This window comes from Pangasianodon hypophthalmus, chromosome 5, assembly GCF_027358585.1.
Source record: "Pangasianodon hypophthalmus isolate fPanHyp1 chromosome 5, fPanHyp1.pri, whole genome shotgun sequence".
Lineage (NCBI taxonomy): Eukaryota > Metazoa > Chordata > Actinopteri > Siluriformes > Pangasiidae > Pangasianodon > Pangasianodon hypophthalmus.
In genome coordinates, this window is record NC_069714.1 from 2,920,215 (window position 1) to 3,064,393 (window position 144,179).

Genomic DNA, 144,179 nt, shown 5'->3' on the forward strand with positions numbered 1-144,179 from the left:
TGCATTGATTGGACATTTTTTTGAGATTGTGCTTTAAGAGTCTGAGATTCTTTCAGCATTTAAATTTTTTCTTTGTCACTGTCTCTCTCTCTCCTTCTCTGTCTCTCTCTACCTGTCGATCGCTTGCTGTGTCTCCCTGTCTGTCTCTTTTGTTGTCGTGCTGCTTCCTTTCTTTCTTTCTCTTTTTAGTGTGGTAAATCAGTTTTTACAGGTCTTCACAGAACAGCTTTTGCAGAACACTGACTGTGTACCGAAAGGACTGATGCTGCACATTCTGGACCTCTACATGGCCGAGTTGGCTCAGGTCGGCTCTGCTGAGGTAAGGCCTGTTGAGGGGTGTTTTTTGCATTTTCATTTTTATTTGATGTTTATTATGTTACACTAATGTACCTTCTGTCAATATGAGTATTATACTGAACTCATCTTTAAGTTGTTTCCCCGCTCAAGCTTCAGACACATGGTCACTTGATGCTCAAATCAGCAACAAATCTATTTTTAACTGTTTACACCTTTTTATTGTTTGAAAATTCAGGAATACATCGTAATGCTTTGTGTGCCTTTTGAAAATTGTCAATGCACATTATAATCTGTTTTAATGGCCAATGTACTTAAGAAATGTACTTAAACTGCCAGAAAATGATACGATATATTTTCATAATGTTTGTAAATGATGGAGTACTTGTAATGTCTAGCTACTGCAATTAATAAGAACCTCAAACAGTGACTTTTAAAAAGTTTTATCTGACATTACTTAGCTGTTCCTCTTCTGCAGCTGACAGCAGAACAGAACCTGACTTTCATCGACCCCTTTTGCAAAACCATGGCCAAGACCAAAGAGTGAGTTTCTTGAATGCTCTGTGCATTTCAATACCTACCAATATCAAACTTAAGAAACCTCATGGAAGCAAAGCACACATTTTAATCCTGGGCTCAAAAAATAATACCTTGATTTCTGAACAAACTCATGTTAAGTAGAAATGATTTTATCTCTGTCATAAAGTGTTTATGACTCAAATAGTACACCTTATTTTGCTCTTTTTAAACCCAACTGCAAAGATAAAATCAGTGTATATAAAATCCATTGTATAATCACAAAGCATAATTCTACATGGTCAATGCCTTCTGTGTTGCAGTCTCTTGCTGTTAACCTCCATCTCTAAGAACATCTTCAAGACTATAGTGGATCACGCACCTTTTGCAATTGAAGACCTGATGAGGGAGCTGCAGCAGGGAGGAGGAGATGATTCAGATTCCGGTCAGGCTTCTGGGGAGGAGGAGGAAGAAATAAGAGAGGAAGAGGAGTTGAAGAACAAAGCACCCAAGAAGACTAAAGTGAAGAAGGTCAACGGTAGGCCAAGGGTTTATTCATTGGATTAAACTACTCTCGCTATTGTTCAGAACAATTGTAACTGCTCAGTTATCATCCCCTGCTTATTTTACAAATGTACACCTTTTCTCTGTGATCTGGGTTTGTTACAGTAATTTTTAGGCTGGTGTACAATAAACTGGTGGGCTTTAAACCATGATTTAGACCCAGAATATGTTTTTCTGTTAAAACAAGATGATATGCAGACCTTGACAACTAATTTGTTAGGAAAATAGTATGCCACTTGGTTTATGGTTTCTAACCAAGTGTGGCCTATATTTTTCTAAATATTCCTTTTACTAAGTTAAAGTAATATTAACTACACATTAATACTAACTACACAGGGAGCTGACTATATGCGAACATAAACATATGTAAAAGAACAGAACAGTCAGTTTACAAGAATTATCTTGTATAAAAAAAAAATTTAACAGATTGATTTCATTTTATATTCAAAGCATTTTTAGCTTGGCCTACTGGCTGCAAGAGACATTTAGCCAGTTCATTTAGCGACTCAAGTAGATCCTCTCCTGATAACCTCTCCTGATAGCCTGTGCACTAGAAGTAGTTTCTCATTTCAGTGTGCTACTCTGTCACATTATTTCAGATTTTTATTTCAGCTACTTTTTGTGTGAAGTTTTTGTATCGTTATCAGAACAGTTAATATTTTAACACTGCTTTGTGTGTCTTTGTATGCCAGGCATCCCTGAGGTAGTGGAAAACAGCAAGGGCAGTAAAGATGACCTGGATTTGGACAGCATGGCTTCTGAAGAGAATGACTGTGCTGATCCTGTTCTACAGGTGAGTGCATCTGAGACAGAAAGACCTTCATCCTGCATCAAGCAGCAATATAAAACCCAAATGGGAAAAATGATCACTGTTCCTCATGTTGCAGTTTGACTACGGTGCAATAGCTGATCGTCTTTTTGAGTTAGGCGGCCACTCGAATACGCGGAACATCAACCGCACAAAGATGTACAGCTTGGTGACGATGTAAGGGCTGAATTTAGTAGTTGTTTTGTAACAATCTACAGTATAAGTAGTTGTTTCTAGTGCAGTTATTTACTGGCAGTTGTTTTTTCCTCTCTCTTTTCTCATGCTTGCAAATGAAGTTTTCGTGATTTAAGTGAAGGTGAGTAAACTCAGAAAGCACACACACATTGGATCTTTGTGGAGTAAATATTATCTCTTTAAAAAGCAGATCTTCATGTTATAAGCCATATAACTTTTCTCATTACTGTGTACAGGTATTTTCCCTCAAAAAGAGGATGATAACAGCGACGTGAGTGACACATCAGATGATGAGATATTTAATAGAAAGAAGAGCAAAAAGAAGAAGAAGAGGAAAAATGAGAAGCCCACAGCTGGAGATGAAACTGTGGTTAAGAAGAGCAAAGGTAAGTTGTGACTTTGAGTAAATTTTTTGAGCTTTTTTCAGGGGAATGACTGTGATATTAAATGTGTGATGGCCTGGGAAACCATCCTGCTGTTTATTTTATTTGCATTTTATTTCGTTTGGGGTAAATGTCAATCATGGCATTTAATGAACAGTAGCCTCATCCGCTCTCTTTACTTGACTGATCACTGTCCACTTGCTCATCAATGGGAAAATAATCACTAATTCATTAATTCAGTGAGTTTTGTTTAATGTCTAAATTTCAAATTTCTGCATTGTGGATAATTTACAAATGAAATCTATCAGGCTTACGTCCAATTCAATTCAGTTTTATTTGTATAGCGCTTTTAACAATGGACATTGTCACAAAGCAGCTTTACAGAAATAAATAAATTCAAATTAAATTAAACCAAAATAAACTGTAAATATATGAATTTATCCCTAATGTCTGTTTCGCAGTGGCACGTAACCAACAACTTGATAATGCATAATGCTCACTGCACTAGAAAAGCACGGTTATTTAGCAAGCTAGCAATTAAAACAACTTTAGGTATACTGACTGTTTTACAGCCATGTTTGTTAGACTGGCTCGTTTTTTACTTAGCGTGATCTTTGCAGAAATCTTAGGCAGGGTTAGAAAATTGCTGCATACGTTTTGGTGAAATATATTTGGTTTCTCAAATTAGGGGTGTCAAAGTATGTTCTAGGCAGAAAAATGTTAGGTTATGCATGTAACCATGGTCTGTGAACTCTGGATAAGTGGCAGGAGTCGAGTTTCAACACCTGGATACCCTCTTTCTGTGCATGCGAATATGTCAACACCTTTAACACAAAGTCGCATGGTGACCATATGACACCATTAAAATTCCATCATTAATGTCCAACATTCTCTTTGGAACTTTCTTGCCGAGTTCAGCCTAGGAACTCAGAAGTGATAGGGAACCTTGGCGGTTATCTGCAGTTCATAGAACATGGTTACATGCATAACCTAAAATAATATTTAACCCTTCCTTGCCGCCAGAGGCGGTGTTTCCACACCTGGATAACCTATACCATTAGATCATGATGAACCAACCGAGCTCATTCATGGAATCACTCCCTCCTTCTCCTGGACTCTGCCCTCCATCCCTCCATTCACAAATGGCACTCAACCATGTCTTTGCCACCACAAGTGCTTAAACACAGCTGAAGTTTGGAAGAATGTCTGAGACACTAACAGAGTGAATGAGACTTTTACAGAGAATGTTCAGCTGTTTCTGGCATCTTTTTTTTTTTTTTTTACACTTTATGAATGATTCTCTATTACAGTTTAGGTTTTTTGTTCTTACATAATGCAGTTGAAAAATGAAGCAGTTCATTTCAAAGTTTTTTTTCGTAATGAATGGACTTTGGAAAATGCAGATGTGCAAAAATAGTAAAAGCACACGTTATAAAAATAGTGCAAGTGTTTCTTTTAAATAGTGTCTTAGTAAGTCAAATGCAGCATTATGATGTAGATGCATCATTTTACATCATATTTCCTATTTCCTATTTGAAGAATAGGAAAATCGAGGATCATGCCCAATGTCCAGTGCAACTCTGTAATCTACAGTTGAGGTCAAAAGTTTACATCCCCCTTTCAGAATCTGCAAAATGTTAATTATTTTACCAAAATAAGAGGGATCATACAAAATGCATGTTATTGTTTATTTAGTGCTGACCTGAATAAGATATTTCACATAAAAGTTGTTTACATATAGTCCACAAGAGAAAATAATAGCTGAATTTATAAAAATGACCCCATTCAAAAGTTTACATCCCCTTGATTCTTAATACTGTGTTGTTACCTGAATGATCCACAGCTGTGTTTTTTGTTTACTGATAGTTGTTCATGAGTCCCTTGAACAGTTAAACTGCCTGCTGTTCTTCAGAAAAATCCTTCAGGTCCCACAAATTCTTTGGTTTTCCAGCATGTTTTTGTGTATTTGAACCCTTTCCAACAGTGACTGTATGATTTTGAGACCCATCTTTTCACACTGAGGACAACTGAGGGACTCATATGCAACTATTACAGAAGGTTCAAACGCTCACTGATGCTCCAGAAGGAAAAACCATGCATTAAGAGCCAGGGGGGTGAAAACTTTTGAACAGAATGGAGATGTGTACATTTTTCTTATTTTGCCTAAATATCGTATTTTTTCATATAGTACTGCCCTTCAGAGGCTACAGAAGATAGTTACATGTTTCCCAGAAGACAAAATAAGTTAAATTTACCCTGATCTTCAAATTCAAAAAGTTTTCACCCCCCGACTCTTAATGCAAGGTTGGGATGTAAACTTTTGACCTCAACTGTACATGCTAAGAATGGGCCCTGATCATACACAGGTCACAATACAGAGCTGGTTTCCCCCCTGCTGAAACACAGCCAAGATGCTGGAATTGTGCAGTATATCATGATTCCTTGTTGATTACACCGTCATGACTTTTCTATAAACTTTGTGTTGAGAGCCTGTGATTGAAAAATGATCTTTACAAGTTTTTATCCCTATTCTTTTAATGTTCCACTCTCTGTTCTCCCCCCCTCACATCCAACAGCTTGTCAAGATGAACAGAAGCCAAGTGATTCAGGGCAGGATGGCTCATTGAATACAGAAAACCTTAAGAAAATGGAAAAAAAGGATGAAGAGAATATAGAACTTACTGATACAGAAAAAGCCACGGACACATCACATGTTCCACTGGATGCAGGTGGAACTCCAGGAGAGCAAGATATGGAAAAGGAAAGAGTGGTTCTGAAAGATCATTCCCAGCAACATCATGAGTTTGACAGCCACCTGAAGACCTCAAAAATAGAAGCTGATGGTGAAACAGTGTTTCGGCATAATGAATCTGGCTCACAAAGCCAATTGGAGGCCAGTATCACTGTCAAGAAGAAGAGGAAAAGTAAAAAGCTGAAGACAAATTCACAGGTTGTGGGAGAAGTAGCAGCACATGAATTTCAGCTTGTTTTAGAGGAATCTGATGAACACCAGACTGACAGTTGCAACATGGGGTTGAAGCAGAAAGCTTTCAAAACAATGTCAGGCATTGGGAGCACTCAAACTAGCACAGATGTAAAAGCATTAGGCCAGAGCTGTGCAGATCATAAGCCTGAAATGGCATCATTTGTAGAAAGTCCTGTGGAAGCTGGACAGGCTGAAAGTGGTATTTCTCTTATGCAGGAGAAAACTAAGAAGAAAAACAAGAAAAAGAAGATGAATGTGGGAGAGGAGAAAAAGGACACAGAAACCAATGGACAAATTGTGGAAAAACCACCAGAGGAGGTTCCTCTTCACAGCCAACTGGAGACTGATGTTGACAAAATAAAATCCCAGGGGGGTGATGCTGGTCAGTTAGAGGCCAGTACTATGGTGAGAAAGAAGAAGAGGCAAAGCAAGAAACTGTGCTCAAGCTTACAGGAAGTTGGGGAAGAAGTAGCAGTCCAATCTCTGCCTAAAGAACACAGTGCCAGTGAAGACAACAGAAAGCTGTCTACACCTCAGAAAGTAGACAAGGACAACACCACAACACAAAGACAGCTGGGGACAAGTACCACAGAAAAAAAGAAGGTGAAAAGAAAGAAACTGAAGTCCAGCTTACAGGAAGTTGAAGTAGCAGTTAAAACTCCATCTATATTGGAGGACAGTAATAAACACAGCAATGATGATATCAGCAGAGATCCTTGTCCTACATCTGAGGAAGATATCTTAACACAGTGCAGACTGAAGGCAGGCACCTCCAAGAAAAAAAAGGGGAAGAGCAAGAAGCTCATGTCCAGCTCACAGGAAGTAGGGAAAGAAGTAGACTCCACATCACAAGACCGCTGTGCAGAGGTTGTGACAACAGATATAGCAACACCTGCTGTTGAAGTGACAAGTGCCAAAGCTCAGCCATCAGAAGATCTCATGGTGAGGACAAAGAAAAGCAAGAAGAAGGCAAAAGAGGAAACTGGGAGCAAACTTCAGGTAGCTCTAGATGTCGAAGAACCTGAGATGTCCTCAGACAGTGCACACATTAATACTAATGAGAATAATGGTGATACTGCTGAATGTTCTCAACCCAAATCAGTGAAGAAAGGCAAGAAAAAGAAATTGCTTTCTTCAAATGAGGAAGAGTCTACACTTGAAGCTAAAAAACAGCCTGCGCTAGAAGCTGTTTCTACAAAACAGACACACACACCACAGAAAAAGAAGAAAATCCAGAAGAAACAAGAAAGTCAGCCTGCAGAAGAAGCAAACAAAGAACCCATTCTGAAGAAGACCATAAAGGAGAAAGCAGGAAAAGATGTACAAGATACTGTGCCATCGGATGACATCTGCACACCTGAAATTAAGTCCCTCACCACAATTAAAAAGGGGAAAAAGAAGAGGAAGCTACAGACAGATGAGGCAGAAATGTCTCAGAGTATTGGACATGCAGAGGAGGAGACGGATGGAAAGAAAGTGAAAATCAGTGTAAGTTTGTATATCTTACTGTAGTACTGTACACCAGTTTAGCTCTTACTTAACTCTTTACCTCAGACATTCACTTGCCATTTTTTGATGGGTCATTTTCCTTGTTTATTGGCAACAGGGCACCGAGGTTTTCACAACAGTAACCCCTAAGAAGCTGAAGATGGAAAAAGCCTCATCAAAATCTGACTTTGTCTCCTTTCAGGGTCTAATAAAGCCCCCCACTCCACTCTTCTGTAAAACCAAACCAAACAGCAGCACACCTCTGGCCAGCATCAAGGTACCCTTTTTTTTTTTTTTTTTTTTTTTTTAAAAACCACCATGTGAAACTATACAAAGTAAATGAGATTTTGCTTATAGAATGGTAAAAACACAGTAAGGAGAAATTCTTTAGAGAGAGGGTCAGTTGTAGTCAACCCACAGGGTCTGTTGTGTCTTATTCCTTACTTAATTCACTGGTTTGTGCTGTGTGTGTGTGTGTGTGTGTGTGTGTGTATGTATGTATGTATGTATGTATGTATATGTGTGTATATATATATATATATATATATATATATATATATATATATATATATATATATATATATATATATACACACACACATATATACATATACATATACATATATATATATAATATAAAAATACATCGATCAGCCATAACATTAAAACCACCTGCCTAATATTGTGTAGGTCCCCCTTCTGCCACCAAAACAGCCCTGACCTGTCGAGGCATGGACTGCACAAGACCTCTGAAGGTGTGTGTGGCATCTGGCACCAAGATGTTAGCAGCAGATCCTTTAAGTCCTGTAAGTTGTGAGGTGGAGACTCCATGTTTGTCCAGCACATCCCACAGATGCTTGATCAGATTGAGATCTGGGAATTTGGAGGCCAAGTCAACACCTTTAACTCTTCGTCATGTTCCACAAACCATTCCTGAATTTTTTTTGCAGTGTGGCAGAGCACATTATCCTGCTGAAAGAGGCCACTGCCATTAGGGAATACTGTTGCCATGAAGGGGTGTTCTTGGTCTGCAACAATGTTTAGGTGGGTGGTACGTGTCAAAGTAACATCCACATGAACGCCAGGATACTAGGTCAGAGCATCTCCAAAATGTTCTTATGGAGTGTTCCTGGTATGCAGTGGTTAGTACCAACCAAAAGTGATCCAAGGAAGGACACTTGATGAACCAGCAACAGGGTCATGGGCGCCCAAGGCTCATTGGTGCACGTGGGGAGCGAAGGCTAGCCAGTCTGGTCCAATCCCACAGAAGAGCTTCTGTAGCACAAATTGCTGAAAAAGTTAATGCTGGCTCTGATAGAAAGGTGTCAGAACACACTGTGCATCGCAGCTTGCTGCGTATGGGGCTGCGTAGCCGCAGACCGGTCAGAGTGCCCATGCCGACCCCTGTGCACCGCCAAAAGTGCCTATAATGGGCACGTGAGCATCAGAACTGGAGCATGGAGCAATGGAAGAAGGTGGCCTGGTCTGATGAGTCACGTTTTCTTTTACATCATGTAGACAGCCGAGTGCGTGTGTGTCGCTTACCTGCACTATGCACTATGGGACGAAGGCCAGCCGGCAGAGGCAGTGTGATGCTCTGGGCAATGCACGGGTATTCCCTAATGGCAGTGGCCTCTTTCATCAGCATAATGCGTCCTGCCACACTGCAAAAATAGTTCAGGAATGGTTTGAGGAACATGATGAAGAGTTCAAGTTGTTGACTTGGCCTCCAAATACCCCAGAACTCAATCCGATTGAGCATCTGTGGGACGTGCTGGACAAACAAGTCTGATCCATGGAGGCCCCACAAACTTCAGTTGTAGATCAGACCTTCAGATGGAGTCCGTGCCTCGACGGATCAGTGCTGGTTTTGTGTCAGAAAGGGGACTTACACAATATTAGGCAGGTGGTTTTAATGTTACACACATACTCCTTAGACTAATTTCAGCTTTCTTTCCACCCATCTCTTCCTCTGCATGTCATCTGATGGCACATACATATGTGTGTGTGTGTGTGTATATAATGTATACACACACACATATATATAATGTATACACACACACACACACACACACACACACATAAAATATCCTTTTTGTAGCACTTTGTAAATACTTTGGAAATTATTTAATATACTTAACAAGTATAACCATTTACTTAACAACATGCAATTTTCATGCTAGAACAAGCTTCAGATAGTTCATGTGGGAAATACTCAGATCAACTACCACAATATTCCAGGACAAACCTGCACACTTCAGCTGTGCACAAACAAAAAAAGCACCAGGCGGTGTGTAAGAGCACAGCTTTGTCAGCATTGATGCCTCTGTTGTTTTCTGTGACCTGATCACCTGCAATCTTTTTTCTTGCAGATTGTCATTTCAGGGTGTTAAAATTTTTTAAAAAATGTACTGATTTTATTGCATTCCTTTTACTTTTTGAGCTCTAATGGTCACAGAAAATAGCTTTTTATTTCTTCAAGTTATCCATGTTGACCAATCTGTATTTGTATATTTATTGATCTTAATGACTTTTTTTTTTTTTTTTTTTTTTTTTTGAACCTTTTTAGCAGAAATTCCAAACTCCAAAGTCAGAAACTAAGAAAGTGACCTTTGGGCTCAAGAACAATAAAACCACTGGTAAGTTCATTGTAGAGTTGCTGGTGCTATTATGAATGATTTTGAAATAACATGAACTTTTATTCTCTTTATTTGCTGCAAAACACCCATTTGTCCTTCATCACAACCTAAAAACATACTAGATCAAATCCTTCAAATATCTCTAAAGGCTGTTCTCAATAATGAAAAGATGTCTAGGGTTCTGCAAGTTGTAAAGTTCTGGTTCAAACTAATTTGAAATCTGAAATGTGCCTTTTAACAAATCATTGACTGTGTTTTACATGCAGAGATATTAATCTGAGTAGATGAAAATTAACTGTTTATATTAATAACTATTCAAAGATGCATTATTTTAATCTAACTGTATGAATTGCAATGAAACTACACATTTGTTTAAATGTGCTATGAATGGATGGACATGGGTATGAATGAATTAGATTGAAACTGTAAATGGGCCACACGCAGGTTATCAAGATGAAGATCAGCTGTTAGAATCATATAGGGTCATATATTATGATCATATATTATAAGGTACTTTTTCCTTTTTTTGATTTACAGAATTCAGGAAGACAGACAGGAGCTTGTTGGTGAATCCTGTCGGGTCGTCCCGTGTGGCCTTTGATCCTAAAAAGATGCCAGTGTCAGGGGTGCTGAAGTCACCTTCACTGTCTCCAGTCCTGAGTGTGACAAAACCTGCAGCCAAGAAAAGAGCAACGGCAGCAGATTTCTTCTAAAACCACAGCTTATGTGAAAGTTTCTCCTTATATTTTGTTTTGGCTAGGGGTATGTTGTTTTAATTAAGCCCCATTCTGAAAGAGCTCATGAGTTTATCCTGACTGACACAATAAAAATAAACTTTGATTAAAAATTTTAACTTATGACATACCTGTTGCTGACTTTTTATACAGAAAGCAAATCAGTTGAAAGTGGACATAGATGAAGCCTGAGAGTAAAAGTAAATATTTTCAACCCTGTATTGACATTTAGTGTAATATTTTGAGAAGACGGTATGTAAGAAGTTTTCAGCTGAACTGGGTTTCGTACCTTCGTCTTGTGGCTTTAATAAAACATTTCTTATTTGGTAAAGATCACTTCTGTCATCTGTCTTTTTGTCTTTGAAGCACATGCTAATGGTTAAAGGCTGAGATTGTGTTCCATTTGAAGTTGCCATAACTGCAGCCTCCCCCTTCTGCTGGATACGTCCTGCACAGTGAGAACTCTGAAGGTGGAGACTCTGGATGCCCAGGATGAACTTCAGTGTTCTGCTATCCCTCAGTCACGTAGAAAAAGCAGTTACTCTAAGCTGCAGAACAGTAGAACCATCCCTGTGCTGTCAACAGTTAGAATCATTTTATTCACCATATACAATTACATGTTCTTCTCTCGGTGAAAACACGAGAGAAATCTAACTTTTAATTGAAATAAATTTATTCAAAGAAAAATGAAAAACCCTATTCAAAAATATATACTTTCTGACAAAACCACATTATGATTAGGCACAATCTTCTTAAGCCTTCTCATTATTAAAATGTAGTAAATGGTACAATTTTGTCTTCACCTGAAGGGAACTGACAATGATTTTTAATACACAGCTCCGGAGGTATTCATTTGCTCATTTGCTCATCTCATTTCCAAAAGAGCCTTTCAGTGAATCACTAAGGTAATCAGTCTGAACTGAGTCTGCCCTGTATTTTGCACTTTTAGGTAGAAACACCCCAAATGACATATTCATTAAAGCAAAAACGCAAAATACTCATGAATGGGGTTTAAACACCCCGATGTGCCATGAGCAGGTTAAAGGCTGAACACGTTGTGTTCAGCTAAACCTAGTTTAGCTGAACACTATATAACCTGCTCATGTGCTTGTTTCCCTACAAGCAGCACTTTTCTATCCTGAACCAGACAACACTTTTCCATGGCTTATCACTACAGAATAACAGAGCAGCTGTTTGTTTTGTTTTGATTCACAAATGAATACAATTCTGCTGCCAAATTACTTCATCATGTTCTGTAGTTCCTCAACACTTTTCTTCCACTGTTCATGAAATCTAATTAAATCAGTGCAAATGTCACCAAATTTGTTTTCAGCAGAACCCATATTAAATGAAGCGGCTACTTCTGCTTCTTTCTGAGGTTTTAAGCATGAATGGTGAATTGCTTGGTCACATGCTTAGACACATTCTTGGCACATCATTGGCACCTCATTGACACTTTCTAGGCATTTTGGGAATCAAACAGCACTTTTCCATGGTTTATCACTTACCTTCATTTTTACATTCATTCACCTTTCATGAGTGACATGCTTTTGTCCCAAATGCAGGTGTCAGCTGTATGTTTCTGTGTATTGAATGGTAATGAACATTTAATTCACAAGTACAACAGGTAATGAGTTTCTGTAAGTTATATCAGTGGAATGTGGAGTTAAGGTAATCTTCACAACTGTTCTTGGAAAAAGGCATGTGTGAATTTATGGCCTGGAGAAAGGTCAGGTGACAAAGGTCAATCTTGAGGCACAAAATATTTTTATGTCAGTTTTATTTTTTTGTTTAATTCCAACAGAAAGTAGAGGCAATAGGAATGAAAAATCCACTACCTAAGTATAATGAATTTCTTTCAAATTATGCTTTTCATATTTTTCTCCACCATTCTCCACCATTCTAATATAATAGTCCAAAAGAGTCTTACTGACTGAAAGCAGGAATTAATATGATACAAAATAATATTAAATTAATACAAAATGCACAGAGGTTTGAATTGTGTGGTATGAGGCATTGTCAGGGGCATTGTTATGCTGGAACAGGTTTGGGCCTCTTAGTTCCAGTGAAGGGAAACGACATTCTATACAGTTGTGTGTTTCAAACTTTGTGGCAACAGTTTGGGGAAGAACCAAATATGGGTGTGATGGTCAAGTGTCCACATATTTTTGATCATATAGTGTACCTCCCATGTTCAGAAAAGACAAGTCGATTAAGGCATATCACAATAATCCTGCTATACTGAATATCAGCATTAATATGATTTGGCCTTAGCCAAATCCATGTCCAATCAGATCAATGGAACAGATCTAACTGTTGTATAAATGTAATTTATATTTTATTATTCCGTGTTTTAAAATCAGCCAGTACTCGCTTTTGTTTTGGTTTCTGCAAGAGACAATAGGAAAGAGTTTTTGGAGTGTTTGAAGAAAAAGTGCAATATCTCTTTTCCCACAGGATGTAATGGATGAGATCGTTTTACAGAGAGATCATTTTATAGAAGATCGTTTTATAGATGATCATTTTACTGAAGGTAAATTACATAATCTTTCCAGATGTGTGCATGCTCAGTACATAAATGAATTACTCACATGACAGATTCAGACGGGACTAAAATCCTATAGATACTCCTGCAATAATTACATAACCCACCTCCCAATGTAAACCTAATCCAAACTGAATAGGGATTAAGATGTATTTAAGCTGTCCCTCATGTTGCACAGCATATAGTGGTCAATTACCTAAACTACTTCAGGTGCACAACAAAAAGCAAAGCAAATTATTTACATTTAAAATGAAGAAGGCTACATGTTTGAAGTGGATGATGTTGCTGTGGGAGCGCTCTTGCTGTGTGTCTTGTTGGCCTCTTCACTGCCCTTTCACATTTTATTTTCAAGTAGCAGCTCAACACACTGCGTTAAGTCTAAGTTTTATAGAAAAACAGAGACGCGCATAATTTGACAAAGGCTGAATAATGCTTGGCAGACTGGGACAGGCTGGTTTAAATATTTCAGAAACTGCTGATCTCCTGGGATTTTTACACAAAACAGCCACAAGAATTTACACAGAAGGGTGTGAAAGACGAAAAAAAAAGAGTGGCGGTTCTGTGGGCGGAAATGCCTTGTTGATGAGAGACATCAGAGGAGAATGCCCAGTCTGGTTTGAGCTGATAGAAAGGTGATGGTAACTTAAATTACTACTCTTTAAAACAGTGGTGAGCAGAAAAGCATCTCAGAATGCACAACAATGAACCTTGAGGCGGATGGGCTACAACAGCAGAAGACCAGACTTATGTCAGAGGAATCTGAGCATTTAATAGTGATCGTGTGCATTGAATAGTGAGCATTTAATAGTGATTATATGACAGGAATCTGAGCATTTATTAGTGATCGTGTCTGTGTGTGTGTGTGTGGGCCTCATAGGATCTGTCACTGGTTCTCTGTTACACTACTGTTAATTAAGTCAAATACAACAAATTTTAAATTACTAGGTTTAAATTGAGCAGAATCAAGGCACCGTTCACCATAAAACTCAATTTTATCTTCATGCACGGTGGAGGAACATGAATCTTGGCTCTTCTCTCTGCTGATCTGACTACTTTGCGTTACCCTTACCCCACTGCGTAAAGCACATAACATGCTCAGAACAAATTTAAAGTGACACGACCATTTTGCGGTCATTTACAATCTTCATTTCAATGAGGAAAGCCTCCTGTACATACAAAGGGTAAGTGAAAAAATTTTTTTTAACAGTCTTAGTCTTAGGTTATGTGACACTGATTCTTATCAGGTAAAAAGGTATAGTATAAGGTATGATTTCACCTTGCATTTCTGAATTAAAATGCATTTGTAATTTTTGTACTGCCAAAACAGCTCTGACCCGTCGAGGCCTGGACTCCACAAGACCTCTAAAGGTGTGCTGCTGTGGTATCTGGCACCAAGACGTTAGCAGCGGATCCTTTTTGTCCTGTAAGTTGCAAGGTGGGGCCTCCATGGATTGGACTTGTTTGTCCACCATTGTAGGCACTTTAGGCGGTGCACAGGGGTCAGCGGTGCACATGGGGTCAGCAATTTGTGCTACAGTAGCTCTTCTGTGGGATCGGACCAGACAGGCTAGCCTTCCCTCCCCACGTGCATCAGTGAGCCTTGGGTGCCCCTGACCCTGTCGCTGGTTCACCGGTTGTCCTTCCTTGGACCACTTTTGGTAGGTATTAACCACTGCATACCGGGAACACCCCACAAGACCTGCTGTTTTGGAGATGCTCTGACCCAGTCATCTAGCCATCACAATTTGGCCCTTGTTAAAGTCGCTCAGATCCTTATACTTGACCATTTTTCCACATCAACTTTGAGAACTGACTGTTCAATTGCTGCCTAATATATCCCACCCCTTGATACAGTGCATCACAGCTGCGTATGGGGCTGCGTAGCTGCAGACCGGGTGTAACAAGCTAATATGTCAGTGGTTCTAATTTTATGGTAGTGTACTTCGCTTGGTACACTCATTTTAAGTAATGACAGGCTATTGATGGATTCCTGTGTACACTAAACCACTGTACATTAAACCACCAATCCAGCAGAGTCCACCAGAGTAATGAAAATGCCTGTGTGCAATATGGCAGATGAGAAACACTAATACTGAATGAGTGGCTTGCAGCACTTTTTAAACTATGCAGGTGCTTTGAACTATACCCTTTTTTCCTCATGCATACCGGAAAACTAATATGGAGACTAATAATTCCTGTAATACACTCCAATCGCAAGGGTTTTATCTAATTATTTATTTATTTATGAGTGGACTGAGTGTACTTAGTGGACTGAGTGTCTTAGAACTAAGACAGTACTTTTGCCTTAAAAGTTTGCATTGTACTGCTTCTTGAATTCGAAAGTTACGTGGTCGTGGCTTCATCTGTGAAATGAGAAAATATGACTTGGAGTGTAATTTCTTTGGCTGTGACATACTATAAGACAGTAAAGACCACACTGTGACCCAGGCTTTATTACTATCATACTGCAGTTATTTTACAGGTTATTTCATTCCACGTCATGTCATTTTACATAACACCATATCCTGACTAATATGTTTGTGTATTATAATCTCTGGCCATTGCAGTGTTCACTTGTTTAGTTCTTGAAAACAAACCTACCAGTCTTGCAAATGACTGCAATGTTAAATTATTTATTTGATTTATTTAAAGGTCACTTAAAGGTCTGAAACTTCCTGCCATAATAAACCCTTTAGGGTTTAGGCCATCCAAATGAGCAGTTCTTTAAATTTACATACAAATATTGAAAAAAAAAAAAAAAAAAACAGTCATCACCTTGGCTGTTCCATGCTATTTAACATTCAAACCACAATAAACCCAATTCATTCTGAACATTTTTTGCCAAAGTGCTCACTGACAAGTCCAAGGTTGGAACTGGCAAGCCATATTATTCTCATGTAGGTTTGTTTATCCTCTGGCCATGGGCTACGTGAGGGGCCAAAACAGCTGACATCTTGGTATTTGCTGTGGCATCTTGGTTCATGGAGTTGAACCAGTGATAGAGTCTGGCATAGAAAAAGATGGATGGACAATGTGTTGGCATCATAACTTTTATAGACCAAAGTTCTGCTTGTATTTGGAGAACTATCAGCCTGAAAAGATTATATATGTATGCTAAGTCATAATTGAAGATTAATGTCAACTACAGCTGATGTGCAGAAAACAGAAGTCTTTCATAACAGTGCAGAAAACAGAAGTCTTTCGGAACAAAAGTCCTAAAAGTCTGATTTTAGGAAAACCTTGTGTTTTAATCAGGAGTTAATGATGTGCAGTTAGACACGTGTGTCACACACAAGTGTCCTGGGAGATTTTCTAAAGCCAGGACATTTGTGATGCTGAGTGAACCACACTCTCATTTCTGACTTAAACAGACAATAAAAATTTAGACATGATAAGAGCATTCTTTAAGCCTAAAGTGATGGATTTGCCTCCTCCATTCTTGGTAGTTTATCTTTTGTATATTCTGTTTAGTACACACTGTGTCTAACTTTATTCTTGTGTATAGACTTTTAGGACTTTTTACCATAGAATTTGCTTTTTGATTTTGGTATAAAACTGTCCAAATGCAAAATCCTACCCTATACTTGTTACTGCACTATTTGGATCTTGTTATTTCTATTTGGAGAAATGTGCTCATCAAATACATTAATAATAGAGAACACCCTGTAATGTATGCTGCCCCAGATGCCATTTGTAGGGAACTGGGAGTTTCAAAAGCAGGGTATAAAAGGTTTAACTAAAGTTTGCATAGCTCTTTTAACAAGAGACACTGTCACAAAGAAACTTTACAGAAATCCAAATGTAAATGTAGATCCCTAATGAACAAGCTAGCGGAGACAGTCGCAAAGAAAAGCTCCCTGAAACGAAAGAGGAAAAAAACATTGAGAGAAGCGAGTTTTTTTTTATGTGATTATAAATTATTATTCTTCTACAACTGAATATTAAACAGTACTTCCCCATTCCAGCGTGGAAAAGATGCCCATTATGAACATATTGAGAATAATAGTCCTAGAATAAGCACTTATGATTACAGCAGCAGTTTTTAGGTATAAATAAGAAATATGACAACAGCTCTCACAAGACTGATGCATCATAACAATGAAAGGCCCCTGAGTCTACAACACCACTAAGCAAGCAACATGAAGACCAAGGAGCTCTCCAAACAGGTCAGAGACAACGTTGTGAAGTATAGGTCAGGGTTGGGCTATAAAAAAGATATCCCAAACTTTGAACATCCCACGGAGCATCATTAAATCCATTATTACAAAATGGAAAGAATATGGCACGACTATACACCTGACAAGAGAAAGCTGCCCACAAAAACTCGTAGACCAGGTAAGGAGGGCATTAATCAGAGATTCAACAAAGACACCAAAGATAACACTGAAGGAGCTGCAAAGATTTACAGTGGAGATGAGAGAATCTGTCCATAGGACCACTTTAAGCCATCCACTCCATAGACTAGAGCTTGCCAAACAGCATGTGGCAGACTCCCCAAACATACGGAAGAAGGTTCTCAGGTCAGATGAGACTAAAATTGAACTTTTTGGCCATTGAGGGAAATGCTGTGTGTGGCACAAACCCAACACTTCCCATCACCCTGAGAAAACCATTCCCACAGTGAAGCATGGTGGTGGCAGCATCATGTTGTGGGATGCTTTTCATCGGTATGTACTGGAAAACTAGTTAGGATTGAAGGAAACATGGATGGCACTAAATACAAATTGTTTCAGTCTATCAGAGATTTGAGACTAGGATGGCGGTTCACCTTCCAGCAAGACAGTGACCCTAAAGATACTGCTAAAGCTACACTGGAGTGGTTTAAAGGGAAACATTTAAATGTCTTGGAATGGCCTAGTCAAAGCCCAGACCTCAATCCAATTGAGAATCTGTGGCATGACTTGAAGATTGCTGTACACCAACACAACGCATCTAACTTGAAGGAGCTGGAGCAGTTTTGCCTTGAAGAATGGGCAAAAATCCCAGTGGCTAGATGTGCTAAGCTAATATCCCAAGAGAATTGCAGGTGTAATTGCAGCAAAAGTTGGGTCTACAAAGTGTTGATTTGGGAGGGGGTAGGTGGATGAATACTTATGCACACTCAAGATTTCTTTTTTTTTTTTTTGGTCTTAGTTATTGTTTGAGTCACAATGAAAAACAGTTTGCACCTTCAAAGTGGTAGGCATTTTGTGTAGATCAAATGGTACAAACCAACAAAAAATAAATTTTAATTCCAGGTTGTAATGCAACAAAAAAGCAAAAACACCAAGAGGGGTGTAAAACACCAAGTAGGAGCAAAACCTGTTGTTGTCATACGAAAACTATTTATAGGCACAGTACCCTGTTAGACACAATAGGGTTTAGCAGGGCATTTCACTAATACACACAGCTCCAGTAGAGTACAGTGTTATTGAGCCCTGTGATTTTCTTTTTTTTTTCAGGAGAATAGCACTTTGTACAACAACTTAGGATGCCATCTTTTCCCTTGTTCCACTTCAATCCAGTTGAATCCAATCCAGCTGCTTGTTGGTTCATTGTGGTCGATCTCGCAAATGCTTTCTTTCGAATTCCTGTTGTGCCAGAGACTCAGTCATTTGCCTTTACTTCTAAAGGGAAGCTTTAGACTTGAACAGTAATGCTCCTGGATTATTGCAGGAGCATTACTGCAATAATGATCTTTATCAACAGAGATTCATTGCTCTGGAAGGAGCAATTCAATCCATTTGTGTATGATCTGTTCCTGGATAATCTGTTCTCCTTCAAAACGTGCATGTGAAATTGATTCTGTAATGCTACAAAAATTTTTGCCTAATAATGGTTAAAAATTTTCATTTCCTCACATTACCCCCATATTTATAATCAGAATCAGATATTTTTTTTCCCATATACATTTACATGTATCAGGAATTTTTCTTGGTGTTTGGCCACAACACGATACATTCAACACACACTCAGACAACACAACTCACAACACAATTACAATCGTAATATACAAATATTGCACCTTAAGTAGAAATGGTAGACTCAGTTGTGATGGTAGAAGATGAGAGCATGTCACCTAGATGAAGGTAAAAGCATTACACTGATTATAGGTTTGCTTTTTGTGTGTGTCATGATCACCACTCAATCCTCTAGTAATTTAGTAATCTGAATAATTTGCCTCATCTTTGCAGGCAGGAGCAAGGGTGAGTTAAATGTGTGTCACATAGACACAGCCACCGAAGTCTGGTTAGGACCAACTGGCCTTCCCTTTTCAAGTTCACACACAGCTGACAGGTTAACCTTGTATTTTTCCAAACACTAGATTGACACTGGAATGGACAATGTTATGATGATATTTTAGGTATTGTGGAGACCCAAAGTAATACAGAGTGTAAAAGAGGTATGAGGTATGTAGAAGAAGTAATACATTACTCCCTGTTCCTGTACTTACTGTGGAAAGAGCGCAGGCTGTGGACACACCACAGGTCTGATATGTGAAACCTATACTTAGGTGTGGCTCTGCATATGATTATCATCACTTAAATCAGGAGATTATAAAGCAAGATAGACTGAAGTACCTAAAAATGGATGATGACTTAATTTGAGCCCCTACCGGTAAGATTAATAGATCTATCAATTTATTATAATTATAAATTTATTATTATTATTTAGAATCCATAGATGTTGGACCTGACAGACCGTTATTTATTTTGGAACTTGGGCAATAGTTAGAAATGGGGGAGGCATTTGTGAGACTATGTTTATATATCTGCGGCTGATAGATCTCAAGGGACAAGAATTCTTCTGTCTGTATGTTTTTTCCACATTCTGTTCAAAAACCATATCATGACATTCCGCCAAGGGACCACATTACATGTATTTTATTTGTCACTGTACTATATCCATCTCAGGAGTTTCCAGTTAAAAAAAAAAAGTATGTTACACACTAACAGACTACACTAACAATTACAACATAATAAATAAGAGGAGATGAGGGAAAAGGTGGATAAATGGTTATAGTTATAGTTATAGAAGAGCCATAGTGTAGAAGAGCTAAAAAATGGACATTTATATGAGGACTGGTTGACTATATTCCAGTGTACATTTTTACAATGATACATATTTTACCTTGTTACATAAATATTTTTACAAGGACATTAGCTCTGGTTTTGGCTGTGAAATGGTTGAATTGAACTTCATTTTCCATTAGCCCCAACAGATCACAAAAACTGTCACGTGCCTACTAATCACTCTCACCTGTTTTAATTCATTCATAAATTAGTACCACTATTTAGGTTCTGAGTTGTCTGTGTTTAGTTGCAGTTTGTTGTGCATAGCCTGTTGTTGCCTGTACTCTGTTCTATGTTTCTTGCCATGTTTCCCTAGCTCTTGTTTTGCTATCTTTATGATACTTGTCTTGACTAACTTTGATTTGTTTATTTTTGTTTAATAAAAAACCTGCACTTGTATCAGCCTATATTATCTGACAGATACAGTGATGTATACCTTCATAAATAATATCAGGCCAAAATTCAAGATGCTTGGTGTGGTTAATGCAGACCAAAACTCTGGGGAGTGTTGGCTTGTTGGCCCTGAGTCTTCTACTGAAGAGAAGTGGATAGAAAAGTGTCCATGGTGAGAGAAATTGACTATAATCTTGCCAGCACACTTCATAACCCTGCTGTTGTAAACCCTGCTGTCCTGAAGCAATGGAGGAGCCACACCAGATGGTTATGGAGGAGGTGAGAATGGATTCAGTGATTGCCATGTAAAACTAGATCATCAGAGTCTGTAGCAGGTTGAATTTCTTCTCAGAAAACAAAAACCTCTGCTATGCCCTTTTGCTGAAGAAGGCTGTTTTCTTCTCCCATTTCAGGTCCTTGGATATGGTGTGAACAGAGACTTGAGGGATGCTACAGTAGAGACTGCAGAACCACTGATGTAGAGTGGTTGTGGATAAGGGACGGAGGACTGTGCTGATGTAGAGGAGTGTGGGGACGGGGAGCGGTGATTGGACTGATATAAGGGATTGCAGGGATGGGGAGGGGATTGTACTAATACAGATGAATATGGGGATGGGGAGGAGAATTGCACTGACGTAGAAGAATGTGGGGATGGGGAGGGGGGCTTGTAATGATATAGATGAATATGGGGGTGGGGAGGGGGATTGTACTGATGTAGAGTAGTGTGGGGATCAGGACGGCTTGTACTGATGTAATGGAGATTGGGAATAGTGAGGGGGATTTTATTTCTCGCCTGACTTCCGTGCCTGATCGGCCATATTGTGTATATATAGAGGCACATCTCTGTACGTAGAGGGGCTGCTCTGTATGCAAAGGCACTGTTTTATATATATATATATATATTATATATATATATATATATATATATATATATATATATATATATCTCACTGTCCACTTTAAAAAGAACACCCATACACCTGCACATTCATGCAGTTATCCAATCAGCCAATCATGTGGCAGCAGTGCAATGCTAAAAATCATGCACATACAGGTCAAGAGCTTTTGGTAATGTTCACATCAAACATCAGAATGAAGAAAATATGTGATCGCTGTGATTTTGATCGTAGCATAGATACTAGTTGGGCAGGATTGAATATTTCAGAAATTGCTGATCTCCTGGGATTTTCACACACAACAGTCTCTAGAGTTTACACAGAATGGTGTAAAAAAACAAAAAGACACTGAGTGCGTGATACTTTTGTAGGTGGAAACGCCTTGTTGATGAGAGCATTCAGAGGAAAATGGCCAGACTGATTCAAGCTGCCAGGAAAGATAGTAAATAGCTTTAAACTGTCCACTTTCGGTGAGTCTGTGCCCATGATAGCCTCAGATTCTTGTTCTTAGATGACAGGAGTGGAACCTGATGTGGTCTTCTGCTGTTGTAGCTCATCCACCTCAAGTGTTGTGCATTCTGAGATGCTTTTCTGCTCACCATGGTTGTAAAGAGTGATTATTTGAGTTACTATAGACTTCCTGTCAGCTCAGACCAGTTTGGTCATTCTCCTCTGATCTCTCTCATCAGCAAGGTGTTTCAGCCTGCAGACCCTCTACTCAGGATGTTTTTTAATTTTTTTGCACCATTCTGTTTAAACTCTAGAGACTACTGTGTGTGAAAATTCCAGGAGATCAGCAGTTTCTGAAAAGCTCAAACCAGCCCATCTGGCATCATGCCATGGTTAAAGTCACAGAGATCACATTTTCACCCATTCTGATAGGAATAGGGAGAAGAGTTTCTAAAGAGTACAAAATGGCCTCAGGAGTGTAGTAGTACTTCAGGAATGGAAACAGTTGATCTATCTCAAAAACATTGATAAGGTTTATTACAATTAAAATTGAAAAAAAAGTGAAAAGCAAAAGTAAATGGTGTTATGTATGTAGAGGAGCTGATCTATATGTAGAGGTGAATGTAAATGTAGAGGAGCTGTTCTGTATGTAGAGGTGAATGTAAATGTAGAGGAGCTGTTCTGTATGTAGAGGTGCTTATCTATATGTAGAGGTAAATGTAAATGTAGAGGAGCTTATCTATATGTAGAGGTAAATGTAAATGTAGAGGAGCTGTTCTGTATGTAGAGGAGCTGTTCTGTATGTAGAGGAGCTTATCTATATGTAGAGGTGAATGTAAATGTAGAGGAGCTGTTCTGTATGTAGAGGTGCTGTTCTGTATGTAGAGGAGCTGATCTATATGTAGAGGTAAATGTAAATGTAGAGGAGCTGTTCTATATGTAGAGGTAAATGTAAATGTAGAGGAGCTGTTCTGTATGTAGAGGTGCTGTTATGTATGTAGAGGAGCTTATCTATATGTAGAGGTAAATGTAAATGTAGAGGAGCTTATCTATATGTAGAGGTAAATGTAAATGTAGATGAGCTTATCTATATGTAGAGGTAAATGTAAATGTAGAGGAGCTGTTCTGTATGTAGAGTCACTGTTCTATATGTAGAGGTAAATGTAAATGTAGAGGAGCTGATCTATATGTAGAGGTAAATGTAAATGTAGAGGAGCTGTTCTGTATGTAGAGTCACTGTTCTATATGTAGAGGTAAATGTAAATGTAGAGGAGCTGATCTATATGTAGAGGTAAATGTAAATGTAGAGGAGCTGTTCTGTATGTAGAGGAGCTGATCTATATGTACAGGAGCTGTTCTGTATGTAGAGGAGCTTATCTATATGTAGAGGAGCTGTTCTGTATGTAGAGGAGCTTATCTATATGTAGAGGTAAATGTAAATGTAGAGGAGCTGTTCTGTATGTAGAGGAGCTGATCTATATGTACAGGAGCTGTTCTGTATGTAGAGGAGCTTATCTATATGTAGAGGTAAATGTAAATGTAGAGGAGCTGATCTATATGTAGAGGTAAATGTAAATGTAGAGGAGCTGTTCTGTATGTAGAGTCACTGTTCTATATGTAGAGGTAAATGTAAATGTAGAGGAGCTGATCTATATGTAGAGGTAAATGTAAATGTAGAGGAGCTGTTCTGTATGTAGAGTCACTGTTCTATATGTAGAGGTAAATGTAAATGTAGAGGAGCTGTTCTGTATGTAGAGTCACTGTTCTATATGTAGAGGTAAATGTAAATGTAGAGGAGCTGTTCTGTATGTAGAGGTGCTGTTCTGTATGTACAGGAGCTGTTCTGTATGTACAGGAGCTGTTCTGTATGTAGAGTCACTGTTCTATATGTAGAGGTAAATGTAAATGTAGAGGAGCTGTTCTGTATATAGAGGCACTGATCTGTCTGTAAAAGAGCTGTTCTGTAAAAAAAGGCACTTATCTGTATGTAGAGGAACCTCATGAATGTGCATGCACTTTCCAACATGCACCTGAAGCTCCTGACAATTCTGTAGCAAAGCCTTTCTCTTTTTCCACAGACTTTTTCTGTTGTAAACTGCTCTATCAGACTCTCAGCAGAGAGTTCTTTGCAGTTTCTCTGGTATGTTTAGACATTTTGATGTCTAAACTGTAGCTCATTGCATTGATATTATAACTGTACGCAGAGGTGCTGTACTGTACGTAGAGGTGCTGTGCTATGCGTAGAGGTTCTGTTCTGTATGTGATGAAACACTAAAAAGAGGTGCACAGTACAGCAGTGACCCTGAATGCCCTACAGGCTGGTGTCAAGGCTAGCTTGGCAAAGTTAAAGTTTGATCCTATACTCAGTATTCCTGGACAATTGTCTAATCCATTCATGGTACAGTCCATGAAAGAAGCTCTGCTATTTCACAATGTACTAATTTCATGAGCTCTGAACCTGTGACTTGATAAAAGAGCAGGCATACTGTCTGCAATGACCAATAGAGAAATCCTGGAATTGAGATGACGTTTCAGAGGTAGAAGTTCAAAGGTGGACTTTGATATCACTTTGTATGAAGAGGAGTGGTGTGGGTCAGATCCCACTCAACTAGTTTAGAGTCAGCAGTGCATGCCACCTCAAAGAGGCTGATCCACATTCATTTTCTGACACTACTACACTCCCAGACACGGCTGTAGACATTGCATACTCCATCTATCATCTATCATTACTGCACATTTATTGCACCAATTTATTTAGTTTCATTGTTAACAGTGTAGACTGGAAGCTGAAATGTAATTGTATTTGTATTTGTTCCACCAGCCTAAAAATAGTAATGTCCTAATCATTTTGCTTTAACTGTGGAAAGTGTTTTTGAATTGCTGGTCGACTAGTAAAAATTAGTAGCTGTGCCCCAAAAACTGGGTAGCATGAGTTAACAAGCTAACATAAACTAGCTAAATTAATCTGCTAATAATATCTTATTAAACAAGCCAACAAGCTAGTGCCACAAAGATTAATTAATATTATGTTTCAACATTATGTATAAAAGCACAGACACATCAGTGGGCTGAGCAGCCTCGAGACCACTCAGACGGATGGCACCAAACTTTCTGTCAAAGTACCAGACATGCTGAAAGTGCCAGACACTACAACGTTGGCGTGCAATACTATGATCATGATTACTAAGGGTGATCACTAAGTGGAGGACTGTCAGAACATTGGTCATTAATGTTGACAAGAATGGCCAGAGGACAAATGTAATGTAGCTGGAAGCTTTTATAGGCTACTAACATGACGTCAAGGTCACAAGGTCACAGCTTTGCTATTAGTACTTGCCAAGGAGTGAACAAGAATACTCCACTAGGTCAAAAGGAAACTGTCCAGGTAATCTGAAATGAAAGGTTGTCCCCAGATTCCATGTGCTTCTGTTTTTCTTTTGTTTTGTTTTCTCCACTCCATTGGTTTTTGCCTTCCTTACTTGTTATTCTTATTACCTGTGTCTCATTAATGCTTGTGCATATACCTCTGCATTTGTAATGTTTCTTTAAGTCATTAAATCCTTTGTGTTTTATTTTACTATGTATGTGCTATTTTTTCTAAGGCATGACTTACTATATATTATTAAAAGTTCAAGGATGTTGTGCTGTAACACTTATTTTTGTTAGGGGGATTTTTTTTAGGGGTCCGAGTACTAGTGCTAGTGCCCTTAAAGGTATACTGCTTATTTATAGATAACTCATTTGTTTACAAAGTAAAGTCTTAAAATTCTGTCAAAATTACAAAATAATAATTGAAAAACCGAGAGTTAAGACCTATCTTAAAAATAACTGCTGTAAAATAACATTTTCTGCTGTTTTACCACAATAATAACTGATAAAATGACATAAAAACTTTATTAAAATAACTTTATTACTGTGACACTTTCCTGGGACAGGTCAGGAATGAGATGACTGGAGAATCTCTCAATCAATCAATCAATCAATCAATCTCTCTCTCTCTCTCTCTCTCTCTCTCTCTCTCACTCACACACTCAGCTCTCTCTATCGTGGCTCTCGTCTCTCCCCACTTTGTACAAGAAGGGCCAGAGTTGCCTCCACCTGCTGAGGAGACTAGGGTCTTTTGGAGTGTGCAGGACATTATTAAGGACATTTTACGATACTGTGGTGGCCTCCGCAGTTCTGTACGCTGTAGTCTGCTGGGTGGGAGGCAGTGCAGAGCGGGACAATAAGAGACTGAACAAGCTGGTTAGGAGAGCCAGCTCTGTCCTGGGCTGCCCACTGGACTCTGTGGAGGTGGTGGGTGAGAGGAGGATGTTAGCCAAGCTGACATCTATTATGAACAACACCTCTCACCCCCTGTATGGGACTGTGGAGACCCTGTGCAGCTCTTTCAGCAGCAGAGTGCTGCACCCCCAGTGTAGGAAGGAGCGCTCCCGCAGGTCATTCATACCAGTGGCTGTCAGACTTTACAACACCTCATTACAGTAATGTTCAAATGTGCAATATTCTATAATTTTATATAATTTTATTTCTTACAACACCACATTACAGTAATGTTCAAATGTGCAATATTCTATAATTTTATATAATTTTATTTCTTACAACACCGCATTACTGTGATGTTCAAATGTGCAATATTTTATAATTTTATATAATTTTATTTCTTACAACAACGTAAGATGTTCAAATGTGCAATATTTTATCAATTTTATATAATTTTATATAATTTTATTTCTTTTATTATTCCTAAGGGTGTATATATAGTTATAGTTTTAACTTTTCTTTCTTCCTGCACTTGTGATAAATGAATTTCCCCCTGTGGGATCAATAATGTTTATCTTATCTTATCTTATCTTTAGCCGCGCCGCCGCTTACTGAATCACAGAACACTCTTTAGTCAAATTCCGCCCAGGTGTGGGATCCTCACCACTCACTCTCCCTGGCTCCGCCCTCCATTCACAAACCGGCACGCGACCACGCCCCTGCTTCCACAATTACTTTAAATTACCTTAAAGTAATCATAATTGTCCATTTTGCTGAAAGGTTAATTACCATAAAGTTATGCATTCTTCTATGTCAATTTACCACCTGGTAAATTACTATAAAAGAATAATAGAAATTGTTCATTTTTTCTGGAAGGTTAATTACCTTGATACATTATGGTTTATCTAAGTAAATTATGATTAATTAAATTATCATAATTTATTGTTATTTAATGGTTTTCTACTGGCACCACTACTGCCAGTCTTTTGACTGTTTTTTCCCCCCCAAATACAATAAAATGAAGGGAGGAAAATACGGTACATAATGGCATATACAGAAGCTACTGAGGCACTGAGGTAGAAGAAAACAAGGAAAATCCATGGATTTTGTTTTTTAAAGGGAATATGCATGGATTGCACGATTTTAATTGTGTATCAATATCTAAATCAGTGGACTGTATGAACTGCTGCATTTACTCAGGTATGTTATGTTGGCCTCTGAGAAGTCCACTGACCTAGTCATGTTTTAATTTACATGTAATTTTGAATGTGAATGTTGATTCAACACTGAAATCTAAACTGATGACTGATAATGACCTATAAAACTAGAAACAGACGCTGAATCGACGTCTCTCTGCCATCTGTTGCACTCTCTAGATGTGTATGCAGGAAGACAGGAAGCCTTCATCTCTCTCTCTCTCTCTCTCTCTCTCTCTCTCTCTCTCTGTTAACAGTGCCCATGTCATGAGGTTTAGCCGTGTAACTCGGTTTATTAGGTTGTAGTTAAAGATGAAGAACACTGGTATGGAATGAGTAATAATTGTAGATCTTCAAACTGATCAGTATCAGTACTCCATTCTCAAATAGTTAGATTGAAATTTGCCAAAAATATTCTTTATTTAATATTAAATTCTTTTTGTGAAATAAACTTAAATAGTAGATGTAAATTTTAGACAAAATTAACTGCTGGGTTTTTAGGCATTTATTTTGGTATGTCCAACTCAAACTACCACTTATGTGACATTCAGAGATTTTATTAAGGTAGTATAGCATTTTATTATTGTGATATTTCCTATTTTTTTTACAGTATATGTACAAAGCAGTATATAATATGGTAACATCTGTAACATTGTTAACATTGTAATGACTAACAATTTAAACAGAGAAGCCTTTTTAATTAGCTGGTTAAACTTATGAAGGATGACTCCATTAGGCAACTTTATACTTGTTAATACAGAGACTCCCACTAACGGCTCTGATTAGTGAAATCACTAAAGCACACTGAAGTATGTACACAGCTGCTCAGACAAAGAGATTTGTGGATTTGTGATTTAATTGTGGACATGTGGAATAGCAAATTAACCATTCATGACCAGATCAGCTATGAGTTACTAAGAAAAAACATTTCATTTTAATGAGAAAACAAGGTCAAACCAGTGAGAGGCGTCAAGGAACAATCAAGCCAATCAAGGTTCCCATGAGGCCTCTTTCATGGATATCCATTAACTTCCACAGACCTACAGATAGACCTCTATATTAACACAAGCTGGAGATGAATAATAAACTCCTGTATGAATATTCTTCTGGTTGGGAATAAACTAATCAAAAATGTCACTAACAAATTGTTAAATATCTCCTACTACACTGATAGGGGCACTTCCCACTTCTATTTGATACTATCATCATAGACATGTAGACATGTATTGATTCATAATTGGGGCTCTGTTATGTGAAAATGACTAATAAATACCTTTTTAAATTGAAGTTCCAATGCTGTTTAGTGTTATTTTTCACCAGATATAACACAAATATTATTTTGTCTTTGGTGGCCTCTGTTTTGCGGACACAATACATACTGGCCTGTTGGTATTCAACCTTTTTCACTACCAAAAAGACATGAAATGACTTTAGACTATGGGACAGAAATGATCTTGTTGAAAAGGACTGTTGTTTAGGGTTTTAGCTTCTAATTAGTGATACAAAAACTCTACTTTTGAATATGGAACACATACTGTATTGTATTAGTATTGTAGTCTTCACTTGATGCTAGAATCTACAGATACACATACGCTAACAAGAGGTGAGTTTAAATGATTAATTCAAGCTCAGTAATTTACACAACAAGGTCTTAACAAAGCATTAATTACAGATTATCACAACTAATAAGGCATTTATTAGTCATTTCTACAGATTATTATGAACCAATTATGAACCAATATAAATGTTTATGAATAAAGTCTAGTTCATAGTGAATAAATGATTTTGGATAACTTTGTATAAAATGCTCTTTTGTTCAATTAGACTAAGTTTCTAATTTGTGCTTTACAGAACAAAAAACAGGACTTTAATAAACATTTAATATGTGTTCCTTAAAATAAAGTGTTACTGATATTTTCACTTTAAAATACAGCCGAAGCAGAAGCCATGCAATATAAAATTTATGTTATAATTAAACTGGTAGTTTCATTTTATTAAATTTGCATTTGGTTTTTAGAATTTCTGCCAAATTAGCTTATTTTAGCTAGCATCATTTACCACTTATTTATTTATTTATTTACATAGCACAACATAATGAAAATTATAATAATAATAATAATAATAATAATAATAATAGTTTTGAAAAAGTGAAAGTGAAAAGTGAAAGCTTTTTTTTAATTAAATTATATTTACAATTGAATCTAGAAAAAACAGAATATAGATATTAGGGTAATAACACTGGCTTAAGATAGACTCACAAAGAAAGCAGTATAAAACACCAAACAGTTAAAGATGGGCAGATTTTACTTACATGCACTTTTGTATGAAATCCAGCACAATTAACCTTTGGTCATTACCCATTTTGTACGAACTTGGATTGGTCACACACACAAACACACTATCTATCTATCTATCTATCTATCTAATCTCACTGAAATGCTTGATGAAAGTTTATGTTTAAAACTGAGCTTGTAATTACTGTCCTTTTTACCTGTGTGTGATACAATGAGTCATCACATCAATATTCATTATCAACCTTACGGATTTAGAAGAAATGCCAAGCGCTGCTGTGATCTTGACACATGCAATTAAGTCACAGTGAGAGCTGTTTTTCAGCTGCTCTCCTCAGGTCTCTCTTTCATGCTTAGTGATCTCAGACAGCAGCTTCTGGAGCAATTACTGCAACCAAAGGTTCCATTAGGCGTCTTACAGTAGTGTCTGTTAGCTTCCAAAGAGCCACAAATAACCCTTTACATTCAGGAAAACTGGAAACAAACAATAAAATGAAGTAAAATGCCAACAGAATGAAAAAGACAAACACACTGTATCTGAAGAATCAGTCTGGAATGTAAGACATTAACATAAAGAGGTCTTTAAAAGAGAGCTAAAGTATGTTTTACAGGATGACCGCTTGTGTTTTATAGCACAGGGTTAAAAGCTATTCATACAATTATTTCAAAATAATTTAGAATAAAAAAAAAAATACAGAATGCTAGAAAGTACAATTTAATGTTGAATAGCTGAAATCTTTACATTTTGCATTGTTGCTGTCTACAGTGGACACATTAAAACAATAAAAAAAGGTTATTATAAAAAGACGCTTTTTCAGACCTCGGTACTCAGCAGGCTAGGAGTCCAGATTTTTGTTTTATAAAACAGTAATAGTAAGGATGAGAGGAGAAAGAGGGTGAGCGCAGAGAGGAGGAGAAGCTGTGCTGAGGGAAGTCTGTGTGCAGTGTCACGTGTGTGAAGTGTAATTCGCATCACAGTGACTCTTTGATTTAACAGCTCTGTGAATCAGGAGGTGTGTGTGTGTGTGTGTGTGTATGTTACTCTGCTGTACAGCTTTATGAAGATTTTCGTTCATCACCGGGAGAGAGCTGCTCGAGCCGCGCGCGCGCCCGCTGCTGTCCCGCTGGGCGTGTGTGTGCGCTGAACGGGAATTTAAATCGGGAATTTTAATCGGGAATTTGAGAGGATGTGGATGTGGGTTTTGGGTTGAGACACAATGAATAAAGACATCCAGTAGACTACTGAGTCTTCGACACGTAAGTCGGCTGTTTTCTCCTTCTGTTTTCATATAAAAAGGAAAAAAGTATAATCGAGATGTAAAAAGCGGGATTTTATCAAGCGGACATCGTGATGTTTACGGCATTGGATCTCGTTTCAGTTGGATTTCACTGACATTTTCTCTTCTTTTTCTTCCGAGCAGATGGTTTGCTTTGCAAGAATGTCCAAGGTCCGAGTTCTTCTTTTTCTCGTAAAGCACTTCGTGTTTTCTCTTCTGTCTGCGAGCATCACTAAAGGTAAAGCGACCTCGGTTTCATTCAGGATTGACCCAACAATGGGTACAGCTCACAGACTGAACACAAGATATATACAGAATGGGTACAGCTCACAGACTGTACATAAGATATATACAGAATGGGTACAGCTCACAGACTGAACACAAGATATATACAGAATGGGTACAGCTCACAGACTGAACACAAGATATATACAGAATGGGTACAGCTCACAGACTGAACACAAGATATATACAGAATGGGTACAGCTCACAGACAGTACACAAGATATATACAGAATGGGTACAGCTCACAGACTGAACACAAGATATATACAGAATGGGTACAGCTCACAGACTGAACACAAGATATATACAGAATGGGTACAGCTCACAGACTGAACACAAGATATATACAGAATGGGTACAGCTCACAGACTGAACACAAGATATATACAGAATGGGTACAGCTCACAGACTGAACACAAGATATATACAGAATGGGTACAGCTCACAGACTGAACACAAGATATATACAGAATGGGTACAGCTCACAGACAGTACACAAGATATATACAGAATGGGTACAGCTCACAGACTGAACACAAGATATATACAGAATGGGTACAGCTCACAGACTGAACACAAGATATATACAGAATGGGTACAGCTCACAGACTGAACACAAGATATATACAGAATGGGTACAGCTCACAGAATGAACACAAGATATATACAGAATGGGTACAGCTCACAGAATGAACACAAGATATATACAGAATGGGTACAGCTCACAGACAGAACACAAGATATATACAGAATGGGTACAGCTCACAGACAGTACACAAGATATATACAGAATGGGTACAGCTCACAGACAGAACACAAGATATATACAGAATGGGTACAGCTCACAGACAGTACACAAGATATATACAGAATGGGTACAGCTCACAGACTGAACACAAGATATATACAGAATGGGTACAGCTCACAGACAGTACACAAGATATATACAGAATGGGTACAGCTCACAGACTGAACACAAGATATATACAGAATGGGTACAGCTCACAGACTGTACATAAGATATATACAGAATGGGTACAGCTCACAGACTGTACATAAGATATATACAGAATGGGTACAGCTCACAGACTGAACACAAGATATATACAGAATGGGTACAGCTCACAGACTGAACACAAGATATATACAGAATGGGTACAGCTCACAGACTGAACATAAGATATATACAGAATGGGTACAGCTCACAGACAGTACACAAGATATATACAGAATGGGTACAGCTCACAGACAGAACACAAGATATATACAGAATGGGTACAGCTCACAGACTGAACACAAGATATATACAGAATGGGTACAGCTCACAGACAGTACACAAGATATATACAGAATGGGTACAGCTCACAGACAGAACACAAGATATATACAGAATGGGTACAGCTCACAGACAGAACACAAGATATATACAGAATGGGTACAGCTCACAGACAGAACACAAGATATATACAGAATGGGTACAGCTCACAGACAGTACACAAGATATATACAGAATGGGTACAGCTCACAGACAGAACACAAGATATATACAGAATGGGTACAGCTCACAGACAGTACACAAGATATATACAGAATGGGTACAGCTCACAGACTGAACACAAGATATATACAGAATGGGTACAGCTCACAGACTGAACACAAGATATATACAGAATGGGTACAGCTCACAGAATGAACACAAGATATATACAGAATGGGTACAGCTCACAGACTGAACACAAGATATATACAGAATGGGTACAGCTCACAGACTGAACACAAGATATATACAGAATGGGTACAGCTCACAGACAGTACACAAGATATATACAGAATGGGTACAGCTCACAGACAGAACACAAGATATATACAGAATGGGTACAGCTCACAGACAGAACACAAGATATATACAGAATGGGTACAGCTCACAGACAGAACACAAGATATATACAGAATGGGTACAGCTCACAGACAGTACACAAGATATATACAGAATGGGTACAGCTCACAGACAGAACACAAGATATATACAGAATGGGTACAGCTCACAGACAGAACACAAGATATATACAGAATGGGTACAGCTCACAGACAGAACACAAGATATATACAGAATGGGTACAGCTCACAGACAGTACACAAGATATATACAGAATGGGTACAGCTCACAGACTGAACACAAGATATATACAGAATGGGTACAGCTCACAGACTGTACATAAGATATATACAGAATGGGTACAGCTCACAGACTGAACACAAGATATATACAGAATGGGTACAGCTCACAGACTGTACATAAGATATATACAGAATGGGTACAGCTCACAGACTGAACACAAGATATATACAGAATGGGTACAGCTCACAGACTGAACACAAGATATATACAGAATGGGTACAGCTCACAGACTGAACATAAGATATATACAGAATGGGTACAGCTCACAGACAGTACACAAGATATATACAGAATGGGTACAGCTCACAGACAGAACACAAGATATATACAGAATGGGTACAGCTCACAGACAGTACATAAGATATATACAGAATGGGTACAGCTCACAGACAGTACACAAGATATATACAGAATGGGTACAGCTCACAGACAGTACACAAGATATATACAGAATGGGTACAGCTCACAGACAGTACACAAGATATATACAGAATGGGTACAGCTCACAGAATGAACACAAGATATATACAGAATGGGTACAGCTCACAGACTGAACACAAGATATATACAGAATGGGTACAGCTCACAGACTGAACACAAGATATATACAGAATGGGTACAGCTCACAGACAGTACACAAGATATATACAGAATGGGTACAGCTCACAGACTGAACACAAGATATATACAGAATGGGTACAGCTCACAGACTGTACATAAGATATATACAGAATGGGTACAGCTCACAGACTGAACACAAGATATATACAGAATGGGTACAGCTCACAGACAGTACACAAGATATATACAGAATGGGTACAGCTCACAGACAGTACACAAGATATATACAGAATGGGTACAGCTCACAGACTGAACACAAGATATATACAGAATGGGTACAGCTCACAGACAGTACACAAGATATATACAGAATGGGTACAGCTCACAGACTGTACATAAGATATATACAGAATGGGTACAGCTCACAGACTGAACACAAGATATATACAGAATGGGTACAGCTCACAGACTGTACATAAGATATATACAGAATGGGTACAGCTCACAGACTGAACACAAGATATATACAGAATGGGTACAGCTCACAGACAGTACACAAGATATATACAGAATGGGTACAGCTCACAGACTGAACACAAGATATATACAGAATGGGTACAGCTCACAGACTGAACACAAGATATATACAGAATGGGTACAGCTCACAGACAGTACACAAGATATATACAGAATGGGTACAGCTCACAGACTGAACACAAGATATATACAGAATGGGTACAGCTCACAGACTGAACACAAGATATATACAGAATGGGTACAGCTCACAGACTGTACATAAGATATATACAGAATGGGTACAGCTCACAGACTGAACACAAGATATATACAGAATGGGTACAGCTCACAGACAGAACACAAGATATATACAGAATGGGTACAGCTCACAGACAGTACATAAGATATATACAGAATGGGTACAGCTCACAGACTGAACACAAGATATATACAGAATGGGTACAGCTCACAGACAGTACACAAGATATATACAGAATGGGTACAGCTCACAGACAGTACACAAGATATATACAGAATGGGTACAGCTCACAGACTGAACACAAGATATATACAGAATGGGTACAGCTCACAGACTGAACACAAGATATATACAGAATGGGTACAGCTCACAGACAGTACACAAGATATATACAGAATGGGTACAGCTCACAGACTGAACACAAGATATATACAGAATGGGTACAGCTCACAGACTGAACACAAGATATATACAGAATGGGTACAGCTCACAGACTGTACATAAGATATATACAGAATGGGTACAGCTCACAGACTGAACACAAGATATATACAGAATGGGTACAGCTCACAGACAGAACACAAGATATATACAGAATGGGTACAGCTCACAGACAGTACATAAGATATATACAGAATGGGTACAGCTCACAGACAGTACACAAGATATATACAGAATGGGTACAGCTCACAGACAGTACACAAGATATATACAGAATGGGTACAGCTCACAGACTGAACACAAGATATATACAGAATGGGTACAGCTCACAGACTGTACATAAGATATATACAGAATGGGTACAGCTCACAGACTGAACACAAGATATATACAGAATGGGTACAGCTCACAGACTGTACATAAGATATATACAGAATGGGTACAGCTCACAGACTGAACACAAGATATATACAGAATGGGTACAGCTCACAGACAGTACACAAGATATATACAGAATGGGTACAGCTCACAGACAGTACACAAGATATATACAGAATGGGTACAGCTCACAGACAGAACACAAGATATATACAGAATGGGTACAGCTCACAGACAGTACACAAGATATATACAGAATGGGTACAGCTCACAGACAGTACACAAGATATATACAGAATGGGTACAGCTCACAGACAGTACACAAGATATATACAGAATGGGTACAGCTCACAGACAGTACACAAGATATATACAGAATGGGTACAGCTCACAGAATGAACACAAGATATATACAGAATGGGTACAGCTCACAGACTGAACACAAGATATATACAGAATGGGTACAGCTCACAGACTGAACACAAGATATATACAGAATGGGTACAGCTCACAGACAGTACACAAGATATATACAGAATGGGTACAGCTCACAGACTGAACACAAGATATATACAGAATGGGTACAGCTCACAGACTGTACATAAGATATATACAGAATGGGTACAGCTCACAGACTGAACACAAGATATATACAGAATGGGTACAGCTCACAGACAGTACACAAGATATATACAGAATGGGTACAGCTCACAGACAGTACACAAGATATATACAGAATGGGTACAGCTCACAGACTGAACACAAGATATATACAGAATGGGTACAGCTCACAGACAGTACACAAGATATATACAGAATGGGTACAGCTCACAGACTGAACACAAGATATATACAGAATGGGTACAGCTCACAGACTGTACATAAGATATATACAGAATGGGTACAGCTCACAGACTGAACACAAGATATATACAGAATGGGTACAGCTCACAGACTGAACACAAGATATATACAGAATGGGTACAGCTCACAGACTGTACACAAGATATATACAGAATGGGTACAGCTCACAGACTGAACACAAGATATATACAGAATGGGTACAGCTCACAGACTGTACATAAGATATATACAGAATGGGTACAGCTCACAGACAGTACACAAGATATATACAGAATGGGTACAGCTCACAGACTGTACATAAGATATATACAGAATGGGTACAGCTCACAGACTGTACATAAGATATATACAGAATGGGTACAGCTCACAGACAGTACACAAGATATATACAGAATGGGTACAGCTCACAGACTGAACACAAGATATATACAGAATGGGTACAGCTCACAGACAGTACACAAGATATATACAGAATGGGTACAGCTCACAGACTGAACACAAGATATATACAGAATGGGTACAGCTCACAGACTGAACACAAGATATATACAGAATGGGTACAGCTCACAGACTGTACATAAGATATATACAGAATGGGTACAGCTCACAGACTGAACACAAGATATATACAGAATGGGTACAGCTCACAGACTGAACACAAGATATATACAGAATGGGTACAGCTCACAGACTGTACATAAGATATATACAGAATGGGTACAGCTCACAGACTGAACATAAGATATATACAGAATGGGTACAGCTCACAGACTGAACACAAGATATATACAGAATGGGTACAGCTCACAGACTGTACATAAGATATATACAGAATGGGTACAGCTCACAGACTGAACACAAGATATATACAGAATGGGTACAGCTCACAGACTGTACATAAGCTATATACAGAATGGGTACAGCTCACAGACAGTACACAAGATATATACAGAATGGGTACAGCTCACAGACTGAACACAAGATATATACAGAATGGGTACAGCTCACAGACTGTACATAAGATATATACAGAATGGGTACAGCTCACAGACAGTACATAAGATATATACAGAATGGGTACAGCTCACAGACTGAACACAAGATATATACAGAATGGGTACAGCTCACAGACAGTACATAAGATATATACAGAATGGGTACAGCTCACAGACAGTACATAAGATATATACAGAATGGGTACAGCTCACAGACTGAACACAAGATATATACAGAATGGGTACAGCTCACAGACAGTACATAAGATATATACAGAATGGGTACAGCTCACAGACAGTACACAAGATATATACAGAATGGGTACAGCTCACAGACAGTACATAAGATATATACAGAATGGGTACAGCTCACAGACTGAACACAAGATATATACAGAATGGGTACAGCTCACAGACAGTACATAAGATATATACAGAATGGGTACAGCTCACAGACTGTACATAAGATCTAATATTGTGTAGGTCCCCCTTGTGCCACCAAAACAGCTCTGACCCGTCGAGGCATGGGCTCCCCAAGACCTCTGAAGGTGTTTTGTGGTATCTGACACCAAGGCATATTGTTCTCTAACTAATGTTAGCTATGAGAAACAAGAGCAGAATTTAATATGGGCAGATTTTCCCTGTAACAGAAATTATTGTTCAACCGCGTTTAAGCCAGTACTAAGTAGAAACTATTCACTGGCATCACACTACTTATTAGTACCATTCTGTATATATCTTGTGTACAGTCTGTGAGCTGTACCCATTCTGTATATATCTTGTGTTCAGTCTGTGAGCTGTACCCATTCTGTATATATCTTGTGTTCAGTCTGTGAGCTGTACCCATTCTGTATATATCTTATGTACTGTCTGTGAGCTGTACCCATTCTGTATATATCTTGTGTTCAGTCTGTGAGCTGTACCCATTCTGTATATATCTTGTGTACTGTCTGTGAGCTGTACCCATTCTGTATATATCTTGTGTTCAGTCTGTGAGCTGTACCCATTCTGTATATATCTTGTGTTCAGTCTGTGAGCTGTACCCATTCTGTATATATCTTGTGTTCAGTCTGTGAGCTGTACCCATTCTGTATATATCTTGTGTTCAGTCTGTGAGCTGTACCCATTCTGTATATATCTTGTGTTCAGTCTGTGAGCTGTACCCATTCTGTATATATCTTGTGTTCAGTCTGTGAGCTGTACCCATTCTGTATATATCTTGTGTACTGTCTGTGAGCTGTACCCATTCTGTATATATCTTGTGTTCTGTCTGTGAGCTGTACCCATTCTGTATATATCTTGTGTACAGTCTGTGAGCTGTACCCATTCTGTATATATCTTGTGTTCTGTCTGTGAGCTGTACCCATTCTGTATATATCTTGTGTTCAGTCTGTGAGCTGTACCCATTCTGTATATATCTTGTGTTCAGTCTGTGAGCTGTACCCATTCTGTATATATCTTGTGTTCATTCTGTGAGCTGTACCCATTCTGTATATATCTTGTGTTCAGTCTGTGAGCTGTACCCATTCTGTATATATCTTGTGTTCATTCTGTGAGCTGTACCCATTCTGTATATATCTTGTGTACAGTCTGTGAGCTGTACCCATTCTGTATATATCTTGTGTTCAGTCTGTGAGCTGTACCCATTCTGTATATATCTTGTGTTCAGTCTGTGAGCTGTACCCATTCTGTATATATCTTGTGTACTGTCTGTGAGCTGTACCCATTCTGTATATATCTTGTGTTCATTCTGTGAGCTGTACCCATTCTGTATATATCTTGTGTTCAGTCTGTGAGCTGTACCCATTCTGTATATATCTTGTGTTCAGTCTGTGAGCTGTACCCATTCTGTATATATCTTGTGTTCATTCTGTGAGCTGTACCCATTCTGTATATATCTTGTGTTCAGTCTGTGAGCTGTACCCATTCTGTATATATCTTGTGTTCAGTCTGTGAGCTGTACCCATTCTGTATATATCTTATGTACAGTCTGTGAGCTGTACCCATTCTGTATATATCTTGTGTTCAGTCTGTGAGCTGTACCCATTCTGTATATATCTTGTGTTCAGTCTGTGAGCTGTACCCATTCTGTATATATCTTGTGTTCAGTCTGTGAGCTGTACCCATTCTGTATATATCTTGTGTACTGTCTGTGAGCTGTACCCATTCTGTATATATCTTGTGTACTGTCTGTGAGCTGTACCCATTCTGTATATATCTTGTGTTCATTCTGTGAGCTGTACCCATTCTGTATATATCTTGTGTTCAGTCTGTGAGCTGTACCCATTCTGTATATATCTTGTGTTCAGTCTGTGAGCTGTACCCATTCTGTATATATCTTGTGTTCAGTCTGTGAGCTGTACCCATTCTGTATATATCTTGTGTTCAGTCTGTGAGCTGTACCCATTCTGTATATATCTTGTGTTCAGTCTGTGAGCTGTACCCATTCTGTATATATCTTGTGTACTGTCTGTGAGCTGTACCCATTCTGTATATATCTTGTGTTCATTCTGTGAGCTGTACCCATTCTGTATATATCTTGTGTTCAGTCTGTGAGCTGTACCCATTCTGTATATATCTTGTGTTCAGTCTGTGAGCTGTACCCATTCTGTATATATCTTGTGTTCAGTCTGTGAGCTGTACCCATTCTGTATATATCTTGTGTACAGTCTGTGAGCTGTACCCATTCTGTATATATCTTGTGTTCAGTCTGTGAGCTGTACCCATTCTGTATATATCTTGTGTACTGTCTGTGAGCTGTACCCATTCTGTATATATCTTGTGTACAGTCTGTGAGCTGTACCCATTCTGTATATATCTTGTGTTCATTCTGTGAGCTGTACCCATTCTGTATATATCTTATGTACAGTCTGTGAGCTGTACCCATTCTGTATATATCTTGTGTTCAGTCTGTGAGCTGTACCCATTCTGTATATATCTTGTGTTCAGTCTGTGAGCTGTACCCATTCTGTATATATCTTGTGTTCAGTCTGTGAGCTGTACCCATTCTGTATATATCTTGTGTTCAGTCTGTGAGCTGTACCCATTCTGTATATATCTTGTGTTCAGTCTGTGAGCTGTACCCATTCTGTATATATCTTGTGTTCAGTCTGTGAGCTGTACCCATTCTGTATATATCTTATGTTCAGTCTGTGAGCTGTACCCATTCTGTACATATCTTGTGTACAGTCTGTGAGCTGTACCCATTCTGTATATATCTTGTGTTCATTCTGTGAGCTGTACCCATTCTGTATATATCTTGTGTTCAGTCTGTGAGCTGTACCCATTCTGTATATATCTTATGTACTGTCTGTGAGCTGTACCCATTCTGTATATATCTTGTGTTCTGTCTGTGAGCTGTACCCATTCTGTATATATCTTGTGTTCATTCTGTGAGCTGTACCCATTCTGTATATATCTTGTGTACAGTCTGTGAGCTGTACCCATTCTGTATATATCTTGTGTACTGTCTGTGAGCTGTACCCATTCTGTATATATCTTGTGTACTGTCTGTGAGCTGTACCCATTCTGTATATATCTTGTGTTCAGTCTGTGAGCTGTACCCATTCTGTATATATCTTGTGTTCAGTCTGTGAGCTGTACCCATTCTGTATATATCTTGTGTTCAGTCTGTGAGCTGTACCCATTCTGTATATATCTTATGTTCAGTCTGTGAGCTGTACCCATTCTGTACATATCTTGTGTACTGTCTGTGAGCTGTACCCATTCTGTATATATCTTGTGTACTGTCTGTGAGCTGTATCTTATGTACTGATCATTGCATATACACACTCGCTTTAATAGGAACACTTGTACACATGCTCATTTATGCAGCTATCCAATCAGCCAATCATGTGGCAGCAGCACAATGCATAAAATCCTGCAGATGCAGGTCAATAGCTTCAGTTAATGTTCACAACAAACATCAGAATTGGGGGGAAAAGTGTGATCTCTGTGACTTTAACCGTGGTTGTTGGTACCAGATGGGCTGGTTTGTGTATTTCAGAAATTGCTGATCTCCTGGGATTTTCATACACAACATTCTCTAGAGTTTATATATATATGCATTGTATATGTGCATTGTATATATACGTGTGCATTATTATATATACGTGCATTGTGCAATATGTGCATTGTATATACAGTATATATATATATATATATATATATATATATATATATATATATATATATATATATATATATATATGAAATACAAGAGGCTGTAGAGGTATAGGTATGAACGGGAGATAGAATACCAGTGGGTCAGGTTACCAATATTATATTGTGTAAATCAGCAGCCAGTGTTGCTAAGAAATTAGTTAACATCAAGCTAACTATTATGTTAGACTATGTAACTAGGCCTAATCATGCTGATAATATCCCATCCATTCTCAGAAATTTTGGACTTAAGGTCCAAATTTAATAGATTAATTTTGTAATCGGTAATGTTTTAAATTGTAATAAATTTACAATTTAAAATGTCTAAATAAATAACCGTATCAGTTTATCCTATATAATATAATTCATAAATATGATGTATTTAAAAAGAAAAAAAAAAACATGGTTTAAAAAAAACATGGTCAGCCTATCCTTTTTATATTCAATAATCCATCCACTGTCAAATCATCATCCCTCTATGAGTATAGATGTCATTATTATAGTACCATCGTAAATCCACACAAGCAGGAAAATGGTTTTAAAACATTTTTTACATTTTCTAGTTGGAATTAGAAACACCTATTTCTCTGTGGTCTAACCATTCCAACTGTCAAAGAAGAGAGTGGTTTCAGAATTATCAGCACCTTTGCACTTAATATTTCGTGCCTTCAGCAGCACTGAGTCTCTTCCTGTAATGTCTAGCAAGGTTGGAGAAACACTTGTAGAGGATCTTGGACTGTGCTTCAAACTCTTATTCTTAGCAGGCAGGAGACTGTGAGTTTGAATCCTGATGATGCCACAGGCATCAGTGGCTGGGGCTCTGAAAGAGTGCAGCTGGCTCACTACACAAACCCTTGCATGTATTTCTTAGTAGAGCTCCTGCATTTTCAGTTCTTTCACTACACTTGCGATGATGGTATTTTACACTCAGTGTCTGCAAGAGCTCCTGAAGATAAAGGTCAATAATAATACTTTCAAAGCCCCTTCTAGCAAGCTGGAAAAATTCTTCAAACTGTATGTTTAGTCATGCATACACAAGTATGAAGGTAAGAAAATACTTATATAGAAATAATAGAGAAAATTGAAGGACAAGTTGCCGTCTCATTATATAGACAAATGCAAACAAACCTTCTGGAAATGCAAAAGCCTCACTATTTCAAAATGGAAATGTGTCATAAAAAAGGAGTCCATGGGCCTTTCTCTCTGGTTGTGTAAGATGGCATTACAAGTTTTATACCTTCAGCTCCAGTATTATTGGCATCCTTGGCAAAGGTGGATAAAAAAGGTTATGAAAATGTCTGGTTTAATGTGTAATCTCAATTCAGTATTTAAAACTTAATATATTCATCCATTCACTGATCTTCAGTTTATCCTGATCAGGGCCATACTGGATCTGGAGTCTATTGAGGCAACACTGGGTGTGAAGTGGGAATACACCCTAAATGGGAACGCCAGTCAGTTACCACACACAGGACACCACACACATCACACACTCGTTCACACCTAGAGGCAACTTAGTGTAACCAATCCACCTACTGGCAGGTTTTTGGTAATTATTTATACTCCATAACTGGAACTAATGGACGACAGCTTAACTTCATGAGCTGACTGTGTATGGGCAGTTAGCATTACATTTACATTTACATTTATGGCATTTGGCAGATGCTCTTATCCAGAGCGACTTACAATAGTGCTTTAAAGTCTATCAAAAATACATTCTGATACTGGCTCACTAGGTCACAAACTAAAAATACCATCAGTCCAAAACTCTGTTGGGGAGGTGATAGACAAGCGCTCAGACAATACTTTTTTTTTTTTGGTAAGTGCTAACTTAAGAAGTAGTTTAAGAAGAGGTAAGTCTTTAGACGTTGTTTGAAGACTGCCAGTGACTCAGCTGTTCGGACATCTAGGGGAAGTTCATTCCACCACCTTGGAGCCAGAACAGAGAAGAGTCTCGATGCATGCCTTCCTTGTACCCTGAGAGATGGAGGGATCAGTCGAGCAGTGCTAGAGGATCGGAGGGAGCGTGGTGGCGCTCGAAGTGTGATAAGTGCTTTGAGATAAATGGGTGCTGGTCCGTTTTTGGCTTTGTAGGCGAGCATCAGTGTTTTAAATCTGATGCGGGCAGCTACAGGAAGCCAGTGGAGGGAGCGCAGCAATGGGGTGGTGTGGGAAAATTTAGGAAGGTTGAAAACCAGTCGTGCAGCTGCATTCTGGATGAGTTGCAGAGGACGAATGGCGCTCAGAGGCAGACCTGCCAGGAGGGAGTTGCAGTAGTCCAGTCTTGAAATGACAAGGGACTGAACAAGCACCTGTGTGGCCTGTGAGGAAAGAAATGGACGAATTCTTCTGATGTTATAAAGGAGAAATCGACATGAGCGTGTCAGATTAGCAATGTGAGAGGAGAAGGAGAGTTGATTGTCCATGGTTACCCCAAGGTTGCGTGCAGTAACCGAAGGCGAGATCAGAGAATTGTCTAGGGAAATTGCAAGATCCTGAGATGGGGAAGAATCACCTGAGATGAACAGCAGTTCAGTTTTGGTGGGATTAAGTTTCAGCTGGTGAGTTGTCATCCATGATGAGATGTCAGCCAGACAAGCTGATATCCGAGTAGAAACATGAGAGTCTGAGGGAGGGAAGGAGAGGATGATTTGAGTGTCATCTGCATAGCAGTGGTATGAAAACCCATGTGAGGATATGACCGTGCCAAGAGATCGAGTATAGAAGGAGAACAGGAGAGGAACAAGAACTGAGCCTTGTGGAACACCAGTGGAGAGTCTGCAGGGAGCAGATGTGGATCCCCTCCATGTCACCTGATATGACCGACCTTCCAGGTAGGAAGCAAACCATTGCCATGCTGCGCCACGAATTCCTAGACTCATGAGGGTGGACAAGAGAGTCTTGTGGTTCACCGTGTCAAATGCTGCTGAAAGGTCAAGGAGGATGAGAACTGAAGACAGTTTGGCTGATCTAGCAGCATGTAGCTTCTCAGTGACGGCCAAAAGGGCAGTCTCTGTGGAGTGTGCCGGTTTGAAGCCAGACTGATTGGGATCTTGGAGGTTGTTCTGTGAGAGATAGCTGATTGTAGGTGGTTCGTTCAAGGGTTTTAGAAAGAAAAGAGAGAAGTGATACCGGTCATGTAGCATGTTCTCAGAAAGCATTAAACTGCCCTGTGATATTTGAAAAGATGCAGTGGCTTCATGTAGCTCAGAGGAAGTGTGTGTTAGTCTTTACCGTCCCTATAGGTAGTGCTGAGTATTGGAGAACTAGCTAGTGGGTGGGAATATATATATATATAAAATATATATTAGTAATATTCTGTAAATAGCCTCTAGCTAAAACAAAAGCTTTAACATAAAGGAATGAGGGATATGATTAATAACAGAGGACACAAAATAATCCTTTGAGGGATTAATACCTAACTTGAAAATATGCAAAACTGAAAACTGTGAAGAAACAACGTTGCAGAACAAAAGATGATTTAACTGAACTACATAAAGAGGCAATTAAACCAAAAAGCTCTCTCTAATTGCTTGAGCTGCCAGACTGTGCTATTAATAAAAGAGATAGAGAGTAAAACAGCAGCATGACAGATGAGTAAAGAGATTTTGATAGTTGAGTCTTACCAAATCAGCCATGGGGGAAAAAAAGATATACAGTAAATGACTACTGAGAAAAGCCACTTAGAAAAAAGTATAGTAGATTCAGCATGAAACTTAATTTCCGTTTCGGTTTTAATGTGCTTTACATAAACAGTAAAGGGGCCTTTTTTTTAAAATCTTGCTGACATAAAGATTTCAAACAAATATATAAATTAAATAGGCTGTTGTGTTATTTGTATCAACAGATGTGGAGTCTGAAGCCTGTTGTGTTTGAATTATGTGACATTCAGCAACCCATATCGGCATCGATCCATACACATTCATCTTCATCCTGCTGTCCCTCTCCTCCTCTCCTCTCCATCTCACCCCACCTCTCTCTCATTACCTTGCTGCTTTTTTCTGCCCGCTCCCTCTTCATTTCCCCTTCTCACACACTGATACGCTATCTGTTTTTCACACGAATCCTTGGTCATCTAGAGAAAACTGGAAGTGTAATTGTTGCCTTTGAGGCTTTTGCAAGTAGGAGTTTGATTTATTTTAATGACCAGCAACATGTGAATAAAGTTGCATTTTTGTAAATACAACACGGTCCAAACAGTCTGCAAACAAGTGTTATTGTATCATCTGTTATTTTTCAACTGACTGTGAAATCATTGTAACAAATTGAAATACTGTATATCCATGGGGAAGATGTCTAAATACATCTAAGGTACTAAGGTACATACTGACTCTTTTTTTTTGGCTGTGATAACCGACCAATTAAAGGGGTGTGTTGGTACCAGGAAAAACACTAAAATATGCAGGCAGGACTGGGGGTTCTCCTCGACCTAATGACTCATAATCGCACTGTAATAATCTGTTGTCACCCAGAAGAAGATGGGTTCCTCTAAAGTCTGGTTCCTCTAAAGCTTTCTTCCTCTTGTCACCTCAGGGAGTTTTCCTTGTCACTGTTTCCCTGGCTTGTGCAATAGCGATCTAAATCTACATTCAAATTTCTGTAAAGGTGCTTTCTCACAGTGTTTATTTAAAAAACTCTATACAAATAAAATTAAATTGAATTCTTTACAGGCATTTACACAAATTACACAATATGCATAAGTAATCGTGAGATTAGCACATGTCCATGCCACATCTTTTATGAGAAAAACTACATGCTACAGTCATCCTTATGTATTAGAGGCTTGGTAAGACTCTTTACATCAGGAAACACTCATCACAGTCAGCCTTGTGTGATCTTGTGTGCAATTAGCAGAAAATCTCATTCGTCACCCAGGATAAACTACAGTAGTTGCCTTAGTACGCCCACTGAAATATAGCTTATCGTGGTGTGATTTATACAGAATATTATAAAAAAAAAGCAGTGTAGAAATGTAAAGCTTTGATAATACTATTGTAATAATGCTGATTTAAAATGTGGGTTAAATCAAAACTTTAATGCCCCTAAGGTAAAATAAGGTAAAATAATTACTAATCCTGCATCACTGCTATTATTTCATTATATAGTATCCATGTTTAATCAGCAAATTTACAAATAAATAAAAAAAAAAACCATTTAAACCTCTGCAGCTTTTTTTGACACCATGATCTGTACTGGTTTATCATGATAGTAATCTTACAAGTATTTTTACTAGTCCTCAGCTCTCAACCACAGATTTGAATAGAACACACAAGTACTGTAATTTTCTGTCACAGTATTATGACCATACCAGCATAGTCACAACCTATCATGGGCAATAAACCTTTTCTTTTGGCTTCTCAACACCAACCCTCTGCTCCTCCTCAGGTCACAGCACAGGCAGACCAGAGGTGCCGTTACCCACTGAGGGAGTGTCATATGGCAGTGGCCTTCACTCTGTGCTGCAGGATTCGGTCTCACCAGCCTTTGGTGCCACCATCATAATTATCGTCACCGTGATTGTGAGTGGAAGTGCCTACCTCTGCTTTCTCAAGTATGTTTGTGCTGGCTGCTGCAAACCCACACAAGTGGCTCCTGTCAGTAATACGAACCCCAACAAGAGTGAGGAGCAAGTGTAGTGAGGACTTTGTTCAAAAGCTGCTATACAATATTATTACAATTACACTTTTAACCCCAAATCCCATAGGGCACTGAGGCTATGTCAATGGAGAGAGCATAAAAACGAAAAGAGAAAGCTAATTTGGGACTGCTGATCTCTTTCTAACACTGATTTGAATATATTTCTTTAGCAAATCTGTACCATTAGAGAGCATTACTTCCACAGCAATTAATTATTGTTCATGTTCTGTTAACTACAAAGGAGTGGATTCTTCTCTACAGATTTAAAAACAAGGGTAATGCAATATATATTAAAATATGTAGAGAATCATCATATCTCTACATAGCTTATCATATTCTTATCAGTTCTTATAAATACCAGTCATGTAAAATTTAAGATATATACAGTAGGTTATTTATATACATATTATACAATATTAGTGGTATGTTCAGTTAAATGTAACTTAGACTGGTGCAGCAAACAACAGAGACTGGTGCTTGTTCAGTGTATTTTCGTGTCATGATTGCCTTTTTTCACAACATGATTCATCATCAAAAATGTGGTGATTTAAGTGTTGGCATTTTGTGTTTGTTGACATTAATTAACGTTAAATTGTAACGTTAAATTTGATTGTGCTTAGCCTTCAGTAGTTTGTTAATGTAATGTTCAGAAACCTGTTGTATCTGATCTCACTTGGATTTTTTTCTATAAAAGGTCGCAAACCCTGTACTTAAAAATCTATAAGACAACACTTTTTAGCTTTACTGTCATAGTATCACATTAAGGCTATAACTATTTTAGAATTCAGTACACCATCACCCTTATTGAAAAGCAGTGATCTCTGAGTTTGAAATGGAAATATGGACTATTCCAAAGAGCGATTTTTCTATTGTTTATGGACAAAAAAAAAAATCAGCAATTAGTATATAAAACACATGCAGCGATTGATATTTGAGGCTTCTTTGAGGGAGAGTTGGCTATATTGCTTTATTATATCAAAACAGTTTTTCAAATATACCATTGTAGCAACACTTAGAGAACACAGGCACTGGTCAGTCAGTAAAATAATGAAAAAATGTTCAAAACAAAGAATGTTGCAGAATTCCTACCCTGTTTGTTTTGAAATGCTATTTGCTTCCAGCTCGTTTGCCACTTTCTGCTTGGCCACACACATGCGCTCAGCTCACTGCTCAACGAGGGAGAGAAACAGAAAGAAAGATCACAGACAGAAAGGCTCAGGGGTGCCATGTTAGTCATTACCCCCTTAGCTCGTCCCCAAACACTTTCCTCCCAGAGCAGACCCACGCTAAATCACGTCCCCACCTGCTACAATTGCTTATCATGATACTCGGCATAATTAATGATGCCATTAATCTTCATTAAAGTTTATAAGGCCTGCCAGCCACAAAACAGCCCCAGTGGGGTTTTTCTTTGTACCCTTTTTTTAAACCCAGGATACAGATAGTATTCATGGCTAAAATGTTTGATTTTAGTATCGTCTGACCAGAAAACAAGATTCTAACTGTAGTTCCAATGAGGCTTTGTGAAGTGAACTTCTTTTGTGCAAATCTGTACACAAGTGTCCTCTTCCTAGCAATTCTTTTAACCCCGATAGCACTGTAGAACTGTTTGTGTATTATTTATATTTAGCATCTGTCTTTTTTATTATTTATGACTCTATTATTTAAGTGTTTTCATCCTTGTGATGGATGACAAACAGATATAACCTCGTGTGCAACCTCATGATTGGTCAAAAGCAATAATACAGGGGACTGGGGACCATGTATTAAGCTGTTTGTGCCAGATTTCCGTCGTAATTATGCCACATTCTGTGCAAAGAATTCTGTATGTAATGTAAGAAACTGACGTATAAGCCTAAATGTACAGTTTATGCAGGGCTTCTCTCCCTCATCAGGAGTGGGTAGTCAGTACAAAAAAGGGTATAGAAATGGAAAGTGCAGCTGATTGTGTTTAATTTACTAAACTCTGGACAATTAGCAGTGGCCAGTTTTGTGTGTGAATTGTGTAAATTGGTGCCATTCGTGCTGTGCAGAAGGCAATATAGATAATGCCTGGGTGCGTGCCTGCAAAAACTGAATACTTTTGGACTGCTGATGCAGGTTGTTTTCATTAGCATAAATACTATTTTTATTCATTAGCATAAATACTATTTATTAATGACAAAATATATCCTAATGTGAGATCATATTAGGACCTTTGTGGAAGAACTGTTCAGGCAAAATACTCATTTTAATGCTGCTTCTCCAGTAGAAGCATTTGTGTAGATATCACTTGTCAGTTGCCCGTAATTCTGGAGACTGTAATTATGCTTTTAGTATGCTGTTTCATTTTGTGATAAATAAATCTGGTTAAGAGATTGGCTCAGTATTTCCTTAATTTCTCATTTCAAGGTAATTCCATTTGAATTATAATGCATGCCATACAGAGTAAATAAAAACAACTCTTAAATTCAAATACTGCTCATCTGTCATTGGTTGTACCTGTATTCTGAGTATTATCATAATCTAAGTGGCAGTTACTTCAAAATGTTAAACCAACAGGGGTCATTTTACAGAGCTTATAAATAGGTGCCATACTTCTGGCTACAGAGATATAAAGGAGGCAGTAGTGCACATTTGGTTACATGTACGAAAAATACAATGAAAATTTGTTCCTTTTCAATTCCTTCTAGATGGTTTCCTTCATAACTACTGGAGTATTCATTTCCATTTGCTTGTTTCCTTGCCGAGTACCAACAGCAAAGTCGTCACCTCATAACCATGTGTTATGACTGAAGTCAGAAGCCTATTAAAGGTTCCTATCTCTCAGCCAGTGTTCAACTCCAATGGGAGAGAACTGCTTCCATCAGAGAAGAATTCACTGTCAGGCTAAAAAGTTACAGAATGCAAGAATATCAGATTGTGATGTGGAAATGTAAACATTCTGAGGATATCAAAAAACGTATTAAAGTATTAAAGAAAACAGGTCAAAACTGAATTGTTCAAATGAGGCTAGAAGGGTACAAATCCAAAAGATATGGGGTAAAATTGCTGGGGTTTGCACTTGAGATTAGAGTTAATCTTGGCAAGTTTAGCCTTCGTACAATAAGCACGATGAACAAATTTCATGTTTTAATATCATGTTTACACATTACAACTGAGTATGGACCCCTCTAACTGCCAGTGGATTGTAGACTTCCTGGCAGACAGGAGGCAGTTTGTGTTGCTGGGTCCCTACTAATCAGAACCCCTATCCATCAGCACCAGTGCTCCACAAGTCTTTGTACTCTCACCTCTCCTTTACACCTTGTACACCAACATATACACGTCCAGCAACCCTTACATCAAGCTGCTCAAATCCGCGGATGACACAACCCTACCTTGCCTCATTAGCAACAATGATGCATCTGTCTACAGGAGGGAAGTGGCTCGTCTGGCATTGTGGTGCACTAAAAAACAAACCTTCATAAGAACACACCTCTCCATCTCCCCCAGGAAATCAACAATATTGCAGTGAGTAAGGGAGAGTTGTTCAAATTCCTAGGCACCAACATCTCCAAAAATCTCAAATGAGAAATAATCAGAACAATAACCAAAAAAAGCTCATCAGCTAATGTTTTTCTACTGAAGTTTTTTCTGCAGATCTACCATCGAGAACATCTTAATTTCATTGATAACCGTGTCGTTCAGCTCAGCACCTTCCTGCTTAAAGCCAGACTGCAGAGAATTGTGCACCCAGCAGAACATCTGACTGGTCACCAAGCAGTTGTCAGTCCACGAGCTGCATGACACTGAGGCCAAGAAGCGACCTGGATCTTACTCACCTAGAAAACTGTCTGTTTCAGAAACTCCCCTCAGGTTAACAGTACCGCTCCATCAGAACCAGAACCACACAAAATCTAAACGTTTTTTTCTCAACAGCAGTCAATCTCAAAAGGCTGAATACCCCTTGTATTTGTTTTGTATTTACTGTGTTTATTGTATTATGACACACTTTACCTGTTTGCCTTATTACATGTTCTTGCACTGATCTGTTAAATTCCTGTGTACTTTGTACATTGGGAGAATAAAGTGATTCTGATTCTGATGTTCCCACTGCTGTTTAATAGGATAGAGAGGAAAGGACCAGGGGATAATTAAATAGTAGAATTTTAAAGTAGTGTTTCTGGCCTTAATGTTTAATTCCAAAGATAGCATCAAGAGGTGCTTTTGAGGGGATACTAGGAAAATGTGAAAATGTATTCCTGACATAATTCTGAATTTGTAAATACTTGATGAGGTGGGTTTTAAGCAAACAGAAGCTCAGTGACAGCTGTGATGAAATGGAAAAGACCTCATTCAAAAATAAATCCTTAATCATTTTGAGCTCTACATTATGCCAATTATAGTTTTTGGAGGAAGAGGATTTCCTGTATTAGGGGTGAAAATTGGATATGAAAATCCTTAAAAATTGGGTTGTTAATAAATGATTGGGGATTAACCAATAATACAGAACAAAGTAAAGTCAGTAAGGCCTTTTGGAGTCAACCCCATGGCTACCTAGACCAATCACTATAATGACCTTCCTGCCAAAACAGAAAACTGTGAATGTGATTACTGATCACACACTCGTATAAATCCCCGACTCACACACACACACACATGATGCAAAGTCTTGCTCTCACAATGGTACCAAGCCTTTGTAGTTTGTGCATGGTCTCTGGGTTTGATGTTGAATGTTTTTGCCCTATTTGAATGTTCATATTTTATTGATTTCACTTGATCCATTAAGGAAAGAGGAAGAGAAATCCAGTGGTATGTAATTTGAATTTTGAAATTACATTTAAATGGTTGAAATATTTATGAACCAATGTTTGAATTGATGAGGGAACACTTTCAAAGATACACAATAATGTACACTTTTTACTAAAATGTTTATGTGAAATAGCACAATCTTATTAGTATATAACCTTTAGCCAGAAAAAGTACTATGAATACAATGGGGGAGGTGTGAATAGCATCGCAACATCTATGTACATGTAAAGAGATCCCCTTTTGATCCCCTTATATTCTTGAGGAAGAGCCATAGCCAGGGGCTCCATGGTTAGGGCAAATAGGCGTCCTTGGCATGTACCACATTTTAAAGAGATGTATGCAGAATCTATTAGTGCATACAGAGGCTAGAAGGATGTATAGAAAAGCTTAAACCAGGAAATAAACTGTTGACCAAAACCAAATTTATGCAATGTGTAGAAAAGATAATTTTACTCAATACAGTCAAAAGCCATTTCCACATCCAACATAAGTGAAAACTCAGGCGGCAGAGAGGGGGACAATGAGTTGATAAAATATTCAAGACCCTCCTGATATTGAAAAAGGATAGTCAGCTCTTAATGAAAGCAGTCTGGTCACTGTGGATAATGTCAAGTAAGACAGTGTCAAGGCACTGCGCAAGAACTTTGGCCAATATTTTAAAATCATCAGAGTAACTAATCTTATAACCTCCATTAATGTATAACTTGTTTGAATAATTGAAATACAGTACAGAATAATGTTTATGTCAGTAAAGAAAGTAACATTACATAATATTCCATTTTTCAGACAAAGAAGGAATACTACTAGCAAAAGAGAAGCAAGTGTGACAGTCAAATTCTCCTGGAGAAGAGGCTAGGTGCTTACAAAAACTAACATGCCAATGTTCTCATAAAACTCTATGAAATGTACCTGAGACTACTGAAGCATTTTTAAAGCATTTGATTTTTCTGTAATATTTTGAGAAAAAGTCAGAATATTTCAATAATAAATTTGTAATGTTTCAAGAAAATGTCATATTATGAGAAAAAAGTTGCAATATTTCAAGAATAAAATGAGAATACTATGACAAAATGGTACATATCAGAACGTTCATTTGTTAAAATGAGGCCCATTGAGGATGGTTAATTAACTTCATTATTTTTGAAGGCATCTTTTCTTTACAGTATTTTTTACATGTACCAAAGACCTTTGCATGATATTGTATCAACCTCTGATATTTCAGGGCAGGATGGTGAGCTGTTTGCTCTGCTATGCCCTGACTCAATTTGTGGTATAATGACCCAAGCAAGTAACTATCCTCAATAGTCTAGAGAATAATATCAGCACCTTTAAACATTTTTTTTCCCCAACAGGATGCAGTTTCAATACTTTGAGTTATTCTCAGTCTCAATAAAGTATGGTATGTTTGCTGAAGATGACATTTTTACAAAATGTAGCATAGAAACATAGAAATGCACACATACAAATTATTTCTCTGATATTTCCAAATCAATAGCAGATGCCATGGGCATATGTCTGAAAGTTGGTAGAGTCATGTGAATAAGAGGTTAACCTGAGCCTATATGGATATTTTTTGAAAAACAAACACGTTCAACACTGAGAACAACCTAACCATTAGTGTAATATGTCATTTGAACATACAAGTACGTGTATAAGTACTCGTACTTGTCAGCCACCATATGCGCATGTAAATTAACATACAGCTACAACTGACTATGTTAGTACAAATAAAGTACATTAGTGTCAGCTCCTTCAACAGCTCTACACTTGGATTGCATTCTGCATCATGGAAAAGTCGATTTGAACACAAGCATCTGGCAAATATATAAATATAAATGTAAATATAAGATGTATCAGAGTCTCTACTGCAGTCACGTATGCAGAGAAAAGACAGGATAAGGTAAAGAATAATTACTGGCCTTAATTTCTCCCCATCCCTCATCTGACTGAGCATTCCCTGCAGAAATGACTTTCTTTCGCTGTCACACCAGGGGCAACAAGAGCTCACATCCAATTGCTATTTTTGTCCTTCACAGCATGTTTCCCTGCTCCTGCCATGATATGTATTGGCTGTATAATACTAATACAACTAGCTATTATGCCGTATGTACTGAGGAACACTAAGAAATAAACCGATAACAGATTATGAATAGTAGATTATGAATATGATAGAATATAGAATGAATATAAACTGAGTGAGATATTTGAGATCCTTTGATTTAGTGTATAGTGTCAGTGCAGGGAAACACAATAAGCCTGCCATTCAACATTGATAATGTTGAATGTTGAATGTAGAATGAACTTTCACCAGAATTTTGCTTATGCTGAGGATTCACAACCAGACAAAGGAAGGTCTGTAACTTCCTTCTCTCTATTGTGCATCCACCATTATCTTAATCAAGATGTTCTGTTATACAATCCCAGATAATAAAAATAGCAGTAACTATACAATAGCAGTAATTATAATTATCATCATTTACTATATTTATAATGATTTGTACAGCACCTTTCATACAGCAGCATAAATTACTTCTGAGTAAATAAAATAGACATATAATATGGGAAAAAAATAAAAATTGGGTACAAAATTTTTGCATGTTATTCATTATTGTATTTTGTACCCAATTTTTATTTTTACCTTTGTCCATATTCAGAATTAGCAACTCAAGTTAAAAAGATGTGTCACTGGCATAGGGGACGGGCAAAAAAAAAAAAAAAACCTGAATAAATAAAATTTTAAAAATAAAATAAAAATGAAAACTGAACTTTATTAGTTATCATGCAGCTGGACCATGAACATTAGTGAGAATAAGAAAAGCACATATATTACTACACAACAGTTAAGGTTACTATACAAAATATATGTGCATCAGTGATGTAGTTTCACCCACGTTTCACGCTCCCTTGCTCTTGAAGTGGTCCTTAGAATTTTGCTAACATGCTAGCAGGCTAACAGTCTAACAGACTAAAAGGCTAACAGTGAGCAAAGTGGCTGATACAAGGGCTTCAATTTGCTGCTTTTAAACTGAGAGCTCCACCTCTTTTGGCCAGGTTCTTGCCTTCCAACTGGTCAGGTCCTGTCAACCAGGTAATGGTGATGGCAAACAAACAGTGGAAAAAAGAGCAGGGAGGGAGCACACAAATGCAAGCACACTGACATGTAACACATCCTCCCCAATGAGCAAACGCTTGCGAAAAAAAAACCTTTAAATACAACATAGGGTTACCACACAAACTCTTCTGTTAGTGTTAGACTGCACGTGAAAGTGCTTTATTTCTGTGTTATAGTTTTGTACTAGTAGGGACCATCTCATGAGCCTTTGATTTTGGTTGTACATACGGGACAAAAATACCAGCAGGTTATGATCTGTGTACACAATGATAGGTAGGGAACTGGAACTAACATAGACTTGCAACACCTCTTGCAACAAAACAGCTCCAGCCCCTACAGCATTTGTGTCAAGTTCAAGTTTAAAAAGCCTAGAAAAACCTGGGGCTGCAAGGGTCTGGATGGGCTAAGCAAAGACGTGAGGGAAGAAACAACTGTAGAACCCTGTCATACCCAGAAATCGTTGTAACTCAAGGCAAAGTGATGGCATAGGAAAATTTAAAATGACAGTTAGTTTAGCATCTACTGGACATACCTGTACATCCAGAACTACTTTCTTTGCATGGTAGGTAATAGTTGCTTGGGCGAACTCACACTTGGTCAAGTTTGGTGTCCGGGATGCTTGTTCTAGTTTTGTAAAAACCATCTCTAGCACATCTAAATGAGTGGGCCACTCCATAGTATAAATTAAATTAGCTAGGCCTTAAGGGGCACCAGCAGCTTTAGTTAGGTGTATACCGGGAGCCAGGGCGCCGGACATAGCAGGTAATCTTAGGGTCTTAGGCAAGCACAGGTTTTTAAACATAGTTTTTCATGTAGGAGCTAATGATATATGCCTTCATCAGTCAGAGGTTACTAAGAGTAACATTGTAGAAGTGCGTAAATTAGCGAAGGCTATGTCCGATGCTGTAGTATGTTCTGGCCCTATCCCAATGCAGAGTGGCCATGTAGCTTACAGCAGGTTATGGTTGCAGAACTGCTGGATGTCCAGTTACACGCTAGATAAGGTAGATCCACTTAAAAGAAGAATAATTAGAGAGTAAAAGCTAGCACCCTGGTATAAAAAAGACCACTTGAAAATTAGAACGTAAATGCTCACTCAACTCACTCGACTGTTAGTCGCTAGCAACTATTCACTAGATATCCACTAAATTAGAGAGCAAATAAGTGCCTTACCTGTTCATCAGAAAAATAACTTTAAAAAATTATTTGTATTTTATTTATTTGGGTCAGTTTTTCAGATATTTGTAAGTGGAAAAAGGCCAAGAAATACAAGAATCTGATTGCTTCCTTCAGCCTCACGTCACTTGCTAAGTGAATGAATAGGAAGCTTCGCAAAGTCCAGCAGGTAGTGACACAAAAGGTAGCAGTCATAGCAGCTGAGATGACAAGAAGGGCAGAAGGCAATTTCAGTCATTTCCTGTCCTGCAGAGATATACTGGAGGTGTCCTGGGCAAAAAGCTTCAGACGCGAGTAACTTTGAAAACCATAAATTATTTTAAGTTTAACTTTCACCGATTGTATTGTTATGCTCCTGCCACAATATTTTCTGGAAGCATTTATACATATGAGTACACAGCAAACAATGCATAGGTGTACTCACACACACACACACACACACACACACACACACACACACACGGACCTCACAGATGGCCTGTCAGAGCAAGCAGAAAGCATCTTCTCATCCTCTTGCTGTTGATTGGTCTTGCAGTCTCACTGATAATTAGTGCTGCTGAACAGTACTGAACTTTACAGGGCTTACAGGCTCCAACCTGAGCATCACACAAATTTCCTCACATCATAACACCAAATGTGGATCCCCAGAGACCTTCAGAGACTCAGGACATTTCCCACTACTGTAATAATTTGAGACAAGTTTTAAAAAATCATATAAAATACAGTACATATTTAGTACATATTTACTTACATATTTAGTCTGTCAGTATTTTTGAAAAATTCGACTACACACAATTCTAAGCTCATCTCATAACATAGAGTATCAGACAGACATGTTTGGTGTCTGAACATTACACTGGAGATGTTTGGTGTCTGTAATGCTTTGCACCGGAGCTAGGAGGCTAATGTAGCTAACAAATAATAGAAGTCTGTTACTCCAAATCTTCAACATGAACACATGTCTAGATCATCCATCTTCAAGTGTCATCGTTAAATATACACTATATGGCTAAAATTTTGTGGACATTTCACCATCACACCTATATGTGCTTGTTGAACATCCCATTCCAGATTTATTCCCGCTTTACTGTTATAATAAGCTCCACTCTTCTGGGAAGGCTTTCCACTAGATGTTGGAGCGTGGCTGTGGGGATTTGTGTTCATTCAGCTACAAGAGCATTAGTGAGATCAGGCGCTGATGTTGGTGAGGAGGTCTGGGGTTCAGTCGGTGTTCCAGTTCATCCCAAAGGTGTTCAGTGGGGTTGAGGTCAGGGCTCAGTGCAGGACACTCGAGTTCTTCCACTCCAACCTTCACACACCATGTCTTCATGGAGCTCGTGTTGTGCACAGGGGCATTGTCAGAATGGGAAAAAATGTGATCTCAGTGACTTCGACTGTGGTGTCTTTGTTGGTGCCAGACAGACTGTTTTTAGTATTTAAGAAGCTAATCTCCTGGGATTTTCAGTCTCTAGAGTTTACACAGAATGGTGTGAAACACACACACACACACACACACACAAAAAGTTTTTGTGAACAGTAGTTCTGTGAGTGGAAACAACTTGTTAATGAGAGAGGTTAAAGGAGAGAGAAAAACTCTTTACTATAGTTGTGAGCAGAAAAGGATCTCTGAATGTACAGCTGTTCACAGTTTTATTACAGGAACTACTCTATTAAATGCTATCTAGCTAACTAGTCACAGCCTATCAATGATGGATAATACTTTCAGTTTACAGTAAGTTATAGCTGCTAGCTAGATCGCCGATGCTCTATAGGTGGATGTGACAGCGAGAGGACTTCCTTTTTATAGTCAGGTTTCTTAGAGACAATCTTGAAAACTATTCTTTTGAGAACAAATTGTAACAAAATATGTTTAGCTTCATAGCCTAATAATATCAATTATGCAGCCAGTTGTGGTTTTACTTGCTAGATAGTATTATTGTGGTTAATATAGCCTAATTAGAAAATGTTAGCTATGTGTTTGCAGATCAGACTGACCTGAAATTACTTTAAAAATATCTGTTATTTTTCTTCATGTAACAGCATCCTCTTGGAGGGCTTTTCTTTTCCATGCCCTTCCCTCTGTGCTCTACCTGGTCACGTTTTCTCTATTCTCCAGTGCATTTACATATGTTGTTTTCTGTTTCATGTTGTTTTTATTTACTGAAGCCAGATGGAGTTAAGGCTAATGATGACCAATAGCTTTGCAAGACTGGTGGGTTCATTTATAGTTTACAGTTATTAATTATTAATATTATTTATAGTTATTAACTATATATTTATTTGACCAAATAAAATTTGTAAACAAATAAAGCGAGCAGGCCAAATCAGTTGCAAGACACGCCAGGCCAGTGGGATTTCTCCCAAATCTCCAGATGGCCAATCTTGGCCTGTATCCAAGTTTAAATATTTATTACTTATAGTGTTCTTATAGTCATTAGCATGTTTGGAACTGAACAGGTTCCGAACTTCATTGATTCAAAAACAAGTAGGCTTTTAAATGATGTGTTCTGTTGGTGGAACATTCAGGAATAGAAAGCTTTATGGCTCTAATTATTAGCCCAAATATTACCGTACATTTCAATAATGTTCATAAATAAATCTGTACTGAGGGGTCTGTGGAATAATGTTACAGTGTTACACGGTGAGATTGTGTTCATGATCATAGATTACAGCCAGTCAGATACTGGTAGAAGCTAAATGAGGTTCTTTAAGATAAGCAATGATTTTATTAGTTTGCTTTGTGGAATAAAAGTATGTATTGAAGCATTGGGTCAGTGATTTTTAAATTTTGTTACAGTTTTCTTATAATTATTAGCCTCTTTGACTGGTCGTTTGAATTAAATGGGTTTAATCAAAACCTCAATAACCCAAAAACAAATTAGCATATAAATAATGTCTGTATTGTCGGGTGTTCAGGAATAAAAATCTCCAATAAATAACTGCAATGTTACTGTACACATTGAATAATGAGCATAATGTTTGAATAGCTGTTTGAATGTTGAATGGCTGAAGGGGTCAGTGAAATTTTGTTTCCCAGCTAAAGGGGTAGTGTTGCCACCTCACAGCTCCAGGGTCCCAGGTTCCAGCCTGGGTAACTGATTATATGGAGTTTCTCATGTTCTCTCTGTGTGGATTTCTTCCTGGTTCTCTGGTTTCCTCCTACCTCTGAAAAACAGCCAGTTTTTGGATTGGCTATGATAGTTTATCAGTTTATCTATCCAGTTCAAAGCACATCGTCAAGTTCACTGACGACACCACAGCATTCGGATTCATCAGAGACAGTGACAAGACATCGTACAGAGAAGAGGTGGAACGGCTTACAGGCTGGTGCAAGAACAGCAATCTGTCTCTGAATGTTGACAAAGCAAAAGAGATGATTGTTGACTTCAGGAAGTCCTGCACTGATCTTCATCCCCCATGCATAATTGGCTCCACAGTGGAGAGAGGGATGAGCACCAACTTCCTTGTTTTATTTATGTCCTATCAGCACTGTGTATGCCATACAAGTTTCTTGCATCTTGGGTCCAGGAGATATGTTATTTCATCTTACTATGTACTGCACACTGTATATCACTGTGATGACAATAAAATCTACTTGAACTGACCGGTCTCCAAGCCAGGGTGTATTCCTGCCTCACGCCTGGTCTTTCTGGGATAGGCTCCATACCCACCGCAAGGCTGACCAGGATAAAGCGCTTACTGAAAGCGAGTGAGCAGGAGTGAGCTAAAAGTGTCCCAGACTGCAAAAGCAGAGACTGTTGAAGGCCTGGTTATGAGGAAATTGAAGTCATCAGCTTGGAATGATGGTTTTAAACCTTTCCAGTTGAACAAACAAAACACCTCAAACTGTTTCCAGAGATCATCAGTTAACTTATATCTGTCAGTATGTTGTTTCCTAAACACTGGGATTAATAAATATCCTAACTTTTGTGACATGACAGGAAGAACCCTCAGCCCCTGGTTATAATGTTGATTAAAATATAATGCACAGGTTGGGAACCTGTGATCTAATGTATGCAAAATGGTAACGCTCAAATATAAACACATAAGGGGCATAAACATAAACATAAGGGGTGACAGCAGTCTAGTAGCAGTCCAGAGGCCTGCTGCACGAAGCCGGGTTTCGGTGGCTACTCAGGCAAGTCTGCGTTTAGCAAACTCTGGTTTTTCACTCTCAACAAGGTGGTCTAATGGATAGAGAGTCGGACTTACAACCCGAAGGTGAACTTGAAGGTTGTGGGTTCGAGTCTCAGGTCCAGCAGGGATTGTAGGTGGGGGAGTGAATGACCAGCGCTCTCTTCCACCCTCAATACCACGACTGAGGTGAGACCCTCGAGCAAGGCACAGAACCCCCAACTGATTAAAAAAAAGGCTGCCCACTGCTCCGGGTGTGTGTGTGTGTGTGTGTGTGTGTGTGTGTGCACTTGGATGGGTTAAATGCAGAGCACAAATTCTGCGTATGGGTCACCACAAGTCACTTCACTTCATGGTAACGTACACTACGGGGCTAGCCTGCTCCAGAGTAGCTTTTATTCTGGGTAAGACTTCGCAAACCCAAATTGGACCAATCAGCTGTGAGCAAAGTGAGATAACTCTGATGCGGGAAAGTTAACCCTTTAGTGTTTATAGTGATGCTTCACAGTTTGTGGAGAATCCTCTGGAGGGCAAACAATAAGAAGGGCACTTGGAAGGGAAAGAATTTTTAGTGACAGACACAATCCCCTGTTTTTTCTCAATGACCATCTGTATGAAAGATATTGATATTCGGCAGATGGTGTAGTTTATTAAAACCGTCACGCAGAAACCACGCGTGCTGCACCGCAAACTGTGTGTGTGTAGCTTTGCGGTTCTTTGCGAGTGGTACATATTTACATGAAGTGGCATTATTTCTGTCCTAATATAGTTTCATAAATTGATATATTTTATTAATGTTTAATTTAAAGAGACATTTATATTAAATGGAATGAAATGAAATATGTTGAAGTTATAAGCTTTCAATCTGTTTATTCTCACTGTGAGCCTATAAAAGTAAACTTTTACACAGTCAGGAACTTTCCCCAGCTCTGTGAGCCGCAGTGGTGTTGCTTTCTGCAGGTAGTGTGGGTTTAAATTCCTCATATTTCTGCATAATGATTTCTTGCTCTTCAGCCGGAAGTCTGTTCACCTGCTTTTCTCCATCTTGAACGCTATTGGCTGTTTGCTGCACGCGCTCGCTGAGTGAACACTGATTCAGGGTTAAAACTGAGGAAGTTGATAACCAGCGTCATGAAACCTGTTAACCTTCATTAACCCGGGCTGGATTTGTTTGGTTTTGTCAACTCAAAACTTACTCTTCAACTCTGAGTTTGTTCAACTCGCTTCGTGCAACAGGCCTCAGGCTTGTAAAAAAAACAACAACAACAACAAAAAAAAACAGTAACAAGCCAGAGGAAGCTTTCTGAAAACCAGCTTCTTCCTACATGCTACCTACAAATCCCGCCCCCTGAGCAACGATTGGACAGTTCCTGCGCTCTTCATCAGGATTGGCTAAGCTGTTGGCGGCCCGTTTGAAGGTTGACCTACTGACCAATCAACGCGCAGGAGGAGGCGCTGCGGCTAAAAACACACAAACCCCTGCGTGTGAAGGACGCGGTTGCACCTTGTGTCCCGAGCGGAAGTGTTTCAGAGGTGAGCAAAAAGCTAGGATAAATTATTTTAAAACACTGTAAGGCACGTATAATCCTTTCTTACACAGTTCAGGTGGTATTTGCGTTCATTTCTCAAACATATGGCTACACTAAAGGTCTGTTAGCAGGGAATTAGTCTGGACTTTCACTTTCACTTTGGCTGAAGAATCTGTGAAGCTAAGCTAACTGGCTATCTACATACTGTCATTGTTTCTCTTATTTTTAGTTTGGCGTGTGTCTATTTAAAAAAAACTCTCAGTGTAGCAGCAGCAGCAACAACAACAACAACAGTAATGTGATTGTTATATAATATTACTACTAAGAATATCTAATATGAACTTTGACCTATGACCTTTAGTTTTGGTTATAAGGTATATATTATGTTATATGTTATAATGGTTATAAGATGCGTCCTGGTGTCATGTATACACATGCAACATTCTGTCATTAACATTAATGTTACATTTCAGAAATGGAAAGTACTTTATGTAATGTTTTAACAGTAAATGCTGGTCGTGATATTAGGGGCTAAAATCTAATATCTATCAATAAAACAATGAAACTATTAGGATTGAGCAATGTATTACGTCTAAGATCATTATAAGATCTCATCAATTGCCTAATAAGAATGATGGGGTAAGGTATCTCTCTCTCTCTCTCTCTCTCTCTCTCTCTCTCTCTCACACACACACACACACACACACACACACACACACACACACACAGATTACACTTAAAGACAGATAGGAAGCTGAAAATGATTTCAGCGTCTTTCGTTTTGTTTAATTTGTACCTTGAGTGGAAAATTTGTGCTTAAGGTAATGGTTAAGGTGAAGGCTGTATTTCATGTGTACTTTCTCAGTCCCTGCTGATGAAGTGTTACAGATGTGTCAGCTGAAAAATATCAGCCCAGTACACATGAAATCTGCTGAGGTGTTTCCCTCTGTGTAATCACATCTTTTTCACTGATTGACTCCATGAATCTACTGCGGCTCAGAAGAATCAGCCTCCAGACATATCTAACATTACCTGACTTGCTCTCTGAGATAAGAGGTAAAACCTCTGAAGTCATGTTCCTTAGATCCCAGAGTAGTGCTTCTGATATTCAGGAAGTATACATTGATCCGCAATGTCAGATTCAGCACTAAGATCAAGTAAAACCAGGACTGCATCATCCATAGCTCCTGCAGAACCGGAGTCACTCTTAAAACACTCAGCATCGCATCAGAAGACAGACTGACAGTGGTACGAGTTGATTTACCCTGAGTACCTTAAAGCCAGTTTTACACTGTGTGATTTCACCAGACTTTTAAGATCATTACTTTTCACAGTGTATGAGATGGCCCCAATACAATTTTGGCTGAATTCTATAACAGACTGTGTAATAACACATGTTCTCCAAGTCAGATTACATGGAGATCCTGACATTAAAGAAAAGACCTGAAAATAAAGAAAAGCATTTATGTTTTGTCATTGTGTCACTACTGTGTTTGTGGCTGTCCTGTGAGTTGCATAATCCTATGCCATCGTCCCATTGGTGGCTTTTAGACGTCATAGCAATGCTCACACTCTGAGATTTTAATAAAATATTTCTCACACTGCCAGCACTTTGTTGTCAGCTGTCTTTGATGCACTAAACCAGCTGCCAGTGAGCACACCACATAATGTGTTCTAACACAGCTGATCTCAGCTCATGACCAAAGAATTCTTTTATGATGTGCGAGTTTTGTCTCCCACAAGGAAATCAAGCTGGAGAACTTGCAGTGTAGACCTGACTAAAGATCCACAGATCTAGATTTTTTTTTTTTTTTTGTTATGGTCCCAGAGGTGGACAAGTCACTAGCCCAGGCTCCTTAGACAAGTACATTGTGAGTACATTATTTAAACAGGAGATTATTTAACATTTAAACAGGAGAGGATAAGTACTTCAGGGACAGAATTTGAGTACTTGCTCATTTTCTCGTTTGAGTAATTTTACATCCCTCATCTAGTTTAATTACGTTTCTGGGCAACCAAATCAAGGAACTGGGCAAGCAGGTAAAGCTTTTATTTATTTGCCAGGTGGGCTAGCTAATGAAATAATGATTTGTCCACCCCTGGGACATGACTGTATTTTAACTGTTGATGTATTTTTATATCCTTTACCTTACTTGTGTAGGTCACCATCCATTTCTCTGTTTTGTCTTGAGTTGTTTGGTTCTTTGGTTTTTCCTTGGTGATGGATGGCAACCAGATTTTACCTGTGTGAATCATGTGTATAATAGACATGAGACGATACACTAAAGCCACGACACGAGCTATATCCTGGTACAGGCTTCACAAGACAATATGAACACAAAACATTACATTTTAAATTTTAATATATGTATTTTGTAATGACAACAAATCAAACCACTTGGGCTTCGGTGCTCTCACCCCCAAGGCCCAAGTTCAGTTCCCAGCCATGGAACCAACCCTGCACAAGCCCATCTAAAATTGGGGAGGGTTGCATCAGGAAGGGCATCTGGCGTAAAAACTCTGCCAAATCAAATATGCGGATCAATAATCCCCCTAACGGGAGCAGCCGAAAAAAAAAAAAAACAAAAAAAAAAAACAAATCAAATTAACCACATACAACAGGGTGTCAAATTCAAATTCTGCCCAGGTCACATCAGCATTTTTATGAGACCTTGAAGAGCTGTAGTCAAAGTCTATAAGTGTCTTTTACATAGTCAACATATTCTATCAACTAACACTAATACTCTATAGACTCTCTAGGATGTTTCTATAAGATAAAGAGGGCTAACAGAAACTATTAAATTGTATGCACTATAAGGTAACAACCTTTATTAAACTGATTATAATAAAATGTTTTTATGAATGCATTTATTTGTTTAATCACATTTTATCTGGACACCAGCTGCTGTGATGAGAAACAGGATTAGCCCGTTCGGATGATGCACTTTTCTTGTTTCTGTTTGAAAGGTGCTAGTCAGATAGCTACACTATATGCACAGAGATATGGGGTGAGAACCAGTGAAGTAGCTGCTGGAGTTTACAGCAGAAGGAAAGTACATCAGGATTTATAATATAAGGTGTAATTTTCCCCTATTGTTTATTAACATTATTTAAATTTTTTTCAGTGTTATAATGTATTTCATGGCAATGTTGTTAATGTGGAAAGATTGTTTGACGGTAGATCGCTCCTTAAATGATTAAAATAAAAAGTATGTGCCATCACCGCTCCTACTGCTGCCTGACATTCACCTGAAATGCACGAGCACGTCACACCTACCAATTTAATTGCAAAGCTCAGGAAACTAATCATGATTTTATTTTCTATATTTCCTCATGCCTCCAAAATTAGTTTCTGCGAGTGTGACTTACATCAAGTAACAAACTATTGCAAAGTATGTAGTGAACACAGACAAGCAGAGTGATACAGTGAAATGTCCCAGTGCTGTTATAGTAAATATCAACACTCCTGGAATACTCAAATCAAATTAGTGGACTGGAACTAACTGTTGTATAATTTACTTTATATATCTTCCTGCCCACTGTCTTGAAAGGCTGTTGATATTTCTGATGTTGATTACAAGCTTTCGTACTGATTGTCTTGGATTTGCAATGTATAGAGAGTCAGTCTGGAATGCTTCATGCTGTTGAGGGAGCAGGATACAACTAAACCCTCCAATTTTCTACCTTTCAGCTCAGCCAGCTCTTCAGTGAAATGTGTTCTCAGAGCAGAATGCATCTTCTGAATGCGCAGATTACTTTAAAGAGCTGCCTGCTGAGAAATTGTCTACTTTTTATAGCCACTGATGGAAGTCAACCTTTCTAGGCCCTCTTCCATGAGGAAATGAAAGTGTTTTTCAAATATTAGAGAGCATGTCCTGCAGCCATTTTTCCCTAATATACCCCTGTGTTCAAATGTATCACCGGATGCTACATGCCCTAATTACTGGTGGTATGGGGGCATTTTTCTTTCCCGATATAAGCTGTATAAAGAAAGAAGTCTGTTGGTTTTGTGCATAATTATGCAAATGCAAGAGAAATCTGCATCATATTTTCTCATATGTGGCGGAAGTGAGCTTCCATAGGTGTCGTATAGATGAGTGCTTTTGAATAAAATCAAAAATGATAATACAGTTTCATGTTTTGTTTCATTTTTATGGAATTTGCTGGAGTTGCTCTTTAAAACCTTCTTAGTTCTTAGTACTACTTGGAAACATCTATTTAGTACTTAGTTAGCTCTAGTTATTTAACAGATGGCCAGGTCATCTCATATTATTAGATATCGTGCATGTGCATGCGTGTGTTTGTGTGTGTGTTTTTGTATATTTGTCATTGTACAGGGTTGCTGCTAAGAATTGAAAATATAACATCATTTTGCTTCGTTTGAATCTGTGTAATAATCTGTATTTCATAGTGTTAATCATTATTTTATAACGGTAAAAAAAATTGTAAAAATTAATAAAAAAAACAATCTATAAGCAAGTGTGTTGTAGTGTGTGTATGGATATAATTAATCTAATATTGAATGTGGATAAAATTTGGGCACCTGGTAACACAGACCATCAATCTGTAAATAAGCACTTTTTGTTTTATAATATTTGGAAACTGTCATTACATTCAACTCAACTTATTTTAAAGGTTATTTTAAAGGTATTTAAATGTATAGTATATCATACATTTAAATAATATTAAAAAAACAGTAAATATGTAATGATAACCTGTTTCTGTCTCTGCTATGAACCTGGTAATTTCTTGGCTTTTTGTGTTTTACTAAATTGAAACTAAAAAATCTTACTCAGGCGAATTATGTGCAAAGTCTTTCAGTACGCATGATGAGATTGTGAAACTGGAATGAGCTACAAAGCAGGTGTTGTGCAATCAGAGACTGTCTAAGTGCATATTTTTTGTCACTTTCTATTGAAGTTCTGGCTTTTTAACATAATAGGTGTCTCTAAACTTGATGAGCAAATGGCAGGCCTCGAGATATGCGAAACTGATTCACGACATGCTGATAAATGTGTAATAACAGGCTTTGCACTTCACCGCACAGAAAGAAATGCATGTTGCTTCATTTCCTTACTGCAGCATTCTTCCCATCAGAGCTTTGCACACAGTTCCTTGTTAAAAAAAAAAAAAACAGTAATTTCACATTCAGCTGGCTGTCGCCTTTGTGAGGCGAGTTTCAGCATGAGCATTACGCACTAGCTCAAAAAAAGGCAGAGACCCATTTCATAAAATATAGACATGTGGGATTATTTTATTGTTTGGTTGCAAATTCGTTTTGACTTGAGGTGTAAGTCAGTATATGGGAAGATACATTGTGCTTTAACGAACCACCTTGGACTAAACAGGATCAAGTCAACATTTAAAATTGTTATAGGTCTGATTTGTCTGATTTTCAGATTTAAAAATGAGATTTGTTTGTTATTCCAGAGTGATAACTGCATTCGGAGGAGTCCTGTCTGCAGTGTGTGCTAATGAGTTGAACACACTGAGGTCAGGAGGTGTGTAAGCCAGACGGTGGAGGCCCGAGACAGACATGGCTGGGTTTCTGGATAACTTCCGCTGGCCTGAGTGCGAGTGCATCGACTGGGCAGAGAGGAGGAACACCGTGGCCTCCATTGTGGCTGGTATTCTGGTAAGCCTGTGTGTGTTTGTTTGTGTGTGTATGTGTGTGTTCAAGTTTCTGAATATTATTTTCTGAAAGCACAGATAAACAACTATTTTATCAACACCCCTATCTCTCTCTCTCTCTCTCTCTCTCTCTCTCTCTCTCAGTTTTTCACAGGGTGGTGGATTATAATCGATGCTGCTGTGTCCTACCCAAATCCAGATGATCTAAATCATGCTTTTCACACATGTGGGGTTTTCTCTACATTGGCTTTTTTCATGTAGGTGTTGTTTTCTCATAACAATAATAATAATTCACTTAATTTTTAGAGTCTCTCTCATACTTGTACTCAACTGCGGAGAATAATTTGTTCACAGTAAACAGCGCAGTAAAAGAGAAAAATTTTGGTAAAAAAAAAAAATTAACTCAAATTAACGGCCACAAATTATATTTCATAGAAATAACATACCATGAAATTATGTTAACATGAAATTAATTACTAAATCAATACTGGTACTAAAACAGGTGAAAATCTAAAATCTGCAGAGAAGAAAAGTTTCTACAGAATGGTTATGTATATATATCCCAGAACCATCCAATGAAGCAACATGTATTTTAAACTGTAATTTAAACATTTCCAGGCCTAAAGCTTTATTTTCTGGTCTACATTCTAATGGTCTAATATAGTTTTTAAATCCTTCATCTAACAGGACCTCCAGATTCAAATTCCTCATTCTCTTAACTACAAACCTCACATAGTCACTTGTGGAATTGTGTGACCATCACCGTTTGATTCCTGATTTCCCCTGTTTGTGCATTTGCTTGCGATTGTGGAAGCAGGAGGTGAAACATGTTTGAGGAAACACTTTATCGTCTCATTTCCGTCTCCTGCATTATCCTTGGCTGAAACTGCTCGTGTCTGTTTCACCGCCAACACTGCTGTTCTTTATTTGTTTGTTCTGCTTGGCAGGATTGCCAGGCCTGTGTTACAAAAGCATCTCAATGGTCATTCAACACCAGCCCAATACCAAAACTCAGAATCTCCCCCCACCAAATCCTATATACAGATTAACGATCATTGCAAAATATGATATATTATTTAAAAGTAACATTATACAAGCATTTTACTGAAGCAGCTAGGAGATCAGGCAACAAAATACTCTCATACTACATAGTATATCTTAACACATGCATACAGTGGGGTCCAAAAGCCTGAGAGCACTGGGGAGAATGCTTCTGTTTTTACAAGCTTTTCTAATTAATTCCAAGTTTTCTTTACAATTTATATTATTGACAATTACAAATAATATTAGTGAAAAGTAGAATCTTTACAATATTTTCATCAATTTCAGAGTTTCTTAGACTTTTGTTTGTCCCCTTTTTGCTTTAATGACAGTGTGCACTCCAGCTGGCATGGACTCCACAAGTTTGTGCAAAACCTCATGATCCATTTTAGATAAAAGCTATCAGAGTGTCGTCTGAACACATGCTTCAGTAGAAGAGATTAGACATGAAGAAAATCTGACCTTTTGTACAAAGCAGTTAACATGCTTAATATTACACTTTTGCTTACATTTAAATAGGGACCTAAAAATAGTGAACAGTCTTGAATATTAAATATTCAAGATATTACTTTCTTTGTTTTCAATTTTAAATAAAAAAAAATTTGCAATTTACTCCATATGTGAGATGTGAGTCACGTATGTCAGTGTAGGCGTTGCATGGAGCATTTATTTCTGTGATTTCTTGCACTACACTAAATGTTACTATGATCAGGAGTTACCACTGTACAATCAAAGAAAGTTCAGTGTTCTTTGTGCTCTGCAGCACCTTCATTAATTTTTTTTTTTTTTTACGTTTTAATCAAGGCCAGAATATCAGAAATATTGTATTTTATAGTGTTTATATTTAACAGCATAAATACAGCTCAAGTGAAAAAGAAAAAAATGCTTTGTGTGCACACTGTGCAAAAGGCCACATTAACACACTTTATACTAGAGTACCAATAGCTCCCACTTGAGTATGTGTGTGTGTGTGTGTGTGTGTGTTGCAGGATTAATGCTGTGTCAAATGCTCATGTCCGTGGGGACACATACGGAGAGGGCTGCCTCGGCCGGACAGGTATGGAGACCATAATGCATGTACAATTAATGAGTGGTACTGCAGAAGTAACAGTTTGTACTAATAGGATTTTTGTAATAGATTGCCTGTAAAATATTTTCATAAGCCATGCATTAAAGTATATTAATAATGCAGCGCTTTTGAAATCTCTATTTTGGTTAGTCAGAAGGTGTTGATTAATTTTCTGTAACAGCATCTTTGACAATTGTTTCAGGTGTAAAATTTATAATAATGTGCTTGTTCTAATATGACATTGTTTCTGTAGTAACAACTTACACAGGGGCAGTGAACATGCCACATAAACAGATTTTAAAAATATGTGTAATTGTTCATATGGTAAGGTTTTCTGTGAGGAGACGTTTATTTTGCATTTTTGGAAGGAGTCTCCAGTGTCAGCACATTGTAACAGATAAAGCTATAACTTCAAGTTCCACAGGAAAATTTTCGGGACAGAGAGCTTTGCAGTTTCCTTGTACCCTTATTGACTCCTGGTGAGGGAACGACAGGTTATAGCTGCTATAACATAAGTGATAACAGGAATTAACTTGTTTCATGGACATTCCACAACATTAAACATAACTATAAATAGATTAAAAGTACATCCTGTAAATAAAATATAAAAAAAATTGTTAGCATTTTATAATTGCTCTTGTATATAAGAATTTATTAAAAAAACGGCATTGATTATTTTCTTATAACAGCATACCTCGTCAAGATTTATTCCTTACTTATAAGTATGTAACACACCATCATGTAAAATGTGCACTGGCACACATGATGCTGAGACTTTAACACTGTGAAATGAAATAAGACATAAATAGAACGAAATGACTAAGACAGGAAGATAGAATAGTATGAATAGTATGAAATATTATTGCCTCAGTTGTGTGTATTTTGTATAAAACCCTGACATCTGTAATGAAAGAAGGTCCCATTCTTTATCCTCCTCAACAAATCTGTGTGAGTGATTACTGAGGTTTGTTAATGGGCATCTGACGATCCTGAAAATAGCTTCACTGTTCTAAACTGTAGGTGAACTTTATTTTAATGTGGTTCACTGAAACATAAAATACAGTAGTACTGATATACAATACTGGCTTTTCTCTTAGCCATAGTGAAAGAAAAAACAGGCATTTCCATAAAAGAATACCAAAAGATTAAAAATGCTTGGAGTTCCTTTTAAACAGCAGAGAGAAGAAAATGGTTGCATTTCAGCATATAGCTGCATGTTTAATATTTACACTTTATACCCTTTGCTGAAATTACAGAGGAAATGAGCTTTAAATAATGTGATCGTAGATCAGAGCATTCAGTTACTAAAAAAACAAGACTGCATTTAGTGGCACCTCAGCGTTAACTCACTCTGACTGGCTATTAAAAGATCCTGTTTTTCTGATACGTTGACCTAGTTTGACTGAATGTAGCATTAGTGACTACAGCTACATGGAGAATCATCATTCACCTGTAATTAAACTTCACAGAGTCTTATCATTATATCAGGAATTGTGGCTTCAAATCAGCTCAGTCTCAGTGGCCCTTATTCATCAAAGCTGCATACGGTCAAGTCAGATAAACAAATCCCACTGTCATTTTCACCTTAGGCGATCAATGGCGATATGTCTGAGCAGCCTGACGTCTGGCTCGAGCGTAATATTTTTACAGCCTGAAAAACGTTACAGCCTGACAGCCTGATTTGTAGTTACAGCAAGAATGCAGGTGAATAGTTTTTGGGTTTTTTTACACAATAGGTATCTTTACCGGTTGTTTGCTGATATTCTTACAAGCATTTTTTGTATTGAAACTTTATTAAAAAATTTAAATTTATTTATGCAAATGAGACTTGATCTAATTAAATATGCATAAATGTTCATACTTAATTAAATCAAAAATCTAGTTTTTGTTTGATGTTAGAATTTAAATATTTATTTCATGGTGAAATCATTCTTAAGAGAAAGAACAAATTGTATAACCAACAAAGCACCATGGGTTCTAAAATATGTATGAAATATAAATAGGTTATAGGTGTATGTACATCATAAAAAGAGATAATGTGGTGGACAAACGCAGTGAAAAAAGAAAATCTTTCTTTTTATTACTACAGTTTAAGAAAAGACAAGCTATAGATAAAATTTATCCAAAAATCTGAAAAATGATTGACATTTCTACTTATCTTGCCCTAAATAATCAAAATCAACATCAATATTTATAGCAAGTAAAGTGAGTAGAGTAGTATAAATAATAATAATAATAATCATAATCATAATAAAATAGCAGATAACACTGATCAGCTCAATGGCGCATAATTGAAACTCTGACTAAAGTATATTTAATGGGTTTTAGTGTCAGTGTGTGATGTGTAGATGTGAATCAGAGGCACAGTCGTGGATCTCGATCAGCTCATTAGTGGTCTAATTGAGTAATAGATGCATTTGCGCACAAGAGTCTTGAACAGATGAACCACAGGCCTGGGAATATAATTACATATCAATATTAAACATGTAAGACATGATTTTATTTATTTTAGTTTTTCAGTAGTCTTTTCCCTGTTTGGTTAATTTTAAAATTGTAATTGTAATTGTTTAGGATGAAAACTTCACGTATATGTAATTAAATCATCTGACTTTAGATAAATCTGTTAAGTGAAGTTAAAGAAAGTACAAATATATACGTAACGTAACTGTCTATATTATAATTATTTTAGGAAAAATAAAAGATTGCAAAAGACAGACTTATTGGACCTTCCTTTCCTCCTCTGAAATTGTGTTTTAATTATTGATTTTGTGCTCGCTGTTATGTCATTTCTGAGGATACCTCTCATGCAGCAACCTCAGACACAAGTGCCTCTAACTCAGCTTTACTGAATCTGGCTTCGACTCTAGTCTCCTGAATGTTTTCCTCTCATCACAATACCTACGTAGATTAGGCCATGTTTTTAATGTAAGTTAGATGAGGTGATTCATCATTTGTCATAAAAAAGGGAGGGATTGTTTTGATGTCATGTGACAGTTTTATCAAATTCGTTCATTGTGTGTGCTCAAATCTGCACTCGTTTCCACACAGCTCTGATGAATAAAGATCAGTGTCTCTCTGTGTCCTCATCTGTCCCTCTCACCGTTTTAATTGCAGCTGGTTTAAACAACTCACTTGTGAAAATTTAGACAAATTCTGACTTTGCTGAATGAAGGTCATTGTTTATGTTTATCTGGAAGTGAACTGTCCATATCACAATCTCTTAGGTGCTCGTCTTTGGCTCTTCATCGGCTTCCTGATCATGTTCGCCTCTCTCATCGCCTCTATCTGGATCTTGTTTGGAGCTTATGTTGCACCGGGTGAGTTTCTTCCTTGGCTACAAAAATGTTCATTACCTCATCCTACATCTTTGTAGACTATATTTGACACAAAGTTTATCTATTCAGGAATACTACTACTACTACTACTAATAATAATAGTAGATTATTATAATGTAAAACTAATCAAATTATAGTATGATACACATGAACCTTGTAACAACTGTTTTTATTTATAATTATGTATAAATGTTATGAATAAATAAAAGTGTCTAACACAGAACAGATAGCTGAGCATTTGTTACTCATCTGAAATTTCCTTATGAGTCTTTTTACAACAAAGCGCATTCAAAATGTTGCACTTTTTTTCTGTTCTCTGTCAGGACATACTGTGTTTCCCGGATTGTCTGTGTTCTTCCAGAACTTGTTAATATTTTTCAGGTGGGTGTGCTTGTGAATGAATTTTCACACTTTATATTTATATACATGCTTTCATGCTTTATATTTAGATGGAAAGAGTCTGACTGGTAACTTACTCCCATTTAGAAGACTGAAGCAGCTATCAGGCCAGCAGTGTGATAAATAAAATGCAGAAAGAGAGAGAAAAAAACCTCAGTAGTAGCCTATGCAAGTAGAGGACATTGAAGGGGAAATTGCATGAGATGCCTGTTTATAAGATTTTCTACCGTATGTAGTTCAGTAGGATTCACTTTTGCTTGTATCTCAATTAGGGCTGCACGATACTGAAGAAGAATGAGATATGGGATAACTTGTTAAATAATGCAATATGCGGTACGATAATGCTGTAAGTGTGTAAAATCAATTTATATTATATTTATATATTTGAAAACTGAAAATGACATAACTAACATACATGGTTCATGTTCTTTTGTGGAAAAGGAAGCATTCTCTGCTATCTTCGCCACCATAAGTATTAAAATCATTCGGTTATCGCAAGCCCTTGAGATGTACATATCGCGATATTTACATTTGCGATATTTAGATAATTTCGATATATTGTGCAGCCCTAATCTCAATTATAAGTACAGTTCTAGCATTTTAAAATCTGGTTAATTTGCATTTAAATAATATATAATATATTATTAATGAATATATAAATAATCATAAATAAATAATATGGTATACCAATGCATGACAGTGAAAAATATGTTGATCTTTATAGCAGTTTTTATTCTTAGCCTACTAACTGATGTAAATATAATATTATAGTTACAATATTCTGCAACTGCAAAAATCTTTTTTTAGAGCACACAGTTGAAGAAACGAACTGCTAGACTGTATGCCGGATGACTGTATATTATCGACTATCAACTGCCTATTACACGGTTACTGTAAAAATTTACTGGATAGTAGCCGATAACATAAGTCAAGTGTGATAGCCTCTCAACCTAATTTCTTTTTGAGGCTATGTCATTATTAATGTCATTCTGCCCCACCAGATTCTGCAGTCACGAGCCTCTGCTTCAGCAGTTATTCTTATTTAAACCTGCCTGCATCAGTTTCTGTCAAACTTAGTCGGTTCTATTCCTCAAGAGGGAGGAACAGAACATGCTCTCTCTCCCCGGTCAATCACAGCAACAGTTTCCACCCTCCAGCCAGCTCTCTGTATCACACAACAGCTACAAACTGGGGCAAAATGTAGTGATGAGCAAGCCAGAGGCGACGGTGGCAGGGAAAAACTCCCTGAGATGATATGAGGAAGAAACATTGAGATCACAGGCGTCTGTGAGGTAATGAATGCAGAAAATGGCAGATGGCACGTTTCTTCGAGATGTTGCGCCCCTGTGATGCAGCATGAGCAGCAGTTAAAAAAGACATGTTTAGCTTCATGTGTCTCAGAAACCATGGGTTAACATTCTCCCTCCCTAGCTGATAGCTGTCATGTGATATAGAGACCTGGCTGGTGGGTGGAAACTGCCAGGTGACCAAATTTATGAGAAACAACATTTGTAGATTATTAGGAGTCATTCATTTTACATCATAAACTATTTTATGTTGGAATTATCATAACCTGATTTAATATTATCTTGAGGAGACAGGCTGTATCAGGCAAACACCCTGCAATGGGAAATGAGCTCTTACTTTAGTTATTTGCATCATCCACATCAGCTAATGTCTCGTTACCTGAGGCAAAATCCACTTGCTGTATTTGAACATAAGCCTCATCGTCGTCTCTTCACTCCACTGATCTCTGTTCACTCAAACATTGGTGCAGAAATAATCACTCATTAATTCAGTCAGTTCAGTTCTGTTGGCCCATATTCATTATTAGATTATTCAAATGTTTAAAAATTTTGTTTTGGTGAAGTATATTTATGGTTTCTTGACATATAGAAGTCAAAGTCTGATATAAAAAGAAAAAACTCATTTTGGTCAAAACCCAATTTTTCATCATTTTTGCCAGAATTCAGCCACAGTGACCTCAGGTGGGTTTTCCCAGACTGGAATTTTGCTGTAATCAAAGACATTCTGTACATTCTGTCTGGCGTTTTGCATGTTCTCCAGGTGTGTGTAGGTGGATTGGCTATGCTAAATTGGCCCAAGGTGTGAATGAGTGGGAATGTGAGTACATGGTGCCCTTTAATAGACTGGCAGGGTGGACTCCAGGGTGGGCTCCCAGCCAGTGTTCCTGGGATAGGTTTCATATCTACTGCCACCCACACTGGGATAAAGTGCTTACTGCAGATGATTGAAAGAGTCTGTATGGCCTGAAGTCAAAATAACCCTGAGTTTACCTTGGCTACTCGCCCAAGAGCTGTCTAAGCTTTCCAGTTTGTCATTTGGCTGTCTGCTCGATAAAACTGAGTAAAATGCTAAAATAAGTAAATTAACTAAGTAAAATGCATGAGTAGCTACGTGTCTTCATTGAGCGTTTAATCTTGCGTAATCACTGCCATTCGCACCTCCGTTCCGGTTATTTGGTATGCTCGCCTTGCTGATACATTAATTTGCCATTTTATCACGTACAGCACTGTAGGTATATAATCACTGACTGTTACTGTATCTGTTACTCTGCACAGAGTGTCAGCCCCCCTCTAGATCATCCGTCAGTGTAAAGGGAGCACCTTAAAACCACTGCTGAGTGGTACACTGTGTATTACTGTGCATTTCCTGAACCCTTTATTAACAGTTCTTCCATCTCTGTAGATTTACTCATTATTTTCCACCGCACAGTGTGTGTCCGTCGTCCTCTAGCCTTCATCAGTATCGATTTCTTTTTTTTCTTTTTTCTTTTTGTTTTTTGCCTGCCACCTCCCCCTCATTGGGGGACCATTGAGGCTTTATTTGTTTTACTTTATTCATATTTGTAGATTTGTTGCACTTTGTATTTAAAGGTTAGTATGGGGTAATGGTGGGTGTAGGACATAAGGGACAGCACAGTAGACGAGATATGAACATTATCAGAGTAGTTGTTGGAATGTCAGTTGAGTTAATTAACATGCATAACACCAACTTTGGTTTCTGTGAATGTTGCGTGTATGTTTGTGTAATGTACTTGCGTGTGTTTGTGAGCATTATGCTTGAGCTGTGTGGTATGGCTTTGGTTGTGTTGTGTTTTGGTTTGGTTTGTCTGTAGGGACTGTATTATTAGCTATTGCAAAGTAATTCCCTGGTGTATGTAGGTGATGAGTGGTGTCCCAACAGAGTTAAATCTGGTAGCTTTATTTTTGATTGAGGCAGAGAGTTTTTTTCTGTTGTTATGTAGTCAATTATTAGGTTTTTCCAATGTGTGATATTAGTGATATTCTTTGATTTAGAGTTTGCTAGTATGGTTTTCTTGGCAATAGTTAGCACAGTAAGAAGAACTGTTCTATTTTCCTTTGTGATATTGATCCCACATGTATCTCAGAGTAAGCAGAGTGAAGGGGAGAGTGGGATAGTGTGATTTAGAAAATGAGATATTTCCTTAGTGATTTGTTTCCAGAAGTGCTTCACTGGTCTGCAGTTCCATATGGCATGTATGTAATCGTCTGTGTATTTCATGTGTACTGTGATGTTGGATTCCCTGTAGCACATTTTAAACATCCTACGACTTGTGTAGTGAATTCTATGGATTTTGTATTGTATCAGGTGCAGACTAGTGTTATTAGCTATGTAGGACATGTTCTGTAAAATTTGTGGCCAAAACTCTTCTCTGGGTGCGATTGCTAAGTCATCTTCCCATTTTTACATCATATGGTAAATGCAGAGTTGGATTTAGATATTATTTTATATATTTTGGATAGGAGTTTAGTTGGTGGTGATTTGTAGAAAGAATATTTATTTTCTAGTCCATGCTTCTCGGCTAGATACAGAAATTATGTAAAGATGTTGTTTTGCCATATGTGTTTAAGGGGCGTAATGCCTTTTTCTACCCATGCGGAGATATTTGTTATCTTCATGGTGTTTGAAAAGTCTTGGTTTTGCTATATGAGCGTGTGTTCAGTTAGTTGGAATGGTGAATTCATAGTTTTATAAAATGTAATTAAAAAATGGTGGTCTGGTGCTAGTCCCTTGATTATCCAATGATTGATGTGGTAAAGAGGAACTGTGAAACTGTATAACAGATGTATGTATAACAGAAAAGTGGTCTATATGGTAGGTCAGTTGCAATCAAACTTTCTCCTCATGTGGACCATTTCCTGGTTTTGTGAGAATGACACCACCAACCATGCCTCGGTCAAACTGATTGAGATCACATTTGTAATAATCCCCATTGTAATGTTTGATGTGAACATTAACTGAAGCTCTAGACCTGTATCTGCTTGATTTTATGCATTGTCCTGCTGCCACATGACTGACTGATTTAAATTATAAAGTGGACATTGAGTGTACAGCATCAGTTCAAAGTGTATTTTATTATGAGAAAAATGGAAATGGTGCTAATGAACCCCTGTCTCTCCATTCCGCAGCTCTCTTGTCTACAAGTTTGGAAGAACTGAGGATTTATGGGGCTAAGTTGTGCCAAACCTTTCATCTAAACCCTGAACTCTCTTTGCACCCTCAATCCTCACTTTGACCTCAGGTTTATATCAGTAAAATCTGGGCTGCAGACTGAATTTTCATACCCAAATTTTGAATTATTTAGTATAGTGTTAGAAATTATCCATTCTACATAATGCATTGCCTCAAGTGTGCCTGTCCTGCTGTAACCCATGTGTGTCATGGGTTTCTTTGGTCCTTTACATCAGTTTATATATCCAGCTGTTTTGCTTGTGTGTAATTTGTGAAATGAAAATATTTTCTTATAATAATATTTTTAAATGTATAGGCTGTAGTTGCCTTGAAACCTTACTGTGTCTAATCAGCTTAGAGCTACATGTACATGTATTGCACAGTAGCTAGAACCAAATCCCAGATCAATTAAGTGTTCTAGTCTTTTATTTTGTATTTTATTTTTATAACTTTTTAATGAACTACTGGCACTAACATAGCAACAGATAGTAGACATTCATGCACTGGCATTTCTATCATCATTACAACATGCACTGCAAAAAATTATATCTTGGCACATGACAATATCTTGAATATTATTTCTTATTATTCCATTATTTCTTATTATTCCATAAATGTGCATTATTTTTGAATAACCACATGGCTCAGACAGAAGTTCCAGCTGTAACATGAACAATAGGCTTTTATTGATGCGCTCATTCTAATACATTGTTTCTATAGAAACAGCTCATACACAGGGATTTGCAGATTGGACACGCCACATAATGTAAATCTTATAATAAACAGATTTTAAAAAAATGTGGTGAAGTTTTTTGTTAAGACATTTATTTATGGAAAGAGTCTCGAGTGTCAGTGCTTTGTAATGGTGTTTAGCCAAATTTCCCAGCACAGGAAAGTCTTCAGGAGTTTACCCTTTTTGGTAAAAATGGCAGGCTGCATTTTTTGAGAGAGAGAGAAAGAGCGAGAGAGAGAGAGAAAGAGAGGGAGAGAGAGAGAGAGAGAGAGCGAGAGAGAGAGAGAAAGAGTGAGAGAGAGAGAGAAAGAGAGAGAGGCTGGTGAGGGAACAACTGTATATCGTTGCAATAACGTAAGAGATAACAGGAACTAACTAACTTTTTCTTTAACTGTCTGACACGTGTCTGTCGTGTGTTACTCCTTACTCATGTGGCTATTATAAATAAAATCTAAGCTTATTCACCCTGTTTTGATGCTTTTACTCATTTCAAGCTTAAAATTTTCTTATTCTATTGGCAGATAATTTTTTTCCTAGAAATAAATACTTACGATTAGAAAAGTTATCTGCCAATACATCCAAACTATATCAAGCTTGAAATTAGTTAAAAAAAATATCTAAAAAAAAATAGGGTTAATAATCTTATGGTTGGTTTATTATAATCTTAGGATTCCTATCCAGTTATTTCACACAGAAATAATTAAGGAATAATTTCACTAGTATTTCCGTCTCAGTTATGTTTAATTTACAATATTTTATTGTAGTCAATTATATTGGTTGGTTTTCTTTCTGCCTTCCTCATGACCCGAGGCTGCACTGTCTGCGAATAGGACTTGATATTCACTTCTGAAATATTTTAAAGCAAGTAGTTGGAGAGTAGTTGAAGAGTTTGAGAGTAGTTGGACCCGTAATTCATGTGTTCTCTGTGTATTTTCTCTTAATAACCTTTTTCAGCTATATTCTAACCTGATGAAAGCATAACTGAGAGCAGTGCAGATGATTATTGATCTTATTGACTGATGGTTTAGATACTTTTTTTAAAATCTCTGCTTGCTCTTGAGCACAGAATCAATATGATGCATTTCTCACTTATTGTAGTGAAATTGTACAATTTTGCTTTTCTAATCAGCACCCAAATGTCATTTTTGTGTTAATCTAAAGATTTCAGATTTGTGTAGAAACTGTATTATTGTATGAGTGATCCATCGTAATAAAACCAGTCATTTGGAGCTGTCATCTGTTAGATTTATTTTAATCTTTTATTAAAAATCATCATGGACAAATTCAACAGAAAAATACATTTAATCTTTACATTCATTCATTCAGTTACTGCTTTAAGACCAGAAGGTCTGGAGCCTATCCTGGGAACACCAGGAATATGTCTGGAATTCACCTTGTGTGGGATGCGGGTCCAGCACAGGGATTTATTCTTTACGTTACAAACTTTCAGAAAACAATTGTAAAGAATTTTAGAATAGTGTTTTTCATTGTTTCTAATTTTTTTTTACATCCTTTTCCTAAATAAACAAGTTAACAAATAAATCAAAATAAAATCAATAAATTATTAATTGCATCAATGTAACTACATTAATAAGAATAATACCAATAATATTAATAACAAAGTTGTACAGCTCGTCAAACTATACTCATTCATTACATCCATTCCAACATCCACTCACACATCACATCCAGAAATACTGTCAGTCTGTTCAAGGTTAATGCTTTACTCCATTTTGATGTTTAGATTTTTGCTCAAACATACTGAATTTCAAAGTGGTAATTAGTTAAATTATTCACTAATTAAAGATGGACTTCTTGTGTCATTATCGTACTGTGAATTTCAAACCAGTTTGTCAAAAAGCATATGTTGTAATAAAGAAAAAGGTGGGAAGTAGAAAACAAACAGAATCAATGCATAGAATGACCAAATCATTGATTTAAGAAAATTGTTGGAATTCTCAATTGAAATTTCTTATTTAAAAAAAAAAGCAGGTTGACAAAAAATAGTCATTTCTTCTTGTAGGCTACTGGATCATTCTCTTTTCATTCTGCTTCTTGTTAATGACAAATGAACACACATTCAAAAATTGTGCTGAGGCAACTATAATTTGCACTCAGGGCATTTTAGCAGCCTGACCACAGAATGTCAGCATGGAATGAAACACATTTTAATGTAATTTCTTGAGGAGAGCTGGGGCTACTTGTATCAGAACAAAAAGGAGACAACGTACAATCAGACTCTGGCTCATGTACACTTGAAGCTACACACTTACTTAATCAAGCACCCAAGAATAAATGCACTTCGCTAGTTATGGTGAGCACCACTGCACAAATCTCTTCAGCCTGAATGCACGATTTTTCAGTGAGCAGCAGTGTTTCATACATCTAGTTCTGATAACCTGAAAAGCAGAAAAAACAAATCTCACTTTCTGACTTGGCTATAGCTCTGATTTACTAAAGGTCTGTCTGTGTATGTAAAAACATGATAAAAAAAAAGCATGGAAGTTTATATATATATATATATATATATATATATATATATATATATATATATATATATATATCTAATGTTACTGTGTAAGATGGCTATATAAAAATAACACATTTTACACAGTAACATTTTGAAAGTGTGAAAGTGCCTACAGCCTGAAAGTGCCTTTGGGAACAGTGACTGCATGTGCAAATTAATATACCTGAAAGGCTTGTTTCTGCCAGTTGATGACAAAATTAAACTATTTATTAAGTTTTAATAAAGAAAGGACAGTGAGGATTATATATTTGTATCTCAAAATGAAGTTAAAAACCAGTGGTAAACAGAACATGGACTCTTATTTTGCATTCATATTATGTTTTGAACTGTTTTTTGATGCGTCTCAGCCTTTAATTGGCATTATAGCCAGTTACGTGCTTGTACTGTTTCAGTTTGACTCGTCCAGGAATCCCTTAGAGATCTGAACTTGCTGCAGCTATCAAGAACAAACCGCACACACAAAAACCTAATTTTTCACATGACATAATTCCTGCAATTATTTTTTGTGAATACTCAAAACTTTTTGCACATGCAAATTAGTGCTCATTATTTTGGATCTTAATACATCAGGCCTAGAAGTCTGTAATAAGCAGACAAAACAGCTGAGCGCAAAAGTGTCCATCCCCTGGGTGGAAAAATGTAATTTTCAATTTATCTACAAGTAAAAATAAAATGTAAAAAATACGGGTATATCCAAGGGCAAAATCAACAGAAAATAGTGTAAAACTAAGTTTGACATGACCCTCTCAGTCTCCCTGACTTACTAAAAAATGATTTTGTTTTTCATTAATTAAATTAACGTTTGTATTTCTGATATGTATATCGAAGAAATATCTGCAAGACCAAACACACTGAAGCTATAAATTAATTTATCTTCTTTATTTTGTCCTAAGGGTTCAGGAATTGTGGGAGTAATGGAAAGTCTTCTGGCATAACAGAATTGAGAATTATAATTTACTGGAGAATTAAATTGCTTGGATAAAATTGATGTATGATGTAAAAACAAGCCAGCTGTTTGCTACCAATAAATCAAATAACCAGCTTTTAATTTAACAAGGCAATATTTACATACTCACATTCCCATTGTCTATTCATTCAAGGCCCAAACGTGTCAATTCCATTCTACGGCAGTTTAATCAATAAAATTAAGTGGAGTCGCTAATAAAGCTGAACTCAGTAATAAATTGATCAGTCTGAAATTTACATTACCATTGAAATGGATTAAAGGTAAAATGGATTAAAGGTGTGAGGTTACACTGAGTATTATACTGATACAGAAAACTAATATACTCTGTACTGTTAATGATAAAGTGAATGATAAATTTTGCACTGCCACCTGCAGTGTTATATGGCATTTAGTTGTATCTTCTTTGTAAATGTGAGGAGACCATGATAAACTGATGACCATATCATTGGCCCTTATTCATCAACGTTGCATTTAATTTAGCTGACAATTAATGCTATCATTGAGACATACATAGACAAATGGGGACGTGTTCTTAGGTTGTTGTTTTTTTGAGCCAGTGAACAGCCTTCTTTCATATGAAGAAAAAAAACTCAAATGCTAAATAAGCAGAATACTGCAAAGAATAAAATAGCACTGATTTAATACTAATATGAAATTATGTAATAAGGTCAAAAACAGGGGCTGACATCAAGATTGTGCACCAAGGTGAGAGCTTTGTCATACTTCCTGTATGCAAATGAGCCTGTATTACTCAATCAGTGTTATATGCTTTTTTATTATTTATTTCACAATTGCTATACTTGCTGTAAGTTTTGATGATATTGATTTTGCTGATTTAACTGCACATTTTTCAGGTTGTTAAAATGGTATGCTCAAATTTACACACAGACACACACACACACACAGACACACCAACCAGACGTGAGTTTGATCATACGGATATGCTAAAGATTGATAAATAAAGAAACTATATGTGAAATTTGCGAACGCTTGGGCCAATGTGTTGTCCATTTAACAACGTGTGTGTGTGTGTGTGTGTGTATATGTGTGTATATGTGTATGTGTGTGTGTGTGTGTGTGTGTGTGTGTGTGTGAGTTTTCACCATTCTCGTTAGAAAGTGGATCCATAGTCTCCCAGTTCATGGCTTTCTGGACGGCTTTCTTCCATCTTGCGTATCGAAATTCACTCTCTGCTCAAACAATTACATCATTTATAATTCGTCCTCAGTAACTTTTGTAAAACTGCCAAACTTACTGCTGTAGCAGCTTCTCTCAAACTTCTCTTGAGTAATATTTTTAACTAACACACATTTCTTGGAAAGTTTACATGAAAATGCATCTGTACATTTGCAACCAATTGTTGTACTATTACCATGAGAAAATAAATGATGGCTCCTTCACTTTACACACAACTTTACTGCACTGGCAGAACTGAAGTGTAAACACAGGGAACTTTAAATATCAGGATCAGTCATGCTGTTGATTAGAACATGGCTCATTTAGTTGTCAGCAGGAGGTATGTGATTACATGAACATATACAGAATTATACATTTATTGTTAAATCCAGTGAATTTGTAGCTGTATTGTTTCAATTTGATTATTATATCGATTTGGTTCTTTAATTTTTTTATGTTTAATTTTTTTAGTCATCTTGATAAATTCTACCTTTGTATTTATCAGATGAAACAGCTGCACTCCAGACATGTCAGTAGTGCTTACACAACATATTATAAACGTGTATGCTACATAGCCATACGTTTGTGGGCACCTCACTATTGCACCCAGATGTGCACCATTGCTTCTGCATACACTGGTGCCACAAAGTTGGAGGCACACAATTGTATAGAACGTCTTTGTATGCTGTATATTTACAATTTCCCTTCAATGGAACTAAGAGGCCCAAACCTGTTCCAGCCCCTGTGCACAAAGCGAGCTCCATGGTGTGTTAAGGTTGGAGTGGAAGAACTTGTGATGGAGTTCCTGGTTTCGAATCGTTTGCCAGGAGTTTCTTGCCTGTGTTGGCGTTTAAATTAAGTCAAGTGGCTTTATCGTCATTTCAACCATATATAGCTACTACAGTACACAGTGAAATGAAAAAAAGGTCCTCCAGGAAAAAAAAACTACAAGAGACTACACATTACTACATAAAGTGCAAACAGCACAAGACAGTACAATAACTACTAAACCAGGACAATGGGCACAGTAAGAGACAGTGCAGCGCCGACTAGTACACAGTTCTAGTATGAAAGTGTCAGATGTAACAGGTAGCGCAAAAGAATAACAATATAATAGATTGCTGTGAATGTAAATGTAACAACTATGACATAATATTCAGCAGCTTATACTCTATGTGGGCATAGCGTTTATTGGGGTAGCAGCCAGTTAGAGAGTATAGCAATTATATACAATATTTTTTATAAATACAGTAGCAGCAAAAATGCAGGTAGTAAATACAGAAATGTGCAAAAATTGCAAAGGGAGTGGGATGGTGTTCAGTTGAGTGTGTGTGTGTTTATTGGAAACTCTCACTGACTTGTTTGTCCAGCACGTCCCACAGATGCTCGATCAGATTGAGATCTGGGGAATTTGGAGGTCAAGTCACCACCTTGAACTCTTTGTCATGTTCCTCAAACCTTTCCAGAACAATTTTTGCAGTGTGGCAGAGAGCATTATCCTGCTGAAAGAGGCCACTGCCATTAGGGAATACTGTTGCCATGAAGGAGTGTACTTGGTCTGCAACAATGTTTAGGTAGGTGGTACGTGTCAAAGTAACATCCACATGAACGCCAGGACCCAAGGTTTCCCAGCAGAACATTGCTCAGAGCATCACACTGCCTCTGCCGGCTTGCCTTCTTCCCATAGTGCATCCTGGTGCCATCTCTTCCCCAGGCAAGCGACGCACACACACCTGCTCGCCCACATGATGTAAAAGAAAGTGTGACTCATCAGACCAGGCCACCTTCTTCCATTGCTCCATGTCCAGTTCTGATGCTCACGCGCCCATTGTAGGAGCTTTAGGCAGTGCACAGGGGTCGGCATGGGCACACTGACTGGTCTGCAGCTACACAGCTCCATACGCAGCAAGCTGTGATGCTCTGTGTGTTCTGACACCTTTCTATCAGAGCCAGCATTAACTTTAACTCTTAGTAGCTCTTCTGTGGGATTGGACCAGACGGGATTGTCTTCGCTCCCCACGTGCATCAGTGAGCCTTGGGCACCAATGACTCTGTCGCTGGTTCATCAGTTGTCCTTCCTTGGATCACTTTTGGTAGGTACTAACCACTGCATACCGGGAACACCCCACAAGACCTGCTGTTTTGGAGATGCTCTAACGCAGTTGTCTAGCCATCACAATTTGGCCCTTATCAAAGTCACTCAGATCCTTATACTTGACCATTTTCCTGCTTCCAACACATTAACTTCGAGAACTGACTGTTCACTTGCTGCCTAATATATCTCACCCCTTGACAGGTGTCGTTGTAATGAGATAAACAATATTACTCACTTCAACTGTCAGTGATTTTAATGTTATGGCTGATCGGTGTATATTTCTGTAAAACTGCTTTGCGACAATGTCCATTGTTTAAAACGCAATACAAATAAAATTGAATTGAAATGAACTGAACTCCAGTGTCCTGCACAGAGCCCTGACCTCAACCCCACTGAACACCTTTGGGATGAACTGGAACACCGACTGAACCCCAGTCAGCTGAATGAACACAAATCCCCATAATCATGATCCAAATTCCAGTGGAAAGTCTTCCCAATAGAGAAGAGATTATTATAACAGTAAAGAGGGACTAAATCTGGAATGGGATGTTCAAAAAAGCACATATGGGTGTGATAGTCAGACAAACTTTTGGCCATATAGTGTAACAAAATAATGGCACACATGACCAGCTAGCATCAACCATGCTGTTGATCGGCTAGCGATAGATGGATGGATGGATGGATGGATAGATAGATAGAAACTTTTTTTGATCCCAAGGGAAAGTGTTTTATTTTTATTAATGTAAAGCTAGAATGGATCAAACTTTTACCCATTTAAGCCATGAACACGTCTATAAAACATAGGAAGAGATCAGGAAAGAAAAGGCTGATCCCCTCAGCTCTCACCTTCTGGTTTGATTTGAGGTTGGTATTTCTCAGAGGTTACACAGGTCATGTCCTCAGGATTTAGGCTCCACACATTGACCCCTTCAGCTGCTCCGGCAGCCATTGCTGCCCCCAGTGCAGTAGTCTCAGACATAGAGGGTCTCACTACAGAGGAGGAGTACTCACAGTTAGGCATAATCACAGAAAAGTTTGACAGGTACAACTTGCACTAGAGATGGGTGATATAACAAAAATATGTATCACGATATATAGGCTTGCAGTAGTGTTGCTTAAAAGTAACTTATGTTTGATAATACTTTTTTTAAAGGCTACAAAATTAAATTACTGAAGTGGAATATTTTTTAAATGCTATAAAAATGATAAAATATTTACATTCAATTGTTTTTTTTAAAGATAAAGAAAAGAAAGAAAACACATTTTTGGAATAAATGATGGTGTAGCAAGTGTGTGTCTCTCCATGAATGTGTTTATTTGATGCTCCTTTAATGTAATTTGTTTCACAATTTTCTTCCTGCTTTCTTCCTGTTGATTTTGGATATTTGGATTTGAAGTTTGGAAAAAAACATATTTCACATATTTCAAGCAGTGATATTAAATTTTCAGCAACCAGTACAAAATTTGAACTCAAAAAGGCCGACCCTCTCAGGTGACGATACCTGATCCATATTCTAAATAATAATGTCATTTTTTCTTATCATTGTATTTGTTGTTGCTTTTTCATTTGAATCAGACTTTTGCTCTCCAAAAAGTTTCACCAGAAATTTCTCCATGACTAAGAAAACTGATACTGTCTTTTTATGAAAATAGACAAATATCCCATATGCGTAGTTTCATGGTCCTGTAGTACATCATGAAATAACAGTCTAATTTACTTTAAAAATCTGTCATAGTTTTAAAATAATCCATAAAACATAATTTTGAAAAACATAATTCTAAAACATTGTTTTGAATCTAAAGAAAGGTCGCACAGAGATCATGACTTCCATGAATCCCTTCAGGAAAAGGCTTGAAAATTAGATAGAAAGTTAAATCCTTTTTGATAAAGGAGAAAACATTGCAATGCTTTGGCCCCCACAGGACTGTAGTCTAGCACACCTGCTTAAAGTACAGTATTCAGCATGTGCTTAATTCATAGACCTGTTAATAGACCTGTTAATAGACCTGTTTTCACAGTTCCATGGTATAAATGCAGAAGTGTTAGTAGTAGTGTTCCAAGATTTCTGGTGAGATGATATTTAAAGTATAAATAATTCAAGCAAACATCCAAGCTTATCCACTTCCCTTCATGACGTAGATGAGAGTTTTTCAGTAGGCACACATTAGTATAGCTGAAGTGATTTAGCGATTTGTGTGGTCAGTAATCTCAGAGCTAACAAAATGAATTTGTTAATAGCACCTTGAAGGTTAGATTTTTAATGTAACTCCTGCTGCTTAAATACATGCTTACAAATAGCAGACCTGGATTAAGATCATACAGAGCCCTGGGGCTATGTTAACACCAAGGACCCCCCTTAACCCATCTTGATGTACATCGGTGGAGCGGGCTTTCTCTGCAGCCGGGCCTTACTGTTAACAGACTAAGGAGCCGACTATCACCCGAGCATGTGGATGCGCTTATTTTTCTCAACAAGAACATGTGAAACAATTTACACGACAAACACGATTACATGTTGAGTGTTTATGTATGTTCTGTATGTTAATTGGGGCAGTCTGCTTTATTAGCAGTTTTTTGTTCACTCTGCAGGAGCTTAGATGATTTTGTTCCGTACTTTTTTGTTGACACACATTGCTCAGTGTTTTCAACTAAAAAAACACAGGATATAATGAAGGCTTGTTCTGAAATGGTGACAAAATCTTAATGATTAAAAAAATAATTTCACAATGTCTTTCTCATTAAACTTAATTTAAATAAACGAATAATCGAGTATTCATTTTTAATGAGCTCAAATATTTGAAGAAAATATTATTGAAAAATTCCCATCCCTAGCAAGAAGTAGCCTAATTATTGCATGAGAAAACAAACAAAGAACCATGTAGTGTCTACATACTGTCATAGATCTGCTTTTTGCACATATTAACATGTTAACATACCCAGGCCCCCTGTGGTTTTAGTCTGGGCCTGCATTCCAGGTACCCATAAGGTGGCTCAGTCTCTCCTGTCCAATAGCACACCACAAGCAATTTTTATTTTTAATTAAAGGCAGTTTAGAAAAGGAGCGCTTTCCTGATTCATTAGTAACAATGTAAGGTGTGGCTATACCCATGCCTATTTTAGACTCAGTAGGAGTCAGTCAGAATATAACAGCATCATGGCAGACACACCTTTGATTTAATCCTGACATTTGGTATAAATATCAAAAACAGTCAACTGAAGTCTGACATTATCTCTAATAACTATCTTATTTAATTTAAAAAGTGTTTTAGTCATAATATCTTCAACTGACCTTGCAACTACGCTGAGTATACAATCAGGTCAGCTACTGTACCCAGCTTTATTAAAGCCTGCCAGATATACTGATTTTGATTGCTTCATCCTCAGAACTTGATGAAGTAGCTTGGTGTCAACTTCACTTCACTCTAGATAATGATGCCCCCCTGCAAGAAAAACTTGCACCCTGGTTTAATGATGACACTTGCACTTTAAAATGGAGCACTCGAAAATTCAAATGTAAATGTAAAATCAACCTAAACTGTCAGTATTCGAAATTGCATTTAAAGAGAGAAAGGCTTTTATTGCCACTAGACCAGGACATTTCTCCACCTTAATAGAAGACAACACAAATAATCTTTTAGTACAGTACAGTAGAGTAGTAAGGTTACCTCGGAATAAGACCACCAAAGCACACATACCAACAGATTACAGAATTAAAAAAAATTCATAGTGCAAAATTATTTGCAAATTAAAAAAATGTAAAAGTTGTGATTGGAGGAATCACACCTTTTGGTGGAAACCCAACACTGGTCATCAGCTTGAGAACACCATCAGCAGGGTCAGAGTTGAAGGCAAGATGGATGAAGTCAAATAAAGGGCAATCCTAGAAGAAAGTCTCTGTAAGAGACTTGAGACTGGGGCAGAGGGTTACCCTCCAACAGGACTATGACCATAAGCATACAGCCAAAGCTACACTGCAATGCTTCAAAAACAGTGCAGTGGTCAGAGTGACTGAATCAAAGCCCAGACCTCAATCCGAATCCTACAGCTGTAACTGAAGTCAAAGTTGGTCCTAGCAAGCTTTGACCCAGGGTAGTGAACATGCAAACAACATGTCTGTCATTTTATTTAATTAATGTTTTTTGGGCAGAAAATGTGTAACAGTTCAAAGGGGTGAATACTTTTGCAAAGCACTGGCCCATGTTTATGAATAATTGTACCCAATATAGAGAAAAGCAGTGGCCCTAGAACAATCTTGTGGAACATGAAACATTACAGTTATATGCATAGAGAAGTCACCATTAACATTTACTGATAGCAGTCTGTCAGATAAGATATTTAACAAAGTCCAACAAATTTTTGCGGATGAAATAATAAAACAATTCTTTCTCTCTCTCTCTCTCACACACACACACAAACACACACACACACTTACCAACAGGGATACAGAGGATATCAGCCTGTAGTTGCATTAGTAATTTGTTAGCCGTCATTCCTCCATCTACCTGTAACTGAGTAAGCGAAGCGCCACTGTCTCGATTCATCGCATCCAAAACCTGAAGCAAAACATTCGCATTTTAATCAAAAACAAAGCTGACACTGAGCCACTGTTACATCCTCACATGCTGTGTTACTTTTCATTATGCAGTGAAAAAACCCTGCGGATTACATTTTAAAATCCTCATAGCAGCCACTCATTAAAAGAGTAAAGCTGTTAAGCCTACAGCTAAATGACTCAGAAACCTCTAGTATTAACTGTATAATAAATTTATAAATTTATATTAGAAATATAAATATGTGGTGTGCTAGTGATGCCTACTTAGAATGATAAAGATTTTGGCCTTTTCTGATTTCTGACATTAAAACCACCTGCCTAATATTGTGTAGGTCTCCCTTGTGCCACCAAAACAGCTCTGACCTGTCGGACATGGACTCAACAAGACCTCTGAAGGTGTGTGTGGTATCTGGCACCAAGACGTTAGCAGCAGATCCTTTAAGTCCTGTAAGTTGTGAGGTGGGGGCTTTCGTGGATCAGACTTGTTTGTCCAGCACGTCCCACAGATGCTCGATTGGATTGATATCTGGGGAATTTGGAGGTCAAGTCAACACCTTGAACATGATAAAGATAACATGTTGCTCAAACTGGTCCTGAGCAATTTTTGTAGTGTGGCAGGGAGCATTATCCTGCTGAAAGAGGCCACTGCCATTAGGGAATACTGTTGCCATGAAGGGGTGTGGAACAATGTTTAGGTAGGTGTAACAAAGTAACATCCACATGAATGCCAGGACCCGAGGTTTCCCAGCAGAACATTGCTCAGAGCATCACACTGCCTTTGTCAGATTGCCTTCTTCTGTTAGTGCATCTCTTTCCCAGGTAAGTGACACACACACACCTGGCCGTCCACATGATGTGAAAGAAAATGTTATTCATCAGACCAGGCCACCTTCTTCCACTGCTCCATGGTCCAGTTCTGATGCTCACGTGCCCATTGTAGGAGCTTTCGGCAGTGAACACGGGTCAGCATGGGCTCTCTGACCAGTCTATGCAGCCCCATACACAGCAAGCTGCGATGCACTGTGTTCTGACTCTGTAACAAACTTCACAGATAGGCAAAGAGGAGCCGGGAACCAACTGAACACAAATGTAAAGTTTAATCATGAACAGAACTCAAACAGAACGTAAAACACAAACGTAGGGCAAACATAAAACATGCACGCTTTTCTCTTATGTCAAGACCTGGAGATGCTCTGACCCATCACAATTTGGCCCTCAAAGTCACTCAGATCCTTACGCTTGCCTATTTTTCCTGCTTCAACACATCATCTTCAAAAAACGACTGTTCACCTGCTGCCTAATATATCCCACCCCAATGTTATTCACTTCACCTGTCAGTGGTTTTAATGTTATGGCTGATCAGTGTGTACAGATTAAATAAAATTTAAGCAAAACTTTAAACTAAATATTTCTAGACTTAATTATACCTACTCCCTAGGTGAATTTTCAAATTTTAGTGTATTAAAAATGAAGTCATTTAAACAAATGTTTTAAAATATAAAGTGTTCAGAAATACCTGACAGTGTGTATTAACATATGCTAATAGGGGATATTACATTAATATACACTCACTGAGCACTTTATTAGGAACACTACACTAATACTGGGTAGGGCCTCCCTTTGCTCTCAGAACAGCCTTAATTCTTCATGGCATATATTCCATAAGATGTTGGAAATATATTGAGATTCTGGTCCATGTTGACATGATTGCATCACACAGGTCCTACAGATTTTTCAGCTGTGTGTTCATGCTGTGAATCTCCTGTTCTGCTACATCACACATGTGTTCTGTTGGATTCAGATCCGGTGACTGGGCCACTGAAGTCCACTGGGCTCATTGTCGAGTTCATTGAACCAGTTTGAGATGACTTTGTGACATGGTGCATTATTGTGCTGTGCTGTCTGCCTCAAGGTTGTCCATTCTGAGATGCTTTTCTGCTCAACAGGGTTGTAAAGAGTGGTTATTTGAGTTACTGTAGACTTCTTATCAGCTCCTCTGACTTCTCTCATCAAAACGGTATTCTGCCTGCAGATTTGTGTATGGAAATCCCAGGAGATCAGCAGTTGTAGAAATACTCAGACCAGCCCGTCTGACAGCCATTTAAAGTCACGGAGATCACAGTTTCCCCCAACTTGACACGTGATGTGAGCATTAACTGAAGGTCCTGAACTGCTTCTGCATGATTTTATGCTGCTGCAGGATTGGTTGATTGGATAACTGCATGAATGATCAGGTGTACAGGTGTTCCTAATAAAGTGGTAATAAAGACTATATGCTTTGTGTAAATGTGTGTTTCTTGCATTACCTCTCGCGTTTGAAAGCACACTGCTTCCAGTGCTGCAAAAGCCAAGTGACTCCTATTTGTGAACTGTGTCAGGCCACAGATAATCCTTAAAGGAATGAAATAAAATATAAAAACATAGATTTAAATACATTCATACTGAGATTTCTTGAACAATAATAACTATGACTATATATCATTTGAATATAATTTGCATACATTTAAACATTATCTAGATTATCTCTGATAGTTGCAAGAAAACATTTCATTGAACTTTACTCTTGTACTGTTATATTTTCTGTTTCCTTTCTTGTCTATGTATTTCAGTTTTGTGATGTGTATTCTATGTACATCTATGTGAATTAAAATAATAATTACTATTATTTTTTAGTAACTGCAATACCAGATAATAATAAAATAAAAATAATAATTACTATTATTTTTTAGTAACTGAAATACCAGATAATAACATACTAGTTATAACATAACTATGTAATGATTATTATAGGTATGATGTACGATATATGTCAAGTACTGGAGGCAAAGGTGGATGCAAGAGCAGATTGTAGCTAAATGTAGAAATAAACAACATTAATAACGTAACTTAGAAACATAAAATATGAACTAGGATATCAAGGCAGGGACATAACACAAGCAACGAACAGCAACAAAAGACAAAAGCTAGACAATGAGTGCAGTGCAAGACAGGACTTAAATACTAGTGCTCATTAGACTCGAAACGTGAAACAGGTGCAAGCAGTCATGTGACGTGATAGCGAGGTGCAGTGGTGCATGGGAAACGTAGGTCAGCGCCAATTCCGGCATAACCCTGACAGAGTCCCCCCTTTAATGCGTGACTTTCTCCATGAGGCCAGAGGGGGAGCGACATTCTTCGTGTGGCAAGAGGGGGCAATGTCAGAATGTACACCACGAAGCAGAGAAGAAGAGCGGAGAGCCCTCAGTAGTGCAGGGGGGCAGAGCGACATCCTCAGCCGAGCAGGGGGCCGGGTGACGTGGTCAGCCGAGTCGGGAGGCAGAGCAACGTCTGAAGTGGGGTGGGAGATGGTGTTGGCCGGGTCAGGAGCCCCCACTCAAAAAATGAGGGGGCGCATTTCTGCGTGGCCCTGACCCAATCTCCTTTCCCCTCTTGCTGCCACCTCAGGCGATTCCTCTCGAGGAGAGCCTCTTGGTCTCTGAAAAAATCTGCTGCATCCATTTTTCAGGTCTAGCTTTCTGTCATGTAATTGAGGTGAAGGCGGATGCAAGTGCAGATTGTAGTTTAATGTAGAAACAAACAACATAAATAACGGAATGGGAAACGTAGTTAAGTGCCGATTCCAGCATAACTCTGACAATATATAACAATAACTTATGGAGAATATTTTGCAAATAAAAAAAAAATAACATCCATTGTAAAGAAGATCTTGTTTTCAAGATTTTTTACACTAACAATTTTTATTTTGTTAATAAGGCAACACAGCAATCATAACAACAAGAAAGGGAAAAACAAACACATTAGGTGAAAAAAAAAGAAAAAACACAACAATGACATAACTATTACATATGAGATAAAAAATATAGACAAATATAGATACAGCCATGGTGTCATAACACCAGCACTACTGAATACTGAATAAAATTATTGAATGTGGACAGGTGTGGCCGAAATGATATATTTAGTATACCAAATATATCATCTCAGCCACACCTGACCACATTCAGTAATTTGATATATATGAGAAGAGAGGCTGTAAAGGAAGGGAGACCAAATAATCAAACTCTGCATCATTGCCTTTAAGTCTAGCACTCAGATGCTCAAGGGGAAAGATTTTTGTCATTTCATTGTACCAGAGGTTAGTTGTGGGTGGTTTGTCCCCGATCCAGTTAATCAACATGGATTTAGAGCGAGGCGGATTTGACGAGGCGTAACATTAATATTGTTTTTAGCAATTCCCAATATAAAAAACCAAGGATCCTCTCAATTGTACAACTTTTCTCATTCGATATTAACCTTGTTTCAGAAAGAAGTGGGACAGAACCAAAACATATACTTTCATTATTGCATTTTGGGCAGGCAGATGGTTTGAGGGGATCACTTTTGTTAAGAATATAAGATATGCAGTGCGAACGATGCAGTACTTTGAACTGCATTTCCAAAGTTTTACTGCAAACTGATATATTCCCCATGATGAAATCTGACGTATCTTCAGATCTTTTTCCCATCCTGATAGCAGTGTTTGCATGTTGCTTGTTAAATTAGAGATCAGGAACTAGTATATAGAGGAAATAACATTCTGGAGACTTTTGGACTGTTTGAGAAAAGAGTCTATGGGGGTACATAAGTCTTGTTCTGCATGGATTTTAATAGTCTTCTGTATAAAATCTCTAAATAATATAAAACCAATATTCTAAACCTGTATCTGGTTCTTGCAATAACCAATTAACAATGATCCTTCTATGACATGCCCAATTATAAACGCGTATGCTGGGGAAAGGTAGCCCACCTTTGTCTTTTAGGAGTTGACGCTTTAACAGTATGATTCTGGGTTTTCTCTTCTTCTTCTACTATATTGCCTCTCCATGTCAGCAATAATTTTCTTTGTCTTTCTCTGTAGGGGGTATAGTAGTCTTGGAAGTATATGCATTTTACTTACGTTTATAGTGCCTATCCATGAGATTCATAGGTCCATCCACCATCCAACATGTCTGCCTTACCCCAATTTAACAGTGGATAGAAGTTGAGGTTATCTAGCTTTTAAAAAAAAAATTAAATTGTATTCCAAGACAGCTAAATCTGTTCACAGACCATCTAAAGGGAAAGAATGGCATGGAGCTCAAGTCTCCAAACAAGTATTTTTGATTCAGACTTGTCAAAATTGAGAAGCAGCTACATTCTCATTTCTCTGTCTCAGAGAGAAACAGCAGTATGTTTCTACATATGGCTGTTTCTACATATACAAAGCTATGGTATGAGATGTTTTACTTATTTTTATCACATTAATCTGTGCATTTTCTCCAATAGAGATTGAAAGGGGCTCAAATGCCAAGGCAAACAATAGTTGGAACATACAACAGCCTGGTTTTGTGCCTCATTTAAGATGAAAAGAAAGATGAGGTGTGTGATAAATTATCTCTAGCCACCTGATAAAATGATCCCCTAGTCCAAAACACCTCAGTACATTAAACAGATACTCCCATTCCAAATGATTGAATGCATTCTCAGTATCCATAGAAATAACTACCGCTCTATGCTGCATTAGTTGGCAGTATTCTGTGATGCCGAGAAGTTGCCTAACATTTGAGACAGAGAGTCCTTTGAGAATAAAGCCTGCCTGATCTAGTGATATGAGGCATTGCAAGTAGCTCTCCAGCCTTCTAGCAAGTATTTTTGCTAGGATTTTCCCATCCACATTCATTAATGAGACTGGCCGATATGACAAGCATGCATCACTAGGTCTGTTCTTTTTTTAATATGAGGAAAATGTCTGCCTGATGGAGGTAAGATGCCTCTTTCAAATGAATGCTGGATATGATAGAAAAATGTCAGAAACACACAGTGCATCGCAGCTTGCTGTGTATGGGGCTGCGTAGCTGCAGACCGGTCAAAGTGCCCATGCTGACCCCTGACCACTGCCGAAAGTGCCCACAATGGGCATGTGGTGCCAGAGGTCTGTTAGAATTACATTGTCCTTTGAGCTCTGATTCTCCAGGTCGTCCAGCTTAGACATCATTTCTTCCATTTTTTTCATGCAGGTAGCTAACTGGGCATTGGTAGAAGTTAGCTTGTCTTCCACATTGGAAATACGGGTTGCTACCTCCATGATTCAGGCACTGTTGTCTTGAAGTTTCATGGCAACTGAATTGAGAGTTGCAGCAAACTGACTAAACGTTTGGTCCATTAACATGGTGATGTTAGCTGTTATATGGTTAATTATTTGCTCAGCATCACTGTCTGCACTGTCGCTGTCTTGGTCCGAGACTGCTGCGAGACTGCTCGTTTGTCCTTTCTTTCTTTTTTAGCCATTTATTCTGCCATATTAGGTGAAACGCTTGTTGCCTCTACAATCTTTGTTTGCTTGGCCCTTCGCCCTTGTTAGAAAAAAGTGGAAAAAGCTTATGAAATATTATTACATAACATTGTTTTCCCCTTGTTTTCAAGATTTAATCAAGACAATCCAATTACTAAAGATGGCATTACAAGGCAACATATCCATTTCCTTTATTTTCATTCATATTTTTTATTTAAACAGTAACAATTGAATGCTTCTAACACACTATATTTACTGTTGTCTCTTAGCGACTAACGCTTGACCCTCACTCAGTTATTACAATCATCCATCCTACTCTTTGCTTGAAATTTGTTTGAAGCTAAATTTGACAAAGCTATATGTGTTGTACATGTGTGTACTTTAATGTGACTGATGGAAGAAAAACAGATCATGCAAGCACCACTTTTGGATCTGACTGTATACACAAAACTGACGGGAAAACAGATTTGATGAAAGCTTAATAATGCAAGGCGGCAGGGTGGCTGGTATAAACGGGATAACTATTGTCTTTCATAGATTAAAAAAAATTGAGTTTCATTTTTTGGTATCCAAAGAAATGTCTTAAAGCGGATTATTTTGGACTTCAGTTGTGGGTGTAATTTGCTATATCATCTTTTTCACCTAAAATGCCTTAGTAGAAGAAACTAAAAGATAGCATGCATTACCCAATCAAAGAACAAAGTACACAAAAAGACTGACAACAGAACTGTAAGTTTAGCATTTTTTGGTTTGAATGAAACAGTTTTAATCATTAATTAATTGATTAACACATCATCATTAATCATTTTTGATATTGAGAGGAAACATTTTTGGTATTAAAAAAAAACTCAGGCACTCATGCAGAAGGGTGTGTGTGTGTTTGTGTGTGTGTAAGCACCATTTTTCTGCTCATGCCATCAGACTGAGCTGATGCTGTAATATTTTTCTTAATTGATTTACTCAGAGCAATAAAATAACAGTTGAAATTAACAGTGGAATTAAGTGATAATATTTATTCATACTCATTACAGGTCCCTGTGCACCTAAAGGCTTTTCAGTTTGTTCCTCTGGGGGAGCCCTTAAAAGATCTATGTAAAACCATATAGAAGAGTTTTTCCTATTAGAGAGGACTCCCTTTTAAGAGTGTAAGGACAGTCATTTGCATTTGCAGTTGAACTTACTACATTGTATTTATCCAACAGCAGCTTAAAAATAAAACTAAAAGAATTTATCATGTGTCATGTCCTAAAGGCGCAATTGAACTGAATTGAATAAACTTCATTTATATCCAGTGGCCTGTTGCTTTTTTATTAAAGGAAGGTTAATTAAAAAATAAAAGTGAATTTATAGGCATAATGCCCTTTCAATAACAGGGAGTTGATAAATGGATAGTTATATGTTTGAGAATGTATTGGTATCAACTATGGCCTAAGGTCAGATTTTACCACATCCTTTTGCTTCATTTTAATATAAAGTATGTTCTTAATTTATATGTTAATGTTACTTACCCTCGAGCACTGGGTTCCCAGTAGGGAGCATAAAGCCCAGAAAATGCTGGAACAAAATAACAGCCATAAGATGTCCCAGCTGCAGCAGCCAACTTTTCTATTGGAAAATTTTGGAAGTTTTTGGAAGAATTAGCAAAGAAATCCTCAAACTTGGACATTATTCTCCACAATCCCCCAACACCATATGACTGGATCTCATAAGTAAATAGAATCAGGGATCCACACAGTGGATTCATACATTTCAAGTTATAAATTTTGAAATATTAAATCATACCAATATTAGTGACAATATATTATGAAGAAAAAAGTGTAATGGCTCACCAATTTCAGAAGAGGATTTGAGGATTCCCAGATTGTCCTTTAGCCACCTCACTACTGCTCCAGCAATTGCAACGGATCCCTGAAACATAAACCAATTACAACTTTCAACCAATCGCAACTTTTAAAAACAAAACAAAATCCAGACATAACAATGGCAAGTTATTTAACTCTATCAGATGCAAAATATTTATGAATTTTTTAATTAGCAAGAGCAAAGTATTTGGATTTTGTTTGTAAGAAAAGCTATGACTCCTAATCCCTCACCTTAGTCTAACTTTAAGAATAATTTTGGCCTGAGCCATTCATGGCCTGTAATAAAAAAATTTTCAAGTAATCAGAGAATGAATTTCAAGAATAAATGCTATGCTCTTTATGAGTTTCTGCTTTTTAACCTGATTCACTTGTTCTGTAACTCATTCATTTCATGCCTTTTGATATCACTGAAAAAAAAAAATTACCAGTCCTGCAGGGTGAATGTTACTTTTTCATATTATTTCTTCCAGTAAGGTCTCCTTATTCCCTAAATCTAAATCTAAAAAGTCTCACTTTATCTAGCAAAAGGGGAAATGAGGGATACAGGAGGGAGTGTATGTGAATAGTAATGGAGGTAGAACTCTCTGCTCCTATATATGGAACTTTCCATCTTTCCTGTCTGGAATATTGTTGCTTTATCTCCTACTTATTATCTGTCTCTACTCTGTTTCTTCATTTCAGTCTGTGTGTATATATACTGTACTGTGTAAATGCTTTACGCCCTTGTGAAAAAAAAAATACTGTAGTGAGGATTCTTTCAAAAATAATTACATGAATAGGATTTATTAATAAACCTCTCAGGAATTGCAGTAAACAGAAAAAAGTCTAAATCAAAACAATATTTGGTGTGACCACCCTTTGCCTTTAAAACAGCACTCTCTTAGGCACACTGGTGTACAGGTTTTAAAGTACTCAGCTGGTAGGTTGCTCTGTCTTTGCATGCAATCCCAGACTGGCTCAGTGTTGTTGAGATCAGAGCCATACCATCTGTTTCACAACTCTTCGTTCTTGTTTTCACTGACAGTATTTCTCTATGGGTTAGGGTTAGGGTTAGGGTTAGGGTCCCTTGTGTGTTCGGGGGCACTATCATGCTGCAGAATTTAGAATTAGCCGCCTACCTGATGGTGCTGCATAATGGATAAAACTCTGCCTTTCAGCAGTCAGAGGGGCATGAATTTTGACAAAATCAAAAAACCATTTTCATTTGCAGGGAACTTCCAATGTGCTATTCATCCACGTAGCACTTTACAGCCATTCAGTGGACAAACTGTCAGAGCCAAAATTTCAATTCTCTCATCAATGCAGAGCAAGTTCTACCATTGTTCTGCACCCCAATCTTTGTGTTTTTTGCAGGAAGACCACTTCTGACAAGGTTCTCTGGACTGTAGATGGGGTATCAGGGTCCCAGTGGTTTCTGCCAATTTGAAGCTGATAGCAATGCTGGCTATCTTTAAATTTTTCGGGAAGTAAGCTTGATGTATGTCTACTGCACTGAGTTTCTGTGCCCACTCAGCTCTGCCCATTAGTTTGTGCTTCTGCAGAAGATCTTGGACAATGTGACTGGAAACACCTCACCAAATTTCTGCTTGGGAGAGACCTTGCTGATGAGGGATGCCCACCTACTGGCTTGTTACTATGTGGTCTTGTTGCTATGTTCAGTCTTGGTGTAAAATTTGAAGGTTAAACTGCCACATCTACCACGGCCTCACCTCGGGCATTTTGCTGGCATGGTTTGGGTCCACTTATCCCCATAGATGGAAGCATTACTAAAATTCTAAGTTATACTGACTGATTTCCTTTACATTCCTATCGTGATGGGAGTGGTCTCTTCCAGGATGAAAACACCCCCATCCACAGGACACAAGGGCTCACTGAATAGTTTGGTGAGTCACCATCATAATCAAAAACAGGGAATATCTTGTGGAAGAGCAGTGTTTCATCCAGTACAGTTTCAGAGACTTGTAGATTCTATGCCAAGGAATGCTGTTCTACCACCTTGTGGTGGCATAGTAGATAGGACAGACAGACTGAAACAGTCGATAGACACACAGACAGATATATAGATACTGTAAGACTGTGCCAACTCTCACTGTTTTCAGTTTCTTCTCTTAAGAAGAGAAGGTGACCATCTGCACTTCGAAACTGAAAAGTGTAACTCAGTTACCCTCCTGGCTAGAAATCAGAATTTCTGACAATTTTAAGTTGACAATTAAGCAAGAGAAAATTTGTTTTTAGGTAAACAACAGTTTATAACAATCCATTTGCATAGAAACATGAGCAAATATTTAAAGCTATAAGAACATCCACCTCAGATTGTGTGTGGAAAATAGATGTGGGGTGCATTTGACTCAGAATTCATGCCTAATGCATTGGAAAGATTTTTAAAATCTAAGAATCAGAAGGATGTAGAACAAGTAGAACAGTAGAATAGTGTTCAGCTGTATGCATTGTGGTGCTGAGCTTCATATATACACATATATGGATACATACATATACATGTATGTATATATATATATATATATATATATATATATATATACACACACACACACACACACACCGATCAGCCATAACATTATGACCACAGATAGGTGAAGTGAATAATATTGGTCCGATAAATCACATTTTCTTTTACATCATGTGGAAGGCCGGGTGTGTGTACATCGCTTACCTGGGGAAGAGATGGCACCAGGATGCACTATGGGAAGAAGGCAAGCTGGCAGAGGCAGTGTGATGGGTCCTGGCGTTCATGTGGATGTTATTTTGACATGTACCACCTACCTAAACATTGTAGCAGACCAAGTACACTCCTTCATGGCAACAGTATTCCCTAATGGCAGTGGCCTCTTTCAGCAGGTTAATGCTCTCTGCCACACTGCAAAAATCATTCTGGAATGTTTTGAGGAACATGATGAAGAGTTCAAGGTGGTGACATGGCCTCCAAATTCTCCAGATATCAATCCAATCGAGCATCTGTGGGATGCGCTTAACAAACAAGTCTGATCCATGGAGGCCCCACCTCACAACTTACAGGACTTAAAGGATCTGCTGCTAACGTCTTTGTGCCAGATACCACACACACCTTCAGAGGTCTTGTGGAGTCTCAACGGGTCAGAGCTGTTTTGGCAGCAAATGGGGGACCAACATAATATTAGGCAGGTGGTCATAATGTTATGGCTGATCGGTGTGTGTGTGTGTGTGTGTATATATATATATACACACATATATACACACATATGTAGAGAGAGAGAGAACTTCTTATATACTGTTTACTTTGGGATGTCCAAGCATCCAGAAATATTAGAACAAATACAGGAGGCCCTTCAACACACAGTATAGTAAAATATTGTACCTGGGTTATATTTACCCTGACTTAGGACATGAGAGCAAAAGGCATAAGGCACTGACTGAAAAGAAATAATGAAATAGGTTTACCTCACTTATACTGTCCATTTAAGAAAAGAACACATAGTAACACAGGTAGGGTATAGTATGGGTCTGACTGCAGAAATGTGCATTGAAGGAAGTATTCTTAGTAAGAGACTATAAATGTGAAACAGCATATAATATCTTAATCAGGAAGGATATGCAAAACAACACATAATATTTAACTTTTAAGAATAATTGTGTATGATTTCATTGTTTAATGCATTTGTAAAACTGAATTGTCAATCAATTGTGTATATAGTTCATCTATACAGACAAATAAAACTTAACAATGGCAAAGGCATCTTTACATTATATTTATTCTGGACCGAAGTTATTTTATACTTTTACTTACTTTTCTATTTTGTCTTTATGATATTTGTATTTGGACAAAGAATACCTCAATAAACAAAAAAGAATATTCACCTCGAGTGCATAGTGAGCAGGTCTGTCCTTTCCCAGTTTGTAGGCAATTGTTGTGAGGAGGCCGTGTTCTGACATCACAGGCTATGAGGAAGAGTTAAGATTTACCTAAAGTCATCTAGCGAATGAGGCCATATGAAGTTATTAAAGCATTAAATACCTTGATGCCAGTATTTTTCAACATGAAGCAACCGGTTCCATATCTGCAACAGAAGACAACAGTGGTGTGTTGAACATAAGTACCTCAGGTGTTTTTCACAATGTATGAAATGCTGCTCAGTGTGCAATCAGATCAATAATGCAACATCTCTTGCTCTGAGTTGTATTTCATCTGCAGCCGAGTCATCAACAGCAGGGTTAAAGTGTTGCTTTAATGAAGAAAGCACTTGCAATTGAAAGACTGCCTGCAATGTATGGCCACAGATGATCAGATTAATGAGACAGACTAAACAACAAAATACTAGATAAGGAGTAAAAATCTTTCCCACACATCAAGCATGTGGCCCTGATGCAGTATTAGTTTGTGTATATAAAAAAAACATCTGCAAACATGAGAACACCCACAAAAAAGGATGCAAGCTATTTTATTAAAAAAGTCTTCTGAGAAATGAAAAGATTTTCATTCACATTTACCTTATTCATACAATGAATCCTAATATCCACACTCTTTTATTCATTTACATAATATTTTGAATAGTTTTTCAACGTTTCAGAGCCTTGAGACAGACTTATACAGCCAAACCACTGTCATCATCACTGGCTCCTGCAACTAACTAACCTGCTTGCATGCTCAGCAGGCTGTAAACAGGTCACAGTAGTCACTCTCAGAGTGGATACAGATGTAAAGCACACATCACCAAATGCACTGTTTGCAGTCCCGGCCATGAAAGATTTACTGTACCGCACTGCAAAGACTACACAGAGAGTGTTAAACTTCTCTGCAGTGCCCTAGCCAACATGACTAATCAGAGTCTAATCAGACCTCTAGCAGGCTCAGCTCAGGTGCTGTGCAAGTGTTGGGTAAGTTATTCCAAAAAAATAATTAATTACTAATTACTTTTTTAAAATTGTAATCAGATTACTTTAGTAATTACTCTGTCTAAAAAATAATTACAAACTAATTACTTATTAATTACTTCATACATTAAATTGCCCTACACAGGTATCTTGTTCAGTATGCGTTTGTTGTTTATTGTTTATCAACACTGGTGCCCCATAGAGATGTGTTCTCAGCCCCCTCTTGTACTCCCTGTTCACCTATGACTGCTCTGCTAAGCACAGCTCCAAAACCTTTGGGGCACCAGTGTTGAGTGTGAGTGTGGAGGATATGTGGCTGCCAGTCCTGACCACCTGGGGTCTGCCCATCAGGAAGTCCAACACAGGAGAGTGTCACATGGTCCAATCATTTAAAAAAATGGCAAGAGAAGAGTTGGTTTAGAGGTGGGGTAGGGAGAGAGGTGCAAACATCAAGCTGTGCAAGAAAAATTCTATATGAATAAAATAGCTATCCAGTCACCAAATAGCGTAAAAGTTTAATCAAAATTATATACAGTCACAGGAAAAAGAAAGTATACCCTCCTTCAAGGAGGAGGTCAGAGCACTTTCCACATGGTGTTATGAAAAAATCTCTCTTTGAATGTCAGCAAGACCAAGGAGATGATTGTGGATTACAGGAAGTCACAGAGAGGGGGTTACGGTCCTATCTACATCAACGAGGTGGAGGTGGAGAGAGTTAAGAGCTACAAGTTCCTTGGTGTCCACATCTCCCTGGATCTCTCCTGGAACCTCCAGACAGACACAGTAGTGAGAGCAGCCTGTCAGCGTCTCTATTTTCTGCAGAGGCTTAAGAGGTTTGGCATTTCCTCTGACATCATGTCAAACTTCTACCGCTGCACCATAGAGAGCATTCTGATCGACTGCCTCGCAGTTTGGTATGGCAGCTGCTTTCCTCTGACCACAAAGCTCTTCAGAGATCTCATCAGAGCTCATCAGCAGAGCTCATCACTGGAAATAAACTCCTGGCCTTACAAGACATCTACCAAACACGTTGTCTGAGGAAGGCCCACAGTATTATTAAGGACTGCACTCACCCTGCTCATTATCTGTTTGCAACACTGCCGTCTGGCAGACGCTTCCGTTGCATCCAATCACGGACAACCAGACTGAAGAACAGTTTTTATGTCCAAGCCATCAGACAACAGCCAGTAGTCCTTTATCTAGCACTGCAACACTTTATTACTGCCACTTCTGGACACTTAGATATTTACTATTCAGATTTACTATGTACTATTTTTGTGCTTGTATTTACTGTTCTGCCTTATTTAATAGGACACGTAACTTCTCTGCCACTGTAATAATTTAATAGCACATGTCACTTTTACTCTGCCACTATACACCACTGTTTCATTTACCTTATTACATTACAGCATCATCTCAACCATTCATATCCAAATATGTGTTTGTTCATGTCTAATAAGTGTTTATACTGTCAATGTCTAAATCTGAGCCTCGTCACAAGTATTTCAATGCCCAATAGTACCCAGTGTAACTGTGACAAATAAAAGACTCTTGACTCTTGGGAATGAGGATGAGGGAGGCAGACTTGAGACAACTCAAAAGGGCGTTTATTGTCGCTTTTCTTCCTGGCCACATTTTTCAAGCCCAGAAACTGTCTCACCTTCTTTTTGGTCTTGGGTCTTGGGCAGGCTGCAATCGCTTGTGGCCTTATCGATTTGGGGACACACTTGCTCATGCCCCAAGTGGAAGCCCAGATACCATGTTTCTGCCCATCCCATTGCACACTTCTTTGGGTTTGCTGTGAGTCCTGCCCATCTCAGGACAGCCCCAGATGTTGAACATGCCTCTGCCAGTCAATACTATAAATAATAATGTCATCTAGATAGAACAGTGGCATAGGTAGCGTATGGGCAGAGGATTCTGTCCATGAGTCATTGGGCTCCAAATAAACTGTAAGGAAGGGTGACAAATTGGTGTAAACCAAATGGAGAGGGCCATTTTCTCCCAAGATTTTGGAGTCAAGAGTACCTGCCAGTATCCCTTAGTCAAATCCAGTGTCTAATAGAATCAAGCTGGAAATAACTGATCGAGCAGTTCGTCGATGTGTGCCATCGGAGACCCTTCAAATTTAGACGCCGCATCCACACAGAACTGGAATGACCCATCTGCCTTGGGAATCAGGACCACAGGGCTGGACCAGTCACTGTGGGATTCCTTAATTACACCAATATCAAGCATGGCAGTGAGCTCCTCCAATACCACTTGTTTTTGTGGGTAATTGCAGTTAAATAACATTAGCCTATTTCTGAACACTGAAGTGCTGCTAGCTAGTTGACTAGTACTGAGCTCTGTCGAACCTGTCCATTTGTACATTCATTTAATTTAATGCTATAGTGATTAAATATTGCATGCTGATATGTTCCATGTTAAGTGCTAAGATCAGATGAAAGAGGCCATACTACTAACATTATTGGCCACTGCACGTTCATTGGGAACACATTTCCTTTTTGGTATTCTATCAAATGCTCTTTTGTCTGCTTATGATGGATAAATATCTTTTTTTTTCAATAGTTTAATTTAAATTATGCACATTTAAAGCACTTTCAAACTTCAGAAATCAAGGATTTATAAGGCCTTCCAGGAAGACATCCTATACACATCCTGCCTCCTGTATGCTCCACAAGGACAAGCCAACAAATAACATCTTGGCATTTTGCAAAATACAGATGACATATTACCATTTTACAAAATATGTTTCTTACGTGTTTTTGGCCTGACCATCTTTGAAGCACATCTGTCCCACAAGAGCAGCCGACTGATCGCCCAGACACTGAGGAACAAACACATACAGTCTGTGGTCACTACCAAGAAGTGAATTTTTTTAATCAATTAGCAAAATATTTTTTTGTCATCTAGCTGTATTGTAAAGAAAGATTACATAGTTCTTTATTATTAATAATGCATAATGCATAGATAATATCTGCTGCCTATTCATAAGAATAAAAGATATCTTACTCCAGAGATGGGCACACCCACCAGTGAACCTGAGCTCTAGAAACAAGAGCAGGAAACAAATTACAGGATGAAGCACATTTCCATACATATACCCATAATTTATATGAATATTATAGAGTCCCTGATGACAGAAATAATAGGTCTAGTGGAAAAACTGACATGAACTGTAGTACAACTCTAGAGCAATTTTATAGTTTATTACTTTGGGGAACTCCAATAATATGTATAATTGGCAAAATATCTCTCCAGGGAACCAACCACACTTTTGTGTGGTTTTCTGTGTTGTGTGGCTTTGTACATTGTTCCAGATTCCACTATTTCTATTCCAGATTTAATCTCCCGTTTGCTATTATAATAACCTCCACTCTTCTGGGAAGGCTTTCCACTAGATTTTGGAGTGTGGCTGTGGGGATTTGGCTATGGAAGAGCATTACTGAGGTCAGGCACTGATGTCGGGTGAGTTGGTCTGGGGTGCAATCTGCATTTCAGTTCATCCTAAAGGTGTTCAGTGGGGTTGAGGTCAGGGCTCTGTGCAGGACACTCGAGTTCTTCCACTCCAACCTTCACACACCATGTCTTCATGGAGCTCGCTTTGTGCATCGGGGCATTGTCATGCTGGAACAGGTTTGGGCCTCTTGTCTCTTAGTTCCAGTGAAGGGAAATTGTAATGCTACAGCATACAAAGACATTCTATACAATTGCATGCTTCCAACTTTGTGGCTACAGTTTGAGGAAGAACCACATATGGGTGTGATGGTCAGGTGTCCACAAACATTTAGCCATATTGTGTACATCATCTCCTTTCCATCAACAAGTATGCAATGTTAACTGGTATGGTGACTAAAAATGTGAGAGGTGTTGATGAATTTTCTATAACAGCAGGTCTGACAGTAGCTCCAGCTGCAAGGCAAATCACAGGTTTATAAAAAAAAAGCCCTTGTTCTAACACATTATTGTTTCTATAGTAACAACTCACTGATGCTCACATTTAACAATAAATTGATTTCTAAAAGTACTCTTATTTAACAAAGAAAAGCATAAAAATGTTATTCCAGTCAAAAGATGACTTTTTTTTAACCATTTATGAAAGAAGACTTCAGTGCTGTGGGCCAAGCCTGTTTATTTAAGTTTTCCAGGACAGGAAAGTCTTCTGGACAAAGGACTTTGCTCCTTGTGGTTCCTAGGTAACACGACAAGCTGTATTTATCGCCTTCAAGTGAGAGAAAAACAGAGGCTGGTGGGGGGATGACTATTTAGTGAAAACAGGAGCCAATCTGGTTTACAACCTTTCAATAATATTAAAATATAACTGATGTGCTTTAATAACTAGAAGTTATAATCATTGGTAAACTTATTTGTTATAAGAGAAATAAAACATGTACATATATGTGATGAGCTGTTACAGGAAACTAAACAACAGTAACTAACCACAAGGGTAGTTTCCCTGAAACTGGCAAACAATGAATCAATTTATAGTTACTATAAAGCAGGACATAGTGTAAGGATCCATATGCACAAGGTTTGGATAAAATACAGAGCCAAAACAGGCAGGGTCACAACCAGATAAATCACTGACAACATGAACAAAACCAAAACGCAGTCCAGAATCAGGGGTGAATTACGGCAAGGCAAGGCAAGGACAAACACAAAGAACCCAGCCACAAAAACACAGCTCAGAACTCAACAAGACTGGCAGCTAAATAGCAACAAAAAGATTTATTTATTGTCCATCATGTAAGGCTTAAATACTGTAAGTGTCCACCATACTATCACTGTTACTAGAGAAAATGTAATGTATTAGAAGGCTGTTGTTTTTCTGGAATTTGCATTGAAGCCGATCCTGTGCCATGGCTGTATGGTTATAGAATATTATTCAATCTTCTGAGCAATCAGTTTGGAGAATTCAACAGTGCAGTGTTAGTCAAAAAAGCCTAAATGTAAACTGCTTATTTATTAATTTATGCATTATATTGCAAATAAATGCAAATAAATGAACATGCACAGAATTATTCTTTATTTACAGTAAATTATAACGAATGTTAAATTGCATATCACCCATCAGATACATTATCACATCATTCTTGTGTGCTTGTGTTTTGTTACAGATAAATATTTGATTTCACTTCTGTAGAAATTCATCTAGAACGTAGGATAGATTCAGTAGGACCTCATCATTATTGGCAATAAGAAATTGATTGCGTGCAGACACACACACACACACCCACCCACACACAGATAACCTACCGTGTAACCATATATTTCTGAAGAGCTTCTAACCTCCGGAAGGATTTCAGCAGGAACATCAAAGTACCTAAAATGACAATGATTCTTTTATTTATCAGTTTTTTATTTAACTGTAATTTCTTGCCAAAGTCCCATATTCAGTTAGAGAAAGAAAAGATCAAGCAACTGGCCAGGAAAAATGCTTATTATATTGAATATATGAAGAACATTGCACATGACTAGCTACATACAAAAACTACATTATCTGACTTCAGCATTAACAAGTTTGGATGCAGAGAAAGCGTTCAATTCAGTTAGAAGGGAATATTTATATTTAACCCTGGCCAGAATGATGAATGATTAAAAACATATAGTGTTTAAGATCTCTATTATACTTCTATTATACTTCCACATCTGCTGTACATATTTCAGTTGATTCTGATGTACCTCCCCCAAAAACAATATAGGGAATCGAGGTTCATATGGAACAGAAAGAAACCCAGGATAAGATTTAAGACATTGCAATTTTCTAAAGATAAAGGAGGAAGGGCTCTCCCATGTTCACAGGATTGTTTTACAGCAGCACAACTTAAAGTGCTGGCCTGATGTTGCAATCCAGAGTATGAGGCCCAGAGGAAAACTTATGAAGTGAGTCGAATTTCTATCCCCTTACAGTCCTTGCTTGGAAAGTATAGCCTAGGTACTAACATTAGTAATAATCTAAAGGAAAGGACAACTAACTCTAACAATGAGAGAGGTTTAGAGAGGTTAAGAAATTTCAATTATATGAGCAGGGGAAAAATGCTGAGGTTGGTTGGATATGATCCACAATTTTAACCAGCTAAATTAGACGTAAGTTTTAAACATTGGGCAAAAAAAACATTAAAAAAAAAACATGTGTAATGTGAAGGAGTATGCCTTGAGAATGTGAGTGTGTGTGTGTGTGTTCACCTGCACAGATCCAGGTCCCACTCCATGGTGTGTATGTTGAACAGCATTGTGCGGCTGGCGTTGGTGACGTCTGTGCAGTGAACACCACCATTTTTCCCTCCAGTTAAACTCTGAAACAAGAAATAAGTAGACAAATGGATCAAGCTGACCCTCGTGGCCACAAGAAGAATTGGAAAATTAATGTATTAGATAATGGCGATTAATTAGCCGATCAAGATCAGTCATGACTTATTTTTATTTCTGTGCTAATTACATATTATGAGCGAGTGGTGTGCTAATTGTGTAGAGGTGACAAATTAAAGGAAAAATCGATGGCTCTGTCTTGCTGTAGGAGGCATTATGCTGGCACGGTTTGAGTCCGCTTAGAGTGAAGTGTCACTGCAAGGTGGGAGTTGGGAGGAAACTAGAGATGCAGGAGGAAACCCACACAGAGACAGAGAGAAATGCCACACAGGCTGTAACCCGAGCTCAGGATAAATGCGTGTCACTGTACATCCGTATGTGTGTGTGTGTGTGTGTGTGTGTGTGCGTGTGTGTGTATGTGTGGTCACTAACCCATATAAGCCAGGAGTCAACGGTTCCAAACATGGCACGGTGAGAGCGCACAGCCTCATCCACCTCCACCACATTGTCCATCAACCAGCGCAACTTCACCGCACTGAAGTAGGTACTGATGGGCAAACCTGTCTTATGCTGCACACCAAAGACAAAAAAGCGTCAAACAAATCAAGTCAATAAATTAAATTATTTGGAAGAATCACAATTAAAATGAAATACATGCAATTAAATAAAATCAAAACAAAATGTCAAAAAAATAGAGCTTCCCGAATGTTATTATAGCAGTTATTTTCCAGGCTGAGGAAGAATTATAAACTCTCTTCAGCTCCTGTAATCATATTTCTGAGGCGCGCGCGCGTGTGTGTGGGTGTGTGTGTGTGTGTGTGTGTGTGTGTGTGTGTATTAATGTGCGAGACACCTCATTGTCACCTTTAAGTGGTTTTTGTTCTTTCCAGGTGTTTTCTCAATGAGATGTTCAACAGTGGACTGAGTCCTCAAGTCCAGCCACACTAAAGATGTGAAAAATAAAAGTAAAAACATTTCCCAAGGGGTTTTTAGTCATTTTAAACACACATACAGTATGTCGAGCAAAAATCTGTGGAGCAAGATGTTAAAATCTTGCATTCTGATCTAAAAGACATACAACAAATTTCTCTAAAGACCATGAACAATGTTTATTATAAAATAATATTCATATTACAGATGTTATTTTTCAGTCTGATTGAGCTGTGTGTGAAATAAATAAATTTTTTAGTTTCTGTTCATTTCACACACACACACACACACACTCACACACACAGACGCACACAAATCTAACCCTGACCTTAACCTCAGTAACCAAAAGGAACCCCGTTTTTTTTTTTTTTGCTCATTTAGCTTTTCAAATGAAAGATGCTGTTTTTGTAAAAATAAGATAAATAATAATAATAAAAAGCAGTTTTCCTTGTGTGGATCAGCCATATATCTTCACATGTGCTACTAATGTTGAACTATATGTGTAACTGAAATGAAGATAAGATATGTTAGGAATTTAAAAACACACGATGCATCTGTATGCTATAAAGGCAGTAGAAATGGAGCAGGACAGTGGACATTAGTTGCTGTAGTGAACAATACAATACACATTATTCAGTGAACAGAACCACTGGTTTGAAACCCACTGCACCACAGTGTCAATTAAATGAATGCCTCTTTGCATTAAAGGCCATTTTGGATAAAAACCTGTGGTATGATCATTACATTGTGTGCCACTCTGGTTAAATGGTGATATTCTGCCCCCTGCTGCTGTCTTCACCAAATTACACCATTCAGGAAGAACTTATATATATATATATATATATATATATATATATATATATATATATATATATATATATATATATATATATATATATATATATATATATATACACAGATTTATTGCCAGGATAAAAAACATAATACCACATCTCTAGAAGACACAAAGGACAAATATAAAGATACAGTTTTCAATGCTTTCAAATTAACAGAACTTTGGATAATTTCCATATACTTGTCTAAGTCCACTTTGAATAAAGAAAAGAGAGGTTTAGAGCCAGTAAACTTTTGTTTGTGAATGTGAAATTTTGCCAACAGCAAACACAAATTAATGATGTAATACTTCCCTATATTCTCTTTTGAGTATTCAAATAATCCAAAGAAAGCATCTTTAAAACAAAAAGAAAAGCCACTTAAAAAAAAAGATTGAATAAACATTAAAAAATCTGACCAAAATTTTTCTGTATATGTGCATTGCCAAAACAAATGAAGTCTTCTTCAGAGGAATGACAAAAACAGCAGTTCACTTCAATATCTGACTTGTATTTTCTAAGAAAAGCTTTAGATGGTTAACATTTGTGAATCAATTTAAATGTTATTTCTTTTCCTTTATTTGTAAGCAGATACTTATGAGGCAAGGTCCATACTTTCTCCCAAGGTATGTTCTCCACAATATTATTCCAATATGGTATTATGTAAGGAATTGTTGCTATCTCTCTCTGGAAGAGAGCCCTGATTTTATAGTTATTTTTCTGTTGATCTACAGAAAAGCACACATTTCCGATCCCTGTGTCAGTAACATTCACAGTGTAAGTACATGGCCATGGAAATGTAGTAGCTTGTAACAGAAAGGAGACACCAGAGGGAATGGCATTGAAAACAATCGCATATTCATCAGCAGATACAGGAATATTATATTTCTGTAAGAAATCTGAATAGTTATAAAGTCTGCCTTGCGAATTAAAAAGCTGACCAACTAAAAGAAGGTTGTTTTCAAACTAGCTGTCAAAGAAAAGCGATTTATTCTCGTAGAGAATATCCTTATTGTTCCATAAATAATATCTGTGTGGAGAAAAGTTGTGTTTGTATATGAAGGACCAGGCCAAGAGCATCTGCTTATGAAAATTAGAAAGTTTGAGAGGGATCTTAGAAACATTAAAACATTTAAATTTTTAGTGTTAAATGTCCTTGTCTCTTCATAACTACCACCTGATCACTAACATAACTAATGCAGCCCCTCTATGTCTTATGTATTATTGTCTTTACTGCTTTCAGTTAATATGAACACACTGCTGAACATGTATTAGTGAAAAATAATGATACAAAATTAGAATTAAATTAGTTTTTGGACTTTAGACTGTAAGGCTTTTTGACCTCTATATAACTAAGTAATAAGGGTACTCTTATAAAATGTACATTATGATGTGACTCATGATAGGATTTTACTAACAATAATATAAATATTATCATAAATAAGCCTTGAAGACAGTGACAAATAAGATACACACATAAAATTTTGTGTGCTCAGTGCTAGAGAATCCTTTATTTACCATCTGGCTTTAAAAAAATCCCACACAAAAACCCACAGAAGCCCAAAAATATAGTGTGACCTAATTATATGTTACTTGTCTACAGTTACAGGGTAAGACAAATTTAATGCTACCTTTGTAAAGATGAATTTGCTTTATACTATTCATTAAATTACATTTCAGTGCATAAGTTTGCATCATCTTAATTTGAAATTAGGAAACCAATGCGACGGTTAATGAGAGCTACATTTCACAAATGTTCCTTCATTATCACAAGTAACAAACTTTTTTTTTGTTTGCTTTTGCTAATTCATAAACACTGATATCTTCTTCTCCCATTCTCCAACTCTATCGATATTTTCATATTTTGATTATTTTCAATATTTTAAATATAATTTTAGATCCTTTAATTGTTGTCTTCCTAATTCTTACTTGAGCCAGTCTGAAATTTTTAATGCTTTAAATAATACCTATTACAGTAAACATGTGGTCACTGCTCTGGGTCATTAGTTTTACTTTTACAAAGCACAGTTAAATGTTATCTAGGGCTATCAACAGGGGGATGAAAACTTCTGAGCTTGCTAGTTTGGACTCAGTTGTTATAATATTTATGCTGTTGTATAATTATTATATCATTAAATGAATAGAATTTCATGGAATTTGGTTTTGTAGTCAAACTGTAAAACAGATTTAAAAGGGGGACACAAACTTTTTCCCTGAACGCTTGTGTGGATAAAATTGTGTAGATGTATTTGCTTTGTTACCATTTGTCCTGTGAATGTAACACTCGACTCGAACGCAAATTCTGTAGTGATATTATTATCTTCTTAATTATTATTATTATTATTAATGGCCTGTTATTAAAAGTAGCTCCAAATTTAATGCTAATCTCACTGCTGTTGCCTTGTGGGTAGGCAGACTCACCAATGGCGTTGTAGAGAGGTTCTCCAGTCTCTTTGTCCCACACCAATGTCGTCTCTCTCTGATTGGTCACTCCAATGGCTGTGTAAAACAGAGAAAATTCACTTTTATAAAATGAGACCCTTTGTGGAGGAGCACAGCTGAAAATGGAGCCAAACATACATAAATACAAATACACACACACACATACACACACACACACACACACACACACACCTTTAATGGTGGTGATGTCAATATTGAGCTGAGCGAGTTTCTCACTGGTCCTCTCCATACACTCATACACAGACTGTAGGATCTCCTTGGGATCTTCTTCCACCCATCTCACAGCAAAAACAACAGATGACACAGGAAGTGAATATGAACACAGAAAGGCTTCAAACCAAACCAGATGATAGTGATTAATGATAATTGATGATTAATGATAGCAAATGATAAGATTAATATTTCATTATCCACTATACGTCTATATGTTTTACATATATATATATATATATACAGTACTGTGCAAAAAGTCACATGCAAAGAAATGCTGTAGAGCAAAGATGCCTTCAAAAATAATGAAATTAAATGTTTCTACATTAAAAAAATACCATAAAGTGCAGTAAACAGTTATGAATGAAACAAAGTCAATATTTGGTGTGAAGATCCTTCACAAAAAAAGGAGACTTTGACTGTCACACTTGCTTCTTATTTTTGCAGCAAAACCTTCATTATGTTTTTTTGTCTGAAAAGTGTCTCTTATGTAATATGCTGCTTTCAAACATTTTTCTGTAACATTTAATTTTGTGCTGAAAAACTAATGTTTGGAATCTAAAAAGTTTTTGAACTGAATCAATAATGTAGAAGTCATAAAATAAAAATCTATAACAAAGTTTGTGCTAAAAAAAAATGCCTAAGACCTTTGCACAGTACTGTATATATATATATATATATATATGTGTGTGTGTGTGTGTGTGTGTGTACAATATATACAGTATATAGAAATATACATATATAGTGGAGTCCACATTTTTTTTAAACTGGAAATAAACAGAAAATTTAAGAAATTTGAACATTCTAACACAAAACAAGACAAAAAAAACTACTACTCAATATTCAAGATGTTTAAATGTAAGCAAATGTGTGATATTGACCATGTTAACTGCTTTGTACAAAAGGTCAGGTTTTCTTCATGCCTAATCTCTTCTACTGAAGCATGTGTTCAGACGACACTCTGATAGATTTGGCCTAAAATGGATCATAAGGTTTTACACAAACTTGTGGAGTCCATGCCAGCTCGAGTGCACACTGTCATTAAAGCAGAAAGGGGACAAAACAAATACTAAGAAACTCTGAAATTCATGTAAATATCTCAAAGATTATATTTAGATCATGTTGCTGCTGATAATATCATTTGTAATGAAAACCTTTGTGTTACATTGAAAAAGAAGCATTTTCACTAGTGCTCTCAGACTTTGGACCCCACTGTATATTTTTTTTTAGAGATGAATCAGTTCTCAGACAGATGATGGCAATAGGTTTACACTATTTCATTTTAAATTAGGTAAGACCCTACAGATGAATGGGGTAGTTTTTTTTTTTTTAAACAATAGATAGTTTATTGTCAGTCTCTTTGAATGGATGGCTGATATCCTTAAAAGTGTTTCTTGTATTGGACCGGTTTCAAAAATTGACATTTATTTATGCAAACAAGGCTTCACCTAATTAAATATGCATAAATTTGCACACTTTATGAATCCAAAAGTCTAGTCTGTTGATGTCTTTACTTCATCGTGAAAACACTCTCAAAAGAAAAACTTTTACAAACAAGCTTTGCATGGACTTGAAGTGATGTGACTGTGTAAAGTGGGTGGAGCTTAAAGCCTTTATCAGAGTTGCTAGATATGGTTATTTATATTGTTACATAAACTTTTGCACTCAACCATATCTGCAGTAAACTTTTATTGGGATTCTTTCTTACTCATCACTTCATTTCCATTACAGTTATGCAACAATGCACTGTCAGGAAATTCTGTCTATAAAGATAATAAACCTTTGTACTGTTTATAGTGAACTTTTGTTAAAATTTGTAGAAAATAATGCAACTCCCTATAAATGTGAATTTCTGAGGAAAGACTGTCACGTGTGCATGTGTTGATGAGCACAAAATGCTTTTTCAGCTTATTGCCCTGATAATGTTCATTATACAGTATGTTCAAGGGATTATATTATCTTAAGTAGAATATCTGAAATAGTTGTGCTAACTGACTTAAATAATGGCATCACAAAAATATTTTAGATTAAGCAGGGTTGCCTAGTCTTAAAGAACAAACAAACCAAGCGAAAACATCTTTTCTGTACTGCATTAATAGACTAATGATCATGTTTAAAAGTCTAATCATCTAACTAATCATCTAAACATTTAAACCTGCAAATGATCATTATTTAATATAGTCCTTTTAAAAAAACATGAAGTTGTAAGATGTCATGATTAGTGAACCGCAATATTGGATTATGATTATCATAGCACGAAATTTTCATACCTTTTCTACATAATGCCATGCAGACTTTATCACAAACATGAACCTACTCATATCTCATTCAGCTAGTAATCGCCATGCCCAATTTTATTATCTATGGACTGCATTTGCCCTTCAGGAACTCATTTCCTTCTCTTTATTTGGTTTTCTCCTTTGGTTCCACTTTTGCACCATTTGCAAATTTGCCAGGCATTACACACACACACATATATCCTTAGCTAATGAATAGATGCCTAGATGCACGTCTGTCTTGCATCAGGCGTCTCAGTCACTAACTCGTGGTCTGCTGACTATGAAGAATTGTTAAATGTTGAAGTGTTGAAAGCTTATTGTAACTTACCCTTCTTTGGGGAAACTCTGTGTAATTTCCACCTGATGCTGACTGACAAGCTCAGCAGTTTTAGCATTGAACACCTGTGGAGAAAAAAATAAAACATCTGGACCAACTACCAAAGTTGCAGACTACAACTCCCATGATCCTTAGCCCCACAACCTCACCACATGACCTCCAGTCAAGCTCCTATCCCTGCTCAAAGTCTCCTGATTACTAATAACACTTATTTGCAGTCACTCTACTCACTTTAACTAATTTGGACTGTGGATGATAACTAGAATTGAGACTAATATTGACTCCTGGTTTCTTCCAAACTTTGGAGATTAATTAGAGACTGCTGTCAGATATCCTCTGAAATGCCAAAGCAGTAAAACATGTGTTCAGGATGTCTCAAAATCAGAAGGTAGAGAGGTAAGAGGGATGAAACTAACTGCCTTGAAAAATCTACTCAAAGTCTACCCCCAGTAGAGTTTAGAGTGTCCTTGACTAACAATCACAAGTAGTGGATCTAATCTAACGCCAGTAGAGTGTCCATAGCAGTGGGCCAATTTAGTAACAAAATCCGCACCAATATCGGACCAAAAACATGATCACAGGCCATACTGTCCTGCAAATATTGGTGGGTGGCCAGAGGAGAGAGAGAGAGGAGTGAGACCAAGATATGAGTTGACACAGTTGTTGTTTTTTGCCTTGTTGGCACATAGGTTTTGTTGGCAGGACAGTTCTCAAGGACAGCTCTGAGAGAATTGAATCTACTCCCCCTCCCTAGAGACCCATGTGCTCCATGTCCCCAAGTCCTTGAACACCTTCTCCAGAACCAGTTATTTGTCAAAGGAGGTAAATGTCAATTTCGTAGACACAAGATCTCCTTCCTGGGGTATATCATTAGCCCTGATGGGGTAACCATGGACCAAGCCAAGGTGTCAGCAGCCACAGAGTGGCCCACACCAAAGACTGTGGATTTGCAGAGGTTTCTCAGCTTTGCAAACTTTTACCAATGCTTCATCCAAGGCATCCCCTGACATCACTCCTCAAAAAGGGACCTAAACGCCTAGAATGGAACCAAGCAACCAACGAAGCTCTCAACAAGTTCAAGATCGCTTTCAACACAGCCCCAATCCTTAAACATCCTGACTCCTCTCAGCCTTTCATAGTGGAGGTAGATGCCTCCAAGACAGGAGTTGGAGCTATCCTTTCACAGTAGTTATATATATAGATAAAAGAAACTGGGAAAGTGGGAGTGGTTGTGGACTGAGAATCCTGTGAGTCGGAGTGCCTGAAGAGCCGGGCATTTGTGACAGTATTGTACACTACATGGCCAAAGATTGGTGGACACCCAAACTGTTGCCTCAGTGTTTGAATCACACAATTGTACAGAATGTCTTTGTATGCTGTAGCTTTACAATTTCCCTTCACTGGAACTAAGAAGCCCAAACCTGTTCCAGCATGACAATGCCCCTGTGCACAAAGCGAGCTCCATGAAGACATGGTTTGCCAAGTTTGAAGAACTCGAGTGTCCTGCACAGAGCCCTGACCTCTACAATACATATAAGAAGACTGAACACCTTTGGGATGAACTGGAACACCGACTGAACCCCAGACCTCCTCACCAACATCAGTGCCTGCTCTCACTAATGCTCTTGCAACAAGCACACATGACTGTGATTGGTCAGGTGTCAGGTGTATTTTGTCCTATTTTGTGCTTCCCTACTCCAAAATAATAACTATATTTTTGTTACTGAGCGACTAATTATTTTCAATATGTAGTCACTGAAGATAGGTCAGCAGGTCGACTTGTTACACATCCGCTTTTACTAAGCAGTCAAAACAAATGTAGCATTGTTTTCTTTGAAACTTGCATTCCTGCCGGTGAAAAATGCATTACATTAGGTATCAGCACAGTATATTCGAGAAACGTAAATCTCCCACAAAGTGAATAGGAAGTGTTGAGGTGATTTATTGGCATTATTCTTTTAAAAAAGGAATGTGGAGCTCACAGTTAAGACAGAGAGAATAAATAAGCTTAAAGAATACTTTCCTTATTAGGAATTGTCACTTAAAGAACATGAATTGAAAAACATAAGATATATTGTACATCTTAAACCAGTATTAGTAGCATGGGAATAAACAAAGAATTTACCCACATTAGGACATCAGAAAAAACTACATTACTACACAACAATATGATGAAACCACTGCAACACTCATTCACTTCATTTGTTAAGAGGTCAAAGGTTAAACTGATGAACCTGTACTTTGACCCGTCTGTTGTGTTTACTTGGTTGCAGGAATGCAAGGCAGGTGAAAGGTCTACAGCAGCCTCAGTGAACTACACTGATCAAACAACTGATAAAAACAGTTACATGACGATATTGATGTCATGATGTCACGTGCAGGAAGCAAAAACAATTACTGACTATACTGTTGTACTAAGTCACCTATTTTTAATGTCACCTATTTTTAATGTCACCTATTTTTAATGTCACCTATTTTAAATTTAGTACCAGTACCAGGGAACCATTTAGAAAAGGAGCATAACTTCACTTTGTCAAATCTGTTTCTACACACAGTTAATTTTTAACACTTCTTTATTGTTCAGAAATATTCAGTCTTTCCTTTATTGCATAACATTGATTTAACAGGTATCTTCTCAAGCATATTATGGCATATTATGTTGACAATAATGATTTTTTTTACCCAGTATTTTGTCACACCTGAGATTTACCAGCTTAAATCACTAGCAAGCCTTTGGGAAAATCACCTGTCTAAACCCTTTAGATGTCTTCAGGAGAGTGTATTTTGAATAGTTTAAGAAGTTTAAAACCTCATACAACAAGCTTCAAGCTTGCAAATATGTAAGAAATTGTATAAAAACGTTAAGCTTGGGGGGATCCACCCCCACTTGTTTTTTTTGTGAAAATTTTTGTCACATCAGGATTACCCAATACATATAAGAAGTAGGAATAAAAAGGGGACTGAATCTCAACACTGTACATCACAAAGGAAACATGAGAATCAGTACACTGCGTGACATGATAGTAACATGGGAAGCTCTATCTCTGGAGTCCTGGATCCCTCCACTGACAGATGAACCAAAAAGCAGAGTCCACTGCCTTCTCCAGTGATCTGTGTGTACATGATAGTATCCAGAAACTTCAATGATTTCATCTCATGATGTCTAATTACATGGAAGCCAGAGTCATAACATCAAAAACGCTATGAAAGAAAAGTTGCAATACTGTGGTGGCTGTTAAAAAATCTAGGATCTTTTCCAAGTTCCATACATATAAGACCAAAAAAAGGCCTTAAACCAAAACTCACTCCAGTCAGGACTTCGATGATAAGTTTAGTTTGTGAAGCTGTATCTTTCGGCAATATGACAGAATTATGAACTTCTAACTGAGCAGTGAATTTGAAGTGACTCTACATCTGAATAAGAAAAGCTCAAATATTCACTCCAACAGTTTGTTCTCAGTCACTGATGCTGAGTGGACAGAACATCAGATATTTTTTCTCAGTACATGAGATAATTAATGAATAGTTTTTAACAGACATCACTGGAAAATCCAACTAGAAGCAAATATGTAATGCAGTTAACTGATAGTGTGCATAACACTGAGCTTTTTAAAAGCCTCACTGTGAGAACCACTTTTTCTTTTCTTTCTTTTTTTATAGAGTTATAATAAACATAGAGCAAAGGACAGATTAACCTGTTACAGATATTTTCATCCAGGCCATGACACTAAAAAGTATTCTGTATAAATAAATGTCTGCTTGTCTCTCATTTAAAAGAAAGTTACTCAGGGGGTTTGGATGATTAAGGGTTCGTAGGTTCCTAAAGGGGTTCTACATAAAATCTTTAAAGGTTTCCCCCAAAGTAACAAATCCAAGATAGTTTTAACCTAGAGTGTTTCATATTATTATTATTATTATTATTATTATATTGTTCATGTTTTATGTAAATGTTATTATTTCTGTGCTACTTTGTAGTTTGTATAACTTTAGTACAGTAGTATGCAACCTTTAACATTGTTGAATGAATACACTACACTCTATTACACACACACACACACACACATACACACGTCTTTCTCTCTTTCTCTCACCAGAAACCTTGTGGAGCTGGTCCCCTGGTCCACTGCCCCAACCAGCGGATCATCCGCCATGATATCACCCGGATACACTATGTGTGTGTGTGTGTGTGTGTGTGTGAGAACAGGTGAGAAGTTACTGTCTCGCATTTATATATCCCCGGCGAGGGCTGCACGCGCGTGCGTGTGTGTGTGTGTGTGTGTGTGTGTGTGTATGTGTGCGCGTGCGTGTGTGTGTGTGTGCGTGTGTGTGTGTGTGTGAGAGAGAGAGAGAGACTAAAGGATCACAGCCGAGGTTCTGGTCAGTAATGGAAGACTGACTTTCAGTCACAAAGAGTGAAGTTACAGTTTGCTGGCTGAGAGGCTGAGAGCTTACACACGAAGTTGTTGTTGTTGTTTGTTGTTGTTGATGTTTATTTCACATAAACCCGATTTGTGTTATAAAATCTAAAAGCGTTTCTGGCACCGATGTGTCATTCACAAACGAACCGACTCTTTGAACCGACTCTTTTAAGTGAGATGAGCCAAATGATCTGATTGACTGTAAAGTGCCGAAATTCCCTGTTTGACTCTTCCCTGTGTAACTGAGACATCAGGAGGGTCCGACTCATAACGTGTTATAAAGCCTTATAATGTGTCGTGTATTGTGGAGGTAAATATTATTATGAATGGACAGGAATCTTTTTCACTTTCTAGTTTAATGGAAGTCAAGGCTGACACAGGAGCACAATAAGCAGGAATTCTGTGTGTGTGTGTGTGTGTGTCTGTGTGTGTGGGTGTGTGTGGGTGTGTGTCCAATCCACATCTCTGTTGCATCATGTGGTTTTGTATTACACAGACTCACTGACCTAAAAACCTCAGACATCAGAGAGTCACACCCTCTATCATAAATTTTTATCATGCACCACCCTGAAGCTAATGACTGACCGGAGAATAGATTGAATTTCTCCTCCTAAATAAAATGTAATGTTTTATTACGATTGTAACTGAAGAAGCATTCCCAAACCAAATCTGAATTTGTCACCTGAATATATAATAGTGAAAATAACAACAATTAAAGTGAGGGAGTATATTACAGGAACACAAAAACCAAAAGGAAGATGAGAATTGAACCACTCAGATGAATACTTCATCTCTTATAGTTCAGTCTGAGGTCACTGAGGCTCATGTGATTGGTCAGATGACCACCAGAAGGGAACACGCCTCTTCATTTTAACCAATGAAATCACAAAGATTTTTTTTTTTTTTTATGCAAAGAAGAGGAACAGGTGTGGAGTTTAAGTGGGAGGGTCAATGCACAACACAACTGAGTTTTTCCTGCTGTAAAACACGTGATTCAACTCATCAAGTGCTGGTGTTAGAGCAGAAAAAACACAGTTGTGTTACTGCGCTCCTAATCTGAGTTGCCCTGGGCAGTGTTTTGTCCAGCAGATGGTGCTGTATGTTTAAGGCAAAAGTGCATTGGCGCTTGAGACAGCGGTCCCTACATGTGGGGATTGTGTTAAAATAACAATATGGGGCTGACCTTTTGATCAGCTGACATGTCTTCTGTATGGTACATTTTCATGCAGAGGAGGAAAGGGATGACTTTGTTCCGGGACCCACCACGAACTGAGGGGACTCCTTAAAGGACATTTCCACTACTGTATTATCTCCAGTGAAATTTGTTAAATGACCCCATGAAACTTACATAAACAGTTCAGCAGCAGAATTTTCCCAAAAATCATTGCATTTTGTTTTCTGACAAAGCTGTTTATGAGTGCAAACCAGAGTAGTGAAATGTATTTATTTACATACAGTACAATAAATTATAAAATACAATATTTTATACATTAAAAACATTAGATTTGCTACATTCATACTGGGTTTTATGTGTCACATGAAGGCAGAGAGATGGATACAGGTGCATGTTTATGGTTTTTATTAAAACAAAAAACAAAGGGGCTGTGCAATACACACAATGATAGACCAGCTTGGGGTCAGGTGATCAGCCAACAGGCAAAATTAAATAAGGCTAACGGAATAATGATAGACATGCAAAGGGCAAAACCAAGGGGCAAAGGAACAGAGAGCAACAGCTTGGAATCATCATAGGTGCAAAGCTGGTACAAGACTTAAATAAATAAATTTTTTAATTTGACCAGGTCATTTATGGGAGTCTGGGTGTGAACGAGGGAGTTCAGCTGGTAATCTGTCTGTTTAAAGCCACTTTCTGATAATCCTCGGTGTAGCTCTTAAGACTGGCACAATGAGGGTGTTTAGTGCAACCCGAGGAAAAGCCGGTGTTGGTTCACCTTCCAGCAAAGGCCAATCACAAGATCTGTAAATTAAAACAGGTATCATAACCACCCCAACTCAGTGAAAGATGTCCAAAGATAATGTGAGTTAATAATCTTAAGAGATTGTTCATGGGTGTAACTAATGGCCCTTTGGCCAACAATAGAGGTACTATATAACTATAACAGAGGTAATACATAAGAGTAGTCAGGGCAGTTACCCAGAATGACCTTCAAACCAATCAGGCTTCAAAACAGCCAGTCCTAACCAATCAGGCTTCAAAGTAGCCAATCCTAAACAGTCAGGCTTCAAAACAGTTAATCCTAACCAATCAGGCTTCAAAGCAGCCAATCCTAACCAATCAGGCTTCAAAACAGTTAATCCTAACCAATCAGGCTTCAAAGCAGCCAATCCTAACCAATCAGGCTTCGAAACAGTTAATCCTAACCAATCAGGCTTCAAAACAGTTAATCCTATCCAATCAGGCTTCAAAGTAGCCAATCCTAACCAATCAGGCTTCAAAACAGTTAATCCTAACCAATCAGGCTTCAAAGTAGCCAATCCTAACCAATCAGGCTTCAAAACAGTTAATCCTAACCAATCAGGCTTCAAAGTAGCCAATCCTAACCAATCAGGCTTCAAAACAGTTAATCCTAACCAATCAGGCTTCAAAGTAGCCAATCCTAACCAATGAGGCTTCAAAGCAGCCAATCCTAACAAATCAGGCTTCAAAACAGTTAATCCTAACCAATCAGGCTTCAAAGTGGTTAATCCTAACCAATCAGGCTTCAAAGCAGCCAATCCTAACCAATCAGTCTTCAAAGCGGTTAATCCTAACCAATCAGGCTTCAAAGCGGTTAATCCTAACCAATCAGGCTTCAAAGCAGCCAATCCTAACCAATCAGGCTTCAAAGCGGTTAATCCTAACCAATCAGGCTTCAAAGTGGTTAATCCTAACCAATCAGGCTTCGAAACAGTTAATCCTAACCAATCAGGCTTCAAAGCAGCCAATCCTAACCAATCAGGCTTCAAAACAGTTAATCCTAACCAATCAGGCTTCAAAACAGTTAATCCTAACCAATCAGGCTTCAAAGTAGCCAATCCTAACCAATCAGGCTTCAAAACAGTTAATCCTAACCAATCAGGCTTCAAAGTAGCCAATCCTAACCAATCAGGCTTCAAAACAGTTAATCCTAACCAATCAGGCTTCAAAGTAGCCAATCCTAACCAATGAGGCTTCAAAGCAGCCAATCCTAACAAATCAGGCTTCAAAACAGTTAATCCTAACCAATCAGGCTTCAAAGTGGTTAATCCTAACCAATCAGGCTTCAAAGCAGCCAATCCTAACCAATCAGTCTTCAAAGCGGTTAATCCTAACCAATCAGGCTTCAAAGTGGTTAATCCTAACCAATCAGGCTTCAAAGCAGCCAATCCTAACCAATCAGGCTTCAAAGCGGTTAATCCTAACCAATCAGGCTTCAAAGTGGTTAATCCTAACCAATCAGGCTTCGAAACAGTTAATCCTAACCAATCAGGCTTCAAAACAGCCAATCCTAACCAATCAGTCTTCAAAGCAGTTAATCCTAACCAATCAGGCTTCAAAACAGCCAATCCTAACCAATCAGTCTTCAAAGCGGTTAATCCTAACCAATCAGGCTTCAAAGCGGTTAATCCTAACCAATCAGGCTTCAAAACAGCACACAGCACAGGAACTGGAGATTTGGTAGAAATTTTATAGATCTGGAGCATTTTTCCAAGGAAGAGCGGAATAAAATTGCCAAATGAAGATGTGTTAAGTTCGTAAATTTTACCCAGAAAGACTGCTCAGTGCTGTATTACAAGCAAAAGGGGCTTTAGCAAAGTATTAGTTAAGTAAGTTTTTTTTTCTTTCTTTCTTTTTTTACTAAAAGGTTTCTATTTGTTTTTCACTTGAAAAACTTGTTAACTGCTATGTCACATTAAAAGTGAAAAAGATCTGACATGACTTATCTTGGTTAATTTTTTTTTTTTTTTTTTACAAAAACCTTTTATTTATAGACTTTTTATCCACTGTATTGATGCACACTGCTGACCATGCGTATGCAGCAAACCCTACTGGGAGCTTCCATCACACTTATTGTCAATCAGATCAAGATAACTGACAGAGTAATTACTGTCATTTCGCTGCTCACAAGGTGCAGACAGGTGACGCAGATGAAATGTAAATCATATCTAAAGATTGACTGCTGAGAGTGATGAGTTTGTAATGATTTTAGTTCTTTATTATTGGGCTTTTAGCAACAGGCACATTTCAATGAGAAACTGAAGACAGGTCTGGCATTTCCCAACCAACTATGTGCCAAATAATAACACACATATCTCATGCATTCATGCTGCAGTATATTACATTTCCAAATACAGAATTTTAAAAGACAGTGAGGGACTTTCATGCCATCACAGGTTTTCTAAGTGTATTTGGGGCAATAGAGTGCTCACATAGCCATAAATTAATTATATTATATGTAATTTATTTTCCATTTATTCTTTATTTCACAGTGTGTGTAACTGAAATACATTTAAAATACATACATCTACTTTACAGTGTAATCCATATATTAAAGTGCAGTAACTCATCACAAGTTATACGATTTGAAGCCAATCAACTGAGGTTTATATTAGTTCACGGGTTTCCAAACTAGGGGCCGATTAAGTGTATGATTTACCCCAATAGGGTCATGAGAGAAACTCACAATATCCTCTTTTGTTTTATTAATTTATTATTAATTAATGTTAAAATATCAAAGATGGATTTTGTGTGCTAATATTTTGAAATGTTGCTAGGAGTCACATTCAAACAAGCCACACTTAAATGAAGAGTATACATGCAATTTCAGTGTCTCACTACTGTAAAGATGCGATAGATCATGAGGAAAAGTGCTGTAGTATTCCTTTAATTGCTACCTTAAAGATCTGCACACCACCACCACCTAGTGGAGGGGCCAGGTCCTAATGCAGAGATGCCCCTGGAATACATAACACCTCATGTGATCTGCTTTAACACACATTGCAGAAACCCCTCTAACATCTCTGCATGTTTGCAGCTCCAACAGTTGAGTTGATAATCTATAATGACTTATAATCCCACTAGCCAGTGCCATCCAGAAGAGGATGAATTCTAGTTTCAATCTGGTTCCTGCCTTATTTATCAAGCTAGATACAAACGGATTTATTTGTAAATCGTCTGTACAAGCAAATACCAAAGAAATTGATATTCACGAAAGTCCTGTAAATTCAGAAAAAACATTTTCTACTTGTATCCTATAGAAAGAATAACTCTTGTAAACCTCAACTTGATCAGCTTCAAATCATACAATCTGCATGGATTACTGCTCTTATATATATGGAAAACCAAAGGTTTTATATTATTGGCATTAATTAAAGAATATAAAAAATAAAGATAGCGAGCCAACAGGAACTCATAAATGACAAAAGAAATGGCGCCTTATAAATGGAGGACGGCCAACCGTCTGTGCAGAGACGCAAACCTCAGCTGACAGAAGATTTAGCTCTCACTTATTATTATTAATATTATATACATTATTAGTAAAGATTTTTTTGCAGAAAAGTGTGAGTGTTAACTAGCACAGAACTTCACTTCTGTCTTCAGCCTTTACACTCATCATTCGTTTCGTGCTCCCAGCTGACTGTGTACTCAAACTTTTATGGAGTTTTCTGGGCGTCACTACATGCAAATGAGCCGTGTTGGCTTTGCACGCGAGTACGAAGAAAATCAGCGTTTACAAAACTTTTGTAAATGCGTCAGAAAGTTTCAGGTTGGTATGGCTTACACAAACATTTACACACAACTTTTCTAAAAGACTGATAAATGAGGCCCAAGGTTTCTTCCTCATGTCATCTCAGGGAGTTTTTCGTTGACACTGTTGCTTGCTCATTAGGGCTTTAAAACTACATACACTCAGATTTCTGTTGTGGTATTTACAGTCAGCCCAGTTGCGGCAGTATTGCCAAATTTCACAGGATTCTTGGATTTATGGTAAGGCCTGAGTAGGTGTGCTGGCATTCAGGGGAGCCTGGACATTGCCAGGACCAATGCCACATGATCAAGGTGGGGGTCTTGGTCCAGGTCCATGGCCTACATCAGGCTTCCCCCTGACTGAGCTGGGATGTACAGCATGCCTGTGAGTATTCAAGGAGGTGGCATTGGCTGGGGAGACAGCGCTGTATCAGGGAGACTTGGAGGGTGGTGAGGGAACCACCTCCTCACCCTTTCGGGGATTCCCCTTGTGGATTTCACCTTGGAACAGTCACAATATGAAACCCTGAGGCTCGCCTTCGACCAAGAGATGAAGTAATTGATGGTAAGAGAATCCAGCCAAATGTTACACTGTCCTACCCCTATTTTTCTGTTATTATATAAATTATACTGAGTGACACAGGATACTCAAACAAAGGAAGAGACAACCTAGATGTTGGTCCCATGAAGCCACAGGGAAATGCTTTTCCTTTGGACATAATCTTTGGCAGGGCCTGTTTCTATTGACTGGGCATTCGAGGTGATTTACAGAGGTGGTGTGCGGAATGTCAGTTAGTGAATCCTCTGGCCACCCGACAAGTGCCAATGTGCCCCTAACATTGATCAAGGTCCCCTTTTAAAGAATTGGAATGAACCTTGTCAGACCATTAGAACAGAGTGCACAAGGGCATAGCTTTATGCTAGTTTTGGTGGATTATGCGACATGATTCCCCAAAGGAGTGCCAGTCTGCAATATTTCTGCATGCAGTGTTGTGGAGGTACGTTTCAAAATAATCTCCTGTGTTGGAATCCCAAAAGAAGTTCTGACTCACCAGGGCACTACCTTTATGTCACATACACTTTGTGAATTTTTAGGAATTACTTCGATTCACACAAGTGTTTACCATCTACAAATGGATGACCTGTTCAAGCGATTTAATCAGATGCTTAAAAAAAGAGTTTATTCATGATGACATTGATAATTGGTATAAGTGGCTTGAACCCCTGTTACTTACAGTATAAAATCTATTTTGAATTTGAATTATTATATTGCCAAAAGCCTTGCTGCATCTTAGATATCATGCAGGAAAATTGGGAGGAGGGACCGTCACAAAGCAAAAACTAACACAATACATGCTGGACCTTAGAGGAAAACTCCACACATTGGAGAATTTGCTACAGGATTAGCAAGAATTACAGGAAATGTCAAGGGCTGTCCTGAAATCCTTGAGACAGGCTGGGCTTACAGCAAACGCGAAGAATGCAATTGGATGGGTCGAAATATGGTATCTGGGCTTCTACTTGGGTCATGGGCAGGTGAGTCCCCAAATTGATAAGTTGGCAGTGATTGTGGCCTTCCCAAGACCCTATCTGATTACTGTCGCAGGCTTGTGCCTAAATATTAGGATGTCACTAGCCCTCTGACTGTCTGGTCCAGTGGACAGAGACATACCAACAGGTCTTTTACTCAGATAAAAGCTGCAATTTGTGGCGGACTACTCTTGCAATGTCCTGATTTCTATCTCCCTGTTGTTTTGCAGACTGACATGTCAGACAGAGGGCTGGAGGCTGTGTTGACCCTGATGGTGGAGGTGAAGGAGTGCCCAGTGTTATACATAAGCCGGAAGCACTTGGTGTGGGACAGCATAGAGAAGGATTGCCTGGCCATAAAGTGGGTGGTCCTCACACACCGATACTATCTGCTGGGATGAGCCTTCACCCTTTGTTTGGACCACACTCCACTTGTGGCTCCACCACATAAAAGATGCCAGCGTGTTGGCATCTGGCACTTCATCCATTCAAGTTTGAGATGGTTCACAATCTGAAACAACAGATGGCTATAGTGAATTTCTTCTCTCAGCGGGGAGAATTGGCGGCAGGCGGTACAGCCCTCTGGCCAGAGCTGGGCGGTGGGGGTATGCGGCGAGAGAGGTCACACAGACAGCATGTCGAGAGCCCAGCAAAAGCCGAGCCAAGTGGCACCTAAAGCAGAAAAGTGTGTTTGCGTGTGTTACTTTTAAGTTGATGAGCAAAGTGCTGTCTGTGTGATCTCTCTCTCTTCACTGCAAGACACACATGCACAAATAGAGTCACATTAATCAAACACAGACGTACACTTATCCAAAGAATTACTCACTTCTTCTTCTGAAAAGACGCTCCATATAATAAAAAAAAGAAAGGAAAAAAAAGCAACAGACAAGTTGCACTCTCCAAAGCCTCATCACCTTAATTCCTTTCATTACCCACCAGGGCTGTCACAATGAGCTAAACAGAAATGATTTATAAAAGAACCTCTGAGTCACATACATACAATCCCCTCCGAAAGTACTGGAATGGCAAGACCGATTCTTTTGTTTTTGCTATACCCTGAAGACATTTGGGTTTGAGAAAAAAAATGAATATGAGATCATACATCAGTATTTCAGCTTTCATTTCCTGATATATACACCTAGATGTGTTAAATTTAGAACATGCCATCTTCGGTGGCAGCCAACCAATTCCTTGGTGAGCAAAAGTATAAGAACAGATAGTCTTAAAGTAAAATAAATAACAATTAATATTTGGTTGCATATCCCTTGCTTGCAATAACTGCATCATAGCCAGCGACCCACTGACATCACTAGACTGTTGCATTCTTTTTTTATGATGCTTATTTCCAGGCTTGTACCGCAGCTTCTTTCAGTTGTTGTTAGTTTTCTCTTCAGGAGGTGAAATGCTGCTCAATTGAATTAAGATCTGGTGATTGACTTGACCAGTCTAAAACCTTCCAATTTTTCCCCTGATGAAGTCCTTTGTTGTGTTGGCAGTGTGTTTTAGGTCTTTGTCTTGCTGCATGATGAAGTTCCTCCCAATTAGATTGGATGCATTTCTCTTTAAATTAGCAGACAGAGTGTTTCTGTAGACTTCTGAACTCATTCTGCTGCTACCATCATGAGTTACATCATCAATAAAGATCAGTGATCCTGTTCCAGAAGTAGCCATGCAAGCCCAAGCCATGACACTACCTCCACCATGCTTGACTGATGAACTTGAACAGTGGATTGTGATACCTTCACCCCTGCCCTGTGGAGGTTGTTGGAGATGTCACTGACTGTTGTTTTTGGGTTTTTCTTCACGGCTCTCAGTGTTTCTGTCACCAACTGCTGTTGTTTTACTTGGCTGGCCTCTTTCATGTCTAGTAGTTTCTTTCTTTTTCAGGACATTCCAAATTGTTTTATTGGCTATGTGCAATGGCTCAGATAGATTTTCTCTATTTTTTCAGCCTCAGAATGGCTTGCTTTTCTCCCATAGACAGCTCTCTGGGCTTCATGTTGGTTTATCCTTTTTAACAACAAATGCAGTGTTCACAGGTGAAACCCAGGGATCAAACCAAGAGTAAGCATTCAGAGCTATTAACTGTTTAAATGATCAATCTAAACGTGCACACCTGGGCAACAGGAAACACCTGTCAATCACTTGTGCCAATATTTCTGATCACTTGAAAAAGGGGTGGGTTCTAAAAAGTTGTTATAAGTTGTTTAACACATCTGGGCCCAGTTGTTTAGAGGTAATCTGATTAGATTCTGGTTATTGGATTGGATCAAATCTTGGAAATGGGTTGTTCAAAAAAATAAAAAGGATTCTGAAATCGGATTAGATCATGTAATCCAATCTTGGTTTTGATCTGGATCAAACCTTCAGTATGTGTTCAAAATTTTTAGTAGGATTGGGATACCTGTGATCCAAAAAAATCAGGATTATCCCGATAACAGCAGAAGGGTGGATTCAGGGAGGATTGCAGGAACGAAATATATTAAAATTTTAAAACTGGTCAAATAATACAACATTTATATCATGTATTAATACATTTATTTATATTTTGCACTTGATTTGTTTAAGCATTACAGTGATAAAGTAGATAAAGTATACATTAGGTTTCCAGTTAAGCCTTTCAGTACAGTAAAGTAAAACAAGAAAAAAGATGTTGTCCCCATAAATAATCCCCCAAACAGCTGTTAATATCAAACAAAAATAATATATTTAATTTTAACTGTCATTAGTCACTGTATATTAATTACAATGACACACTCATCAGAGATGAACCAGTCAGAAGTAGTTTCTAACAATTGCACCCCTTACTGCATGTCCAGTCAGTTCCTCATTCTGAGAGAACGCCGGAGGTTGGTCTGGGACTTCATTTAAGCGTTCAATTGCGCATCTTGTTTTGCAATGAACAGTGCTGAAGCGTGCCTGCTCAGGTGTGTTTGCTGCAAGAAATGGGGTGATCAGCGATGGTAGGAGTGGATAGGCATTGTCTCATGATATTATGCCATCTGGTCTGTTGGTTTGGAGCTCTCTGTATATATCACTCTCCCTCAGGATACGCGCGTCATGGACAGACCCAGGCCATCTCACAGCGCAGTTTGTGATGATGAGCTCAGCATCTCCCAGAAGTTCTATGTTGATGCTGTGCCTCCCCTTTGGATTGACGTACTCCCAGTCCCTCTCATGAGGTGCTTATATATGCACGAGTGCAGTCGATAACCCCAATAGTATAAGGCATGTTTCCTAAAAGAAAAAACTTGTGCTTCATCTGGGCAATCCGGTCATCCTTTGGAAATGAAACAAATTGATTGACCAGGCTGGCCAACGCGATTGACACAGCTTTCACCACATCACTCACAGTTGATTTGTCCACTCCTATATTGTCACCAACAACTTGGTAGAAAGACCCAGATGCATAGAAGTGCAGAGCAATGAGGACCTGTTCTTCCACAGACAGAGCATGACTCCTTCAGGTTCTGCGTTGGAGTTTTGACCTGACAAGATCTGCAGTGTGCTTAATGTCAGCGTTACCAAAGTGAAACAGAGCTCAACGTACACCCTTTGACGAAATCCTCTCCTACCAAACTGGTGGCGGCGATGGACAATACCTGCCATGTCAGTGCCTCTCTGTAAGTCCTCTGAGAAAGGCTGAATAAGATGGCTGTGTGATTGGTCTTTTCAAACACCCAGTAAACATCAATTAGCTGATGTGCTTTGGCTTGTGTTCAGTTAACTCAATCATGCCCAAGGCCTATAAACTCTATATTCACTACACCAAAGAGGTGGAACTCAAAAGGACCTAATTTCGTGGTTGCAGAAACGCACACACTGCTGGAGGGTGTTAGGTGCCATTATGCCTCAATAGTAGGAAGTTTTAATTCTACTAAGGGTGGAGAAGTGACTAATAAAAAGAAAAAAGACATTTGGGATGAAATTACCCAAAATGTGAACGCCATGGGGTGAGGCCAGATGAGGACTATAGACCAAGTGAAATTTAGATGGAAAAATCTGAAGGCCAGGGCAAAAAAGGACCCAAAACAAAAAACACCCAAAACAGGCAACAAGCCCTTTAGGAGAAGTGATCACACAGATGTGGTTCTTCACATTATTGGAGGTGGAAACTCGCAAACTCTGCATGGGATTCTTGGTGCTGTAAGGGACAGTGAGTCATTTCCTTCTAATGCAGAAGAAGCTTTTATTACTTTAACATACTACTTAGTCCGGATGTTTGTGGTTTTTACACATAGTGCTTTACAAATGATAAAATAACAAACAAAAACTAACAAAATAAACTAAAAAACAAATAAACAATTATCACAAACAAATAAACTATAAAATATAAACATGAAACAGCAAACAAATAAACAATTATCACAAACAAATAAATTATAAAATATAAATATGAAACAGCAAACAAATAAACAATTATCACAAACAAATAAACTATAAAATATAAATATGAAACAGCAAACAAATAAACAATTATCACATCAAATAAACTATAAAATATAAATATGAAACAGCAAACAAATAAACAATTATGACGTGTGAATCGATTCACCCGACTGCAATCAGAGAGTCGTTCAGTGAAAGAACCGATTCTTCCGGGACTCGTCGCTCCCCTCGCTCTCCTGTGCGCGGCGTCCTCCGTTATTCCGTTATGGACTGAAAGCCTCGTATTCACTCCGCCTACACGAACCGGGGCAGAAACAAGCGGTGCGGATCCTTGCTGTGTCCGAAAAAAAGGAACAAAAGGGTCATTCCCAATCGCCAAACGATGGTCTACGGCGTCTCGGATGCAGCCTCGGTGTGAAACCTCAGCAGGAGTGTAAGCTAAAACCGCAGCTCGGCTAAAAGCAGCGAGAAGATGGCGAACGATTCTCCAGCTAAGAGTCTGGTGGATATAGACCTCGCCTCTCTGCGGGTATGTAGGCGCTAGCGCTAGCCCCTGCTCGCCTCGCGCACCGTGCTAGCGGCCTAAACCCTGACGAAAAAGGGGGAAAAAAGCAAAACAACCCGGCATTTGATGTGTGTTTTTGTGCTGTTGCTCTCTGTGTGTGTGTGTGTGTGTGTGTGTGTTATTGATGTGACTCGCCCAGGACCAAGCAGTCCTTTGTTTGCCAAAAAAAAACAAACAAAAAAAACAAAAGCATTAAGCTGCAGCAAAATCTCTGTCCATCACCGTCACTTGGTGTTATTTATTCTCAGGCTTGTGTGCGTGATGTGTGTGTGTGTGTATGTGTGTATGTGTATGTGTGTGTGTGTGTGTAGGAATAAGGTTTTAAAGGTGCGTGTGTTTTTCAGGACCCCGCTGGGATTTTTGAGCTGGTCGAGGTGGTGGGCAATGGCACATATGGACAAGTCTACAAGGTGGGTCTGGGCCTCGAGCCTTACTCTCTGCATAAAGCTCCATTTATTACAGCTTATGATTAAAGTCAGGGTTCATATGCACGAAGCCCCAGTGTGAAATTTTCCTAGCTAGTAGTGTTAGCCTCGTCCAGTGTTGGTGCACTGCTGGATTTAATCCAGCTGGTATTTTCAGGATCAGATGGGCACTGCCCCGTATTTCCACTCCCCAGGACTGGACACTAATATCGAGCCACACACCCCGGGTAAAACCGTCACCGTGATGTACCGTCCCCGGCTCTGCTCCTTTTGCGCCAGTGATGGGTGTGATCAGCTCTGCGCATTTCATCTTCGTTCCCTTACTGCAGCACAGCACTGCACAACTGGAGCAGGGCAAGAAGGCATAAAAACCATTAATACACCACCTACAGCTGGGGTTCTTCCGCGTGAACACTGACTGCTCCCTGTTCGTCAGAGTGGGCGCTCTCAGTGCGACATCACATCCTGTCGGGAAGCCGCTGTGGAAAGTGATCGCACCAAGTCTGTGTGTGTGTTAGATCGAATAAAGTGCAGGTTTCTGATCTTGACAGGATCCCCCCTTCCTCATATCACATGCCTCTTCAGACTGGATTAGTTTTACACGCTGAGGAGGGAGTATCTCTGTGATTTTAGTCCCATCCTTCTGATTCTCAGTTCTTCATATCACTAGTTTATACATACAGCTCCTTCTTGTGTCTAAAATTAATTTTTTCGCATAAGAAACAATCCCAGGTAAAATATATTATGAAATGCTGGTAAAAATAGCATCATACGCTATGGGGAAAGTGTGGAGACACAGCAGGAAGTGCTCTTTTTATATTGTGTCTTATAGCTGAGTGTTATGACGATATATTAATGTGATAATTAATATAATTAATCCAGGATTGCACAATAAAGTGCGTTTGTGTCTCGTATAATTCTTTGGCCGCATCAACGTTAGATGATTAAGGAACTTACAGCAATACAGCTACTCATTTATTTGTAGAAAACGAAATCTTTGATATTATATCATATGTGAATATAACGTTAACTACAGCCCCTTTAATCAGCCTTTGCAATAGATTTTATTTTCTTTTTCCTGCCAATAAACTCCCAGTGTAGACATGATGGAGATGAGGATTTATGTTCTTTTATCTTGCTGATAGACTCTTCCAAAGCATTCATCTTTTTTCTGGAAGTAGACATGTGTGCTAGGCAAATAAATACGGCACTTAGGAGCAGTCAAAAAAACTTTCCCAACGTATACCTGCAAAAAAGTACGTAGTTTAGTCTGTAATTTTCTTAGGGGAAGAGGAGGAAAACACAGACATTGTCAATCCAGGCAGAAATAAAATCACAGAGGAGTAAATGGTGGATTTACTCCAGCTCCCCTGTAAATTTAATCCTGTCCAAATAGGGCTTTGGTCTATATTTATCTATCAAATGTGTTTGTTCTTTGATAATTAGGTGCTCTGATAGTTTAGGCTTACAGCATACATCAGATGTATATGTGTAATTATGAGGGCTTTGCAAGAAAATATAAAAAGTAAAAATAAAAAAAAAATCTAGCTTCAGGCTAGAAACAATAATACAGAATTCAATATTTAAACTATACTACACAGTCTAGTCCTATATCCTACACAGCAACATATTGCCTTTTACTGCAGTGAAAAGAAAAAAAAAACAATTCTAACTGCTACTGAAAATAGAAGTGAAAATCTCAGTGATTAGTAACGATACACTTCTGGTTATGATTCAGCACATGATACTGCATTCACAAATTGATTCTCAGGAAATTTGAAAGAAGAAAGAAAAGTGTGTAGTTTTGTCTGTATAAAACTAAATACAATAAAACTTGCTACAAACAGGTTTATAATTGCAAACAGTATTAATATTGTAAATATTAATATAGTAGACAGTATTTAGTATTGTACTACATGTTTGCCATATTTTAAAAATAAATACATATGTAAATTTTCCCAAAATTTATATTGTATAGACAGAATCTCTGACCTGGGTAAAATGATCAACTAAAACATAATGAGCTCTGTAGCAGAAATGGAGCTCCAAAGTCGGCTAAAATGCCGAGTTTCCGCGGCATGTTTCTCGGGCAGCATAGATCACAGAAGCGTGGGGATGGTGTTTTTGAAACTTACTGAAGAGCTCTTTTTTTTTGCCGTTACATTGTGATCGTGTAACTGTATAACGCACTTGATCCCAGACTTTCAGGCTGTCGGTCACTTCACAAATGCAGGTGATTTCTGGTAATGGTGCAGGATCGCCACAAAAGAATGTGATCATGTGACCAGCGTGCTCTCTACATATTTTAATTCTGTGGGGACTCATTACATACGTAATTAATAGAATGCTGATATTGCACATTTCCACAGCAAAGTGTCATGTGGTGTAATTTTAGCTGTCACAATGGGAAATTAATTAAATTTTTTTCTGTCTGTTTTTTTGTTTAATATTGAATAAAAACCTCTCCAAATGTCTACACTTTTGTTAGCACCTGCTTAGGATTTTATGACTTGCAGCTGTAATTAAAGTTTAATTCAACTCATATTCCACCCTCTTTGCTTTCAAAGCAGATTTTAAAGCTTAACTACTGAGACTCAGTGCTATATGAGAAGTGGTAAGAAGTGTCTATTTGTACAGGCATGGAGGAAGAGAGCACAAATTCTTTCATTTCCAGCACTGAATCTTTTACATGGTTACTGTGACACTGGACAGTGAGGCTGGTACACCGTGATTACGGCTGGTTTGAAATTTTATCGGTACCCTAGTCCAAGAATATCACGCTTATCAGGTTGATAGAGGGATAGATAGAAGATTTATTGATCCCAGGGGAAATTTCAGCATTACAGTAGTAGTAACATCCTTGTGTGTGTGTGTGTGTGTGTGTATGTATATGTATAAAACAGAAACCAGAAGGAAACAGATGATCAAATCCTCTAATTGTTTTTCAGTTATATAACTATGTCATATATATACTACATATATATACTAATGTATGTATGTAATGAATATATACTAATGTTATGGCTGATCTGTGTGTGTGTGTGTGTGTGTGTGTGTGTGTGTTATACTGATCAGCCATAACATTAAAATCACTGACAGTTGAAGTGAGTAATATTGATTATCTCATTACAACGACACCTGTCAAGGAGTGGGATATATTAGGCAGCAAGTGAACAGTCAGTTCTCGAAGTTAATGTGTTGGAAGCAGGAAAAATGGGCAAGTATAAGGATCTGAGTGACTTTGATAAGGGCCAAATTGTGATGGCTAGACAACTGGGTCAGAGCATCTCCAAAACTGCAGGTCTTGTGGGTTGTTCCTGGTATGCAGTGGTTAGTACCTACCAAAAGCGATCCAAGGAAAGACAACTGATGAACCAGCGACAGAGTCATTGGTGCCCAAGGCTCACTGATGCACGTGGGGAGCGAAGACAATCCCGTCTGGTCCGATCCCACAGAAGAGCTACTAAGAGTTAAAGTTAATGCTGGCTCTGATAGAAAGGTGTCAGAACACACAGAGCATCACAGCTTGCTGCGTATGGAGCTGTGTAGCTGCAGACCAGTCAGTGTGCCCATGCCGACCCCTGTGCACTGCCTAAAGCTCCTACAATGGGCGCGTGAGCATCAGAACTGGACATGGAGCAATGGAAGAAGGTGGCCTGGTCTGATGAATCATGTTTTCTTTTACATCATGTGGAAGGCCGGGTGTGTTTGTGCGTCGCTTGCCTGGGGAAGAGATGGCACCAGGATGCACTATGGGAAGAAGGCAAGCCAGCAGAGGCAGTGTGATGCTCTGAGCAATGTTCTGCTGGGAAACCTTGGGTCCTGGCATTCATGTGGATGTTATTTTGACACGTTCCACCTACCTAAACATTGTAGCAGACCAAGTACATCCTTTCATGGCAACAGTATTCCCTAATGGCAGTGGCCTCTTTCAGCAGGATAATGCTCTCTGCCACACTGCAAAAATTGTTCTGGAAAGGTTTGAGGAACATGACAAAGAGTTCAAGGTGGTGACTTGGCCTCCAGATTCCCCAGATCTCAATCCAATCGAGCATCTGTGGAATGTGATGAACAAACAAGTCCGATCCATGAAGGCTCCACCTCACAACTTACAGGACTTAAAGGATCTGCTGCTAACGTCTTTGTGCCAGATACCACACACACCTTCAGAGGTCTTGATGAGTGGTTTTAATTTTATGGTTGATCAGTGTTTGTGTGTATGTATGTGTAACATATATATATATATATATATATATATATATATATATATATATATATATATATATATATATGGTGTTTCTGATTCAGGTGTGGTACAGATTTATCAAACACAGCAGTATTGCTGGATTTTTTCATGCCCTTATGCAGCATCTTGATAAAAAAAAATAGAGTTAACCACAAAAACTCTATCTTTGAGGGATAGTTTATTCAGCTGTGGTGTTATTTTCTTTGGGTTTCTGGCTCAATCCTGTGGTTACCTTACTGTTCTGAACTTCACATGTTCCTCCTCATGTCTGCATTTCCTCCAGTTTCCTCCCAAAAACATGCCAGTAGGTGGACTGGTTAAGATAAATTACCCCTAGATGTGAGTGAGTGTATGAATGGTGTCCTGTGATGATCCGGTGTTCCAACCGGGGTGGATCCCCCACCTCATGCCCAGTATTTGCATGATAAGCTCCGGATGCACTGCAATCCTGACCAGGACAGTAAACTAAATATGAGAAAAAAGGGAATGGTGCTGTACTATGAGCATAAATCACAGAACAGCAATTCTATGTTTTCCCAAAGTTCACTGAGATTTTATGATGAGACAAATATTTTTGAATTTTTATGTCTGACCTAGTTTACGCCTCCATCACTCACTCATTCACCTTCTGTAGCCGCTTTATTCTTTTCTGGGTGCTGGATCCGGAGTCTGTCCCACCCTAACACATCTTATGGTGTGTTTGTATTTTAGCCATGGAGGGGTTTGATTTAGTTAGAGGAACGGCAGGGGGTGGATGCGTGGTGTGTCGGAGTAGCTTAAACTGATTCTATCCATGGAGCAAATGCTGGTGTGTCTTCACAGGTGCCAAGCTCATGCGGCTGTAGTGGCAGGATGGAGGGCACACGTCATCTGAAAAATCTGCAAGGGGAATCGAGAATATTACACTGTAGCTTTAGGAGGCCATGGATGATTCTCCCAGGTGGCATGTTCTTGGCTTTGGCTGTTAGTCCAGTTCTTCGGACTACACCTTTAGGCCAGCCTTGTAAATGGATCTCAGTGATATCCTTTTGCTTGTGTAAGGTCATCTACACAGGCTCCCACACTATGAGAGCATTACGTTGATGTGTCCCTGAATTTGGCTTACGCGTTTGATGATTTACTGATCTGAGGGGGAAGGCTGCATCTCCTACGGCTCTCTGTCAGTCCTCTGGAGAAATTCTCAAACTGAAAACTGTGTCTAGGTTGCAGGAGACCACAGTCCTACATGTCCTTGACAGTTACACACTTCTACCAGGAGGTCTGTTTGAGTGTGGCAGAATGAGGTATGGAGACATTTCACCTTTAGGTGCCTGGTTTTGTTGTGGTTTTCTGAAGTGCCAGGCTTTTGGGGTAGCATGTGTTTTAGTTGCCTGTCCCCAGGATGTATTTTGACCCTGTGCTGAAAGCTTAGGAGGTCCTACCTGCTTGAAGAGCATCTTGATAGCTGTAGCTTAAAAACAAACAGCAAGTGTCCACTGCCATTTTTTTTTCTCAGCCACCTAACTGGCACGCATCTTGTCCATTTAGAGCTGGCTCATTTTTTTTTTATTTTGCTAGACATGTATCACTACACAAAAAGATGGATAAAACGTTGTGTAAGGATTTTGGGTTTAGTTTGTTGCGCATCCTAGTGCCAGGTATGCTTGTTGCACTCTTCTGATGAGGGAGAACACAATAAACTGGGTATGAACCCTTGATTCGTCATCTGGAGTGGGCTTGGCGGATGCTTTCAGGTGGTGCTGGGTAACTGAATCCATGGGGAATTTGTGCTTCAGTGCAGCTTGAAGGGTTTCCTTCCTTGGAGGAAATGCTTGGGTATGCACAGGATGATGCCACTTTAGCAGCGGGCGAGGTGAATTTAGAGAAAGAGAGAGAGTGTTTGACTGTGGATGTATGGAACAGTGTCTCTTCCATCGTGCAGCTCTTTTTCCTCAGAGGTCTGAAGACCTCTTTGCCCTCCAGATGTGAGTGATTGTGCCCCAATCTGCATCTGGCACAGGTGGTGCTGCTGGCATTCTGGGATTTGTCGCTGGCCATGGTGCTGATGTGTTCCAGTGGTGCTCCAGGTGTGGTGATAATTCCACAATGAGGCCTAATGATACCTTTTGTCTTGAACAGCCTTGACAAGCTGTCTAACCTCAACAAGACAGCATGAATGTATGTATGAACAGGTTTCTGGTAGAACTCCATGGTAAACCATTTCAGTTAGCATGGCTGACTGACTTGCCTTTTCTTAACAGTTAGCATGTCTCCATTTCTTTAAAGGTGTAAATATGTGAATCAGCTTAAAACTGATCCAAATAAATAAATGCCTACATACCTAAACAAGCAACTAAGTCACTGCAGTAAGAAATTACGTTATGTATTGACCTGGTGTTCCATCTGGACCAAATTAGTAATTGTGCTGTGTACATTGTAGATAACTCTTATTACGTTAATGAGTGTACACCATACAGGCCTGTGTTTGCGTGTCACTAAGTGATTTTGGATTTCTTTGATGTTTAGCAGGTCATGATAATGCATTGTCTATAAATGAATTTTTAATCCAAATGTAATCCAAATTTACATTCTCAGTGGTAAATTTGCTGAGGTCCCACCAGTGAGAGGTTGGAGGATGGGCTATTGTGCTTTATTCAGTAGCTTGAGTTTGATTTGACTTTGCTGATGTATGGTCGCTTGTGCTTGACCTGCCTGTGTCAAGGGTCTGGAGTCTCGAAATACTGACAGATTTGTCTATTTTATACATAACTACACAATGTTAAAATGGCTTGAGTGCTGTAATATTATTCCATATGGTGACCTGTTTCCTTTTGAAACAGGAAGTCAGAGATTGATCATGTCAGAGGGCTTTACTGATTTTCCATTCAAGGTACACCTTGTGTCACACCACGTCTAAACAGACTCACCAGTGGCTTAACAAACTAGCGAAATAAGAGAACTAGTTTTCAACTTTTGTCATGTTCAGTATCCTAGAGCATAGACATCCAGACGCAGCACCTTGGATTGGTACCAGGTTGTTTTCGGAAATTGTCCTGAAGTGTAAAATTAAAATAAGACTATAAAACATGTTTTAGTAATTATATACACACAGTATGTAGGTCCATGAATATTTGGACATTAACCAAGGTTGTTATTTTAGCTGTCTACCACAGTATATTGGAGTTGAAACTAAATAATGAATCGCGGACTTTTATATTTAATTTGAGGAAATTTACATCTAAATTAGGTGAATGGTGTAGGATTTACAGCGCTTTATATATGTTCCCCACTTAAGGGACCACAGTTAATTGGACAATTGGCTGCTCAGTTGTTTCATAGCCAATTGTGTGTTATTCCCTCATTGTTTCACTTACAAGTAAAGATAAAAGGTCTAGCGTTGATTTCAGGTGTGGCATTTGCATGTTGCTGTTAACCCTTAATATGAAGTCCAAAGAGCTGTCACTGCCAGTGAAGCAAGCCATCAGTGAAGCAAACACATTAGGTGTGGCCACATAAATGATTTGGTACACTCTTATAAAGAAAGAATCCACTGGTGAGCTCAGGAACACCAAAAGGCCCAGGTGACCACGGAAAACAACTGTCATGGGTGACGGAAGAATTTCTGGTAAAGAAAAAAACCTTCACAACCAAGGTAGATGTATCTGTGTTGAAGTCATCAATCGAGAGAGGACTTCACCAGAGTAAATATAGAGGATATACCACACGGTGTAAATCAAAACAAACCACTGGAAGACTGGTTTAGATTTTGCTATGGACAGACGAGACAAAGATCAACTTGTATCAGAATGATTAGAAGAGAAGAGTATGGAGAAAGGGAAGGAACTGCTCATGATCCGAAGCATACCACCTTTGGAAGTAAGATGGCTGCCAATGGAACTGTTTCCCTTGTATTTATTGATGATGTGACTGCTGAGAAAAGCAGCAGGATGAATTCTGAAGTGTGTAGGGCTATTACCTGCTCACATTAGGCCACATGCTTCAACGCTCATTGGAAGGTGCTTCACACTGCAGATGGACAGTGACCTGAAGCATATTTCATAAGCAACCAAAGACTTTTTTAAGGCAAAGTGGACATCAGTTCTGCAGTGGCCAAGTCAACTTGACCTGAATCCAACTGAACTGCATTTCACTTACCGAAGGCAAAACACTATAAGAACAAACAGGAAGTTAAGATAGCGGCAGTAAAGGCATCACTAGGGAAGAAACCATGTGTCTGGTGATGACTGTGGATTCCATACTTCAGGCAGTCACTGACTACAAAGGATTTGCAACCAAGTATTAAAAATGACAATTTAATTTGATTGTTAGTTTGTTCAATTACTTTGGTTCCTTAAAAAGGGGGAGACCACATATATTCTCTCTCTCTCTCGCTCTCGCTCTCTCTCTGTTGAGCTACACATGCTTCTCCTGAGATGCCAGTGATCCTGACCCCTTCTGTTCCCCGGACCTGCCTGATCCATCCTGATGCACTACTTCTGGTTGAAGTTCTCATCACTTGGAAACTCGCTCACAGCTGCTAAGGATGGACCCACATGGACAGCCTGAAGATACATGACATTACTGTGGATTATACCATTTAAAAACCATGAAGATGGCTTTGGACTTCACCTGATACGAGCAGTTATGCTAGGATGGCTTAGGACTACAATTGGTTTGATAGCTTTAGAACTGCAATTCAATTCAAATTCAATTGAATATATAAAAAGTGCTGTAATTCCTACACTGTTCACCCGATTTGGATCTAAATACCCTCAAATTAGACCTGTCAGTCTTATAATATTCATTACGTAATTTCACCTCCAATATACTGTGGTGCATCTAAAATGACAATAACTTTGTCGGTGTCCAAATATGTATGGACCTGAATGGACATGTACATATACTGTCTAACTTGTGTCTACAAAAATGTTTAAAAGACCACTGATTTCTTGGGGATGTGAATGCTTACACACACACACACACACACACAAACCCATGTTTGTTGAGTGTTTCATCTGAGACTGACTCCTCTTTTTCCTCCTCCTCTTCCTGGATATGGGCCGGGTATCAGCTGACTGAAACTGAAGGCTGTGATTGGCTGTGGAACAGTGTGCATTTATCCTGTAGCTAGGCAGACTCCTTAACTCCCATGAGAACGCAGGCCTAAATTCCACTATATTCAAACTCCATCTCTCTCACACACACACACACACACACTCTTTACTGCCACCTTTAATAAACAGATTTTTGAAGAAACGCATTTTTAATTTGCAACACACAGGTAGAGAACTGTGAAAGGACAGGGTGACAGCTCAAACTTTGAGTGTGTGTATATGCATTATGTTAAACGGTATGTGTATTATGTTAAACAGTCATCCTTATAAACGTCTAATCTTTGTAGGACACCATATGCCTGAATGATTATTTGCATCTTTATGCGATGGGTATGTTGTGATATTTTACTCAGATGCTCTAACACAGGATAATTGTCATCTCTTCACACCTCATACTGACTCAGTTAGTGCTCTCCTCTGTTTTCTATCACCTTTTCTAACTTTGTAAAACGATGTGATCTTGTTTTGATAAATATATCTTAGACACACAGAAGGCATCAGTATATTTGGCCAAATGAGTAATGATGCTGAGTATTTTTGACTGAATGTGTAGTTTTGCTGCTCTCCTGAGGCCTTAATTATCAGCATTGCATAAAAAAGGTTCTTACTTGTTTCTTGAACATAAAATTCATGTCTTGTACGCACAATACAATTGGAAATGAATGTGCATGGGCAAGTCATATGCACAAGCATAAATACCAATTGTTCATAGTGACCATGCATGTGCATGTCAGTTATTTACATACACACACATGGTGTTTAGGCGTCGCTTCAGAGCCTACCATCGGGGAATGCACAAAAAATGAGTGAATAATCAGTAAAGTGGGGAGGTATTGAACTGCACTATTTGGTATTTTTGTGTTTGTAATTTTTATTGTAATAAAATTACAAGGATGCAGTTGAGCTACTGACATCAGGAAAACCAGCGATTGCGTGGAATTCTGTTTCACGTGTGTTTGTTGCACATCAGCATGAGGGAATTGTTTAAAGGCCAAGAGAAATGATGACAGTCTAACACTGCTGGCATAATCCTAGTCAGTGATGGTTAGGAAATAATCCCTTTCACCACAATTTCTCTGTGAAAGGTGCCAAAACACTCAGAAATCAGTGCAGTGCCTAGTCGTGTTGATTTGTAGTTATGCTCTTGTGGGCGTGTACCATCTAGCTCCAGTTTTTTTTAGTTACAGTTAGAAATAGTAGCTATATATAGCTTCTAGTGCTAGCTGGTTAAAAACATTAAATAAGGCGGTAATTGGTGTGAAACTGGTCATTTGCTAGGATTCATACTAGATTAGCAAAGCAAGCTAACTGTACGTACACTAACCAAGATTACTGATCACTCGTAGTTTTTTCCAAGCTTTATGGCAGCTTTATGTGAATGATGGGA

At 38.1% G+C, this 144,179-nt stretch overlaps 4 protein-coding genes and 1 long non-coding RNA gene across 26 annotated transcripts in view; 4 read left to right on the top strand and 1 right to left on the bottom strand.

Moving 5' to 3' along the window:
* Positions 1-10,943, top strand: part of rrp1 (ribosomal RNA processing 1) — an 18,425-nt gene extending 7,482 nt beyond the window's left edge. Inside the window, exons 6-16 of one of the 6 annotated variants that reach the window (XM_053234217.1) lie at positions 190-319; positions 773-837; positions 1,134-1,348; positions 2,067-2,167; positions 2,262-2,359; positions 2,479-2,498; positions 2,614-2,763; positions 5,337-7,234; positions 7,437-7,511; positions 9,804-9,873; positions 10,411-10,943. In XM_053234217.1, the coding sequence (XP_053090192.1) occupies positions 190-319; positions 773-837; positions 1,134-1,348; positions 2,067-2,167; positions 2,262-2,359; positions 2,479-2,498; positions 2,614-2,763; positions 5,337-7,234; positions 7,437-7,511; positions 9,804-9,873; positions 10,411-10,586 (2,998 nt within the window). In that variant the 3' untranslated portion in view covers positions 10,587-10,943. Of the gene's footprint in view, positions 1-189; positions 320-772; positions 838-1,133; positions 1,349-2,066; positions 2,168-2,261; positions 2,360-2,478; positions 2,499-2,613; positions 2,764-5,336; positions 7,235-7,352; positions 7,512-7,924; positions 7,990-9,803; positions 9,874-10,410 lie in introns of those variants that run through there. The other 5 variants (XM_053234218.1, XM_053234220.1, XM_034304670.2 and 2 more) reach the window with 5 other exon arrangements.
* A 19,681-nt stretch (positions 10,944-30,624) lies between these two features.
* LOC113540168 (uncharacterized) lies at positions 30,625-51,297 on the top strand. The gene is made up of 3 exons (XR_003404002.3): positions 30,625-30,950; positions 31,115-31,208; positions 46,995-51,297. It is a non-coding gene; the product is annotated as an uncharacterized LOC113540168 (long non-coding RNA).
* A 10,259-nt stretch (positions 51,298-61,556) lies between these two features.
* LOC113540146 (transmembrane protein 50B) lies at positions 61,557-79,904 on the top strand. The gene is made up of 7 exons (XM_026936426.3): positions 61,557-61,974; positions 67,401-67,605; positions 67,746-67,858; positions 69,632-69,699; positions 72,936-73,028; positions 73,370-73,427; positions 77,900-79,904. Exons 2-7 carry the CDS (start codon positions 67,507-67,509, stop codon positions 77,943-77,945), a joined length of 477 nt encoding a protein of 158 aa, XP_026792227.2. The 5' UTR covers positions 61,557-61,974; positions 67,401-67,506; the 3' UTR covers positions 77,946-79,904.
* On the bottom strand, positions 79,899-120,647 carry LOC113540058 (glycerol kinase). 5 transcript variants are annotated; one of them, XM_053234004.1, is made up of 20 exons: positions 120,490-120,647; positions 116,390-116,463; positions 114,664-114,817; positions 113,744-113,850; positions 113,531-113,608; positions 110,211-110,290; positions 109,779-109,916; positions 109,224-109,333; positions 108,294-108,360; positions 106,050-106,085; positions 105,797-105,864; positions 102,178-102,220; positions 102,021-102,101; positions 98,136-98,214; positions 97,815-97,911; positions 92,303-92,387; positions 89,877-89,997; positions 86,290-86,433; positions 83,276-83,362; positions 79,899-81,074 (listed from the first exon to the last, which is right to left on the bottom strand). In XM_053234004.1, the coding sequence occupies exons 4-20, from the start codon at positions 113,799-113,801 to the stop codon at positions 81,061-81,063; spliced, it is 1,386 nt and encodes a 461-aa protein (XP_053089979.1). In that variant the 5' UTR covers positions 113,802-113,850; positions 114,664-114,817; positions 116,390-116,463; positions 120,490-120,647; the 3' UTR covers positions 79,899-81,060. The 5 variants fall into 5 exon arrangements, with proteins under 5 accessions (XP_053089979.1, XP_026792047.2, XP_053089980.1 ...); XM_026936246.3 differs by lacking the exon at positions 114,664-114,817; XM_053234005.1 differs by lacking the exons at positions 114,664-114,817; positions 116,390-116,463 and having other exon boundaries at positions 120,490-120,619.
* Positions 120,648-132,657: 12,010 nt separating this feature from the next.
* LOC113545120 (mitogen-activated protein kinase kinase kinase kinase 4) overlaps positions 132,658-144,179 on the top strand; it is a 64,271-nt gene continuing 52,749 nt past the window's right edge. For 5 of the 13 annotated variants that reach the window (XM_053233818.1, XM_053233820.1, XM_053233817.1 and 2 more), the window contains exons 1-2: positions 132,663-132,992; positions 133,373-133,438. In XM_053233818.1, the coding sequence (XP_053089793.1) occupies positions 132,936-132,992; positions 133,373-133,438 (123 nt within the window). In that variant the 5' untranslated portion in view covers positions 132,663-132,935. Of the gene's footprint in view, positions 132,993-133,372; positions 133,439-144,179 lie in introns of all 13 variants that reach the window. The other 8 variants (XR_008301751.1, XR_008301752.1, XM_053233825.1 and 5 more) reach the window with 4 other exon arrangements.

Coding starts and splice junctions, on each gene's coding strand:
- LOC113540146 (XM_026936426.3), top strand. CDS start 67,507: ATGGCTGGGTTTCTGGATAACTTCCGCTGGCCTGAGTGCGAGTGCATC. Junction 67,606..67,745: donor CCATTGTGGCTGGTATTCTG/GTAAGCCTGTGT, acceptor TCTCTCTCTCAG/TTTTTCACAGGGTGGTGGAT. Junction 73,428..77,899: donor AACTTGTTAATATTTTTCAG/GTGGGTGTGCTT, acceptor TCCATTCCGCAG/CTCTCTTGTCTACAAGTTTG.
- LOC113540058 (XM_026936246.3), bottom strand. CDS start 120,624: ATGCGAGACAGTAACTTCTCACCTGTTCTCACACACACACACACACAC. Junction 106,086..108,293: donor CAGAAATATATGGTTACACG/GTAGGTTATCTG, acceptor TCTTGTTTCTAG/AGCTCAGGTTCACTGGTGGG. Junction 86,434..89,876: donor TATCCTCTGTATCCCTGTTG/GTAAGTGTGTGT, acceptor CCTCCTCTGTAG/TGAGACCCTCTATGTCTGAG.